At 43.7% G+C, this 144,179-nt stretch overlaps 3 protein-coding genes across 3 annotated transcripts; 2 read left to right on the forward strand and 1 right to left on the reverse strand.

Annotated features, from left to right (window-relative positions):
* The first annotated feature begins 776 nt into the window (after positions 1–776).
* On the forward strand, positions 777–32,526 carry FBXL3 (F-box and leucine rich repeat protein 3). The gene is made up of 5 exons (XM_077483094.1): positions 777–1,028; positions 22,347–22,713; positions 27,241–27,363; positions 29,423–29,594; positions 31,789–32,526. Exons 2-5 carry the CDS (start codon positions 22,348–22,350, stop codon positions 32,430–32,432), a joined length of 1,305 nt encoding a protein of 434 aa, XP_077339220.1. The 5' UTR covers positions 777–1,028; position 22,347; the 3' UTR covers positions 32,433–32,526.
* A 19,193-nt stretch (positions 32,527–51,719) lies between these two features.
* Positions 51,720–63,281, forward strand: LHFPL5 (LHFPL tetraspan subfamily member 5). The gene is made up of 4 exons (XM_077483095.1): positions 51,720–52,198; positions 55,712–56,156; positions 57,998–58,234; positions 63,159–63,281. The coding sequence occupies exons 2-4, from the start codon at positions 55,745–55,747 to the stop codon at positions 63,173–63,175; spliced, it is 666 nt and encodes a 221-aa protein (XP_077339221.1). The 5' UTR covers positions 51,720–52,198; positions 55,712–55,744; the 3' UTR covers positions 63,176–63,281.
* Positions 63,282–74,683: 11,402 nt separating this feature from the next.
* CLN5 (CLN5 lysosomal BMP synthase) lies at positions 74,684–94,715 on the reverse strand. The gene is made up of 4 exons (XM_077483096.1): positions 94,505–94,715; positions 89,304–89,478; positions 86,042–86,267; positions 74,684–81,265 (listed from the first exon to the last, which is right to left on the reverse strand). Exons 1-4 carry the CDS (start codon positions 94,588–94,590, stop codon positions 80,772–80,774), a joined length of 981 nt encoding a protein of 326 aa, XP_077339222.1. The 5' UTR covers positions 94,591–94,715; the 3' UTR covers positions 74,684–80,771.
* Between the last annotated feature and the right edge of the window lie 49,464 nt (positions 94,716–144,179).

Here is a 144,179-nt window from a genome sequence, read left to right on the forward strand (position 1 = left end):
TGTCGGGTATCAATTTAGTTGGTGTAAGATTATCCTTCACTATATAAAAAAAATAAAAAATAATGGGCTAACTTTACTGTTACACTTTTTTTAAATTAAAAAATAAGATATTTTTTCTCAAAAAAAAAGTGTGCTTGCAAGACCGCTGCTCAAATACGTTGTGACAGAAAGTATTGCAACGACCGCCATTTTATTCTCTAGGGTAGTGATGGTGAACCTTGGCACCCCAGATGTTTTAGAACTACATTTCCCATGATGCTCATGCACTCTGCTGTGTATTTGGGCATCATGGGAAATGTAGTTCCAAAACATCTGGGGTGCCAAGGTTCGCCATCACTGCTCTAGGGTATTAGAAAAAAAAATTATAATGTTTGGGGGGTTCTAATTAATTATCTAGCAAAAAAAAAAAAATGTTTTAAACAACAAATCTCAGAAAGAGGCTCGGTTTTTAAGTGGTTAAACAAGCGGTGCTTTAGCGCTATTGCTGTTCAACGTGAAAGTGGGGGGGGGTCTAAAAGTTTCATAAAAAAAAAAAAAATATATGAGTGTTGAGGGGAGGGTAGTTGGCAATCCCTGACACGCATTGCCTAATCTAGTATTTTATAGAAACAGCTCCTCCATCTGCCACTCTGAATGTGGTGATGGTGAAGTGATGCTCCCTTCCACACAGGTACACAACATTAATTCCACACACAGGTTGCAGCGAGGACTCCGGACACGCCCACTTCTCTGTGCGCGCTCCCGCCTAGGTGGCTGGCACGAGCGCCCGCCTCATCGTTTCCCACTCGCAGCCATCTCATGAGGGGAACGCGCACCAACACCGCCATCTTAACAGACGGGACAGCAACATCCATAATATTACGAGGCCGAGCGCCGCAGGAACTGGTTGTCTAATGAGTACCGGGGGAGGGCTGCGCTGTGACGGGGAGCTGAGCTACAACACTGCAGTCCCGGGCTAATGCGAGTAGGAGACGAAGACATTCAGCGACCACACTTGTGCGAACCACATCACCGGACCCGCCACCCAGGTACTGTATACACACTATACTGGGGCCGCCGTCACGTGATGCTGCTGGTGGGCCAGCGGCGGCTGTATAGGGCGCGGTCACGTGACGCCCCCTCTTGTGCTCTGTGTTTATGGAATGACAGGCGCGCGCCATGGGATGGACGGACATTCACGTCTGTCAGTATATAGTTCATCTCTCCCCCTGGTGCCTTCTTGTTGGTCTTCTGTAAAGGAAAATTATTAATATTATTATATATTTTTTTTTTTTCAAGGATTAGGTTAGATCAGTTTAATGACCACTTTAAGTAGTCAGCAGCTACATATACTGCAGCTGCTTAATAAATTAACACTTACCTGTCCTGGGAGCCCACGATGTTGACGCCGCAGCCGATCTTGATGCCAGGTGCAGCTGCCGCCATTCCTGGTAAGGGAACCCAGCTGTGAAGCCTTGCGGTTTAACAGCCGGTTCCCTACTGCACAAGCGCGCTGCACTTTCTGATTGGGCGGGGGGACTTCTGGGAGACCGAAGCCACATCTCCTGGAAGTTGGGAATGGTACATGTCACACAGGTACCTGTTCCCTCCACCTTGTAATGTGGCAGCAGAGGGGGGGGAGGAGACGGATAAGCGGAAGTTACACTTTTGCGTGGAACCCATCTTTAGCCATTTCCCTACCGCCCATTGTCATATGACGTCAGTAGGAATACTCTGTCCCTCCCAGCGGGCATCATGTGACATCCTTGGCTTCACTCGGAAGCTGATGCACATGCCTGGCGGACATCGTGGTCACCTGTGATTGTTGGTGACAGAACAGGAAAGTGGATCTGTGTGTGTAAACGCACAGATCCACATCCTTTCAGGGGAGAGGAGACCGATTGTGTGTTCCTAGTATATATGCACACTGATCAGTCTCCTTCCCTAGTCAGTCCCCTCCCCCCACAGTTAGAAACAATCCCTAGGTAACACGTTTAACCCCTTGATCGCCCCCTAGTGTTAACACCTTCCCTGCCAGTGACATTTATACAGTAATCAGAGCATATTTATAGCACTGATCGCTGTATAAGTGTCACTGGTCCCAAAATAGTGTCAAAAGTGTCCGATGTGTCCGCCGCAGTCACAGTAAAAATCGTAGAATGCCGCCATTACAATTAAAAAAAATAATAATAAAAATGCCATAAATCAATCCCCTATTTTGTAGGCACTATAAGTAGAAATAAGCATGACAGGTCCTCATTATCGGGAGATCTGCAGTCAAAAAGACCCCAGAACTCTCATCTGCCTTTTAAAAAAAAAAAAAAAAAAATTAATTTTGCCTTTAAAGTAGACCTTCACTTTTAATTTAATATTGATTATATTTAATAAGGGTGGATAAAAATCAATGATTGTTTTTTTTAAAAAATCTAAAATAATCAGATTTTTTTTTTTTTCAATGTTTTTGGAATAAACATCCATCTAAAGATAGTTTTCTAATTGAGATACATTAATAATTTAGTTTATTCAGCATGGAATGGAGCTTAGTTATGTAGCATGAGGCTGTATATTCTGCAATATTTACATTTTTTGTAAACTCATTCATTGAATCCAAGCTGTGATGCATTCACACAATGTCACGGTAAACTTGAGATAAAACAAAGTTCAGGAATATTCCTTTATCCCATTGTTTTCTTTTGGTAGTAATTGATCATCTCTGCGATTTTATTTTTTATTTTTTGCGCTATAAACAAAAAAATAGCGACAATTTTGAAAAAAGCAATATTTTTAACTTTTTGCTATAATAAATATCCCACAAAAATATATATAAAAATTTTTTTCCCCCAGTTTAGGCCAATATGTTTTCTTCTATGTATTGTTGGTAAAAAAAATCTCAATAGGCATATATTGATTGGTTTGAGCAAAAGTTATAGCGTCTACAAAATAGGGGATAGATTTATGTCATTTTTAGTATAATTTTATTTTTTTATTAGTAATTGCGTCAATCTGTGATTTTTTTTTTTCCTGTGACTATGCGGCGGACAGATCGGACACTTTTGACACTATTTTGGGACCATTGACATTTATAACAGCGAACAGTGATATAAAAATGCACTGATTACTGTGTAAATGTCACTGGCAGGGAAGGGGTTAAACACTAGAGGGCGATCAAGGGGTTATGTGTGTTCCCTCAGTGTGTTCTAACTGTAGGGGGGGGTGGGCTCACTAGAACATGGCAGAGATCACTGGGAGCAGTAGATCCCTGTCATGTTGCTAAACAGAACAGGAAAATGCCTTGTTTATTATGGGCATCTCCCCGTTCTGACTCTCTGGGCCACCGGCAGACATCAAGTCCACAGGCACGCTGCCGATAATGGAGTGACGTACGGGTATGTCCTTTTGCGCACCCGTGTCACTTTGCCAACGAATATTGGCATGAGCCGGTCAGCAAGTGGTTAAACTCCTTCTTTTTTTTTTTTTTTTTGTAATATGTCTTCAGTTAATTCCGGGGTTCTTGCCTAGACAAATGATGTCATACATCCCAGGAGTCTTCAAAAGGGGAGGAGAGGAGGAGGGGCTTTCTCAACTAAGAACACCCTCCTGCATGCATGAGCTAAGGGCATATGGATTTCAGGAAGTAAATACTACATGAATCCTTTGCCCTTACTCAAGATGGCCACAGCCAGAAATGCTAGGTGGTTGTTTGCTTTATTTTTTCGAGAAATAATTTAAGAAAAGAGACATGGATGGGGGAGTTTGCTTTGAATATTAACCACTTGCTTACAGGGCACTTAAACACCTTCCTGCCCAGACCAATTTTCAGCTTTCGGTGCTCTCACAATTTGAATGACAATTACTCAGTCATGCAACACTGTACCCAAATGAATTTTTTGTCCTTTTTTTCCCACAAGTAGAGCTTTCTTTTGGTGGTATTTGATCACCTCTGGGGTTTTTATTTTTTGCGCTATAAATGAAAAAAGACCGAAAATTTTGAAAAAAAACGCATATTTCTTTGTTTCTGTGACAGAATTATGCAAATTATTAATTTTTCTTCATAAATTTTGGTCACAATTTATACTGCTACATGTCTTTGGTAAAAATAACCCAAATTAGTGGATATTATTTGGTCTTTGTGAAAGTTAGAGAGTCTACAAGCTGTGGTGCGAATCGCACAAAATTGATCACATCTGATGTACTGGTGGCCTATCTCGCTTCTTGTGACCCGAACAAGCCAGGAAAGTACAAATACCCCCCAAATGACCCCTTTTTGGAAAGTAGACATTCCAAGGTATTTAGTAAGAGGTATAGTGAGCTTTTTGATGTTGTCATTTTTTTCCCACAATTCTTTGCAAAATTAAGATTTTTCATTTTTTTTTTTTTTTTTCTCCACAAAATTGTCATTGTAATAGGTTATTTCTCTCACGTGGCATGTGTATACCACAAATGACACCCCCCAAAAAATTCTGCTACTCCTCCTGAGTATTACAATACCACATGTGTGGGACTTTTTCACAGCCTGGCCACATAGAGAGGCCCAACATGCAGGTAGCGCCATCATGTGTTCTAGGAACATAAGTTACACATCTAACTTGTTGACTATTTATTACACTTTTGAAGCACCAGGACAATGACACGTGACACTGATGACAGATGGCACTGATACGTGGCAATGATGACAGGTGGCACTGATGACAGATGGCACTAATATGTGGCACTGATGACAGATGGCACTAATATGTGGCACTGATGACGCGTGGCACTTATACGTGGCACTGATGACACGTGGCACTAATACGTGGCACTGATGACACGTGGCACTGAAACGTGGCACCGATGACAGATGGCACTAATACGTGGCACTAATATGTGCCACCGATGACAGATGGCACTAATACATGGCACCAATGACGCGTGACACTGATGACAGATGGCACTGATAAGTGGCATTGATGACACGTGACACTGACAACAGATGGCACGTGACACTGACAGGTGGCACTGATGACAAATGGCACTGATACGTGGCACTGATGACAGATGGCACTATGTGGCACTGATGACACGTGGCACTGACGGCAGGTGGCACTGGGGGCAGGTGGCACTGGGGGCAGGTGGCACTGACGGCAGGTGGCACTGGGGTGGATGGCACTGGGGGCAGGTAGCACTGGGGTGGATGGCACTGGGGGCAGGTAGCACTGGGGTGGATGGCACTAGGGGCAGGTAGCACTGGGGTGGATGGCACTAGGGGCAGGTAGCACTGGGGTGGATGGCACTGGGGGCAGGTAGCACTGGGGTGGATGGCACTTTTTATTTCATTTTTTTAATTTTTTTTTTTTCCACAATCAGAACGGCTGCCGCTGCAGCCGTTCATCTCTCCCCTCTCGCACTGTCTGTGCGAGGAAGGAGAGCGGCGCTGCGAGATGATCTCATATGTTTACATATGAGATCATCTCCCATTGGACACGCCGATCACGCTGTAAACGGCCGCTGTGATTGGCCGTTTACAGCGATCTGTGTTTGCCTGTCCCCGGGGGACACGGCGAACACAGAACTTCCGCGATGCGCGCCCGAGGCGGCGCGCATTGCGGAAGTAAACATCAGGCCGTCCAGGGACGACCGCCCGGACGAACGCGCCTGCTCTACGGCCGTCATTCGGCTATAGGGTGGGCGCGAGGAGGTTAAAAATGAATTAAATCTTGTTTTTGGTTTTGTGGTGCCTCAGATCCAGTGAAAATCCGCTGGGGGGGAGAGATAATCTCAAGAGACGAAAGTGATGATAGACGTCACTCCAGTCCTCCAAGGGAATAGAGGTGAGTTGGGGCTATCTTGCCCTCACTCGGCTACCTGCCTAGCCACTGATTATATCGGGTTGATTGTGGGTTTACCAATGGCAGACGTTATCTGTATATAAAGATACCAGGTTTATGGTAGGCAGTTGCTGCCATAATCTCGGTATTTGAGGTCAAAGTAATGCGGTATGTCTACAGTTAGGCTGTTGGCAAGTGGTTACTATAACATTTGGTGTTTTGAAGGTGTTTTTTTTTTTTTTTTACCAGCATGTGTTGTGTTTACAGTTTGTGTTCTCTTTAATTTATTAACTTGTATTGTAATTATACTGTTTGCTCTCATGTAAGGCTCTGAGCAAACTATTGGTGCTATATAAATCCTGTATAATAATAATTATTAAAGTACGATTAAACTTTAAATCCCTGTGAGTCCCCTTTGTCAAACTCAATATTCCTAAATCTGAGGTATTAATAGTAATACTTTGCACACCTTTTTATTTTTGATGCAATTTTGTATTTTTATCTGCTGGATTGCTTCCAACCCCTTTAGTAACATGTGTTCTGTCAGATTAGCCGACCTGTCAAATCTTGTAACGGAATTGGAGTTTCGTCACGACCATCTTGGTACACTCGCACTTAACCGCAGTAAGCCTACAGTCTGAAGTCGCCAAGCAGACATCTTTTTACACCCATCAGAGTCTTGCATTTCACACTTATTTTTTACCAGTAAACCAAGCTTATATTGTGAAAGTAGAAGTCTGTGACACTGTTTTGATGTTGAATCTTAAAGCGGAGCTCCATCCTAAAGTGGAACTTCTGCTCATTGGAACCCCCCCCCCTCCGGTGCCACAATTGGCACCTTTCAGGGGGGAGGGGGGTGCAGATACCTGTATAGTACAGGTATTTGCACCCACTTCCAGCATAGATATCCGCAGAATCTGCGGGTATTTACGCCACTTCCTGCGGGTCCCCCGCTGTCTGCTGGAAAAACACACGGATCCCAGAGACAGCGGGGACCTTCCTTATTGCGTGACTCGCGCAGTAGGGAACCGAGAAGTGAAGCCGCAAGGCTTGACTTCCTGATTCCCATACCCAAGATGGCGGCGGCAGCACCCGAGAGCTGATCGAGAGATCGGCTTCGGGTGCCGACATTGCGGGCATGCTGGGCGGGTAAGTGTCCTTATTTTAAAAGTCAGCAGCTGCAGTATTTGTAGCTGCTGACTTTTAAAAACAAAAAACGGCGGAACCCCCGCTTTAAAAGCAGCGGTAAGGCTGTTGAGCTCACACGTTTGCTAATCTGACAGAACACTGCTGCTTTTAAAATTCAACATCAAAACGTGTCACGGAGTTCTAAATACTGTATTTCACAATATAAGCTCAGTTAACGGACGGGTCGCCTAATCTGACGGACCACCTGCTCTCCTCACCTTCTCCTTGCTGACCCAGAAATGACCTGTATACCATCACTTCCAGGTCCCCCTTTCAATTTCCCCAGCCAGAATGGTCTGAAAAGAATGAGATGCAGTGCAATCTGCATTGAATTAGATTCATTGAAGCACAGGGAGACATCCAGGGACATTTAGAGCCTGGATGTCTCATTAAAGACAACCTGTCACCAAAAAATCATCACATAGAGCAGCCTTTTCAAGCAGTGTGCCTTCTGGTGTCTTCAGGGGTGCCTTGGCAAAATTCCTAAAAATTGTATACAAGCCAGCTGGTGGATCAAGCCTGCCTTTTAGTTACATAAAGCCACAAGTTTTCATTGTGTACCATTACAACATTCTAGCTGCCAGGGTCCTAACAATCGATGATGTCATCGGTTGATGAGGAGGACATCGGGCACTTGCACAACATCCTTGTTTGTCCCTCTTCCCCTCTCCATCATCACTTGGGGGTCACATTAGCGAGGTAGAGAAACTGAGGGAGAAGAGAAACATTGGCATACTAATCAGTGGCAGTGTGCAAAGGTGTATTTGCTTTGGAAGAATAAATTGCCTCTAATGTTGGGTGTCCTATAGGGGTGCAACGGATCAAAAAACTCACTGATCGTATCGTTCCTATCGGACAATTTTGTGGATCAGCAAATAATAATTGAATTTGCAAAAACCTGTGAAAATTCCACCACCATATAGTCCCCACTGTAATATCTACAATCTCCCCACTCAATATACATCTCCCCCACTGTAATATCCATGTCATCTCCCCCAATGTAGTATTGGCAGGGTATGGCAGAGTATTGGCAGGGTATGGAGGGATGCCTGTGACTGCATTTGTCTCAGAGCAGCGCTGTGGGCACTACATATGCAGCCCACAGTGCTGCTGCTATCTGATTTCTCCCCTCCACTGTACAGAGAGGGGAGAGAGGAACCGGAGTCATCATGACGCCGGTTTGTTTACAAGTGATCGATCCGTCATTTGACGGAGTCATCACATTGTAAACGCCGACGGGTGCACCAAGATGGCCGGCGCTCCGGAACTAGGCCAAAGCCGTGGCCTTTCCTAAGAACGAGACTGTGGAGCGCTCCACAGATCGTGGGGTGCACTCCTAGTGTCCTACAGATGTAGATGTTGCTGCATTATGTTAAACTATTTGTTTAATTTTTCAATTTTAGAATGGGGTGCCTTGACTGAAAAAAAAGGTTGAGAAACACTGACACAGAGGACCGTTTGTCCCCTATGTGAGGAGGAAAAAAAGTTAACGTAGTTGTAAACAGCCAATGAAGGGACTAAACTTGGGTAATACAGAAAAATGAAACAAATCGCTCTACATAATTTGTACCCATTTATCTGCAGTATTTTCATCTCTACAGCCATTCAAATGGATGACTTTATAAGCTTTTCTGAAAGTAAAAAAAAAGGGGGAGGGAGGCTGACCTTACACTCTGCATAGCTTAGCGAGGAGAGCACTGAGAGCTGATTGGAGGGAAGGGACACGCCTCCCTCCCTCCCCACTTCACACAGGAATAGAGCTGAGGCTGTCAATTTGCTGGAGCTCCCTCCCCTGTCCCCCTTTTCTCTTGGTGTAAGTAAACTTTGTCAGGAGTAACTCATGCTGACAGCAGAGGAATGGGACAGCAGACAAATGACACTCAGCACCAGGTGACACTGGTGCAACAGTTTCAAACCACATTATAAGTTGCACCCTATTGTCCGCATTGGAAGCAGTTAAATCAATGTGACTGTTGGAGTTGCACTGATGTTGAAAGTAGTTCCTGCACTACTTTTTGCAAGTTCAAATGCAACTGGCATAGTCACCTGTGCATGAAGTCACACAGATGTCTTCAAAATGGCCCCTATAGTGTCGGTTCACACAGGAGCAACCCGACTTACAGCGCGACTATGCAAGGCGATCTGCACGTGACTTCAGCGGCGGCTTGCAAAATGACTTCTGTATAGAAGTCAATGCAAGTTGCCCTGAAGTTATCCCAAAGTAGTACAGGAATAGTTTTCTAAGTTGGAGCGGCTTGAGTTGCTCCTATTAGAAGGATTCCATAGTACAGAACGGAGTGCGAATTGTCAGGCGGCCAAGTCGCCCCTGTGTTAACTGGCATGAAGTAGCACTGAAATGCTACTTTGAAATTGTGCTAAATTTCAATGTCGTGATCTGAGGTTTACAACATCCCACCCGGCCTTATGTATAATGACGGCTGCAGCAAGGAGTAGTTATCCTGTCCAATCACAGCTGATCATATGGTAAGCAGGAAGTGCCATTTATCAGCTTTGCCCCATTCGTACTGACAAGGCGCAGGTAGAGGAGAGCCGATCAGCAACTCCCCTGACAGTGCAGACCCATCAGCGGTGCCCACCTGTACATGTGATGCCAATCAGTGCGGCATATTAGTGCCTCCTCATCAGTGCCCATCAGTGAAGGAGAAAACATACTTATTTGCAAAATGGTGCCTTCCTGGGAGCATCCCCTGAAGCAGAGAGGGGAATAGGATGGAATAAATTGTGCCAGCCTAGCTGGAGTTTAGTACCATCTATACAGCACTTTATAAGCATTCTCCAATATTAGAACATTCTTAGAGCTTTTAGAGAGAGCAATTAATTGTCGTGATCTGCCAGTCTCCCGAATCCAACTTTTTCCCTAAGTCTGTTTCCCATTGCAGGTGATGGGGGTCTATTTTTTCAAAAAAGCATACACTGGGGCACATCAGTTACTATAACAGAGGGGATTGTAGCATACATGCTCAGTGGCTTAACCACTTTAAGGCCTGATTCACACCTAATGCATTTTTAGTGCTTTTTGCATTTTGCAGACAGAAAATATTCCATAGGAAATCATGTTAAATGGACTGTAGTGCAAATCTGCAAAATGCAAAAAGTACTAAAAATGCATAGGTGTGAATAGGCCTTAGTATGTCCCCACGTAGATCGTATAAAGATTATACCAGCCTTTCTCAAATCCTTTTTACTACAGTGGAATCCTTGACATAATTTTCAGATCGTAGACAACCTGCAAAAAAAACAAAACAAAAAAAAACAGTTCATTGGGAATCGGTGTGAAAAGAATTTCCTTTTACATCGGGGGTTATTGGGAAGAATATCCATGTTACAGATAGCTGAAAAGATCATTGGTTTAATGCAGCAGAATCTGTCAGGTGATATTGCCCCCTAACTATACAGGCACCATCATATGGGAGGTCAGTCAGCCTGGCTCAGGCAACCTTTAGCAAACTCTGGAGGAACTATAAGCCGAGTATAAATGCATTGAAATTTGGCCAGTTCAGCAGGATCTGGTGGAATTTCAGTCCAGGTGTACCCTGTGTTCAAAAGAAGCCAGTCATTAGACCAGATTCTGGAGAACGGTCCTGCTGGAAAACCAGTATTCAATCTGCCAATGGCTACATTGCTGATCTGTGTGTTCTGACGGGGGGGGGGGGGGGGCGGCAAGTCCCTGCTGTCAGAATACAATAGTGGGGAGGGGAGATTCCTGTATCCACATCACTTGTGTGCATGTGGGAATCTATGAGTTAGGGCTGAGACTGGTTGGATTGTAAATTTTATAATGAGCTTTAGACTTTTTTTCATAAGGACCTTCTATCACAGTCTCAATGCATAATATTGAAGTCTAGTGCAGTCAGAAGCAAACTAATATGTTGGATTGTTCAACTTTCTCAAATGCTATACAAATGTGCAAACTTGATGGTAATGGTGACCTTTGTGGGAATTGAATTCAAAGCAGATTATTTTAGTATCTTCCCTACATTACGACCTGATATTTTAAAATACTGACTTGATCCCTTCAGCAGAAATATTTTAAATGTAGAGCTGCATATTGCTGAAACACCCATAAAGGTCTGTGACGACGGGCTTTTGTTCACTTCAGGTTTTATTTTCCTTACGTCTATGGCAGGGATATGCAATTAGCGGACCTCCCAGCTGTTGCAAAACTACAACTCCCATGAGGCATAGCAAGACTCTGACAGCCACAAGCATGACACCCAGAGGCAGAGGCATGATGGGAATTGTAGTTTTGCAACAGCTGGAGGTCCACTAATTGCATATCCCTGGTCTATGGGAATGAAGGACCCGCTTGAAGAAGATCAAATACAGGTTGAAAGGAGGTCAACTGCAGGTCTGATGTGCCCATCAATGAATTCTGAATAAGCTTCTCAATCTGATGCTGTCAACAAAATAACAGCTGAGCTAAAAAAAAAGATCACCCTCATTTGAATGCTGGCATTAAAACAAAAAGTCTAAAGGCAATTTCTGCTTGCTTACAGCCACAGTAATGTGGTGTTCCAGTCCCCAGTCCTTTCTCCCTTTCTGTCCTCCTTTGGGTGTCCATGTCTGTGTGGCATGATGTGGGCACTGCCTGTAGGTAGAGGCAACACTTCCAGTGTAAGGGTCCTCTCTCAACAGCTTCAGAGACATGAGGACTGCACAGGGTGGAGAGGAAACTTTTCCCCAAAAGGATAACAAGTGTGCAAAATGGCTGCTCCTCAAGACAGGAAGTCGTTTTTCAGAGCAAGGAAGTTTTAGAGATTAGATCTCATGTGTTGGCAGAAAGCACTGATGGGAAAGGGAAGTTGTACGCCATGCACAATTCAAATGTGATTTTAGACCAAAGTTTTAAGTGTAATTAAAGACAAAACTTGGGAGGGTGAAGGGATTAGAATCCCTGTCAGGTTTTTTTTTCTGTTTGTATCCCCATTAAGGAGGTTTGTCCTCTTTATTTGTTCTGTTTATCATTACCATTGAAAGTTAAAGTAAAAGAAAATCCCAAATGTTGGGTTTCCCCAGAAAAGTAATGGAGGCGAAATCTTCAAATGGGGACAATAGTTCTGGTGACCCAAGAATTCCCCTAATTTGCAGGTATTTTCTCTCGCTTCCTGTGTGGCTATGGGACAGGAAGTGAAGGGAAATCTCTGCAATGGGACACAGATGACGAAAACATTTTTGACAAGTTATAACCTTCCCTTACTCTATCCCAGTGATGGCTAACCTTGACACCCCAGATGTTTTGGAATTACATGTCCCATGTCATGCACTCTGCAGTGTAGTTGAGCATCATGGGAAATGTAGTTCCAAAACATCTGGGGTGCCAAGGTTCACTATCACTGCTCTATTCAAAATAAAAAGTTTTGTCTATAGGTCTACTTTAAGCACAATTGTTGCTAGTGATTTTGCCGTCGTGCTAAAACTGAAGAATTTCGGTTGCTGAGCATTAGTTTCTCTTGCTATATCATAGAGAATCAATATGCTTTTCTCAGTGACAAATCCCTGTAACAAAACAGGGTAATCACTGCGGAAAAACTCTCCTCCCTCTGTGTATTTGTTTACTAATTAAATACAGATACTCAATAAAGATGCCAAGATACTCATTACAGAGTCATGGGTGTGGACCAAGATAGGAAATAGCTTCCTTTCATAATTGTAAAATTGTTGGGCGCTGATATTTTCCTTTTGTGTCACATGCCGAATAAGTCTTGTAAAATGTTATGTATTTTCAGAAGAGCAGCTAAATGTAATTAAAATTAAAAAACGTTTTTCAGATTGAAAATTTTTGTCAGTATATTTTGTATTAGTTTTAACCTGAAGTAGAAGTAAATCCACGTTCTGTGACAATGTCTACTTTTTGGTAGGATTGTTCTTTAACTGCACGCCGACCAGCCGCCGCAGGTTAAACTGCAGCAACATGGCTCGGCTGCGCAAATCGCTGTCATGGTATGCCGGTTCCATAGACAGGCACTAGGGCCGTGCACGTGCCCCCTCCTGCTTGCCCACGAAACCGATGTGGGTGGCCGGCGTTTGCAATCGCGATTTGAGTGAAGAACAGACAGATCATCTGTTCATACAGAGTATAAACAGCGGTCTGTCATCTCTCCCCTGCACAGTCCCATCCCTCCTTCAGTTAGAACACACAATAGGACACACTTAACCCAGTGCTCGACAAAACCCGGTCGCCAGGTCGCATTGGCGACTAGAATCAGCGACCTTGCGCCTGGGGCAGCATAGCTGGGGGTATCCCGTCTCCGTGGACCCCCCCCCGCACGCGATCGCGTCGGGCCGCGCCGCAGGCGGCCGGTAATTGAGCCCCCGGCTTTGAGGCCTTCTGTGATCCTATGGTTCCTTCTGGAATCTGGCGCCCTCTTGTGGTGGCCGTTGGAATTACAACCAACAATGCTAATGGGCCAGTCTTTCTCCATCCCTTTACTTAGAACCCCTAAACAAAACAAAAAAAAAAATATATATATATTATATTATATTATATATATATATATATATATATATATATATATATTTTTTTTTTATTATTTATTCTAACACCCTAGAGAGTAAAATGGTGGTCGTTGCAATACTGTCTGTCACACCATATTTGCACAACGGACTTACAAGCGCACTTTTTTTGGGGAAAAATTTTTTATTTAATAAAAAAAGACAACAGTAAAGTTAGCCCAATTTTTTTTTTTTTATATTGTGAAAGATAATGTTACGCCGAGTAAATCGATACCCAACATGTCACGCTTCAAAATTGCGCCCGCTCATGGAATGGCGACAAACTTTTACCCTTTAAAATCTCCATAGGCGACGTTTAAAAAATTCTTCAGGTTGCACGTTTTGAGTTACAGAGGAGGTCTGGGGCTAGAATTATTGCTCTTACTCTACCGATCGCAGCGATACCTCACATGTGTGGTTTGAACACCGCTTTCATATATGCGTTCGCTTCTGCACGCAAGCTTGGCAAGACAGGGCGCATTTAAAACAATTTTTTTTTTCTTATTTTAACTTTTATTTTTATTTTTTTTCACTGTTCTTTAAAAAAAATAAAATAAAATGTGTGTCACTTTTATTCCTATTACAAGGAATGTAAAAATCCCTTGTAATAGAAAAAAGCATGACAGGTCCTCTTTTATATATGAGATCTGGGGTCAGAGAGACCTCACATCTCATATTTACACTAAAATGCAATTTAAAAATGTCCCTCTAAGAGCTATGGGCAATGACTTGGAGACAGGTGGGGGGCTGGGGGCTATCTTCCCCTCACTCGTCTCCATGTCAGGCCAGGGACAGGTCCAGATCGCCGTCACGGACCTGGCTCCTAACTTTTTTAGCTGGCTCCTAGATTCCAAGCAAATTTGTCAACCCCTGACTTAATCCATTCACTGCCTCCTAGTGGTTAACCCCTTCACTGCCTGTGACATTTTTACAGTAATCAATGCAATTTTATAGCACCGATCGCTGTAAAAATGACCAAAAATATGTCAAAATTGGCCGACGTGTCTACCATCATGTCGCAGTCCCAATAAAAATCGCCGCCATTACTAGTAAAATAATAATAATAAGAAAAGCCATAAAACTATCCTCTATTTTGTAGATGCTATAACTTTTGCGCAAGCCAATCAACATACTTATTTCAATTTTTAATTTATTTTTATTTTTTACCAAAAATATGTAGAATACATATCGGCCTAAACTGAGGAAAAACATTTTATTTTATTTTTTTATATAATTTTGGGGGATATTTAGTATAGAAAAAAATATTGCTTTTTTTGTAAACTGTCGCTCTTTTTTTTGTTTATAGCGCAAAAAATAAAAACTGCAGAGGTGATCAAATACCACCAAAAGAAAGCTCTATTTGTGGGTAAAAAAATTTTGTTCGGGAGCCACGTCGCACGACCGCGCAATTGTCAGTTAAAGCGACGCAGTGCTGAATCACAAAAAGTGCTCTGTTCTTTGGGCAGCCAAATGGTCCGGGGCTGAAGTGGTTAAAAGCCAATTTCTTTTTTTAGGGGTGCAGTCGGACTGTGTTCAGTCCCCCAATAGGGTCATTACTGCTTCCTAGGAACATGTGGCCTTACCCCTCAACCTATTCATAAGAAGTTGAGCTTGCCAAAGTTCCTTTATGAATTTTGAATATGGAAGAATTTGCTTGGCCAGTGACTGAGGTAGTTTGGATGAGATTCAAGAACTGTCCATTGGCTCCTGGATTGATATGTCTCTGTTCTACATTACTTGTCCCAATCCAGTTGATGTGTGGTCCAGTTCTTGTGTTTTTCGCATTATCACTTGAAATGGATCATGGCTTGTATATCACAAACGGTGCGTGTTTCTTCTTTCAGCAGAATGTTAAAAAAATAAATAATACATTAAAGTCTCCAGACCTGGTACATTTTCTGCCAATGAGCAACACAATTCTCAGAACCTTATTTTTGGATCTAGTAAACTTGGCACATTCTGTAAACTCTATTTTGTTATTTGTGGTGTTGACACGTTTTTAGTCTGAATTTTTTTTAGATTTTTTGTATTTGCAGAAAATGGTGTTTGCTAAGGAGAAAATATAATTTTTGTTCTGTGTTCTAAAGTCTGAACTACACAGATTTTCTTCTCTCACTAGCTTGAGATTAACACCTTTGCCTAAGGTTAGTTTCAAGCTCTGAAACAGCGACAAAGTGAAACGTGATCTATTAATCTACGTAGCAATAACATGACACCATAAACTACTTTGCTTGGATGATCTGTGCATGCAGAGCCTCAGTGCCCTCCTGCATTGTATTAGCTTCCTCCTCTACCCACAACCCCTGTGCAAATCTTCAGGTACAGACTTTGACATGTGTGGGTGTGCTTATAGCTATGCGACTAGCCATCGTGGGAACATATTTAGCAGGGCATTGGGCAGCACTTGGCTTTTGGATATATTTCCAGTAAAGGCATGGGGATACAAGCTTATGCTGTCAGCCACTACATATAGTTTTGCTTTGTCACAGGTTCACTTTAATGTTGTGCTAGTGAGTGATTCAAATCTTGTCTAGGGCTAATATCTTTAAAATATTTTTTTTTGCTTAAAGATTTTTATTAAAAATACACATCAGTGGTACATCCAGACTCATACTGAAACATAGGCTCAAAGGAATATAAGCACAAGCAGGTATCAATGTAGGCAGAAGAACTCGAGGACTAGCAGTACCCTATTATGCACTGATCACTGGTTCTACTGGTGACAGAATTCATCTGAGAAAATGGCGTTCATCAGGGGTGGAGTAAGTAGCGTAGAAGGGAGGATGGTGGTGGAGAAGATACCACTAAAGGAAAATGGGGACAGGATTGAAAAAGGCAGGGGGCTTGGTGTTCGTTGGGATATATTAGGAACAAGGAAATGGGGGAGCCATGAGGGGACTAAAAAACCATTGATCAGGGCATGCTCAGATAAGGTATCATTTAACCACTTCCGATTCCGGGCCAATTTTGGCACTTTGCTCCTAGGTGTAAAAATCATAATTATTTTGGTAGAAAATTACACAGAACCCCAAACATTTTATATATGATTTTTTAGCAGAGACCCTAGGGAATAAAATAGCGGCCATTGGAACTTTTTATGTTGTTGGCACATCAGTTATCAGCTTATGATTATTCAGGCCATTTCTGTTTCTCTTTCAGACAGTGGCTCGCCTGTAGTGCTGCATTGAAAGGAATGTTGATATTCGTTGCAAGATCTAGTGTATGGGCGAAGCATCATTTTACATGAGGGAATTTCCCAACTTGAGCTGCAACTATCATGTTTAATGCGTTGTTGGTCACAAGCACTACATACTTATCGGACAGCTGCCATTCTTCCATGACATGAGACAGTAGTTCTGCCAGATGACTCATAAATGCCTCTTGTTTGCAGCACATGCGACAAGATCTGCCAGTCCTTACTAACATAATGTGCTGTTACTGTAGCATAAGACTCCATCATGACTCAAGTCCATGAATCACTCATTATTGCAACCTGACTGGCTTGGCTCATTGACACAATTACCTAAACTTTGTAGTAGAGTGCAGGTATAGCGATTTCTGTAAAGTGACTGCGTGACGGGATATTATAACAGGGCCCATATGTCAGTGGCCACTGGGAAGAATAGTGTCAGTGCCACAGTGGTCACGTGTCAATGGTCACTAGGTGAAATGGTGCCCATGTGTCAGTGGTCACTGGTTAAAATGGTGCCCATGTGTCAGCGGTCACTCGGAGGAATGATGCCCAAGTGTCAGTGATCACTTGGTGGAATGGTGCAACTGCGTACGTGTCTGTGGTCACTGGGAGGAATGGTGCCTAATGCTTATGTGTCAGACTCAGTGGTTGGGTCACAGGCTGGATCTACTCTAGTTGTAAGAAAAGTGCAGTCGTGTTTTTTATTATATTTATTTATCTGCTTCCCTAGGTGGCTGGCGAGGATCATGGAAGGTGATTGGTGAGGTAGACAGGGGAGGAGTCAGAGTGACAGGGTGCAGAAGGTCGCTGGCGAGTGGCAAGCAAGGCAGACACGGGGAGACTGAGACAGAGCATGAAAGGTGGCTGATGAGGCACACATGGGAGGAGATTAACAGGGTGAGGAAGATGGCTGGCGAGTGGTGGCGAGGCAGACACGGGAGGAGAGATGGCATGCCAGGGTGAAGTTAGGAGAAGCAGGGTGCGCCGGGATGATGTCAGTCACGCAGTTGCGATTTATCTGTTCTCTTCATGGAGACAGAATCGCTCAAGGATGCATCGCGATGCATCGATGTGCCAATTATTTTCAACACCCCTAGTAAGTAGGCACTTTTTAATGCAAAGAATTTGGAGTAAAGAGGCACCACGCTCTAATTTTGCCTTTGATCCTTTGAACTTCCTCATGGGTACATGGGTACCCTGCTATACCCCATAATCTGCTCTGTTACTAGTATCTTAGAAAATTATGCAACTGTAAAAAATTATGTTAATTTTCTGGTTAGAACAAGGATATAGGAACGGGTCCCTTCCAGTCCTAAAGTGGGCAAAAGCCATTGTGTTATCACATTACAGTATTGCCCACCTTGACAGTACTGATGACAAGATTTGCAGCTCTGTGTTGAAATGAAAGTATAAATAGAGGCAAAACTTTTTTTCTTAGTTTTCTAGAGAGGTATTAGAACACCTGTTTTTATTGCTGTCTGTGCCTCCATTAAGGAGATTCGCCCTCTTTGTCCCGTTTACCATTATCACTAAAAGTGAAAGAAAATCCCAAATTTGGGGTTTTCCTCAGGAAAAATAATGGAGAGGTAATCATCCAATGGGGACACTAGTTCTGGTGACCTGGGGGTCCCCAAAGAATTCCCTTTAATTTGCATGGATTTCCTCTCACTTCTTGTTTGGCGATGGGACAAGAAGTGAAGGAAAATGGGACAAAGATGGCAAAAATAAACCTTACAGGGGTTATAACCCTGCCTTACTCTATCCAAAACAAAGTTTTACCTATAGTTCTACTTTAACCAGTTGCCGACCGCCGCACGCCGATGTACGTCGGTACAATGGCACGGGCAGGCATAAGGACATACATGTACGTCCCTTGCCTCCCGCGGGTCGGGGGCCCGATCGGGCCCCCGCCCGGTGCCTGCGGCGGTCGGTATTCGTACGGGAGCGATCCCGGACGAGGGGACGGCCATTCATTCATGGCCACCCCCTCGCGATCGCTCCCGACGAATAGAAATCCCCGGTGACATCACTTCCTCTCCTGTAATGTAAACACAGGAGAGGAAGTGATGTATTCTCTCCTCCGTGTCGGTATTTTTCGTTCCGACACGGAGGAGAGCGGATCAGTAAGTTGCACCAACACTCTACACACACAGTAGAACATGCCAGGCACACTCACACCCCCCCTTTACCCCCCGATCACCCCCCCAATTACCCCTGCCCCCCAGTCACAGTGACACCAATGTCATTTTTTTTTTTTTTTTTTTTTTTTTTGCATTGGTGTCATTTGTGACTGTAATAACTGTTAGGGCAGTTAGAGTTAGCCCCCTTTAGTTCTAATGTACCCCCCTAACCCCCCCAATAAAGGTTTAACCCCGTGATCACCCCCCGTCGCCAGTGTCACTAAGGCTGGGTTCACATTGCAGCGGTTTATGAGAACGAATGTGATTCGCACCGCACTGCAGTGCAAATCACATCCGATCTCTGTGCGATTCGAGTTCAGCCATTCGCCGCACCCGCCGCACCCGCCACACCCGCCGCACCCGCCGCAAATTCGCACGGGACCCTTTTTTTGGCCCGCAGCAGAATCGGATCGCATGGGTGTTCACACCATGCGATCCGAGTTTGCAGATCGCACTGCGATATGCGAACTGATCTGGGGGTGTCAGTAACATTTCACTGACACTCCCAGCAGTTCGCATAGGGCAGTGTGAACTGCCGCCGGGAGGCATGCGATGCGGGAACCCGCCGCGCATTCGTGGCGTTTCCGCATCGCTCCAGTGTGAACCCAGCCTAATAAGCGATCATTTTTCTGATCGCCGTATTAGTGTCACAGGTGACGCTAGTTAGGCAGGTAGGTATTTAGGTTCGCCGCAGCTTTTTATAGCGCCAGGGACCCCCATATACTACCGCATAAAGCCCCCTGATTGCCCCCTAGTTAACCCTTTCACCAGTGATCACCATATAACTGTTACAGGTGACGCTGGTTGGTTAGTTATTTTTTTATAGTTTCAGGGCACCCGCCATTTATTACCTAATAAAGGTTTAACCCCCTGATCACCCGGCGGGTGTCATTTGTGACTAATAACTGTTAGGGCAGTTAGGGTTAGCCCCCTTTAGTTCTAAGGTACCCCCCTAACCCCCCCAATAAAGGTTTAACCCCGTGATCACCCCCCGTCGCCAGTGTCACTAAGGCTGGGTTCACATTGCAGCGGTTTGAGAACGGATGTGATTCGCACCGCACTGCAGTGCAAATCACATCCGATCTCTGTGCGATTCGAGTTCAGCCATTCGCCGCACCCGCCACACCCGCCGCACCCGCCGCAAATTCGCACGGGACCCTTTTTTTGGCCCGCAGCAGAATCGGATCGCATGGGTGTTCACACCATGCGATCCGAGTTTGCAGATCGCACTGCGATATGCGAACTGATCTGGGGGTGTCTGTAACATTTCACTGACACTCCCAGCAGTTCGCATAGGGCAGTGTGAACTGCCGCCGGGAGGCATGCGATGCGGGAACCCGCCGCGCATTCGTGGCGTTCCCGCATCGCTCCAGTGTGAACCCAGCCTAATAAGCGATCGTTTTTCTGATCGCTGTATTAGTGTCACAGGTGACGCTAGTTAGGCAGGTAGGTATTTAGGTTCGCCGCAGCTTTTTATAGCGCCAGGGACCCCCATATACTACCGCATAAAGCCCCCTGATTGCCCCCTAGTTAACCCTTTCACCAGTGATCACCATATAACTGTTACAGGTGACGCTGATTGGTTAGTTATTTTTTTTATAGTTTCAGGGCACCCGCCATTTATTACCTAGTCTCACTAGTGTACCCCTAAATTTAGGGGTGTCTACTTTCCAAAATGGGGTCATTTGGGGGGGGTTTGTGCCATCTTGGCATTTTATGGCCTTCAAAACTGTAACGCCCTTAGAAAGCCTGAAGGCGGTGCTTGGTTTTCGGGGCCCCGTACGCGGCTAGGCTCCCAAAAAGTCCCACATATGTGGTATCCCCGTACTCAGGAGAAGCAGCAGAATTTATTTTGGGGTGTCATTTCACATATGCCCATGGCATGCGTGAGCAATATATCATTTAGTGACAACTTTGTGAAAAAAAAAAAAAAAAAAAAAAAGTTTGTAATTTTCCCGCAACTTGTGGCAAAATATAAAATATTCCATGGACTCAACATGCCTCTCAGCAAATAGCTTGGGGTGTCTACTTTCTAAAATGGGGTCATTTGTGGGGGTTTTGTGCCATCTTGGCATTTTATGGCCTTCAAAACTGTAATAGGTAGTGAGAAGTGAACTCAAAAATTTACGCCCTTAGAAAGCCTGAAGGCGGTGCTTGGTTTTCGGGGCCCCGTACGCGGCTAGGCTCCCAAAAAGTCCCACATATGTGGTATCCCCGTACTCAGGAGAAGCAGCAGAATTTATTTTGGGGTGTCATTTCACATATGCCCATGGCATGTGTGAGCAATATATCATTTAGTGACAACTTTGTGAAAAAAAAAAAAAAAAAAAAAAAGTTTGTAATTTTCCCGCAACTTGTGGCAAAATATAAAATATTCCATGAACTCAACATGCCTCTCAGCAAATAGCTTGGGGTGTCTACTTTCTAAAATGGGGTCATTTGTGGGGGTTTTGTGCCATCTTGGCATTTTATGGCCTTCAAAACTGTAATAGGTAGTGAGAAGTGAACTCAAAAATGTACGCCCTTAGAAAGCCTGAAGGCGGTGCTTGGTTTTCGGGGCCCCGTACGCGGCTAGGCTCCCAAAAAGTCCCACATATGTGGTATCCCCGTACTCAGGAGAAGCAGCAGAATTTATTTTGGGGTGTCATTTCACATACGCCCATAGCATGTGTGAGCAATATATCATTTAGTGACAACTTTGTGTAAAAAAAAAAAAAAAAATTTTTTTTTGTCATTATTCAATCGCTTGAGGCAAAAAAATAAAATATTCAATGGGCTCAACATGCCTCTTATCAATTTCCTTAGGGGGTCTACTTTCCAAAATGGGGTCATTTGGGGGGGTTTTGTACTGCCCTGCCATTTTAGCACCTCAAGAAATGAGATAGGCAGTCGTAAACTAAAAGCTGCGTAAATTCCAGAAAACGTACCTTAGTTTGTAGATGTGACAACTTTTGCGCAAACCAATAAATATACAATTATTGACTTTTTTTTTACCAAAGACATGTGGCTGAATACATTTTGGCCTAAATGTATGACTAAAATTGAGTTTATTGGATTTTTCTAATAACAAAAAGTAGAAAATATCATTTTTTTTCAAAATTTGCGGTCTTTTTACGTTTATATCGCAAAAAATAAAAATCGCAGAGGCAATCAAATACCATCAAAAGAAAGCTCTATTTGTGGGAAGAAAAGGACGCAAATTTTGTTTGGGTACAACATTGCATGACCGCGCAATTACCAGTTAAAGCAGCGCAGTGCCAAAGTGTAAAAAGACCTCTGGTCATTTACCAGCAAAATGGTCCGGTCTGAAAGTGGTTAACATTGGCCTGGTAGCTGAACCTTACTATAATCCCCAAGTTAACACCATGAAGAGCAATACCAACAAATGGCATAATACGTATTTTCTAACTCCATTTGTTTATTGATCATATTCCAATTTTTTTTCTTATGATTCTAGATGTCTGATGTGTATATTCTCTTTATATATAGGATGAAAAGAGGAAGAATGGCCAGTGATACCAGCATTGGTTTATCGGTAGGAGAACTGGGGGAATTGTCAAAGAGACCCAAAAGTTCAGGAGATAAAACAACAAAGATGTCGAAGTCACATGACTGGGCAAATCTACTCCCAGATATAATACTACAGATTTTTCAGTATTTGCCACTTTTGGACCGCGCACACGCTTCACAGGTGTGCAGGAACTGGAACCATGTTTTTCACATGCCTGACCTGTGGCGTTGTTTTGAATTTGAACTTAATCAGCCAGCTACTTCTTACCTAAAGGCAACACATCCTGATCTGATCAAACAGATCATAAAAAGACATTCAAATCACCTGCAGTATGTCAGCTTTAAGGTATGTTACTGAAACATTGTCATAAGAAATGAACTGCTGGAGTATGCTTTCCATTGTATGTATTTATTTAGAAACCAACAAAAGTGTTAAAATTTGGATGTGGGTAGGAGGGGGGCGCAGGGAAGAAAGGTCAAAGCAGAGGTAGGTGAGCACACGTGACAAGAGTAGAGCGCTGTGGTGTAAGTGGGAATTTATTGTGCACATTAAAGTGGGAGCATGAGTTGCTTTCACTCACGAAAAGCTGCCATCAATATGCATATGTGATAGTGGCTGCTCCATACTGCTACTTACTACACATGCACAGGGTTTGCTGACATATTGTGATGTCAGAAACGTGGTAGGGTCTGGCGCTTGTGCAATAATAGTGGTACAGGCCAAACGATACTGTGTGTGCAATGGATTTCACCACCATATTGATGTCGGACATTCGTGGGTGGTTGAAGCTCCCCCTCCACATGCCCATTGCACGTCTATGGGGATACACTGGTGAGCTCTGTAGAGAAATTCAGATATTGAGGGTTAAATTGCAGATGCACATGGGAAAGTCAGCCGGGAATATCAGCATTGTGTGCAACACACATCCACCTGTTATATTAACCCATTTTTGGAAAGTAGACACCCCAGGGTGATCTCATGCTTCATCTCCTTTTTTTTGGGGGGGGGGGGGAGATTAAGAAAAATGCTCGTATTGAGGGGAATAAAACCGAGCTCGCTAATGGTGCACTGGATACATAAGTAAACAGGTTATACACAGGGAGGTGAATAAGGCTCTAGAGTGGAATCCACATGTACACTCACATGAGATGTTGTACTCCTAGGTGGTCCACAAGTATTCCTTTTTATTACCAGGGCAGATGGATTCTGCAACCATAGCCAGCTCAGAGGTCAGGGCTGTAAACATTTGAGGATTACAGGGATTGGCACTTGCTCAGTTTGCGGATAGCCTGTGTGCAGTGTGTAAGGCTAAGGGGTTGTCTCTCGTACAGCAACTTTGGGAGGTGCAGATATACACTATATTACCAAAAGTATTGGGACGCCTGCCTTTACATGAACTTTAATGGCATCCCAGTCTAAATTCGTAGGGTCCAATATTGAGTTGGCTCATTCTTCTGCAGCTCTAACATCTTCAACTCTTCTGGGAAGGCTGTCCACAAGGTTTAGGAGTGTGTCTATGGTAATGTTTGACCATTCTTCTAGAAGTGCATTTGTGAGGTCAGGCACTGATGTTGGAGAGGAGGCCTGGTTCGCAGTCTCTGCTCCAAATCATCCCAAGCTGTTCTGTCGGGTTGATGACAGAACTTGACTGTGCGAGCCAGTCAAGTTCCTCCACCCCAAACACGCTCATCCATGTCTTTATGGACCTTGCTTTGTGCACTGGTCCAAATCAATTGGTGGAAGAATGATTATGATGTGGGATTGTTTTTCAGGGGTTGCTCTTTGCCCTTTAGTTCCAGCGAAGGGTAATCTTAAGATGTCAATAGACAATTTTATGCTCCTGACTTTGTGGAAACAGTTTGGGGATGGCCCCATCCTGTTCCAACATGACCAGCAAGGTCCATAAAAACATGGATGAGTGAGTTTGGGGTGGAGGAACTTGACTGGCCTGCACAGAGTCCTGACCAGTGTTAATTTTGGCAGCAAATTTTGATTTAGTCTTAGGACTAAAATGAAATTTTTAGTTTTATGCCAATTTTAGTCTTCTGCAAGTGTTTTAGTCATAGGGGGTTATTTAGGAAAGGCAAATCCACTTTGCACTACAAGTGCAAACTGCACTTGAAATTTGGAAGTGCAGTCCCTGTAAATCTGAGGGGTAGATTTGAAATGAGGGAAGCTCTGCTGATTTTATTAACCAGTCGTGTGCAAGCAAAAATGCTGTTTTTTATTTTCCTTTCATGTCCCCCTCGGATCTACAGCGACTGCACTTCCAAGTGCGCTTTAGGTGTAATTTCAAGTGGATTTGCCTTTCGTAAATAACACTGATAGTGACTAGTGACTAAAATGCCATTTTAGTTTTAGTCCCTTTTTAGTCGTATTTTAGTTGACTAAAACCTCCATTACATTTTAGTTGAATAAAATCATTTTAGTCAACTAAAATTGAATGTACACAGTCCCCCACCCTCTGCACAGTACACAGCCCTCCTACACTCCCAGGAGACCCCCAGTCTCCTGGGACAGCGCTGCGAGCATACTCTAAAGTTAAGAATAAGTCAGGCCAGTGCCAGCCCTTTCTAATACACTGCTCCTCCTGTGTCACTCTTATCATAAATCAAAGTCTCTAAATAACTCAGTACCGTATATACTCGAGTATAGGCCGACCCGAATATAAGCCGAGGCCCCCAATTTACCCCCAAAAAAACTGGCAAACTTATTGACTCGTGTATAAGCCGAGGGTGAGACATGCCTGTCCATCCCTGTGTGTGTGTCCGTCCATCCCTGTGTGTGTGTCCGTCCATCCCTGTGTGTCCGTCCATCCCTGTGTGTCCGTCCATCCCTGTGTGTCCGTCCATCCCTGTGTGTCCGTCCATCCATCCCTGTGTGTGTGTGTGTCCATCCATCCATCCATCCCTGTGTGTGTGTGTCTCCATCCATCCATCCATCCATCCCTGTGTGTGTGTGTCTCCATCCATCCATCCCTGTGTGTGTGTGTCTCCATCCATCCATCCATCCCTGTGTGTGTGTGTGTCTCCATCCATGTGTGTGTGTGTGTGTGTGTGTGTGTGTGTATCCATCCATCCCTGTGTGTGTGTGTGTCTCCATCCGTGTGTGTGTGTGTGTGTGTGTGTGTGTGTGTGTGTGTGTCCAGCCTACCTGTGTCCCGAGCCTCCGTCCCGTGCCTTGCCTCCTTGCCTCCGTCCCGTGCCTTGCCTCCGTCCCGTGCCGTGCCTTGCCTCCGTCCCGTGTCGTGCCTTGCCTTGCCTTGCCTCCGTCCCGTCCCGTGCCGTGCCGTGCCTTGCCTTGCCTCCGTCCCGTGCCCTCTTCGTCGGCGCCTCGGCGGCCATTGTAAAATTCAAAAGCCGCGCCTCCGCCTTCGCCTGTGATAGGCGGAACACTGAATTTCCCAGCAGCCTGTGTTCCGCCTATCACGGACATCGTATCATCCTCGTACGAGGATGATACGATGTCCGTGATAGGCGGAACACAGGCTGCTGGGAAATTCAGTGTTCCGCCTATCACAGGCGAAGGCGGAGCCGGAGGCGCGGCTTTTGAATTATAGAATGGCCGCTGTCTGTCTGCTCGACACGCTGATCGAGCGGGCAGACAGCGATGACTCGAGTATAAGCCGAGGGGGGCACTTTCAGCCTCAAAAAAGAGGCTGAAAATCTCGGCTTATACTCGAGTATATACGGTAAGTAGTTCCGTTCTTTCACTGACCCAGTCACATGACTGCTCTCCTCACGATTCATGGATGGTCATGTGACCGCTCTCCTCAAATCTAAAGCAACACTCGGAGGAGGAGAGCGGCCGACAAGAAAGGAGCCATTTCGGTATTTTAGAAGCTTCATTTAACTATGAGTGACACAGGAAGAGCGGTGTAGGAGGGGCTGGCAGTGATTTTTTTTAATTTTCTTTTCCTTTTTTTTTTTTTTTCCTAACGTTGGACTATGTTGGCAGTGCTGTCCCAGGACCAAGAGAGGTGGGGCAGATGGCCTGACACCACCCCAATGTGTGGCACCTGGGACGGATCGCTCACTCCCTGCCCCCCTGTTGGTAAAAACAAATATCGGCGTATAACATGCACGCAGTGTGTTATACGCCGATAAATACGGTAGTTCATGAGGGTAAACGGATTTGATATATTAATTTTTTTTTTTTTTTTTTTTTTTTTTTTCAGTGGACGAAAATGTGCTGTACTTTTAGTTTAGTTTTCATCACTGTAAAAATGAAATCTTTGACAAACTTTTTCGTTGGCGAAATTTAACACTGGTCCTGACCTCAACTTGATAGAGCACCTTTGGGATGATTTGGACCAGTGCACAGTGAGTGAGTTTGGGGTGGAGGAACTTGACTGGCTCGCACAGAGTCCTGACATCAGCCCGATAGAACGCCTTTGAGGATGATTTAGAGCAGGGACTGCGAGCCAGGCCTTCTCTCCAACATCAGTGCCTGATCTCACAAATGCGCTTCTGGAAGAATGGTCAAACATTCCCATAGACACTCCTAAACCTTGCGGAAAGCCTTCCCAGAAGAGTTGAAGCTGTTATAGCTGCAAAGGGTGGGGCAACTCAATATTGAACCCTACGGACTAAGACTGATGCCATCAAAATTTCATGTGCGTGTAAAGGCAGGTGTCCTAAATACTTTTGGTAATAGTGTTATTTGCTACTATATAGATCTTCATTCCAGAGTCGGTGAAAGATGAGGTAGGTCCTGTCCACTAGGGTTCTTTCTGTTTAGTGAGGACTACATAGTTGAAGGTAAATACAAAGGAAATTGAATAAGAAAATTGTATAATGTATGGGCAGTTAAATGCTCGAGTGGAGCTTTTTGGGAATTTCTATCACGCATTATACTTTGTCTGCATCACAGGTGGATAGCAGCAAGGAATCCGCAGAAGCTGCATGTGATATTCTTTCGCAACTGGTAAATTGCTCCCTAAAAACTCTTGGACTTATTTCAACTGCAAGACCAAGCTTTATGGATCTACCAAAGGTAAATACTGGTGTTTGTTTTGAAAACCGGTGATTTTCATTTTCTTCTGCTAAACCTTACTTGGGTGCAGTCATCACTTTTCTTTACAGGAAAAAAATCCTTAACGTAATATCTAAACCCAAGAACAAATGTTTAAAGTGGAGCTTTACCCATAAAAACCTAATTAAAAATAATGTGCTTTAGCAAGGAACATACTGTGTACATTCCACATTAATATCTATGCTACCAAAATAGTGTGTGCTGTAAATTGCCTTCAGCATTGCTTCTGTTTCTTCTTACTGGAGGCTGCTTTTTGCAGAAGCCCAAAGTCCCAGCTGTGAACCATATAGTGGAACTAAACCAATCAATTTACCAGTTTCAAAAAACAGTTTGATTTGATTGTGTCCTCAACCAAACTGTCAAACCATCAAATGGCTGATGTCATAACTGATCACATGTGCAGCACCATGGTAGTTGCAGATCAAGCAGAAGCAGCTTCCTTGGCTGTAAAGGATAGGTAGGAGGGTTTAATTCTGTTTTAAGGCTGTCAGCAGATTGGCTTTTACAAACTCAGCAGTGCCTAAAAAATGCCTAAAATTGGGAGCAACTGAGCATGTGCACAGCAGGGTGAGACAGTGAATTACTGGATTTTAAACAATATAGGCTTATTTTAAATGTTTTACATAACCATACCTGCAAAAAGGACAAGCCTGAAGTGAACTAGCAGGACTTTAATTTTCTTACTAAAGTTCCACTTTAACCACTTCAGCCCTGGAAGATTTTACCCCCTTCCTGACCAGAGCACTTTTTACAATTTGGCACTGCATTGCTTTAACTGACTAATGCAGGTCATCCAATGCTCTACCCAAACTAAATTTTGCGTTCTTTTTTTCCACAAATAGAGCTTTCTTTTTTGTGGTATTTGATTACCTCTACGTTTTTTATTTTTTGTGCTATAAACCAAAAAGAGCGAAAATTTTGGGGGAAAAATTATATATTTGTTTACTTTTTACTATAAAATATATCCCCCCAATTTAAAAAAACAAAAACAAATTTCTTCATCAGTGTAGGCCAATATGTATTCTACATATTTTTGGTAAAAAAAATTTGCAATAAGCGTATATTGATTGGTTTGCGCAAAAGTTAGTGTCTACAAACTATGGGAAAGATTTATTGCATTTTCAATATTTTTTTTTTTACTATTAATGGCTATGATCTGCGATGTTTAGCGGCATTGCCACAGACAGATCGGACACGTTTGACACATTTTTGGGACCATTGACAATTGTTCAATGATCAGTGCTATAAAAATGCACTGATTACTGTGTAAATGTCACTGGCAGGAAAGGGGTTAACACTAGGGGGTGATCAAGAGATTAAATGTGTGTTCTAACTGTATGGGGATAGGACTGAGTAAGAGAGGAGACATATCACTGTTCCTACTTACTAGGAACAAATGACATGTCTCCTCTCCTCTGACAGCTCAGGGATTTGTGTGTTTATACACACAAATCCCCACACTGGCACTCATGCATGCGATCGCTGCCGACCACACACAGCGGATCATACGTCTGATGGCCAAAAAGGGGAAGGACGTACCCATATGAGGGTTTCGCCCAGGGGAGCCATTCTGCTGGAGTATATGTGCTTGAGCTGGTCGGGAACCGGTTAATATATATTGCAGCTTACCAGTGCCTAGATGTGGTAGCTGCAATAGTTTTGTGTTTTTTTTTTTTTTTCTATTAACATTTTTAGCAAGTACAAAATTTTGTTTTTGGTTCTGCCAGAAAAGAAATGTCTCATCACTTCCTATGCTCTGAACTGTATGCAATATAGATGGAGAAGAGGATACGTTTTTAGTGAAATTGGAGACAATGCTGCTTCCTCCATAGCTATAGTGCTTTATTTTTCAGGATTACCAGATAAAAAGAAAAAAAAAAGAAATGAAGAGCAAAACTAATGCAGCCACCATTATATAAGGACTGATAAACTGCAATATCTTGTACCTGGTACTTGTATGGTTATAGGCATTGTCATTTTAAAGCAGTAACACACTCTTGTTTTTCTTTCTCCTGCATAGTCACACTTCATATCTGCACTTACTGTTGTGTTTGTTAATTCAAAATCCCTCTCCTCACTTAAAATTGATGACACTCCAGTTGACGATCCATCTCTGAAAGTGCTAGTGGCAAATAACAGCGACACATTGAAACTTCTGAAAATGAGCAGTTGCCCACATGTTTCTCCTGCAGGTACGTATGTGGACAATATGCTTGATTTAGTTTAAAGCTGATCTCCATGTTTCATTTCATTTAACTATAGTTTGTTTGGACTTCCCATATAGCACTGTAAGTAGTAGGAAGCTGATGCTACATACACCATGCCCAACAGGCACATCTGTTTGTGAAGGAAGTAGGTCATTTGGGCCAGCTTGGCCCATACAAACTCTTTAAAGGCACCGTAAACATGGAGGTATGCTTTAAAATGATTGAACGTGTTTGTAAACTTCAGAAAAAGGAGTTTTAGGAAATTACTTTTCCATGCAAGCTCTCTTTTTTTTTTTTTTTCATTTACCTGTCGATCTTGCTGGTAAGAGACTTTCTGTCCTAGGGTGAGTGCTGCTGTACATCAACAATTCCATACATTTGTACAGGGCTCCACATTTATTTTATTTTTTTATTAATAAATAAAAAATATATATATATTCATAAATTTTATGAATTTCAGAATTTTTAACAATCATTAATGTAATGAGTCTATAGCTTTATTTCAATAAATTTTAACGTAAAATAGTTGTGTAAGAAAAATACAGAAAAATATGAAAACTGAGGAACATCGATATCAACAGAGATAATCATTACTTCAGGCACGTTCCCTTGGTGGGAAATTATCATGTTGCATAGAATGCAGTCTTTCAACTTTTACAAAATACGGTAGTAACAAAACCCAAAGGACACCCACATAATTGTGGCAGTCGGTGAGCAAATGTGACATAAAAAGTGTAAAGGGGACAAATAAAATAAAAACAAATAAAATAAAAGGTGAAAGGGAAACAATACAAGGGTCTCATGAGAAGGGAGGCCAGGACTGAGTTGGGATGGGTGCAGTAGGCCAGACTGCTGGGTTCCATGGGATAGAATTATGCACTTATCCTACATGTATAAGTTGCGATAGGCTAGTTTGTCCTCTTGTAATGCGGTAAGCTTTTTGAAGAACATAGTTTGAGAGACCATATTCTGATATTTTTTCAATGGATGATGGGGACTTCCACACTTTAGTAATTGTCCTTTTTTTCTGCTGTAAAGGTAGGCATTACTAGCAGCAATCAGATGTCTTGAAAAGAAGAAATTCTAATAAATTCTTCTGGTGTCAACTACCCAATGCCTTATGTTATAACTAGGGTTGCACTGATACTAAGCATTTACAGGAGTACCGGTACTCGTGCCAATGCTCCGATACCTGAAACCGACACTTTCAGATTTGTTTTTTTTCAGCTGTCGTTGGGATTTCCCCACTGCAAGCTGAATTTTAAAATTAAATAAAAACGGCGGCAATTATCGGTTGTTAAAGAGCAGGGTCAAACGAAACGAAGTCCCAGCAATTGCAGCTGCCAAAATAAAAAGCTGGGCAATGTTTATCAACAACATTGCTCAGCCGCTGAAACAGAAAAATACAGAACCGAACAATGTGTTTCTTTTTATCTTTCTGTTTATCATGTAAAACGGGGATAAACTTTTGATCAGCAGATGAAGTCAGTTTAAAGCAACCTGTCAAGTTTTTTTAAATTTTTTTTTATATATATTAAATGTTCCTCTGTTTAACCCCTAGTTTAAGACAATTATCCTTAATTAACTCCTTATTCCCCTCCATTTAATTATTCATTTCCTGATTATTTTTTTCCCACTGCTATTTTATTAATAATTAAAACTTTTTTTTTTTTTGCTTTATTTGTTAATATTTTGACACCTTTAACATATATTTGCACGTTTTCACATTGAAAAAAAAAGCACAAAATAGGAAATAAAATGTAAAAATATTTTAATTAATTTGTAAATAACTTTTCAATGCTTTGTACCATTGCTGACAGCTGAAGTGTAAACAAAACAGTTGCAGTAGGTATCGGTAATTGGTATGAGCCAGTACTAAAAAAAAGTGTCGGTACTCATTGCAAGAATGGTATTGGTGCATCCCTAGTTATAACTGCTATATGCAGGTCCAAAATGTTGGTACTGCTGGGCACTCTGACCAGACATGTCAAAAGGTGCTCAGAGAGAGGTAGCCTCTAAAAAGTGTTGCAGTACAGAAGGGAATTGCCTTCTATATGAAAGAGGGGACCAAGTGCCATTTTTGTAGAATTTATGACCTTCTGCTATATTGTGTGTTTTTTTGTTTTTCCCCTATAATAATCTATGCAAATCAGCTAAAACGTTTTAAATATGATTACAGGAATCTTGTGCGTAGCTGACCAGTGTCATGGATTGCGAGAGTTGGCATTGAACTATTATTTGCTGAGTGACGAGCTCCTCCTGGCACTGTCTTCAGAAAAGCATGTTCGTCTGGAGCACTTGCGTATTGATGTTGTCAGTGAAAACCCAGGACAAACGCACTTTCACACCATTCAGAAAAGCAGCTGGGATGCTTTAATAAAGCACTCTCCAAAGGTGAACTTAGTCATGTACTTTTTCCTTTATGAAGAAGAGTTTGATCCTTTTTTCCGTTACGAAACACCAGTTACACATCTGTACTTTGGAAGATCGGTAAGCAAGGAAGTGCTTGGCCGTGTTGGCATGACATGTCCCAGATTAGTGGAGCTTGTTGTATGTGCCAATGGACTTCGTCCACTTGATGAAGAACTGATCCGCATTGCAGAGCGATGCAAGAGCCTGACGGCCATTGGACTTGGAGAATGTGAAGTTTCTTGCTCTGCTTTTGTAGAGTTTGTTAAGATGTGTGGTGGCCGTTTGTCTCAACTTTCCATCATGGAGGAAGTATTAATACCTGACCAGAAGTATAATCTGGAGCAAATTCATTGGGAAGTATCCAAGCATCTTGGCAGAGTCTGGTTTCCAGATATGATGCCTACTTGGTAGGATTTGAACACGCTTCGTTTCCAGTGGGTTTGTGGAAGAGCACCTTAAATCTTCAATATATTGCATGGCAAGCTAATAAACGCTTCTACCAGTTTCCCTTCTTCGTTTTTGCTTTATTTAAATTTAAGTGTGTAGGAATTAATGTATTCAGTTCACACTAATTAATTTGGTATATCTAGGGACCATCGCACAGCTTTTTTTTTTTTTTTTTCTTTTTTTTTTTTCTGTAGGTTGACTTAAAATATACTTGTGTGAAGGCTGGGCCAGAGACATGTACTTTGCTCAGAGTCATTTTCAATGATTTTGCTTTAAGTATTCAGCTTTGTACAAAACAAAGTGTTTTAAAAATGTATACACTTAATTTGTAGACATCTTTTCTGGATGTGTATTTTTCCAAAGGCAAAGGGCACCTTTTGTACTTACATGATGCATCTGTCATTTGTATGTACTTAATAAATAGGCCCTACTTTCTTGTCTCATAGTTCTCATTTTCATATTAATCCCTGGTGGAATGAAAATCTCTCTTATGTCTCAGAACATTGTGTACACGCTTTTCATTTCGCTTGCATAAGAAATTGTAGGTTTAAATGTGTAAGAACTTTAGAAAAGTTTAAGAATGCTCTGATGTATTGTAAGTATAAAAGTATATTTGTCTCTAAACCAGACATGTCATAAGTCTAACTGAATTTTACAGTATGTATGTATATATATATATATATATATATATATATATATATATATATATATATATATATATATATATATATATATATATATATATATTATCTATCTCTCATTGTCTTTCACTTCCTACTCTTTTTTCACATTGCTTTTACTTGATGCAATACAATACTTTTCCCACATTGGCATCTTTTGTCAATATATTTTAATTCAAATCCATGTTAACCACTTCATTACCAGGCACTTAAACACCTTCCTGCCCAGACCAATTTTGAGCAATTGCACAGTCATGCTACACTGTACCCAAATGAAATTTTTATAATTTTTTCCCCACAAATAGAGCTTTCTTTTTGGTGGTATTTGCTCACCTCTACGGTTTTTATTTTTTGCTAAGCAAATAAAAAAAAATAGGTCACCGATGAGGTGGCACCAGTTAAGTGGTACTGAGGTGGCATTGATGGGCACTGATATGTGGCACTAATGGGCGACATGGATGGGCACTGATAGGTGGCACAAATTGGCACTGATAACTGGCATGGATGGGCACTGATAGGCGGCATTGTATTATATTGTACTGATGGATGCCCATCAGTGGCAAACAATAATGCATGCCAATCAGTGATGCCCATTGTGGGCACTGATTGGCATCCATTGTGGGCACTGACTGGCATACCTGGTGGTCTAGGGTGGCATACCTGGTGCTGGGCATCCCCGGTGGTCTGGTGGTCCAGTGTGGGCATCCTGGGGGGGGGGAATCTGTGCTGATAATCGATCAGCACCCCCCCCCCCCCCACCATCAGAGGAGCAGCCGATCGGCTCTCCTCTACTTGCGTCTGACAGAAGCGAGTGAGAAAAAGCCAATCAACTGCTCTTCCTATTTACACTGTGATCAGCCGTGATTGGACACTGCTGATCACGTGGTAAAGAGTCTCCGTCTGAGATGCTTTACCAAGATCGTAGTTGCGGGGGGTCAGACTGACATCCCGCGATGTGCGACCCCGGGGGCGCGCAGCAGCTTAATATCCTGATCACGTCATATGACGTCCGGTCAGGATATTAAAACCACTTTGCCACCGTCATTTTGCTATATGACGGAAGGCAAGTGGTTAATGAATGTTGATTTTGCCAGCTCAAATTAGCAGTTACTGACTGACTGAAAGAATAATCTAAAGACCATAGACAGGGAAAGATTGGCAGATGGTACTTGTATGAAGGCACAATCTTGAGACAAACATTGTGAGCATGACTGTCTCAAAGGATGTGGTAAGTGGACTGCTTAAAGTGACACTTTAAAGGCTGCTGACACATATACAAGTTTCTGTTGAAGGGGTGTACCCCTGTCAAGACACACTAGGACAGCAGGGGGATATCGCTGTACTAACATTGGATAGTTAGTACAGCTGCTCCTCCTGAGCTGTCAGTTTTTTGTTTAACCCTGCAGGCTGTACTAGGCTTTACTGATGCTACCCTTGCTGTAGCAGTTCATTATGCCATTTGTCCAGAAAAACCTTGTAGTTTTCTTCACCCTCTGATACGAGACAGAGGTATGTTGGAATTTGTAGTTGCAACACAGCTGGAGTGCCAAGGTTGCCTAACCAAGTTCTAAGGAGTGTAAGAGGCTTTCTGTATTAGGCCCTGTACTGGCCCTGATGTCACCAAGGAGTCTGGCTGCTGCTGGTGAGTGGAATCGGTGAGATCCAGTGCTGCTCACAGGTAGAGAAAATGCAAGTTGTTCTTTGCTGTCACTCACAGGACTGCAGGCTGGAGACCCTGGTGGACCAGGAGGGGGAAAGAAACAGTGCAGCTTTAACGGAGTGTTAAAAAAAGGCATCATTGTTTAGGCTCATCTGCACATGGTCAGGGAGCAGTAAAAATAGGCGGTTGAACCACAATTTTACTTGCCACAATCTCTCCCTTGCCTAAAACAGCAGCTGGAGGGATTGTACACTTGCAGGGGGCTCATCATTTCTACCCCCTGCTGTGTTTGGAGGGCAACAAGTAGAATTATTTAAGTGAATGGCGTTGCATTGCAACCATGTTTGGGGAGAAGTTTTTGGGGTTAAAACAGGCAGTGAGGAGGCACACACATCGCCTCTCGGGGATCCACCTTGGATCATTTTCAGAGGGACTGCAGAGGCTGATACCAGTGAAAACAAGCCTTTATTGACATATAGGCGTTAACTGTAGGTCTGTTGTAGACAATACAAAATTCAGAGCCATGGCAACTGTAATATTTAGTTGCATCTGTTAAAAATGTTCCCTTGTCACAGTGATGCGATTTGTCAGAGTAGAGTTGACAGGTATTACCACTTGTGCATTTCAGAGTATGTTATTTGACAAGTATATGACATTTCAAAAGTGTCTGATAGTATGTGGATGAATTAGTCCACTATTTAAGACAGCTATCACTTAAAGGAAGTTTCCATAAATCAGTGTCCTATAAAGTTGTCATATTAACCCGTGATATTCCTTATCCAACTGGAAAAGAATGGAGGAAAAAAAATCAGATTACCGTATGATGATCAAACTTTGTATACCTCAATTATCACTAGGTTCAACCAGGGAGCTGTGAGATTTTTAGGATTTTTACAAAGTTCATTAAGAACCAATGGCACTTATGTACTGACAGTTGTACATATAATAAAACGATCATTTATTTCAGCTTGTTTAACCACTACTTCAATACCAGGTACTTACACCCCCTTCCTGCCCAGGCCAATTTTCATCTTTCAGCGCTGTCGCACTTTGAATGACAATTGCGCAATCATGCTACACTGTACCCAAACACATTTTTTTATCATTTTGTTCTCATAAATAGAGATTTCTTTTGGTGGTATTTGATCACTGCTGGAGTTTTTATTTTTTGCGCAACAAATAACAAAAGACAAACAATTTTGAAAAAAAAAGGTTTTCTCTGTTTCTGTAATAAAATTTTTGTAAATAAGTAAGTTTTCTCCTTCACTGACAGGCACTGATGAGGCTGCACTGATGGGCACTCATATCCGGCACTGATTGGGTACTGAATGGCAGCATTGGTATGCAGCACTGATGGACACTCATAGGTGGCACTCATATGTGACACTGGGCACAGAAAGGCTGCACTGATGGGTACTTATGGGTGGCATGGATGGGCACTGATGGGTGGCAAAGAGACAGTGATGGTCATCACTGATAAGGAAACCCCTGGCAGTCATTAGTACTGCTATTACTGACTGGCACCATTTGTGGGCACTGGCATATTTTGGGCACTATGTGGCATCCCTGGTGGCATAGCTGGTCATCCATCCCTGGTGGTCCAGTGTGGGCATCTGCCGGGGGGGGGGGCTGCACTAATAATCAGCGCAGATCCCCCAACGCCCCCCTCCCCGTTAGAGCCGCTGATCGACTCTCCTCTACTCGCGTTTGCCAGACGCAGGTGAGAAAAAGCCAATAAATGTCTTTTCCTGTTTACACTGTGATCAGCCATAATTGGACGTGGCTGATCACATGGTAAAGCGCCTCCGTCAGAGGCTTTTTACCAAGATCAGTGTATCTATGCGTCAGACTGACACGCCGCACCACTGATCACCACGATGCGCGTCCCCAAGGGCGCACGCCGGCTGTTATCCTGTAAGACATCATATGATGTCCAGTCAGGATAACTGAACCACCACCGGCCATCATTTTGCTATAGGCAGGGCAGGAAGGGGTTAAGCACTAAGCTGTGATCTGGACTATGTAATTCCCAACAAACACCACAGGGAGTAGTTCTTGAGTAAATACTTGGTAGGCATAAGGCCCCAATAACACCTGGGTGTTTCGGGATCATGACAGAATTTCTGCAAAATGCAGGCTCAGGTGCCATTATTTTCAATGGCACCTAAAACGCATTCCGGTTTTGTCATGAGATTCCGGCTCCTTTTTGGGTGACAAGCTTCAAACGATTTGCCGAACGATAAATCGAGTTTTAGGTACCATTGAAAATAATGGCACCTGAGCCTGCGTTTTGCAATTGTAGTGTATTTTGAGATCACAAACAGAATTGCAGTGATCCCAAAACTCCAAGGTGTAAATGGGGCCTATGAGCCTATTATTGTTTGTTTTGATGCAGTAAGACTCTTGCATTTTGCTGCATGAAATCAAATGTCAATTATAAATCCTATTCTTATGTGTCTCATTCACATCTATGTGCTGCAGTTTAGTGAATGACAAAGCAAAACCCTAATGGCCCATTTACTCCTACCTATGTGTGAAATCACACATGCTGCATACACACTCAAACATATAGTATTAACATGCTGCAGTGGTTTGATAGGATCCTGCGTAACGTCCCAGCGAGACACTTTGACCTGTAGAACTGGGAATGGCTTTGTCATAGGGAAAAGAGATATAACGCAAGGAAAGGGGGGGGGGGGGGGAGGTAAAGGACCAGTAAAGTGGGAAAATTACCCTGATCAGAAGTTTACATACCCCAGTTCTTAATACCGTGTATTGCCCCCTTTAATATCAATGACAGCTTGAAGTATTTTGTGGATGAGACTCTATCTTCTCAGATGGAAAGGCTGCCCATTCCTCTTGGAAAAAAGCCTCCAGTTCTTGTAAATTATTGGGTTGTCTTGCATGAACTGCACATTCTGAGATCTCCCCAGAGTGGATCAATGATATTGGGGTCAGGAGACTGAGATGGCCACTCCATAACCTTCACTTTATTCTGCTGTAGCCAATGACCGTTCGACTAGGCCCTGTGTTTCAAGTGTCTCCTTATTGTGTATCTTGAAACAGCCACACCACATGTTTTCAGAGAGTCCTGTATTTCACCTGAAGTTGTGCGAGTTTTTTTTTTCTTTGTATCCCAAACAATTTTCCTTGGCAGTTGTGGCTGAAATTGTATTTGGTCTACTTGACCATGGTTTAGTTTCAACAGAACCCTTCATTTTCCACTTCTTGATTAGAGTTTGAACGCTGCTGATTGGCATTCTCAATTCCTTGGATATCTTTTTATATCCCTTTCCCATTTTATACAGTTAACTACCTTTTTCCACAGATCCTTTGACAATTATTTTGCTTTCCCCGTGACTCAGAATCCAGAAATATCAGTGCAGCACTGGATGAAAAATTCAAGGGTCTGTCAGGAGTCTATAAACTCATTGAACACACACACGCACACACACACACACACTACAAGCAAACAGATCACAGGTGAGGATGGTTACCTGTTAATAGCCATTCAAACTTTTGATCAGGGTCATTTGGGTAGTTTCTGTTGCCATTATGATTTAAAAAGATTAAGCACAGTTAATTGATAAGAAATGGCCTCAGCCAAACCCTAACCATGAGTGAAAGAAAAGCTTTTGTGTTATTCATATTCTCTGAAAAATGGCCAAGAAATCATAAATTCTGCCAGGGTATGTAAACTTATGAGCACAACTGTATATACACACATTAACTTCTATTTGTATAGGCTTAGAGATTACGTGATCTATTATCCTTGGTACAGAACACACTTGCCCACCAAATAATGACAGTAGAGAAAATAAACTTGCATGTAAATTGCTTATGATAGTACCCACAATTGCAGTGTGTATATTAGTCAAACTACGTGTGTAAGTCAGTTTATAGTTATTCTAAGCACTGTGGTTTAGAATACTTTTTTTTTCTATAGTGCCTTATGAGCGTGATACCCTTCTCTGACATCTTAAATACCTGTATCTGTGTACATGATACATTTCTATAAGATGCTTTAAGTATATATTGCTTTCTTTTGGGTCTTTGTTTCTTACTGTGCATGTAATTACACATTTTATGTTCACTTTTATTATATTTACCGCTAGAACACCCACAACATCTTCACACCAGTATGAGCATGGCTTTATGTTTTTTTTATTTTATTTTTTTTTTTACAATATTTTGCTCTGTGGGTTTGTAAAGATTTGAGGTAAATCTAGTGGCATAGTTGATCGTTTAAGGTAGTATTAAACCTGTTTTTAGCATTCTAAACTTAACATGTTAAAGTGGTTCTAAAGGCTGAAGTTTTTTTTACCTTTTATACATTCTATGCATTCAAGTAAAAAAACCTGTGTGCAGCAGTCCCTCCCAGCCCCCCTAATACTTACCTGAGCTTCCTCTTGATTCAGTGATGTGCACAAGAACATTGTCTCTTGGAACTCTCCCTTCTCATTGGCTTAGACAGCACTGGGAGAAAATGCCAATCACAGCCAGACAGCCAATGAGGAGAGAGGTGGTGGGGCTGAGCCGCGGCTCCGTGTCTAAACAGACACACAGAGCTGCGGCTCTGGAATGCACCTGCTTGGGTGCCCCATTGCAAGCTGCTTGTTCTGGAGGAACTCTACAGGAGGGAGGGACCAAAGAAAAGGGTCAGGGCTGCTCTGTACAAAACTACTGCATAGAGCAGGTAAGTAAGTTTTTTTTTTTTTTTTTTTTTTTTTTTTAATATCACTTTTAAAACAGAGTTCCGCCTGGTGAAAAAAAAAAAACGCAAATACAGCAGCTGCTGACTTTTAATATAAGGACACTTACCTGCCCAGGGAGCCCATGATGTCCTTACCTGAAGCCAACTTGTCCCTTGGCTCCGGGTGCAGGCGCCAACATCCTTACTAAGGGAAACAGGAAGTGAAGCCTTGCAGCTTCACAGTTTGTCTGTTTCCTACTGCGGCGGACTTCCCAAACGGAGTGATCCCTGGATGAGCTAATTTGATCTCTATAATTTGAGATCCACCCTACCTGGTAAGCGGCACTGTTTATTACATTATCCAAACAGAAGTACCAAGCCTTATCTGAGTGTTCAACATCACGGTTTATTCATTGAAGCACGTGTGGACTTTAACCACTTGCCCAATCCTGGCCGTCATATGACATCCTTGACTTTGTGCTGGTATATCTGAATGATGTCTGCAGCTATAGGCATCATTCAGATATTGGCTTTTTCAGCCATGGATTCCCTACACCATAAGAATGATCATAGAGGGTTGATCATTCTTATGGGCTGCAAGAGGGGACGTACCCCGCAACCCTCCTGTGCTTCTACCGGCTCACTGCTGGCATCGGTGAGTTGGAGAACGGATCCGCTGGCCCCGAATGTTTACCATAGAGATTTCCAGCAGACCAGATGGTCGCCGGAGTCTCTATGATGGATCTACGATGGGTTTCTACGATCGTTCGAAGGCCGTTCGCGATGTTATGATGGCACGCCCGGCCTCTGCATTCAAACAAATGGCGCTGCCTCAGATAGGAAGCTGAGACCCTTTTTTTTTTTTCTTTTTTCTTTTAGCTGTCCTAGCCTAGAGGTGAGATGTGGGGTCTTATTGATCCCATATCTCACTGTCAAGCGGACCGATCATGCCATATTCCTATTACAAGGGATGTTTACATTCCTTGTAATAGGAATAAAAGTCATCAAAAAGAGAATTGTTTTTTTAATGTGCCCCTGTGTTGTCGTGCTTGCACGCAGAAGTGGACGCATACCTAAGTCCCGCCAACATATGAAAACGCTGTTTGAACCACACATGTGAGGTGTCGCCGCGAACGTTAGAGCGAGAGAAACAATTCTAGCCCTATACTTCCTCTATAGCTCTAAACATGTAACCAGTAAAACATTTTAAAAGGTCGCCTATGGGGATTTTTAAGTACCGAAGTTTGGCACCATTCCACAAGTGTATGCAATTTTGAAGCGTGCCATGTTGGGTATCTATTTACTCTGTGTAACTTCATCTTTCACATTATGCAAAAATTGGGCTAACTTTACTGTAAAGTTACACACTTGTATTGTAATGTCAATCAGATAAAGATCTCCATGCTTGTGCAAACCTTGCTTTATTCATGTCAATTTGCTCTATTCTCTACAGGTAGTAGTGTGTGCTTTATGCTGGCAAATAACTGGGATGAAAAGGTGATTACATGAAAAGTCCAGTGCACTAAGCCTAATAAACATACTCTGTGGATGGACAATTACAAATATAACACTGGTTATTACTTTTGTCATTTGCAGACAACCGCCTAAACCTAAAGTGGTTGTAAAGGCAGAAGGGTTTTTATCTTCATGCATTCTATGCATTAAGATTAAAAAAAAAGCCTTCTGTGTGCAGCAGCACCCACTGTCCAGTTATGTCCATGAGTGCCTCAGCCATCCAAGATTCTCCCTCCTGATTGGCTGAGACACAGCAATGCCTTTGCCTGCCGCTGCTGTCAATTGAAGTAAACTAGCCAATCAGGAGAGTGTCAGAAACCATGGATCAGACTGAGACAGAAGTACAATTAAATCTCACTTGTTTAATAATAACAATCAAAAGGTAAACAGTCAAAAACATAGCCAACGTTCAGGGCCGGTTCACACAGCGGGCGATGCGAGGCGACACGACTCGCCTCGCCTCGCTCCCGCAAGTCGCCCCCGTTCTGTACAATGGAACCGTTCTGAGAGGAGCGACTCGAGTCGCTCCGACTCAGAAAAAAGGTTCCTGTACTACTTTTGGGCGACCTCGGGGCGACTTGCATTGACTTCTATACAGAAGTCATCTGCAAGTCGCCTCTGAGGTCGCCGCAGGTCGCGGCGAGGCAAGTCGGAGACGCCTCGCCTGCTGTGTGAACCGGCCCTCAGGAACTGGAACGGATCGTCAGACAAGCCAAAATATCAGGGAGCCAGAGATAAGCATAGTAGAACAGCAAGCAGGATCTGGTGCTAGAAGGAATGTCAGCCAAGCAAGTCTTTAACAGGAACACAGGAGAGCGTCTCTAGAGATGTGGCGAAGGCAGAGATCATCTAGGCTGGATGGCTTAAGTAGGCAGGACTGACGGGCAGGATATCATCAACAGGTGAGTCACTGTGGAGAGATAGATAGGAGCTGGCAATTAGCCGATGGTTGAGCCCAGCCTGACAGGGAGAAAGTGAGTGGGGCCAAGGCGAAGCTCTGTGTCTGAATGGACAAAGGGAGCTGTGAATCGGCTCAGGTGGCCCCATAGCAAGCTGCTTGCTGTGGGGGCGTTGAACAGAAGGGGAGAGACCAGGATCACAGAAGAGGGACCTGAGAAGAGGAGGCTCTGGGCTGCTCCGTGCAAAGCCACTACAACAGAGCAGGTAAATATAACATGTTTGTTACTTTTATAGGAAAAAAATTAGAACTTTTACTTTAACCCCTATCACCAAAAATCATAGCAGCAGGCAACTTTTTTTTTTTTTTCTATTTTACATACAATTACGGTATTTCCACTTCCTGGTTGCATGAGACACTGGTTATGTAACCTTGACTTCACAGATGCATTCTTGGAAGTTCCTGTCACATGTTCCAGGAGGCCGACCCAGATTTACAGGAAGTAAAGGGAGATGGATTCCTCTACCCTAGTGAAAATAGCCACCATGAGAAGAATGGGGAGGTAAAGAAAAAAGGTATTCAAAAATATAAAGCCTACAATTATCTATAAGTATCTATCTGTAAATTGCCATTACTAAACATTTCTAAAGATGTCTTTGTTAATCTTATGAGGGTAAAGTTCCTCTTTAGTATACTACCACTGCAAATCAATGCAAGGCTTAAGGCACAACTCTGGACAAAACAAGAATTGAAGCTCCCTTATTTCTCTTACCACTAAAATAGAAATTGGCTATGGCCATCTTTTTTTTTTTTGTTTGTTTATAAACTCAATTTATTCTGTATGTTAACCTCCTCCCACCCGCCCTATAGCCGAATGACGGCCTTAGAGCGGGCGGGTTCCTTCGCCTGGCCGTCCCTGGACGGCCTGGTGTTTACTTCCGCAATGTGCGCCGCCGGGGGCGCGCATCGCGGAAGTATTGTATTCGTCGTGTCTCCCGGAGACAGGCAAATACAGATCGCCGTGAAGCTTTGATTGGCCGTTCACAGCGCGATCGCAGCTGCCAATGGGAGATGATTTCATATGTAAACATATGAGATCATCTCCCATTGCAGTGTCTCTCCCTCCTCACACAGAGACAGCATGTGAGGAGGGAGAGCGATCTGTGTGTCAGCCCCAGTGCCAGTGTCAGCCCCAGTTCCAGTGCCATCTGTCAGCCCAGTGCCATCTGCCAGTAGTGCCAGTGCCACCTGTCAGTGCCTGCCGTCAGCCCCAGTGCCACCTGCCAGCGCCACCTGCCAGCCCCAGTGCTGCCCGTCAGCCCCAGTGCTGCCCGTCAGCCCCAGTGCCGTCCGCCCCAGTGCCACCTGCCAGCACCAGTGCCACCTGCCAGCGCCAGTGCCACCTGCCAGCGCCAGTGCCACCTGCCACCACCAGTGCCGCCAGTGCCACTTGCTAGTGCCACCTGCCAGTGCCATCCGTCAGCCCCAGTGCCACCTGCCAGCCCCAGTGCCATCCGTCAGACCCAGTGCCTGTGCCACCTGCCAGTGCCATTTGCCAGAGCAATTAGCCAGAGCAAATAGCCAGCACCATCTGCCAGTGCCAGCCCCAGCCCCATCTGCCAGCCCCATCTGCCTCCAGTACCATCTGTCAGTGCCACGTGTCGTCAGTGCCACGTGGGGTCACTTTGTGGGCATTTCCATTGTCCTGGTGCTCCAGGGCCTTCAAAACTGTAATAGGCGGTTGAGAAATAAGATGTGTAATTTATGCTCCTAGAACGCCTGATGGTGCTATTTCAATATTGGGCCTCTGTATGTGGTTAGGCTGTGTAAAAGTCTCACACATTTGGTATCATTATACTCAGGAGGAGTAGTAGAACGTATTTTGGGGTGTCATTTTTGCTATGTACATGCTATGTGTTGGAAATATCTTATAAATGGACAACTTTGCGTAAAAAAAATGCGTTTTCATTTTTTTTCCACATTTTCCCAAAACTTCTGGAAAAAAAATGAACCATTCAAACGACTCATTATGCCTCATAGATTATACGTTGGGGTGTTAGCTTTCCAAAATGGGGTCACTTTGTGGGCATTTCCATTGTTCTAGTGCTCCAGGGCCTTCAAAAATGTAATAGGTGGTTGAGAAATGAAATGTGTAATATATGCTCCTAGAACGCCTGATGGTGCTATTTCAATATTGGGCCTCTGTATGTGGCCAGGCTGTGTAAAAGTCTCACACATTTGGTATCGTAATACTCAGGAGTAGCAGAACGTATTTTGGGGTGTCATTTCTGGTATACACGTGCCATGTGAGAGAAATAACCTATTACATTGAAAATTTTGTGAGAAAAAAAAAAAATCTTTATTTTGCAAAGAATTGTGGGAAAAAGATGACAACATCAAAAACCTCACCATGCATCTTAGTAAATACCTTGGAATGTCTACTTTCAAAAAAGGGGTCATTTGGGGGGTATTTGTACTTTCCTGACTTGTTCGGGTCGCAAGAAATGAGATAGGCCACCAGTACATCAGGTGTGATCAATTTTGTGCGATTCGCACCACAGCTTGTAGACTCTCTAACTTTCACAAAGACCAAATAATATCCACAAATTTGGGTTATTTTTACCAAAGATATGTAGCAGTATAAATTGTGGCCAAAATTTATGAAAAAAAAATTAAAATTTTCGAAATTTTATCACAGAAACAAAGAAATATGCGTTTTTTTTCAAAATTTTCGGTCTTTTTTCATTTATAGCGCAAAAAATAAAAACCCCAGAGGTGATCAAATACCACCAAAAGAAAGCTCTATTTGTGGGAAAAAAAGGACACAAAATTCATTTGGGTACAGTGTTGCATGACTGAGTAATTGTCATTCAAAGTGTGAGAGCACCAAAAGCTGAAAATTGGTCTGGGCAGGAAGGGTGTTTAAGTGCCCAGTAAGCAAGTGGCTAAGCAATGCAAATGGTTATCTGTTAGCTCCATTAAATACCATAGTTATAAAATCAGATCCTAGCCATGGGGGATTTTGTGAGGGTTGAAGCCTCAAAGGGTCCTGAAAGTTTATAGAATGGATAGTGCATTGTAGATGGCAGATGGAGGATTGTTAACCTACCAGAAAAATATGTTGGTTACCTGTCTTTTGCACATAGTGGAGGAGATTTGCTAAAACTGGAAAATGCAAAATCTGCTGCAGCTCCGCATAGAAACCCATCAGCTTCCAGGTTTTATTGCCAAAGCTTAATTGAACAAGCTAAAGTTAGAGTTCAGCTGCACCAGATTTGGACTCTCCAGTTTTCGTAAATCAATCAATCAAAATATAGCAGCTTAAAAATGTTTTTAGTTAATTGACACCAGTGTGTCTTAAGCGGGCCATACATGGTCGAATTTTGAACAAATTTTCTTTTCAATATCAGCAAGTTTTTTGTGATCCGATGTTGCCACCATTGATTTTCGAAAATCGGCTGACCAAGCCTTCAATTTCACCTCATGTTGCTATAGAAAATAATTTTCGTGGCTGGGAATCTTCTTTTCTCTCCCTAAATTTTCTTTTCTTGCACATGAACATTTTTTTTTTCTGATTACATTTCTCGCATTAGATTAGAAAATCATTTGTTTTTCAAAAAATTTCCAACATGTCCGATTCCTCAAATTTGATTGCTGCGCGAAAATCTGCTGTTGCGGCAGCCCACTAATGGTGCGAAATTCATACAAAAATACTTAGAGACGATTTTCGAAAGTAAATTCTTTCTAAATTCAAACCGTGTATGGCCGGCATTAATCTATCCATCGGCAATGTATAACATACTAAAATTTGAAATCATTGGTTCCTGTTGAAAACTTTAGTTCTGAGGATTATCTCGGCTAGTATCTAACTGGTTGCTATGGGCCAATGCAAGCTTTTTTTTCATTTACCAGTATTAAAAAGGGAGAAGATGGTAGCCTAATGTAGGGTAACAGACTGTCTCCCTCATACAAGCAAAATTCCCTCTATAAACTGCTCATGCTTAGAAATGGGCATTTGTTTAATCAGAGACTATTGTTTTGTATTTAAACCCTCTAACACTTTCCATCTAATTATAGTACATTTACCACTGTTGTAAAGTATAAATGCTTTGCTTCATGTGTTTTTTGCTTTTTTTGACACGTATTTTTATGAATAGAAAATGCGCAGTCAATTATGGAGATGCTACATTTCTAAAAGATGTAATGCATTTTCTGTATTCCTCTTTTACCTGGGCATTTAAAGCAATAAATTATGTGTCCCTACTGAGCTGTGTAATTAGATCTTTTGTGCTAGATTATGTTTGTCAATAATAATTAGCAATATTGTTTGCTTTAATTTGTACAAATGTGATGCACTAAAATAGTTTCTAAAAAGTTAATTTGAGCCTGTCTCTTGTGTCTGTCTTTTTATGCATTGGCTGTGGCCTCACATCACTTAATATCTAGAGCAAAAAGATTGCAATTTTAAAGTGTATCCTCACAGGGTGACACAGTGGATACACAAATAATAACAACGTCCTAATATTGTTTGGAAGAAAATTGGACTTTAGCGGCACATGCATAGAATTAGTAAAAATTAATTGAAGTTTTTAATTGAATAGAGTTAAAATCATGGTTTACAAACGCGTATTATAAAAGAAAACATTATGTTCTATGACCCACAGGACTCGAATAACACCTCCAAATTATAGATATATAAATGCAAATTGGTGCAATATTAAAAGTAACCAGTAGCAGCATCCAATGGAGATAAAGTGCGTGGAGTAATTGAGTCAGAATGAGAGGTCACACAGAGAATTTGCTCTATATGTTACACGCATAGATGTGCTTCTTTAGGAGCTTGCAGATCTAATGTAGAAAAACATCAAATAGGTATATCACAGTACCCAAGAAATAAAACAGATATAGACAATGAAATTGTCATTTTGATCAAATCCAGCGGAATAAAAGCCCAAATCCAGTGACCACTAGGGGGCAGAAAGCAAAACCCTCCCGTGGGAACACATCCATATATGTAGTAAAACCTAGTATATCCATAAAATAAACAAAAAAAAATGGCCATTCGGATATTACATACTGTGCTACAAAAAAATAAATTGATACTTACATAGTAAGAAAGGTTTCTAAATAGAACAGCATAGATGCAGGTCAATCAAGTTGTCCCAGGTATTCAAATAATGAGGTCTATAAACAATAAAGAAAAACGTAATAGCAACATATGTATTGAAATGTATATATGCAAACATATCAATATGCATAGATAGAACACGGTCAGGCATAGCGTGCAGCTGGTTGCGCACTATAAACGCACATTCAAAAGCTGGGTATATGAAAGATATTACAACAAGGGCTCACCAAATGGCTAATGCAGGCATATATCCAACACCATATAAAGCTGGTAAGCGAAGTATCCAGGAAACGTAATATGGGGCACACACTTCGATAGAAGTTAGTCTATCGCAGCAATATAAGCCAGCAGATGTCACTGTTTATAAAACTAGTAAACAACACTGTCCAATATCAAAGAGGGAAATCTATAGCTCAAATGGCCAATACCCGATAATGAAAGAAAAGAGAGGGAAGAGAAGCAGGAAGGCAATGTGATATTGCTAAAAATATAAGCAAGGCTAAATAGATGCAAAGTAAGCGGCCATAGATAACATGCTAGTCTTACATCTATGGACAGAGCAAATAGAGAGTAATGGGGAAGTGGAGCCGTGTGTGCTCTCCTGGATAGAGAGTGTAGCCTGACTAATCAGTCAGAGGGCAGCCCCATATAAATGCGTCCTGACCGGAAATGTGTCACCTCAACCGGAAGTGGCAACTGGTCTGACCACAGGCTGATGCGCATGTGTCGGGAGACGCTGCTGACTCATCGGAAAGCAGCCAGTGAGACAGCAATAGAGGTGGAGCAGGAGGAGGGTGAAGGACCATCCCAAGACTCCTGACTGGAAGTACGTCACTCCAGCCGGAAGTGATGACGACCGGTCTAAACACAAGCCACCGTGCATGTGCAGAGAGATGCCGCTGACGCAAGCGGCCAATGAAACGGCAGCAAGGGCGGACCAGGAGAAGGACAGCAAGCCATAGATGATGATAATGATTTGATTCCCCCATCCACAAATTTGAGGTGGATGGGAGAATTCTCACCGCTGTGTCCTTGTATTCTGACGGCGGGGAGACTTCCTTGCCCTCAGAATACACTGATTGAGCGGGGAAAATATGACAGGGGGGTTGTGCAGATGTTGAACGGTAGATCAACTTCTGTACAATCTCCCTGCTCCTATCTGGATCAAAATTTGTCTGGTCCCTTCTGAACTGGCCAAATTTCAATCAATGTATGGCTGGCTTTAATGCTTCTTCTATACAAGTTTGGAGTCAAACCACTGTCTTATAGCAGGTGGGGAATTCAGAGGGCTGGCTGGATAAAAGATTGTTAAAGACAAGTTCAGCTTTTGGAAAAATAAAATAAATGCACATAATTTTGCAGGTAAATAAATGTGCATTTATAATTTTTTTACACTGCAGCTTGCAAAGCATTTCCCCCATGTTCAGTGGATCATGAGTGCAATGTCATGCTTCTGCAGTACAGCTGTCTACCCATACCTCCCAGCTGCTGCGCAGTAACATGTTACATGTTGCACCCTAAATACAGGTATAACATGTTACAAAAGGTGAACTTATCCTTTAGGTCCAGAAGTAATTTAGTTTTGGAGCTAGTATAATCTGTTAAACCATGGTGACTTATGTCTGCTGTGGCTTTGTGACAGGAGACAAGGCAATTATGAATCTTTAGACATGCTTCAAATTGGTACTCTTACCTCTGTGCCAGAGAGCAAGCTGCTAATTACATGAGTACAGTGTTAAAAAAAAAAACACAACACTTTACCGAAAGGGTAACTCAACATTCGTGGGAAAATAAAATGGACAAATAAAGAAAAAAGAATATAGCGAATACAATTGTGACACAAGTTCTATTGTAATTGAATGTTATTAAAAATGACTTTCCTTTTCAATCTGCAACAATTGTATTTATGAAAATGCAATTCAATATGGCTACCTGGAGCTGTTCTGTACACAGAATGTGTACAAAATGCCCCCCAGAAACATAACTTCCTGCTTGTGTGATTGGCTCACCAATTTTCCCAGAAGTCTACACTAAAATGCAAGTCATATTTCAGGCATCCTCTCCAACAAAAATGTAATTTTTGGTGCAATACTCCCAATAGGGACACATCTAAAGGGATGCAGGCCCAGCAGCTTTCTTCATTAGTGCCCTGCACATGACTGATAATTATGAACCCACTCCCATTAGACTCACTTTCCCACATGGGCACAGAGAAACACAAAGGGATTTCTTCAAAATAACAAAAGGTAGGAATATGCAACAAAGTTTGTTAAAATCCTTGCAATGTACATATATCACCAAGGGGGAATGTTTTTTTCTCAACAAAAGTTGGGTTACGCTTTAAGGAAAACCATTGTGTGCATGTTATCTTGTTTTACAAGGTGTATCTAAACCCAAGAACATAAATGTAATATTTTGCAGCTTACCAGACCTTAGATGCGGTGGCTGCATTTGTTTTCTATTTTAGGCTTTTCTTCTCACCTGGTGTTCAAGCCAATAAAACACTTTCTGTCTTAGGGCGGCTACACTTGCCTCTCCACTGTATCAATGGAGGAACAGCATAGCAACCTTTTTACAGCAGCATTGTCAACCTGCAAAGAAGGGTAGTGTTAGATGGACTATTAGATTTATATGACCTGTACATAAGTACTAATCAATTAAAGTATAACTACAGCTAACACTTGTTGGGTAGAAATAGTAAATGTTTTTTTTTAACTTCTGGGATAAAGGTTTTAACTACATAAATAAAAGCTGACCATTATAGGCACCCTTGTCACCCTTGCAAATTGAGGAATATTAATCAGTTGCTAATGTCAGGCTATCGCCCTCAAAGGGATCGGTTGGCAGAAAAGATAAATTTAAAGGGGTTGTAAAGGTAAATGTTTTTTCACCTTAATGCATTCTATGCATTAAGGTGAAAAAACATCTGACAGTGCCTGCGCCCCCAGTCCCCCCGTTTTACTTACCTCACCCCTCGAAAGGCCCGCGCTCGTCCTAGACTTCCTTTTCACCACTCAGTCTGGCCACTCATTGGCTGGAGTGGATGGATGGAAAGCAGCGCAACTATTGGCTTGCGCTGCTGTCAATCACATCCACTGACACGGAGCACCAGGGGGTGGGGCCGTGTGATACAGCGAGCGGCTATAGCCGCCGGCTGTATCACGGGATCGCGCCCACAGATGCTTCTCACCATGCGAGGGAGCTCGCATGAATGTGAGAAACAACTGCGGGAGGAAGACGAGACAGCCGCAGAGGGACCCCAGAAGAGCAGGTTCGGGGGCCACTCTGTGCAAAACGAGCTGCACAGTGGAGGCAAGTATAACATGTTTGTTATTTAAAACATTTTTTTTTTTAACTTTACAATCCCTTTAAACTTTCAAATGTGCTAAGTAAAGGAAGTGGTGGATAAATATAAGAGAGACTAGGATTGTATTTTGCCTAATCCAGGGGTCTCCAAACTTTCTAAACAAAGGGCCAGTTTACTGTCCTGCGGACTTCAAGGGGGCGGACTGTGACCAGTGGGAGTAGAAAATGGCCATAATTGGTATTATTTGGGGGAGGGGGGGAGTATTGCTCCATTGTTGGTATCATGTGAAGCAATAGTGCCCCATTATTGGTATTAGTGGGAGGAAGAGCGCCCCATCATTGGTGTCATTGAAAGGAATAGTGCCCCATCATTGGTTTCAGTGTATGGAAGAGTGTCCTATTGTTGGTGTCAGTGACAGGAATTATGAACAATCATTGGTGTCAGTTGCAGGAATAGTAATGTACCTTGTATCAGTGAAAGGAACAGTGACCAAAGGGCCACATCCACCCCTGGGGCCACAGTTTGTTGCCCACTGGGCTTGTCTGTCATTTGGAGAAATCTCATTCTTCCATGTTTTTTTTTGTTTGTTTTTTTTACTTTTTTAAGGGTGGGGGACCCCTGGGAGTTGCTAGATATTTCAAAAGAAACCTGGGGGAGGTTTATTCCATACAAGAGTGTGGTACAGCATATCTTAGCCATGCAAGACAGAACTGTTTTGGTAATACCCCTGGTCAGGGAACAGCTTCAGCAGGCTCTGGCAGCTTAGAATCGAGTAAGAGGTCTTAAAAAAAAATAAAAACTTTCCACCTGAGGGATGGCACACTGGCTCTAGTTCCCTGGGTGGAAAATAGGTTCCTGTCAGGGACTCTGTGAGGAACTTGGACAGGCTGGGGCTGGTAAACTACAAGGTGTAGCAGCCAGACAGACAGAAGGAAGAAAGAGTAGATCTATTACATAAACTTGGTAAAGTCTGTAAAGATAGAGAAGACCTTTTAGCCATGGGAGATAGACCCCAAAGAATTAGGAAGGCTTAGCCCAGGTGAGAGAGTTTCTGCAGCAGAATAAGGATCTCAGGTTGCAGGAGGCTCTGAGGAAGAGGAATTTCTCGAAACGTGTTACCCAGTCTACGCCTCCATGGAGGTAGTCCAATGTCATGTGGACAGTTTTTATGGACCTATGTGAAGGAATTTTTTGATATGCTTTTACCAAGTCAATGTTTGTGAGTATGATACTTAGCTTCGTATCAAATAAATAACTGTTTATTGAGGACAATGTGCTAGGTCCACGTGCCTTCTATTTCTTTTGTGCAATATCCAACAATTAGCATCAAAGCAGAGCGTGCATGGTCATGTAGAGGTACATTACACAGAGCAGGATATTGATTGGTGTTGATTTTGGATAGTGAATACAGGGTCCTGGGTTTAGTAACTCTTTAAGAGTTTTTTCAAAGAAAACAAAAATAAAGAATATAATACAATTATCTGTTTCTGTAAACATGGCATTAAATCTCTAGTAATCCTGTAGCCAGGAGCAAACTTAAATACAGAGAAATCATTTGTAAGGAGATTACCTGTATTCCCATAATGCACTGGTGTAGTGGGGGATGCATGTAAAGTCTGATCTGATGCTAAAGGAAGGAACACACAGATGACACAGTACACTGGCTCATCATGAATAATGGAGAGGGCATACCATTACACCAGTATCGTCTTATTAGGTTTCATTGTTGCCAGAGTCACATTTTAAACTCTGTTCCCAAGTGCAGTTGGAATTTTGGATCATCGGTTTATTTTACTATGAAACGTCAACTCTGCAAAAGCATTTGATTTGATCAGCATTACAATTTAAGGTCAGTTTGATTGTACTACTTTTTATATTTAAAGCAGTAAATGAGTTATTAAACCAATAAGTATGGTAATAAAGTTTGCTGAATACTGAAACATTTTCTTGATAAAATGTTGACCCTATATATTTTTTGATACATGCATAAAGGTTATTTGTTGTCTACCTGTCTACATTTTGGTTACTCAATGAAATAATAAACTGCAACAAACAATACAGTTGAAGTTTGTGCATAAATGTTATTGTACCTATTTATTTGGAGATATGGCCAACAGCAATAGATGTCACCAAAGTTGCAAAGTGTGGAAAAATGCGATTGGGATTAAGTAATTAATTTAAATAAATGGGGTAAAAATTGTAAATTACATTTATTTTATATATTTACTTCCCTGATTTGCCCTGTGTATAAAGCCACACGTATGAAACAGTACAGTTGAGGTAATTGTACATTGCAATTGCGATTTGTATGTAACCTGTGGTACAAGACAGAGATGATTTAAAGGTTTATATTTCTCTATCGAGTTATCTACATATCTATATCTATAGATATAGATATGTATATATACAGGTGCATCTCATAAAATGTGAATATCATCAAAAAGTTGATTTATTCAGTAATTCAATTCAAAAAGTGAAACTTCCATATTTTATATAGACACGTTACACACAGAGTAATATATTTCAAGCATTTCTTTCTTTTAATTTTGATGATTGTCTTACAGCTAGTGAAAACCCAAAATTCTGTATCTCAGAAAATTAGAATATTACATAAGACCAATAAAAAAAGGATTTTTAATACAACAATGTTGGCTTACTGAAAACCGTATAGTATCCACTCAATACTTGGTCTCCATTGGGGCTCCATTTGCATGAATTATGGCATCAATGCGATTTGGCATGGAAGCAATCAGCTTGTGGCACCGCTGAGGTGTTTTGGAAGCCCAGGTTGCTTTGATAGTGGCCTTCAGCTCGTCTGCATTGCTGGGCCTGGTGTCTCTCATCTTTCTCTTGACAATACCCCACTGATTCTCTATTGAGTTTAGGTCAGGCGAGTTTGCTGGCCAATCAAGCACAGTGATACCATGATCATTAAACCAGGTATTGGTACTTTTGGCAGTGTGGGCAGGTGCCAAGTCCTGCTGGAAAATGAAATCAGCATCTCCATAAAGCTGGTCAGCAGAGGGAAGTATGAAGTGCTCCAGAATTTCCTGGTAGAGGGCTGAGCTGACTTTGGACTTGATAACACAGCGGACCAACCCCAGCAGCCCAGGGTCTGGAGGAAGAGCGAAGAGACACCGAATCCAAGTTGCATGAGGTCCAGTGTGAAGTTTCCACAGTCACTGATGATTTGAGGAGTCATGTCATCTGCTGGTGTTGGTCCACTGTGTTTTATCAAGTCCAAAGTCAGCGCAGCCCTCTACCGGGAAATTCTAGAGCATTTCATGCTTCATTCTGCTGACCAGCTTTATGGAGATGCTGATGCAACTATACAAAAACATTCATATCTAAACATCAGCTTTATAGTTAACCTGTGAGGATAGAAATAAGGCAGCTGCAATGACAAACTTGTTTTTAAGCGGCGCAGGCCCCAGGGCAATCATCCATTTCTTTGGCTTTACTACAAAATAAAACCTGGTAAACACTATTGAGTATTTTTCCATCCACAGTTAGTATAGCGATTACCCCCTTCGAAGTTGTTCTCACAGGGGGGTGCCCCCCCAGAACACTCTGGTCAGTGCTCTCAGCCATTTTGTGAGAGAGCTGTTTCCCAGCATGCTTGTCCGACAGGAGCTGGCCAAACGCCACCTTCTGTCAGGCCAGCTTCCATACACATGGGCTGAATGTTGCCCAGCATTCGGCCCATGTGTACAGGGCTTTAGTTGCCAATTAGATTGCGAATGTAACCAGTAATTAGGGTGGTATTGTGTTTACTTTAATTGACCAATCATGAGCCAGCTAATGTACTTTAAAAAAAATATCTGTTGCAAATAATTGGGTATTTAAAGTAAACATGTCTTCACTTCATTTACAAATATTCAAATTAAAAAGTGACACTTTTCAAAATGAATATTCACTCTTCTTTATAGTACATCAACTCCTATGATTCAACAGAGCAGTGACTGTTATTAGATGTCTGAACATAAGTTTTCTTTCAAACCTGCTTAGCTGTGCTGGCTCATAAAAAATCCCATAGTGTTTGAGAATCCCTTGTCAAATATTAAATGTTTATATTTATAATGTGCACATAAAAAAAATGGAAAAAAAATGGAAAAAAAATAAACTTGACCCCAAACCATTACATTTTCTATTCACTGAGGCCTGATGCACACTGGGTGGTGGTGGAAAGTCCGGCAACAAATGATCGATGGAGCGTACACACGGTAGGACTTTCAGCCAACAAGCTCACATCCAACATTATGCACACTGGGTGGTGTGTAGGAGCGGGTGGATGGTGCAGGCACATTATCCAGCCCCATGCTGACAACCTGTAATGCCCCGTACACATGATCAGGTTTTCCGCCAACAAATGTTGGATGTGAGCTTGTTGGCTGAAAGTCATACCGTGTGTACGCTCCATCGACCATTTGTTGGCGGAAAATCTGATCATGTGTACGGGGCATTACAGGTTGTCAGCACGGGGCTGGATAATGTGCCTGCACCATCCACCCGCTCCTACACACCACCCAGTGTGCATAATGTTGGATGTGAGCTTGTTGGCTGAAAGTCCTACCGTGTTTACGCTCCATCGAACATCTGTTGCCAGACTTTCCACCAACAAATGTTGGCTAGCAGGTTCTCGAATTTTCCACCCAAAAAATTTTGTTGTCGGAATTTCCAATCGGGTGTACACAAGTCCGACGCACAAAAGTTCATGCATACTCGGAATCAAGCAGAAGGACCCACACTGGCTATTGAACTTCCTTCTTCTCGGCTCGTCATAAGTCTTGTACGTCACCACATTCCGACGTTCGGAATTGTTGGCCAATTTGTATGACCGTGTGTATGCAAGACAAGTTGGAGCCAACAACCTTCAAACAAAAATACACAGTTTTGTTGTCAGAAAGTCCGATCGTGTGTACAGGGCATAAAAGTCTATGAGTAGCTGATAACTTCTGGGGCTAGATAGTGCACCAAATGGTACTTATGTTTAGGGCAGTATGCATTTAGGGACAAATGCCTAAAACGCAAGAAGCATTTTTCCCTGGGTGCACACTGCCCTAAATGTTAGTAATGCTAGGTGCACCATGCAGCCCTGTCCAGCCACATCAGCTGTTAACCTTCTCATAGAGTTTGACAGGCTGCCGGTAATGGGGCTGGAGGGTACACCTGTGCTCTGTGCCCGCCCGCACATAAGTGTTGAAGCCTCATGCACCTGGGCTAAACTCCCAATGTGAATGAGGCTTAAGACAGCAGTCGTACATGTTAAACAGAAAAGTATTTGTAGCAGAGATCTTCACAATTCATTGCTGATACCATCACAACCTGACATTGCTTTAACATTGTCTCTATAATGTTTTAGATTTGTGAAGAATAACACTGAGCTGCATTCACCATGCCTCCGTTGCTGCCTGCACAAGAAGCAGCTAAAATATACCACACCAACTACGTTCGCAACGCTCGTGCCATTGGTGTCTTGTGGGCAGTGTTCACTATATGCTTCTCCGTTATTATGGTGGAAGTGTTCATCCAGCCATATTGGATTGGAGACAGCTTAAATACACCTCAAGCTGGTTACTTTGGACTGTTTAGCTACTGTATAGGCAATGCATTGACCTCAGAGCTCATCTGCAAAGGAGGCGCCTTGGACTTTGAATCTGTACCTTCAGGAGCCTTCAAAACAGCCATGTTTTTTGTAGGAGTGTCAATGTTTTTGGTGGTGGGCTCCATGCTGGCATTTGGCCTTTTCTTTTTCTGCAATTCAGCAACAGTGTACAAGATCTGTGCATGGATGCAACTGGCTTCAGGTAAATGCTAACACAATTTAAATTAAACATGGTATACACATTGACATATTGTTCAACCTGTGTGCTAAACGAAAAGAATCAAACACATCTTCCCATCCACATTATACATTGCAGATGGAAGAATCTCCCACTGCAGCTATTGTATTCTGAGAGTCACAGTTGGCAACTGTCAGAATATCGAAGCAGCGACTGCACCTGACTGGATAATGCTGCTGTTCAGCTGACAATTTTCTGACGGACTCCGTTTTTTATTCAAAGGATGTCAGGTGAAAGGCAGCCAACAGGGCCACCCAAGTTTAGGAACCGGACCAAATTCATATAGTGTGTACGCAGCCTTAAGCTGACCATAGATGGATCGAATCTTGGGTCAGCAGAGACCCGCTGAGATTCAATCCATCTATGGGCAGGCTAATTGTACTGAAGCCAACAGTGATCATTGTGTTCTACTGGCAGGGAAGGCTCTCCATTGGCAGAAAACAATAATGCTGCGTGAGGGATACCCCCATTAACACTGACTGTGTTGATGGAGGAATCAAACAATTTTCTTTTACCTCCACCCATGGAGGAAAGAAAATCACATACTCTGTGGGCTGCTTTATCATAATTAAAAGGTCAATATTATTTTTATTAGTCATATCAATGTTTTGCTGCAATTTTGTGCTGTCGCCCTGTCTTGTAATTCTACACTTAAGCCCTGTACACAGGATTGGACTTTCTGACTGGAAATGTTCGATCACAGGCTGTTGTCTGTAAATCCCGTAGTTTTTAAGATCAAAGATACAACTATGTTGGTGTCCCTTGTTAATTTTACATTTTGTATTTTTTCAAATGTAACTGCCTACTCCCAAACTGTCATTTGAAGTAAAACACATAGATCAGTATTATTCTACACAATTTTATTGTGAATTAAAAAAAGAAAACAAATAAAATTAGACATGCTATCTGCCAATAGAACTTAACCAAAAGGTGCATTCTATGCATCCAAAAATATAGAAAATATAACAAATGAAATCATTATTCAACCAAAAAAATAATGTCAAAGCAATAACTCCAAGGCCAATAATAATACGTTATCGCTTCTGATTCCGATTGTCTGATGGACGAATGGCCGTTCAGAAACAAGCTGAAAAGCACAAAATGAAAAGCACGAACTGAAAAGCGCTAAATGAAAAACACGAAAAGAAAAGCATGAATCAACACTCACCGAATTTCTACTAACACTAAATTAGCAAAAGGAGCCCAAAGGGCGGCACTAAAGAGCTGAAAAACCACGTAGTATGCCACTACATTCATAATTGTTGGCCAACATTTCTTTGACTGTGTGTATGCAAGACAAGCTTGAGTCAACACCCTTCAGACAAAATTCCCCGGTTTTGTTGGCCAACAATCTGATCGTGTGTACGAGGCATAAGGGTTCATTGACATTGGCACCTAAAACACTCCACTTAAATTCATTCAGCGTAATTTTGTACACATCTAAATGCAGCACTATAGTTATCATTGAAGCTGTACACAAAGGTGCATCTATAAGCAAAAACGGGTGCTGTGTTTAGCTGTGTACAAAAGAGTATGACACAGCTGTGTTCAGGGCAGCGCAGATCTATCGTTTTTTGTGGGCATAAGCCATTAGAAGAATTGTACATGTCTCAACATTGTATGCATCCAAACATGCCTCAACGAGTACTTTAGATGCATATTTTATCCAGGATCTTATGATGGCTCTGCCAGCAAGAACCTGTGTTCCATGCAGAAAATATGCCCATGAAGACTGAAGCCTCAAACTTTTTAGTTCTGCCATTATGATTGTGCACTGAAGATGTTTTTTTTTGTTGTCCTTGCAGCTGGTGGCTTGATGATTGGCTGCCTTATTTACCCTGATGGGTGGGACTCTACAGAAGTCAAACGCATGTGTGGGGACAAGACTGATAAATACACACTAGGAGCATGCACAATACGCTGGGCATATATCCTAGCTATTATTGCCATTCTGGATGCCCTCATTCTCTCTTTTCTGGCCTTTGTGCTTGGGAACAGACAGGATAGTTTGCTGCCAGAGGATTTCAAGATCCAGAGCAAAGGTTAGAATTCTGTCTTTATTGCCAATTTCTGTAACGTTATAGTATTACTAAAATAACCCTAATATAATTTGAATGAGAAAGTAACGCAACAAAAAGCATACGTACAAAATAAATAATATAGCTGCATAAATTTACAACTCAAGAAAAACCTTAGGGCTGGGTTCACACTGTATGCGGAGTGGCTCACAGCAGAGGGTCTGGTGGGTGAATGAATACAGATCACAGGAGTTCAGAATCAACTGTACTCCTGTGACCCACAGGAGAAATAGGGCCAAAAGAGCTTTGGCCCTACTTCTCCTTTAAATCATGAATTTACCATTGAATATTTTTGTAGCTGATAATCTCTTACCATATTTTCTAAAAACTGGATATACAACCTGTAGTTTGCAGAGACTGAACCAAAACACTGGCAGCAAAACCACAATTGCTTCCAGGCAACAAGCACTTCCAAATACAATGTAAAATCCAAAACCTCAAAGCGGAGTTCCATCCATTTAAAAGTCAGCAGCTACAAAAAGTGTAGCCTGCTGACTTTTAATAAATAGACACTCACCTCACCCGGCTGTGACAGCTTGTAGCTTCACAGCCAGGCTCACACTGCGCATGTGTGAGTCGCACTGCACTGTCTTGAATGGCCGGGCAATCTTCTGGGACCTGTGAAAAGTCCCAGAATATTGCAGGGAGGGAGGAGAACTTGCGCTTAGTGCCGCGGCGCCAGGAGAGGAAATGGGCCCTGTCAAAACCAGATACCCACTCACCCCCCCCCCCCCAAAAAAATAACATGCCAACATGTGGCATGTTAGGGGGGTCACGAGTACTTAAAGTGGAATTTCCATTTTTGGGTGGAACTCCGCTTTAAGACTGATTTACTAAAGGATTTGAATCAATAGTGTGAATATTCACTTAAATTATCCAATCCTATGAAAATAAAACTTTTGTTTACATATTTTATCTGCACATGATTGAATAATTAAAGTGAATATGCACACATTTCATTTATCTTCATTCATGTTCCAAACACATCTGATAAACAAGCCACCATACTGAAATATCTTGTAAAAAGAGACATGGCATTCAGAATAGGAGTGATTTACAACATCTCTAACATCTCCTACTAATGTGAGGAAGGAATCATGGGAGTTGTCATGCCTTACCTTCGAGGTGCTACAAGGCTGTCATTGTACTCCTGCTCATTACCTGGAGTCATTAAATTAAATGGCATGTACCCAATGAAATCTGAATTCCTATTCTGCAGTCTTGTTCCAGGTCCATGACTCGCCAGCTATTGAAGTCAAGATCAGAGCAACAACTCTGGAGCCAAATACTTTCCGAAGCACCTTAGCAAAGAAAATTTGCTCCCAAGTTCTCTAGTAGAACCTAGGTTCCCAGAAACCTATATACTGTTGCACTAAACATGACAAGAAAAATAGGGGAGGGGGTGTGTGTTTAATAAAGTGATGAAAGCCTTAGGGGGGGGGACATTTAAGAGCAGTGGTATGGCCGTATAAAAAGTAAAAGCTGAGCACTGTGCTTTACAAATGAGCATTGTGAGGGTGAAAAAAAATAGGCGGGAGGAGAGCCTGGTCATGTGACCCGTCAATCACATAACCGGATCTCCTCTAATCGCCAAATAATTCTCTTTGCTGCACTAAGCAGAGAACACTCCATGGGGAATCAAAGGCTCCATGCCACGGCCTGAATATTATGAATGGGTCACATTCAGGGCTGTTGTTAGAAATCACGAGGCCCCATAAGCCTACCTGATAGGCCTCCTCGGCCAGAAATGACTAAGGACATACAGTAGATCTATCAGTCCCTTTCTTTGCAGCCTCAGTTGCAAAGATGAATGAATTGCAAGCGCTCTGAAGCTTCTCGCTCATTCACAAACTGAATCATAGTAAACACAGTTTACTATGCTTTAGCGAGGACTAGACACGGGAGTGATTGGTACCGATCACTCACTGTGTTCATTCAGGAAAGGAAGGAGCTAATAAATTATATATTTACCAGTCTGTTCCCCCACTCTTCATCCTGAAACATCCCCCTGTGTGCCTGCAGCAGCTAGAACCAATCCTCTGCAGTGCAGCCAGAGGGAGAAGCTGGCAGCGTTGCAGGGAGGGGCAGAAGAGGATTGGTGACTGCAATAAGACAGTACAGCTGGACCTCCTGCTTAGCAGGTGACTGGGCCCCTCGTTTGAACTGATGGGGCCCAGGGACAGTACAGGAGGGCTGGCTGTACTGCCTTATGGTCACATTATAGACTGATCACATTATAGACTCACACTCTGCTCTCTGTTATAAATTGGTCCCTTAGCCTTATTTTGAAAGTCTGTTTAAGGCATGTTCTGGTACTGAACATCCTTCCTGTTTGTCTGTTACCATAAGAACAGAAGCAGGTTAGAGGCTCAAATGTTATTAAGAATTTCAGAACACCACTGAAACACCAACCTCTCCTGCTGCCTAAGGTTCTTACAAAGGACGAAACGTAATAATAAAGAACTTGTCTGAAAATTATGTTTTTAAAATACCAAAAAAAAAAAAAAACTGCTTATTTTCTCTATCTTTAACCTGTACACCACTGTTTTATCAGGGAATACAAGCAATATCAAAGCTGGTACACAATGTAATTCAGAGGACTAGACAGAGTACCTGCAAAAATTCTGAACCTCATGGGTATTTGTATATGAATCTGCTTTAAAGTGGATGTAAACCCGAATTTTTTTTTTTTTTTTTTTGTCTGGCACTATAGAGTATGGGATTTCAGATCAGCTGTGCCCAGTCTTGCCACAACGAGTTAATCCAGCTCTAAGCAATCCTCATATCTTTTTTCAGTGAAATAAAATGGACAAACTGTGAAATCTTTGTCCTTTCTTCCTCCTTGCTGTGATTGACAGGTGATTTACATATCTCGTGCACTAGCCTAAGACACGCATTATTTTTTAATTTGCACCCCCACTCCTTTCTTCAGCAGCTCTGCAAGGATTGGCTGTTCCACACCTCAGCATGATTTGGCATGCTGAAGTCATGTGGGGACTTTTCTGGGTTTTGACTGGATGTTAGTGAGCATAGTAGAAGTTCAGTGTAAGAAATACACAGGAGAAAATGCATGTTGATGACAGGAGTGTAGAGGTGGGCGGGGAGCCTACTGATCACGACTCCACCCACTGAGCCCTGGAAAACAGACCCACCCACAAAATGTGCAGTTTTTCAGGTCTCATAGCAGACAAAGGGGAGACATTTGACAGATAAGTATACATGCAGGAGGCATGCATATCCTTCTAGATAACCAATTTTGCAGTAGTTTAGAAAGGATGAGAGTGGGTTTACATCCACTTTAACCACTTTCAGACCGGAACAATTTGCTGGCCAAAGAGCAGACCACTTTTTGCGATTTGGCACTGCGTCGCTTTAACTGACAATTGCGCGGTCGTGCGAGGTGGCTCCCAAACAAAACTGACGTCCTTTTTTTCCCCACAAATAGAGCTTTCTTTTGGTGGTATTTGATCACCCCTGCGGTTTTTATTTTTTGCGCTATAAACAAAAATAAAGCGACAATTTTGAAAAAAACGCATTATTTTTTACTTTTTGTTATAATAAATATCCCCCCAAAAATATATAAAAAAACATTTTTTTCCCTCAGTTTAGGCCGATACGTATTCTTCTACATATTTTTGGTAAAAAAAATTGCAATAAGCGATTATTGATTGGTTTGCGCAAAAGTTATAGCGTTTACAAAATAGGGATAGTTTTATAGCATTTTTATTAATCATTTTTTATTTTTTACTAGTAATGGCGGCGATCAGCGATTTTTATTGTGACTGCGACATTGTGGGGGACCCATCGGACATTTTTGACACATTTTTGGGACCATTGTCATTTATACAGTAATCACTGCTATATAAATGCAGTGATTCCTGTGTAAATGACACTGGCAGTGAAGGGGTTAACCAGTGGGTGGCAGTGTAGGGGTTAAGTGTTCCTAGGGGTGTGTTACTAACTGTGGGGGGGTTGGGCTTTCATTTAGTGAACACTGATCTCTGCTCCAATCACATGGAGCAGAGATCAGCCTCACTAGTTGCTAGGCAGAATGAAGAAATGCTGTTTACAACGGCATTTCTTCATTTGGCCGCTCCGTGAGACGATCGCGGGGATGCCCGCGGCGATCGAGTCCGCGGCTCCCACGACCGGACTCACGGGGGTCCCGACCAGCGCGGGAGCGCGCTGCCGGCGGCGCGCTCCCAATGGCAGGGCGGCAAATTTAAAGGGACGTACATGTACGCCCATTTGCCTGCCCGTGCCATTCTGTCGACCGTACATCGTCGTGCGCTGGTCGGCAAGTGGTTAAAGTGGTTGTAAACCTCAGACATTAAATATAAACAAACCATACCCTTCTATAGTGTGTACTTATCTCAATAAAGAGCCTTAAGTGTAATTTCTTTCTGCTGTTTTGTTCCTCTGCTATCGGTATGAATCAGTTCTGACAAGTTTTTCTGACACCATGAGAGAAAAGGTGACAAGGGAGGCCACAGTCTGTGATTGACAGCCTCAGCTCTGTTCCTGTGTGCTGTATGAAGAGGGGGATCCCTTCCCTTCAATGAGCTCTCTTCACTAATGTAATGTCAACTCCCTGCCCCCTTCTTTTCAGAGCTGAGAGATCCTGTGTAAATTCTGCATTTTGAATGGATGTAGAGGTAAAAGGGCTGTATATAGACGGATACCACCTATGTAAGAGGATTTGTGTCACCTCTGTGTATCACCTGAGGCCGGTCACTTCACCGGATATATGCAAGGGTTTACATCCACTTTAAGCGCAGATAGCCAGTAGGGTTTGGGTTGTGATTCTTAATAGGGGTACATTTCTGTGTGTTTGGATTGGGCTTAGCTGTGTAATAAGGCACTAACTTTTTCTTTTTGTGTTTTACAGAAGATGAGAGTGGCTGACAAGAAATGCAACATGTCAAGCTTTGTGTTATATAAATGTAGTGGACATAACCTTGGAGTTAACATAATTCACTGAGTGAGAAGAAAATACAAAAACTGAAATGTGTGTGTTGTCTCACCTGTTCATTCTCTTTAAGGATACAGTGAGCAGTTACACCTCGAAAACGATTTATTTTCATAAAACACAGTTTTTATACTTGAGTATCATATCTTTGTTAGAAACTGAAAGAAAATATTAACCACTTGCTGACCGCCCTATAGATATACTGCTACAGAGCGGCCGCACTGCAGAGAATCACGTAAATATACATGATTCTTCTGGGTTTTGGACACGAGTGCGCACCATCGGCGGCGCGCTCCCGCTCTGATTTAACACTGCGGGAGCTAATCAGCGGGTACCATGGACCCGATATCTGCGGGCATCCGCTGATCATTGATTACACTGACATAACGCCAGCCTGCCTATGTAAAAAAGGCAGACGTTCATTCATTCATTCCAGAAGACATGGATCCTGTGTTTTTGTAAAGCAGAAACACAGATCCATGGCTTCCAGTAGTAAAAAGCACCTCCCCCACTACAATGAAACATTAGCTAGGCACACTGTTAACCCTTTGCCCCTGGTGTTAACCCCTTCCCTGCCAGTGTTATTAGTACAATGGTAGTGCATATATTTAGCACTGATCACTGTAATAATGTTACTGGTCCCCAAAAAAGTATCAAAAGTCTCAGTTAGGTGTTGATTTGTCCGCCATAATATCACAGTCCCGCTATAAGTCGCTAATCTATGCCATTACTAGTAAAAAAAAAAAAAAAAATATATATATATATATATATATATATATATATATATCCCATAGTTTTTAGATGCAATCATTTTTGCACAAAACAATCAATATACACTTATTGGGATTTTTTTGTTACTAAAAATATGTAGCAGAATACATATTGGCCTAAATTGATGAAGACATTTGATTTTTTTTTTTTTACATTGTTTTTGTTGGATGAGTTTTAGAGCAGAAAGTAAACAATATTGTTCTTTTTTTTTCAAAATTGTCAGACATTCTTTGTTTATAGTGCAAAATAAAAAAAACCCAGGGGTGATCAAATACCACCAAAAGAAAGCTCTATTTGTGGGAAAAAAGGACATACATTTTATTTGGGTACAGAGTTGCATGACTGCGCAATTGTCAGTTAAAGTAATGGAGTGCCGTATTGAAAATGGTCTAGTCATGAAGGGGGTAAACTTTCCGGAGGTGAAGTGGTGGTTTCCATATTATTGACTTTGCCAATTCCCAAACACGCTGAAGAGTCTGTTCATACTAGGGGCCCTTTCTTGCAGTTTGCAGTATTTTCCAGCACAGGCAGAATGTTCGTGCTGGTTACCGATACTTACTTTTATTTAGTACCTTGCAACTGTTAATGACATAATAAATGTGGTTAGTTGCCATGAACGGTACTTCCACTGGCATTGTGCAAAAACTAGTGTATAAAAACATATTGGGTGAAGATCTAAGATTCTCAAGCTGCATAAACTGCAGTGGGGAAAACAATTATTTGATCCCCTGAGCATCATAGGTGTATTTTAAATGATAGAGACAGAATATCAGCAAAAAATCCAGACAGCAAATGTTATAAATTAAGTTTCAGTTCAATGAATAAAATAAGTATTTGATAACTATGTAAAGCATGACTTAGTACTTGGTTGAGAAGCCCTTGTTGACAAGCACAGAGGTGAGACATTTCTTATAGAGGTTTGCACACATCTCAGGCGGGATTTTGGTCCATTCTTCTTTACAGATCTTCTCTAAATCCTTAAGGTTTCTTGGCTGTTGCTTGGCAACTTGAAGTTTCAGCTCTCTCCCTACATTTTCTATAGGATTAAGGTCTGGAGACAGGCCACACCATGACCTTAAGGTGCTTCTTCTTGAGTCACTTCTTTGTTGCCTTGGCAGTAGATTTGGGTCATTGTCATGCTGGAAGACTCATCCACGACCCATCTTCAGTGTTCTCGCTGAGAGAAGAATACAACAAAATGGCCCGGTCCATTGACCCCTCAATGTGGCAAAGTCGACCTGTACCTCTAGCAGAGAAACGGCCCCAAAGCATAATGTTTCCATCTCCGTGCTTGACTATAGGGATGGTGTTCTTAGGGTCAAAGTCAGCATTTCTCATCTGACCAAAGCACTTTCTCCCAATTCTTCTCTGAATCATTTAGATGTTCATTGGCAAACTTCTGTAAATGTGATATTTTGTGCCGTGTTTGGAGGAAGAAAAATGCTGACTATGACTCTAAAGCTATACACTTTTCGTTATATTGTTTCCTTTAGATTTACCAAAACCATATAACATGAGGTCAAACCTAAATACTTTCCAGTTGTATTCAATCAGGAAGCGCCCTTGCACTACATAGTTGAAGGTAAATCTAAAGGAAATCGAACAAAAGTTGTATAGTGTGTATCCAGCTTTAGAACCCCATCCCTACAGTCAAGCACGTAGGTGGAAACATTATGCTTTGGAGCTGTTTCTCTGCTAAAGGTACAAGCCGGCTTTGCCACATTAAGGGGCCAAATGACAGGGCCATATATTGTAAAATCTTGGATAAGAATCTTCTTCCCTCAGCCAAAACACTGAAGATGGGTCTTCTAGCATAACAATGACCCAAAACAAACCGCCAAGGCAACAAAAGAGTGGCTCAAGAAGAACCACATTAAGGTCATGGATAAATATAACGGATAAACAAACTTTATCGAGCCCTATGGCTTTTGCCAGATAGGTAGTGGAACTGGCACTGATAGACCTCTGGAGACAGCGTAATCTAACAGGCAATTTTCATGCTTCTCTACTAGTTATAAAACTCTTTCTAGAATAGATCTAGCGCTAGGAACATATTCTTTGCTTCATATCTTCGTTATATTAAATAATAAGCTAGGGGTATCTCAGATCACTCACCCCTACTAATACATTTTTCCTTCAAGATTATGGCTTATACTACTCCAGAGATACTAAGAAAAAAAAAAAAAGGTCACAGAGTGGCCTAGCCAGTCTCCAGACCCAAATCCTATAGAAAATATATGGAGGGAGCTGAAACTTCGAGTTGCCAAATGACAGCCAAGAAACCTTAAAGGATTTAGATAAGATCTGTAAAGAAGAGTGGACCAAAATCCCTCCTGAGATGTGTGCAAACCTGGTAACTAACTATAAGAAATGTCTCGCCTCTGTGCTTGCCAACATGGGTTTCTCCACCAAGTACTAAGTCATGTTTTGCTTGGGGTTCAAATACTTATTTTACTCACTGAACTGCAACTCAAATTTATAACATTTGTATCATGTGTGTTTTCTGGATTTTTGGTTGATATTCTGTCTCTATTATTTAAAATACACCTGTGATAAAAATTATAGAACCTTAATTTCTTTGTAAGTGGGCAAACTTACAAAATCTGCAGGGGATCAAATAATTATTTTCCCCACTATACACTGACAAACATTAACACTTTCAACTGTACCTCAATTCATCTCTGTGATGAATGGAGGTTAATTCCGTCACAATTTGCATGTCAATGCTGGCTCATGCACACATCAGCAGACCAAAAATGCATAGAACTGTGATTTTGGCTCAATGACGTGTGCAAATGTAACGACATGCAATGTGTTCTATAACCTCTGTTAATCAGAGAGATGAATTTGGGTACTCTGACAGCTGCTGATTGCCATCAAAGTCAGTGAAGCTCAGCAGCATGGAAGATCTAAGATTTTCATACCCATGCAAGGGCATGTTTAATCCAACAGTGGATCAATATAGCCACACATATGGTGGTTGTCTGCATGTGTATCTGCATAAACATCATTGATATAGAACAGGGGTGTCCAAACTTTTTTCAAAGTGGGCCGGATTTGATGAAGTGAACATGCCTGAGGGCCGACCATTTTGCCTGACATTCTTTGAACCATTGAAAATTCGGTCTAAGTGTGTCCATCCGAGCACTAATACACTGCCCAACAAGAATTCTCTTGCCTTTGTCGCACTCGTTCCCAACACAGACGAATGCTCTGCACTTTAGGGGGCACCGTTAATTCTTAATGGTACCCCACACACATACAGACATATGCACACACATACAGACATACATACAGACACATGTGCACACACACATACAGAAATACATACAGACACATGTGCACACACACGTACATACAGACATATATACAGACACACACATACAGACACACATACATACACACACATGTGCACACACACATACAGACACATGTGCACACACACATACATACAGACACATGTGCACACACACATACAGACACATGTGCACACACACATACATACAGACACATGTGCACACACACATACATACAGACACATGTGCACACACACATACACAGACACATACATACACACACACATGAATAAAGGCCTTTTTAACACTAATCTAACTTGTAGTACAGTACCTTTGCTTCCTCATTCAGCCGGGTACTGCACTGTAGGGGGAAGCAGAGAGCACAGCACAATCCTCTGCACTTTACTTTCACTTTTGAATCTCACGGAGCTTCTCACAGTGCCAGGGATCGGCTGATCTGACAGCCCTGATCCCGCAGCACAATAAATTGAGAAAGACCAGGCGGGCCGTTCAAAACCGGACCGCGGGCCGGACTTTGGACATGCCTGATATAGAATAAGCTCACTGACATATCTCCATTGCACACTGGACCAGAAATAGACCTTGTATGCTGAGTGATGAAGCCAGCAATGGACAAAACTATGGTCAACAAGCAAAACATATTTTGCCACTGCATTATTTATTTTTTAATGAATAGTCCTTTAATGTGCATTGTATATGTCACAGATCAGTACAATGTTTTTTGATCCACGATGACTTCCTTCATCAAGGCATTTTTAATATAAACATGTGTAAACTCACCATATTTAAACAGCAATGAAAACCCATCACCCACGATACAATGCAATTTACTGCCTGAGAAAAAAGTAAATAAAAATGAATAAACATATTAGACAGTGTTCAACACACTGGTTCTGTGATTATGTGAAATGTTGTACTGATCTGTAACTTATGCAGTGCTGATGTCATTAAAGGTGCCTTGCTGCCCCTCTGCATTGTTTCTATGTGGCTAGGACCTCATGAGCCACATAAGTTGGCAGTTGGACAGCCCTGTTCTATTACATGTGATCACATGCACTGACTGCACACCAACATGTCCAGACCAAATGCTATACCAGAAGAGACTTAAAGGATAAGTCCACCCTAACACTAAAATATCTACATCTACTGACATCCACGATCTAACACTAGCTTATCTAGCCCTGTAAAGAAGAAATCAGTACACCATAGTTGCCAACATTGTCAAAAAATTGATAGGGACACTTTTTTATTTACTTATTATAATTAGTAGGGACATTTATTTCTAGGTGGCCCTTAGTGGGTGGAAGAAAAATGATGTGAGAAAAATTGGCATGGTTTAAACTAAATATTGGGGGTGGCTTAAAAGGGGCTTGGCTCAATGAGGTGGGGTTTGAGTCTGAGATGAACGACGAATGGAGGGAGGAGGTAAGGAGAGAGAAGGAAGAAAAGAAAAAAAGAAAAAAAGATGGAGGGACAGCAGGCCCAGATCCTACACCACAATAGAAATTTGTGTATTCCATAAAGTTTAACAATCAGCAGATAAAGATACTCCAAATACCTGGTGTTAGCGCTTCAATCATCCCAGCACCATGGTTGTTATGGTGAAAGTATGATTGAAGTGCATTATTTCTATTATTACATTGTAATATAAAATGAAATAGTTCAACTCAACATAATGCAGAATCAGTGGGAGCACTGAGCATGTTACTTGTCATGTCATTTGCCACCAGATGCCATCAGGTGTCCCTCCTTACATCAGGTTCCCCCAATAGAGTCCCTCCTTACATCATGTGTTTCCAGCATAGTCCCTCCTTACATCAGGTGTCCTCTGCGGAGTCCCTCCTTACTACAGGTGTTCTCAGCAGAGTCCCTCCTTACATCAGGTGTCCTCAGCGGAGTCCCTCCTTACATCAGGTGTCCCCTGCAGAGTCCCTCCTTACATCAGGTGTCCCCAGCGGAGTCCCTCCTTACATCACAGGTGTCCCCAGTGGAGTCCCTCCAGGTGTCTCCAGTGGAGGTGTCCCACATGAGGTGTCCCCAGTGGAGTCCCTTCTTACATCAGGTGTCCCCAGTGGAGTCTCTCCTTACTTCAGGTGTCCTCAGTGGAGTCTCTCCTTACATCAGGTGTCCCCAGTGGAGTCTCTCCTTACATCACAGGTGTCCCCAGCGGGGTCCCTCCTTACATCAGGTGTCCCCAGTGGAGTCCCTCCTTAAATTAGGTGTCCCCAGCGTTGTCCCTCCTTACATCAGTATCTCAGCCTCAGCAGAGTCTCTCCTTACATCAGGTGTCCCCTGCAGAGTCCCTCCTTACATCAGGTGTCCTCAGCGGAGTCCCTCCTTTCATCAGGTATCCTCAGCAGAGTCCCTCCTTACATCATGTGTCCCCTGCAGAGTCCCTCCTTACATCAGGTGTCCCCTGCAGAGTCCCTCCTTACATCAGGTGTCCCCTGCAGAGTCCCTCCTTACATCAGTTGTCTCCAGTGGAGTCCCTCCTTACATCAAAGGTGTCCCCACCGGTGTCCCTTCTTACATCAGATGTCCCCATCAGAGTCCCTCCTTACATCAGGTGTCCCCAGCGGAGTCCCTCCTTACGTCAGTGTCCCCAGTAGAGTTCCCACTTACATCAGGTGTTCCCAGCGGTGTGCCAGCTTACATCAGTGTCTCAGCGGAGTCCCTCTTTACATCAGGCATCCCCAGAAGAGTCCCTTCTTACATCAGGCGTCCCCAGCAGAGTCCCTCCTTACATCGGGTGTCCACAGCAGAATTCCTCCTTACATCAGTGTCCCCAGAGGAGTTCCTCCTTACATCAGGTGTCCCCAGCGGAGACCCTCTTTACATCAGGTGTCCCCAAAAGAGTCCCTCCTTACATTCAGTCTCCCCAGCAGAGTCCCTCCTTACATTAGGTGTCCCCAGCGGAGTCACTCCTTACATCAGTCCCTCTTTGCATCAGGCGTCCCCAGTGGAGTCCCTCTTTGCATCAGGCTTCCCCAGCGGAGTCCCTCTTTGCATCAGGCGTCCCCAGTGGAGTCCCTCTTTGCATCAGGCGTCCCCAGTGGAATCCCTCTTTGCATCAGGCGTCCCCAGTGGAATCCCTCCTTACTTCAGTTTCTCAGCGGAGTCCCTCTTTACATGTCCTTACAGCCTTACATCTCCTTATGGTCCCCACTCCTTTTACAGAAGACCAGCTCATGAAGACGGAAGGGAAGAACCAAGAGGTGGAGCCTGGGTTCTGCCTCTTGTTAGCTGGTCTTTTGTAAAATGGTGGCTGGCGGAGACAATTCACAATGCCGGCCAAAAAAAGGGAAAAAGCTAATTTCCCAGGACATTTCCTGAAACCAGTAAGAATGGGACAAAATGTCTAAATACCAGGAATGTCCCCGGAAATTCGGGACAGTTGGCAACTATGGTATACCGAACATACCTTTTTTTTAAGCCGATGCGATTCAATCTCCAGTGGCGGAAGCTCTGCAAAGGACACGGCCGACAATGAATGGGGAGTGATATCACCCATAGACTTACTATGGGGCTTCCGTTGTCGGATGTGTCCTCTGCAGCCACCTCCTTAGGGAAGCTGCAGATGACAGCTCAGTTTGGGAACGGGTCGGCTTCAGAAAAGGCATGCATACTGGATTATTCTTTACAGGGCTAGATAATGTTATATTATGGACGGCTGTAGATGTAGAAAATGTTAGCGTTAAGGTGGACTTATCCTTTAAAATAAATAGGTTTTTTTTTTACTGCTCAGTATGCAACGTCTTCATCTTTTAATCCTTGCATATATTCCAGTTTAAATTGGTGCCATGACTATTGCCCCACGTTTCCTGTTTAAGAGTTGCTCCTTCCTCTTGAAGCATCCTATGGAGTTACCCTTGCATGCTGGGACTGGAGTTGTGTCTCCCTACACTGTGTGCATCAAAAGAAATACACAACCCCATAGCCTAGGATGACCTCCCTTCTCCAAGTTAACAGCCTGACAGTAGACTGTACTGTCCACTATAAACTCTTTGCTGTGAAGACCGATAGTTTAGGAAAGCAGCACAGAGGGCAGGCGCTGGCAGCATTGAAATTTGTAAACTGCAAATACTTAGGGTAAGAATTTTAAAACACACATTTTAATGACAAATGTTTATTTCATTGTGCTCAATGTATTGAGCTAAAATATGTTGAGGATTTAATACTACTTTAACATGTCCATTGGTCAAACTGACTAAAAAGGTGTGCATCCTGAGCTCCGTAATCCATGACAACGTATAACATGTACAACATGAGTTAAAACAAGTGGTCACAGTTCTCTAAAACCAGGGAGGGTCAAATGTGTAAACATGGTACATGCTGTACGAAGCTCGATCCCACCTACCAAACGAAAAAAACTATTTCTAAAAAATAAAAAAAATATATGGTTGCAGAAAAGGAGATATTTTTAAGAAATCTGCTTGGTAAAGAAGAGCAACACTATCACTTTTGTTACCCATTTCCTTTTCTTAAAGAAATAAAAAGAAGTGTACTTGTTTGAGGTAAGCAACAGCTTAAAGTTCATTCCAAGATATTACTGAAGTCAAAATGTTGCAATGGGTCTCCTTTAATTTGTTTAAAACGGTATTAAACTCAAAACCAAAAAAATTTAAATATATCGCAGCTTACCAATCATTAGATGTGGTGGCTGCATTCATTTTCTTTTCCTAGGCTTCCCCCCCGTATTTTCACCTGATCTGGCCAGTAACACATTTCCTGTATTAAAGTGGTTGTAAACTACAGGTAAACCCTAGATTAAGGCTTACCTGTAGTTGCTGCAAATACCTCCTAAACCTACATGGTTTAGGAGATATTTACAATTCCCCGTATGAGGATTCCTTCGATGCATGCACACTTTAGAAGGGTCACGTCATTAAACTACATGCCGTGACTGGCGGCTCCCGCGGGAGTGACGTCACGCGACTACGGCCAGTCACAGAGCCGGAGTCTGTGACCCCGGAAAGGAAGATGGACGCTTCCAGCCGATGAGGAAAATCCGGGACATCGCTGGCTCCTGTGTCGGGTAAGTGACACATAATGGGCTACTATGCATAGTAGTCCATTATGCTTTGCCTTTGCAGGGAAACAAAGAGGAAGTAAACCCATCAGGGTTTACTTCCCTCTTTAAGGCTGATCATTGTAACGGATACATTTATAGGACAACTTGTTCTTTTGAAAAACAACAGAGCGAAAAAAAAGAAAGAAAGAAAAGGAATATAGCCTTTACATCTAAGAATTAGTAAGCTGCAATGTAATAAAGGTTTGATTTTGGGTTTAATACCTCTTTAAATCAAGTATTGTTTTGTTTCCTACATTTATGGGCTAGAGTTCTAGATATGGAAACAAAATAAAACATACATGAATATATTTGTGAAGGCATACTTTTATACCATGGTTACATGGAACCATTAGGTATTGAATTTCATTTAGAAGCGACTGAATTGATCATTTGTTTGGGCAACAATAATCTTCATATTTAACAAGAGTATATGTAAAGCTCTGCGTAAATTGTCAGCGCTATATAAGTAAATGAAATAAACAAACGAGATTTCCCATATTGCACTGTCCCTATATTAAATAACCCTCCGAGGGTGATAAGTATAATGCCTAGTTATATATTTTTATATTACATTATTGATTTATGTATCTATAAATGTCTACTGAATAGTATCAAAAAGTGCAAAGTGCTACATTAAATAAAATAAACACACCAGAAAGGTGATAGAATCCAAATAAATGAAAATCAAGTGAACAAAGGTAAGTAACTAAAAACAGTCTCTTAAAAAATTACTATTTTGATAAAGTGCAGAAAAAATGCAACAAAAAAAAAGTAAAACGCACTACAGAGTCAATTGAAAACCTCCACGGAAACACAACTGCTTCAATTAAGTGCAAAGCTAAAAAACAGTGAATTGATCATGAAGTGCCAAGTGCGTCTTATAAATGTGCAAATAAGTAAACACTCTCCAGAGGTGATATAAGTGAAACACCCTAATAATAAACAAATGATATACAAGAAAATAAGAAAGAGTATACCTAGACCAAAAAGAGGGTACCCTCTCCTGATCACATGGGAATAAACTTTAGAATAAACAAAAAATATATATAGTAGTAAACGCACTACAGAGCCGGCTGTAACATACGTTATATCAGAATGAATCCAGCCTCTATAGATTAAATATACATATTGAAATCCATCAAAAATAAAAAGATATAAATATTCAAGTCCATAAATAAACAACAGTCTCCTTTAAGTGCAAGTGCTTTGTGCAAACTTGTGCAAATTCAACTGAGGTGTGGATCTCCCAGTGCTTAATCCCGCTGTGATCACACTTTAGTGGGCAGTGGCCCCTTACCTATAGCAAGGAGGGATTCGCATAGAGGTATATAGATTTCTTTATATGTCTTCTCTCCTGGTAAATTCGGTCACCTTCTCCTTTGAATTTTATTCTTATTGCTCCATAGGACCCAATAGATTAATAGAGAGGGAATACCATAGTGTAGTATTTCACAAATAGCATTTATTAAAAAAAATTCTAACACAGGCTACTCACACATTAATAGATAGAAAAAAAGCCTTTTTCTAGTAATAAGCAGCAAGTGCATCCACAGTCAGCTTCCTTCCCGTCCCAAAAGACGCACTTGGCACTTTATGATCAATTCACTGTTTTTTGGCTTTGCACTCAATTGAAGCAGTTGTGTTTCCGTGGAGGTTTTCAATTGACTCTGTAGTGCGTTTACTTTTTTTTTTTTTTTTTTTTGCATTTTTTCTGCACTTTATCAAAATAGTAATTTTTTAAGAGACTGTTTTTAGTTACTTACCTTTGTTCACTTGATTTTCATTTATTTGGATTCTATCACCTTTGTGGTGTGTTTATTTTATTTAATGTAGCACTTTTTGATACTATTCAGTAGACATTTATAGATATATATTTTTATATTACACTATTGATTTATGTAACTAGGCATTATACTTATCACCCTCGGAGGGTTATTTAATATAGGGACAGCGCAATACCAACATATCTTTAGTTTCATATTAAGTGGATACGGCGTGATCCATTCCGGTAGTAGCAGCAGCCCCTGACATTTGATAGATCACCAGTGGTAGCGCAGGAATAAAACACTATCATTTAGATTTCCCGTATTCTCTTCCTCCTCAAGTATCCAGTATAAACAAAGTGCAGAATGTGTAAAGAAAGCAAATCATAAGAACAAAAACAACAGCACCATCTAGTGGAATATTGAGTTCTAAACCCTGAAATGCACATGTTTATTTTACAAAGACAAGCTATATTATTTATATACATATAAAATGTAAAAGGAAACAAAAATATGCCAAAGTGGTTCTAAAAATTAAAATTATTTTTATTGAAGAATTCAATAACAAAAAATAAAAAAAATGTCCAGTGGTGTTTCTTACCCCAGATGCAATGCCACAATGTTAGTATAGTGTGAAGACACCTCCAAGTGTCACTCATTCAATCTCTACTTATCTCTCACTAAGCATAGATGATTCCAGGGGTGCAGCGCAGGCCATACAAATATTTGTAGACATTTTCAGGCTGCTGCAATAAGGCAAAGATTAAATTATAAAGTGCAATAACAGAATTCATTTTTCAGGCATCTGATTCAGGACTAGATCGCACCTCATGCATTCATTCCAGTGTTTTTTCTGCATCCAAAACGCAAAGAAAGTGGGTTACATGGTTTTCAGCGGCATAAGTTCTTACCAACGCTTGCAAGTCCAGTGCGCAGTAAAACGCATGAACAATGCACTGGAACACACCTACATGCTTCAGAAACCGGACCCTAGTACAGTGGGGAAAAAAAACAAGTAAAAAGATCTGGAACGTGGAAACGCATCAAAAATGTGCATGTGCAGAAATGCATCCGGAATGAAACTGGAGGACGTTTTTGAGGTGGCTGGTTTCTATAGATTGCAGCACTTTGCATTCCACCTTTTTTTTGCGCACTGCCTTACTAAAAAATGTTTGTTACGTTTACACGAGCAATAAAAAGAAAAGTATGTTAAAAAAGACATGTGGGTCACATACAGCTTTGGCACTTTTGGCAAGTTTTTGATGTGTTTATGAGTAGTTTATAAAGTGCTGTCTATAGTGAAGGTTCTCATTTATTCAGGTCATGGCTAATAGTAGTAAGCCCTTGTACACACGGTCGGACATTTCAACAACCAAAAAAAAAAAGATTTTGTCTGACTGATTGTGTCCAAAACTGTTGCATACACACGGTCGGACAAAGTTGTCGGAAAATCCGATCTTTCAGAACGTGATGACGTAATTTCGTTACGATGGGACTACGTTCAGGCTAGTAGCCAATAGCTTTGATGTAGGAATTTGATCTGAGCATGCGTGGCACTTTGTCCGATTGGAATTCTCTACACATGATTGGAGTATGTCCGATCGGACCAGTTTGTCGGAAAATATTTCCAGCAAGTTGGAAAATTTGGTCCGACGGAAACAGTCCGATGCATACCACACACAGTTGGATTATCCGACAAAACGGTCCGATAGGACACATTCCGACGGATTCTCCGACCGTGTGTACAAGGGCTTAGTCACACTCAAGTGGTCTTATTATGCAAGGCTGAAAACATTTTGCAGTTAATCCAAGCCATTTCTATCTCTCCTTTTCTATCTCTCTAATGCCGCGTACACACGGGCGGACTGTATGGCGTACTTAGTCCGTCGAAACACATTTCAGCGGACAGTCCGCTCGTGTGTGGGCTTCAGCGGACTTTTTCAGCGTGCAGTCTGGCGTACTAAGTATTTCGGATTTTTCGAAATTCTGTCCGTCGTACTTTGGTTTCAGCGGACAATCCGCTCGTCAGTAGGCTAGTTCGACGGACTAAGAATGGTGCATGCTCAGAAAGGATTTACACGGCGGAAAGGTGCTTTGGTGTGTATTGGACTTCCCATTTCTAGTCCCGTCGTACGTGCTGTACACGTCATCGCGCAAGCTTTCGACGGACTGTTTGTGCATCCGTGTGTGGTCAAGTCCGTTCAGTCGAAAGTATGACGGACTGTCCGTCGGATTGTATGACGGACTAAGTACGCCATACAGTCCGCCCGTGTGTACGCGGCTTTAGGAGCCTTTCCTCCAGCCAGTGGTGTTTTGGCTGAAAACAAAAAAAACGTTTAACACATTTAGGCTCATTTAGGAGCATCAAGCACTTGGGTGTTGATTCATTTCATTGGCCAGAATAATAAATTCATTTCAATGGCCAGAATAAATTAATGCTTAACTGCTAAACATGCCTAGCGAGTTTAGATGCCACTGCTCCTGGACACGCTGGCAGTGGTTATTTTCCTGCCATATGTGGATGGACAGGTAGGCTAAACACAGGGCTCGACAAACCCCAGGCGCCAGGTCGCCAACCAGTGCCACCGCCAATCAGTGCCACCTGCCACCGCCAATCAGTGCCACCTGCCACCGCCAATCAGTGCCAGTGCCAACCAGTGGCACCTGCCAGTGCCACCAATCAGTGCCACCTGCCAGCGGCAACCAGTGCCACCTGCCACCACAAATCAGTGCCACCTGCTAGTGCCAACCAGTGCCACCGCCAATCAATACTACCTGCAACCACCACCCTGTGCCACCTGCCACCACCCAGTGCCAATCAGTGCCACCTACCAGTGCCACCTGCCACCGCCAATCAGTGCCACCGCCAACCAGTGCCAGCTGCCAATGCCAATCAGTGCCACTGCCAATCAGTGCCAGCTGCCAATGCCAATCAGTGCCACCGCCAATCAGTGCCACCTGCCAACACCAACCAGTGCCACCGCCAATCAGTGCCATCCGCCAGTGACAACTAGTGCCATCGCCAACCAGGGCCACCTGCCATCACCAACCAGGGCCACCTGCCATCACCAACCAGGGCCACCTGCCAGTTTCAAACCAGTGTCACCTGCCAGTTTCAAACCAGTGTCACCTGCCAGTTCCAAACCAGTCTCACCTGCCAATGCCAACTAGTGTCACCTGTCGGTGCCATCTGAATGAATGAATGAATGAAATACTTATATAGCGCACAATGCGAACTGAATCGCCTCTAGGCGCTGTGGCGAGCTTTGATCATCTGCTAAAAGAGGAAGGTCTTGAGTTTTTTCCTAAAAGCCAGGTGATTTTCTTCCAGGCGGATGTTGATTGGTAGAGCATTCCATAGCCGAGGCCCTTGGACAGCGAATCTCCGATCACCCTTGGATTTATACCGGGCTTTGGGCACGAGGAGGAGGTTTTTGTTGGCTGATCGAAGACTGCGGTTTGGTGTGTAATGATTTATTTTCTCCATTACGTATTGCGGAGCTTCTCTATGCACGCATTTGTGGGTGAAGCAAAGGGTCTTGAACGTGATCCGATTTTTTACGGTTAGCCAATGTAAGCTCCTCAGTGAAGGAGAAATGGATTCCCAGGGTTTTTTTCCTGTTATCAGCCTTGCCGCCGTGTTTTGGATCAGTTGTAATCGTGCAAGTTGATATTGTGGTAATCCTATGTAAAGCGAGTTTGCGTAGTCCAGTCGTGAATTAATGATTGTTCCAACTACCACTGCTTTGTCATTCTTTGGGATAAAAGGGATGAGTCTGCGAAGCATGCGCAGCAGATGGTGAGATCGACTGACTACAGATCCTATTTGCGCATCCATTGACATTTGTGCGTCTAAAATAACCCCGAGACTCTTCGCTTTGGTCTTTGGGGAGATAGTCTGCCCAAAGACGGTTGGTGGAGACCAGGAGGTTTTGGTTGCGGGCTTATGATTTGGGTGTAAGATAAGAAGCTCTGTCTTTGATTGGTTCAGCTGGAGGGAGTTGGTGGTCATCCAGTCCTCTATTGATTTGAGGCAGTTTTCAAGTTGTTGTTGGTGATCTTTTTTTCCATTGATCCGGAAATAAAGTTGCGTGTCGTCAGCGTAAGAGTGGAAGCAGAGATCTGAGCATCTGATGATTTGAAGGAGTGGGCGAATGTAAATGTTGAAGAGAACGGGTGACAACGGAGAGCCTTGAGGGACTCCGCAGGTGACTGCCCGAGTTTCGGAGAGGAATTTTCCTAGTTTCATTGTCTGTGACTGATTTCCTAGGAAGGACGCGAACCAATGGAGATCTATGTCTTGGACTCCGGCTACTTCTGTGAGGCGGACGAGTAGAGTATTGTGATCTACTGTATCAAACGCTGCACTTAGGTCTAGCAGTACGAGGAGACACGCCTTCCAGTGGCAACCAGTGCCACCTGCCAGTGCCAGCCAGTTCCATTTGTTGCCAGCCTTACTCTTTCTGGTCAGCCCATACCCCTGATGTAACAGCGTTTCAATGGAGTTATTGACTGGGTGCTCCATTGTGAGTTAGGGATAGGGGGTGAAAATGAGTGGCCTTACCCCGGGAGCTGAAAAAAAAACTGGCTCCTAACTTTTTTAACTGGCTCCTAAATTCAAAGCAAATTCGTCAACCCCTGGGCTAACATGCAGGGTCATTTATAGGCAGAAAAAAAAGAAGAGCGCCAGATGCCCTTAAGAGCAGGATCAACAACATCCAGTGTGTACAAGACCTAAATCTCTAACGAGTGTCAGGAGCATGTTCCAGCATTTCTAACCCTGTTGATTACACATTCCATGGTGAATGGATTAAGTTAAGGCAGATGTTGCTTGTCAAGAAACAGCTGTCCAATGCTGTTTTCACACTGAGGTGCTATAGCGCTAAAACTAGCGACTGTAAAGCGCCTCTCCTCTCACTCCAGTGGGAAAGCCCAAGTGCTTTCACCTTGGAGCGGTGCGCTGGTAGGATGCCAAAAAAGTCCTGCAAGCCACATCTTTGAGGTGCTGTAGGAGTGGTGTATACACCACTCCTACAGCGCCTCTGCCCAACAAAATCAATGGGCAGTGCCGATGCAGCGGTGCTTTTAACCCTTTTTCGGCCGTTAGCAGGGGTTAAAAGAGCCCTGCTAGAGGCCGAAAAGGTCTGCAAAAGCGAAGGTAAATCGCCGCTAAAAACAGCGGCGTTTTACCGCCAACGCCCCAGTGTGAAAGTAGCCTAAAGCTTTTTGAAAACCTTGTGAAATAGTTTTTATTTTTGGAAGGAAATACATTAAAAGCAATAGCTTCCTGAACCACTTCTGAGATCCTGAGGGCTTGTCTACACCTGCAGCAACTCTTGCTGCCCATTCAAGTGATCTGTGGTGGATCGCTTTTCAGAGGGAAGTTGACAGGTGTGGGGTGTCACCTCTGCACCATCGGTTACCCTAAAAAGGTGTACAACACCTTGTTGCACACCATTACGGCAAGCCCGCTCTCATTCGAATGGGACAAGAGTCACAGCTGGTATCATTTTTGCTATGCCATGTGTACAACCCCCTCCAGCTGCTGTGTAAGGTTGGGGGGGGAGGGGGGGGACCAGGACTCAACCACCTATTTTTAACACCCCTCCCCCCTCAACTGCAAGTGTAAATAAGGCCTAAGGGCTTGTTTGCAGCACTATCCTTGCGTTTACTGTGCAGTTCCGCATGCTCATTTGTATGCCATTGCTGTGGATTTTTTTTGTATTTTTTCTACTAAGTTGCATTTACATGTGTTCACATGCATGTACAATTACATACATAATGATGCATACTGTTTTTATATATATATATAATGTAAAAAAGCACTGCAAGGTATAAACCAGGTACATTTACATTTTTTTATTCTTGTATATGCATTGATAAAAAATGCATTGGGGCGTAAAAGAGCCCTAAGGCACATTCAATTGGGGGTGGGGGGGGGGTGGGGGGGAGGGGATGCACTGATCTAAAGAAATCGATTTGCAGTAGAATTTTTTTTTTTGCACCTAGGCAGTTGCCATTATAACGGCTTAAAAAAAAAAAATCTTCTTAAAAGTGAGCAGTATGGGATGCCCTAGTAATCAGTTTTATCTTCATATTTGCCACATTTTTCTATTGTGGCTAGATAAGTGTTTTGACCATATCCAACGGTTTTATTGGTTGGTAAATTAAAGTGTGATTTATTTGTATGGTCGGCACAATGGGGGTTATTAACTAAAACTGGAGAGTGCAAAATCTGGTGCCCTGCATAGAAACCAATCAGTTTTCCCATTTTATTGTCAAAGTTTAACTGAACAAGCTGAATTTAGACACTTATTGGCTACCATGTTTAGTAAATCAACCCCATTATTTGAAGTAGAGAATGGTTACTGAGCATTCTAATAAATATGAAAGGAATATGACTATTATTGTATCTACTCATAATGGATCAAGCATTCTTGGATAAAATGCAATACAGTAGCTGTGTCATATTTAATTTGTACACCATTTTAATTACCAAATGGAACTTTGATTATGCCTTTTAGTCTTTCTGCCACCATAACTGGCATGCAATATTGCCAGTCACGGGTAAAGACACATGGAATGTTTTATATGGCAGACCAGTCAGAGCCTATCTGGACGGCAGAGGAATTTCTTCATATGTAATTGTAATGTAAGGAGGTTTCATAGGTAAATACCAATATTCAAAATTATAAAACAAATAAAAAGTCTTCTGTAACACCGATTTCCCATAAATGTCAAGGAGGCTTAAAAGAAGTTCTTTAAATGATTGATGAGGTCTATAAGGGAAATAAAACTTGCGAATTTCAGTTGCTAATGACTTGTTCCCATGTGGGCCGAAAATGGAGCTTCCATTCCCCAGGTACACGGGCTCTCCACTATACAAAAACAAGCGAGTATAGTTTGTCTGAACGCTCTTCTTGAAGGTGGCGCCAAGCTCTGATAACTTCTGGTAGGTCCGCAGCACAAATTTGCTGCAGTCATAGGAGTCAAACCACAGAGTTGAGTTAGGTGCCACTGATTCCTTCACAGTCCACGTCTCATAGTAAATGCCAGTGTTGTTATCTTCTTTTATCCATTTTGCTAACTGATTAAACATGGAACCTGTTATATCAAAGAGAAGTAAACCAAGTTACAAGCCATAAAAAGTATGATAAATCAGATTTTCATCTGCTAAACGTTAGATATGTAATGGTTAAATTAGGCTTGGGACGGGACCAGCGTCTGCATGTAACTTTTGGCTGGCCTGCTGGTTTCTAATGCTACATATACAACAAACAAAAGGGTATATTTGACAACCTCAGCACCACATCCCTGGGTTAAAGATTATCAAAAAACATCATCCCCCACATGGAGGTGGAAACATTATGCTTTGGGGGTGCAAGGGGCTCGACACGTAGTCCCCCTGGGTCAACCCCCACTACCTCTGTGAGATCTGAATTTGGTGCTATCGGCATCTATTGATGCATAAGTTGGCCGCAGGTTTTGATGATTAAGTTTAAGATGGCAACTCCTCTGTTGAGGTGTTCCTTTTGTTGTGGGTGAAGTTATGTTTTGCGATATTTGTTATGTTTCCACCCCTTTTTTTGATACTGCTTGGGGACTTCCCTAAGGTCAAGAATTAAAGGAGCTGTGTCCGTCATGAACGAAAGAGAAAATGGCACAGCTATTGCTGTTTTTTAGGGCTGTGGAAATTAAAGATTAATTCCTCGATTAATCGATTAATTTTTTTTGCTCTATCAAAATTATTTTGATCGATCAAAAAAGAGTTCTGTCAGAGATCCAGTGACATCACGGACATCAACGTCATTGGACTACTCCCCCCTTCCCCAAGTGCCTCCATCTGCTAAAGAAGGGAAGGGGGGGAGGAGTCTGGTGACGTTGATGTTCTGATTAAACGCAACGTGTACGGGGGAGGTGCTACACATGACATCAGCCGCTGCTGCCCTATGGAACTAACATCATTGTTGGCTTTACATGCTGTGTTTTTATTATATTTATATGAGTAAAGTCCTTGCTGAGAAGTTTATGGTCAATGTTAACTCTTTTGATACCCGCTTGCATGACCACCTGTTTGCACAGGGGTCCATGCCATAAGGTGAGAGTGATTAGTTAGACCGGAGGTGGAGGGATTGTCACGCTACTGTGGAAAAAAAAATTACTTACGTCAGTGCTACAGTTTTAATTTAAAACATATTTGTGTGAACTGTGGAGTTAAGTCATGGATTGTGGAAACTAACTAGTGTCGGGTGATTGTATATAGTGTATACCACATTTACCACTGACTAATGCAGAGTTGCAATGCAAGGAGATCAGCTAAAAAGTAGTTGGATCTGTATATGCATTATAATTAATTGAAATGAGTCGACTAAAACAAAAAAGCACAAATTAATCGAACACAAAAATTATGTTCTGCCTAGTCCTCTCCTGAAGGTGGCTTGATAACCCTAAGGTCAAGAATTAAAGGAGCTGTGTCCGTTAATGAACTCCAGAGAAAGGGATTTTACGGCGAGTACAAAAATCTCAGTTTTACCTATAATAATGATAATAATAATAACCTATAACTCCGTTTTTTTTTTTTTACATTTTGCTTATTAATAATAAAGATATATGTTTTCGGTCATCGGTACATTTTGTGTTTTTTTTCTGATGGGTAAACCTCCTTAAAAGTCTGATTTATTTAGGTTTTTTGATAATCTAATGCTACAGTGTGGGAAAAAAATGTATTTGATCCCTTGCTGATTTTGTATATTTGCCTATCTGACATTTGCCAACTGACATAGAAAAGTCTATAATTTTAATGGTAGGTTTATTTTCCCAGTGAGAGACAGAAGAACAAACAAAAATATCAAGAAAAACGCATTTCATTTTAATGAGTGAAATAAGTATTTCATCCTCTATCAATCAGCAAGATTTCTTGCTCCCAGATGTCATCTATGCAGGTAACAAGCTGAGATTAGGAGCACTCTCTTAGGCCCCTTTCACACTGGGGCGGTTTTCAGGCGTTACAGCGCTAAAAAGAGCGCCTGTGTAGCGCCTGAAAAAAACGGCCCCTTTCACTCCAGTGTGAAAGCCGGAGGGCTTTCACACTGGAGCGGTGCGCTGGCAGGACGGTGAAAAAAGTCCTGCTAGCCGCATCTTTGGAGCGGTGAAGGAGCGGTGTATTCACCGCTCCTACCCATTGAAATGAATGGGACAGCACGGTTAAAACCACCCCGCTAGCGCACGCAGACCGCCGCTAAAAATAGCGGCGCTTTACCCCCGATGGCCGCACCGTCCCAGTGTGAAAGGGGCCTTAGAGGAGATAGAAGCAATCTATCAGATTCCAATCTCTCCACCATGGCCAAGAACAAAGAGCTGTCCAAGGATGTCAGGGACAAAATTGTAGACCTACACAAGGCTGCAATGGGCTACAAGACCATCGCCACGTAGCCTGGTGAGAGAGTGTCAACGGTGCGATTATTCGCAAATGGAAGAAACAAAATAATGGTCAATCTGCCTCGGTCTGAGGCTCCATGTAAGATCTCACCTCGTAGAGTTTCAATGATCATGAGAACAGCGAGGAATTGGCCCAAAACTACACGGGAGAATCTTGTCAATGATCTCAAGGCAGCTGGGACCATAGTCACCAAGAAAACAATTGGTAACACACTACACAGTCAAAGACTGAAATTCTGCAGTGCCCGCAAGGGCCCCCTGCTCAAGAAAGCACATGTACAGGCCCGCCTGAGGTTTGCTAATGAACATCTGAATGATTCAGAGAAGCACTGGGTGAAAGTGCTGTGGTCAGAGGAGACTAAAATCGAGCACTTTGGCATCAACTCAATGCACCGTGTTTGGAGGAGGAGGAAGAGGAATGCTGCCTATGACCCCCAAGAACATCATCCCCCACATGGAGGTGGAAACATTATGCTTTGGGGGTGTTTTTCTGCTAAGGGGACAGGACAACTTCACCACATCAAAAGGGACAATGAACGGGGCCATGTACCATCAAATCTTGGGCGAGGACCTCCTTCCCTCAGCCAGGGCATTGAAAATGGGTCATGTATGGGTATTCCAGCATGACAATGACCCAAAACACATGGCCAAGGGAACAAAGGAGTGGCTCAAGAAGACGCACATTAAGGCCCTGGAATGGCCTAGCCAGTCTCCACACCTTAATCCCATAGAAAATATGTGTAGGGAGCTGAAGGTTTCAGTTGCCAAACGTAAGCCTTGAAACCTTAATGACTTGGAGAGGATCTGCAAAGAGGAGTGGGACAAAATCCCTCCTGAGAGGTGTGCAAACCTGGTGGTCAACTACAAGAAACGTCTGACCTCCGATTGCCAACAAGGGCCTTTGTTACCAAGTACTAAGTCATGTTTTGTGATGGGGTCAAATAATTTCACTCTTTAAATGCAAATCAATTCATAGTTTTTTTTAAATGCGTTTTCTGTCTCTCACTGTTAAAATAAACCTACCATTAAAATTATAGACTGATTTCTTTATCAGTGGACAAACATACAAAATCAGCAGGGGCTCAAATACTTTTTTCCTCTCACTGTACATATAGGAGCTGATTGCTACAATTACTAGGTTTTATAGTTACATAGTTAGTAAGGTTGAATAAAGACACCAGTCCATCCAGTTCAACCTGAGTGAGTGTCTACAATTGTCCCTATCCCTGTACATTGCACACTCACATCAGTCCCTACCCTCAAGGAGCCCACAATCCAAGGTCCCCATTCATATACTATGGCCAATTTGGGACGGAAGCCAATTAACCTACCTGCATGTCTTTGGAATGTGGGAGGAAACCGAAGTACCCGGGGGAAACCTACGCAGGCACAGGGAGAACATGCAAACTCCAGGCAGGTAGTGTCATGGTTGGGATTCAAACCAGTGACCCTTTTTACTGCTAGGTGAGAGTGCTAACCACTACACCACTGTGCCGCCCTAAATAGGGCGGCACAGTGGTCCCATACAAATAGTCGCGTTACGGTAACATGTTTTGACACACATTACCCAAATGCATTCCTTGTAGTGTGGTGCGTTGTAGTGCTTTTGATTATGAATGGCCTGATAGTGGGTGAGTGGCACTAGAATGCAGGGCGGTTCAGTGCCTTGAAACAGGTGGAGCGATAACCTTCCCGATGGTTTTTGTATAGCTCTGGCCCTGATCTTCCCATTACCACAGACACCTCAGTAACATTTCTCCTACTGCTCCATGGGCATTGTTACTTCCACTCGTTCAGGGGCACTTAGTACTCCCACTGACACCAAGACATTTTGTGCTCCCACTAACCATTGACTGTCCTGAGTGGGTGCAGTTCCCAAGGTATGTACAGTTATCATTGTTTAACAAAAACAGTGATTTGCACTAGAAACCCAGGAGATTCTCCAAGTGCCTACAAGTCACGCGTCACTAGGAAATCAAAATAATATACATAAGCTAGACAAATGTGATCTAAAAACTGCAAACTTCCACAAGGTGGAACACTACAGACTGGGTTTGGGTAACCCTGCAATGTGGTATATAATCACTTGGGTGCCTTGTCATGGCCTCTGCAGCTTACGCATGTATTTGCAAATGTGTGCAAGCTGAACCCCTGTTTTTAATGTGAACTGTTAGACAGGAAAATTTGGTTTGTTGCAGGCTGGTTGGCAAGTTGATCAGGGAATTTTTCTTTGTTGTTATAAGAGAGGTGTAAAATAACTGCAGGAAATGGGAGCTGCACAAAGCAAACAATCAGTATTTAGCAATCATTTTTCTTGCCTTAGCTAGAACATGAAGGAGACGTCTGAATGACTGCTGTATGTAAACACATCCTCATTCCTGTCCCTGTAGTTTTTACATAAGAAGCTATCAAAAAACTTTCATTTCACATTTGAATCTTTACCTGAGATTGTTGCTACTGGAACTAAAGTTCCATAGGTCCGCCAGTGTTCATCATCTATCCCTTCAAAGAAACAGGCTGCTCCTTGGTTACACCAGAATGGTTCCTCTATGTCAGACCGTAGGTGGGGGAACGTACAGTTACCAAGTTGGAAGAGCTCATACCATTCTGCAGTGTAATTTTTCCCAGTCAATGAGCTTTTGAATCCAATGGCATCATGCATAATTTTCTACAAAAAAAAAAAAAATACTTCAAATTCTGATAAAATAACACATTTATAAACTTGTACTGTCTGCAAAAGCAAGTCTGCCATAGCTTCGTGTTGTGATAAACAGCCCATTAAGGTCCAGGGAAGAATAATTGTGGATGGAGTTTACCTGCTGCCTAGACTTTGACATATTATAAAATAAGCTGTTGGTAATGGTAGGTCTGTCTATAAGTATGCTAGGGACTATTCTATGTTTTGAAGTTGGCCCTACAGTGTATAAATAGTCCATATTTAATATTCACAGCAAATAATTTCCACGCTAAAAACATATTCCCGCGTGTCAACTGCTACAATCAAAACAAAAGACTCTCGGTAGTACCATAGTGCGTGGAATCACAGGACCATTTATTAGAACACAGCATGCAGTACAGAGGGATTAAACAGTCATCCCAGCCACAGCTAGCCTACAAAGACATCTCTAGTCTAGGCTGTAGAGTAAATAGGTATGATCGCTCAATACTATACGCTGCCCTGAGCAGATAGTGGTCACTGCTGAAGGCTCTGCCCCTCCATAGCTCACTGGAGCACTGGGCAGTGGAGGGGGTGGGAAGGGCTTGCTCAGGCTCTCAGCGAGAGGCTGAGCCAGATGTCAATCCAAGTTCCTGGGTGGATCCCAACCATAGGGTCACAAAGTTTACCCAGCCTGGACCAGCTCTGTGACGGCAGCCGACAGCAGGCTTTAGCCCAATGTTGGCTGAAAACAGGTCACAGGAGCGCAGAACGAACTGCACTCCTGTGATCCAGAGGAGAAGTATAGCCAAACGTGTTTTGGCTGTACTTTTTCCATTAAACCATCATGCCATGTTTACCTATAATTAATTGTGCAGTATTACATCACTGTGCACATATTATCTCAGATAAGCATGACAACACTTAGTAGTGATGACTACGGTAAGCCATCACTACAGTAAGCCCTCTAAATGCTTTTCTCTCGGCAGAAGAAAAGCAGCTCCTAAGCCGCGTTTGTTCAAGTGCATTTAGACACATCAAGTGCTTGGGTATTTATTGATTTCACTGCCCAAAATATTAATTTATACTGGCCATTGAAATTAAAAAACTATCAAGCGCCAAAAGCGCCTAACACGCGTTTAGATGCAGCAAGCATTTTTTCTGCTGAAAAGCTCTTCTTTTGAACGCACAAGTGATGGGTTTATTCTTTTCTTGTTTCAATTTTTTATTGAAGGAAAGAACAATAAATTTCAATAGGATGCATCAGAGAGAAGTCTTCCACCAGGATAGGGGGAGGCAATAGTAGTATAGTGACTCAATGCAGAGGTAGGGACACAGCCCTTTGTAACAAAATATAAAAAACATCAAAGCATAAAAATATATCATAAGGATACTTGGTATGGGTTAGAAGAGTATTGATAACGGGAATCCAGGAACCAATGTGATTCCTAAAAACAAAGGCTAGTTACCAAGGGCTTCAGTCAGTTACCTCGAGGTTAACAAAACAGGTGTACAAGAGTCCTTGAAAAGGATAAAGGTTAAAATGTAGGATAAACATTGTAGGCCTGAACTTAGGAGGATTACAGTTGGAGGGGAATGTCCAGCCTCAGCATGATGGGCAGACAGATTGCTTGAAGCTGTTGAGAGGTTCACATCCAGAAGAGAAGAGCTGAAAGGTGAAGGAAAAAGAGAGGAAGAGGGGAAAGGTAGCTCAGAAGGAAGGAGGTGAAGGGCAAGGAGGGAGGTCACCGGAGAGGGAGGTAATGGCCAACCTAGGGTTTCCAAAGGTGGTCACATTTTTTGACCCTGTCTAGGAGAACTGTTCTATATTTTAGCATGAATCATGGCTCTGGTAACTCTATTCTTTGTTTCCAAGACAGTGAGGTGAGTGGTTTTCCAGGCCTTTGCAATGGTTTGCTTCGCAGAAGTCGTAACCTGCAGTATTAGCTTGAATTGAAGGTTACATCAGGAGGTTTCTTATTGAGTAGAGCCATGGCTGGGTCGAGTGCTAAGTTGCTACCAATAAGGGTGAAAAGGATATGAAAAAGGTCAGCCCAAAATGATTGGGCTAATGGGCAGCTCCACCAGATATGGAGGTGCGTGCCGGGAAACAAGCAGGAGAGTAGGACGGAAGGTATTTGGCAATCCGGGAAAGGACCAGGTATCAGCAAACCAATACTTTGTAATTAATTTCAGAGGCTACTACATTTTGGGTTTTTTTCTGCCACTAAACTCCTGTAAATGCCTGTGCATGGGACATCATGCACACTTGAGCTCAAAAATGCCTGTTTTACAGATGCTTTTTTTTTCTGCCTATAAATGCACACATAGGCGTTTACAGGAATTCAGAGGCGGAAAAAACCCCATTACTTGCACGTTCAAGAGAGGAGCGTTTTGGCTGAGAAAAACGCCAAAGCGTGCCCAAGGCCCCATTCAAACTTGTGCAAACTGTCATTCAATTTTTGGACACATTTGCAATGCCATTACTTCTAATGGCACCCCAATTGTGCCACGATTTTTCCGGGAGATAAATTGTGTTGCAATCGTGACAAATCACAATGCGACACTTGTCCCTTAAAAATAAACATGAACTTCTTTTGGGTGACAACATTGCACATTGCGATTTGCTGCGCTTGCAGCGCGATTTACCGTACGACAATCGCTGCAAAATCAGGGTGCGGTTGGGGTGCCATTAGAAGTGACAGCATCGCAAATGCACCCTGCATTTTGCAGCCATTTGAAATTGTGGCGATTCCGCCTGTGATCATGTTTGAATGCAGCCTGAGTCATTGCGTCCAGATTAGTAGAAAGCTGCGATCATCTGCAGGTGATTTTTAGTACAGTGACCACCTCACTGAAAATTGACACTATATCTAAAGCCTAAAGATGTTTGCCTCCACAGTCAGCAGATGCAAAGCAGAATTTTTAATATATTATAGAATTCTTAATATATTTCTAGCAATGAAAATGTAATTAACTGAATTTTGTTCATAAACACAAGTGTCTATTTTTGTGATCTCTAATCGTTAAAAAAATAAATAAACCTACAAAATGACCGAGAAGGTCTCCATACTTGAATTCCCAAACTGGTGCTTGTAGTCGAAAAATCTCAATGGTGTCGTCATCTTTCATCAAGGGAATCGAGCCATCTGCATATCCGGTAGGGCAAAACGTATACTGGGCTTGACAGTAGGGATCTGTCTTAGGACGATAGTCAAATCGTCTACATATAAAAAAGAAAATGAAAAGATTACAAAAATAACTTTAGAATTTGCTGTATGCATTTACTACAGTCATCTATATATTAAAGCCCAACTACAAGCCGGCCATAGACAGTTAAGCCTTGTACACACGATCGGATTGTTGGCCAACAAAACCATGGACTTTTGTCCAAAGGGCGTTGGCCCAAACTTGTCTTGCATACACACGGTCACACAATTGTTGGCCAACAATTACAAACGTAGTGACGTACTATGTTGTTTTTCAGCTCTTTAGCGCCACCCTTTAGGCTCCTTCTGCTAATTTCGTGTTAGTAGAAGTTTGGCGAGTGTTAATTTGCGCTTTTCATTTTGCACTTTTCAGTTCATTTCTGAACGCCCATTCGTCAACCAGACATGTTGCGGAATCGGAGGAGATAACATGTTATTTATTATTGGCCTTGGAGTTATTGCTTCAACGTTATTTTTTTGGTTGATTGGTTTGATTTGGTAAATTTTCTATATTTTTGGATGCATAGAATGCACTTTTTGGTTAAGTTCTATTGGCAGATAGCATGTCTAATTTTATTTGTTTTCTTTTTTTAATGCACAAAAAAAAAATTGTGGCGAATAATACTTGGCTATGCGTTTTACTTCAAATAACAGTTTGGGAGCAGGCAGTTACATTTAAAAAAAAAAAAATACAATGTAAAATTGACAAGGGACACCAACATAGTTGTATCTTTGATCCTAAAAACTACGGGATAATGATGTTGTGGTAACTTGCCCAAAGAAAAAAAAAAAAAAGGAAAGAATAAATAATATTAGTCTTGATATCACTAGAAAAAAAAAAAGCCTTTGAAAATGTGTTTGCAATAACTTCACGAGTATCACCAGCAAAGCAGCTTCATTATTATCCCATTAAAGAGACTATGTGCTGCATTTCAAGATTTCTTGATTTGCCACGTCACGAATGTTAATTCTCCATTATGAACGCTAGTTTATAAGACTGACCGCTTCTGGCTCGTCCTTCGGACTTTTGTCCAACGGACTTGTGTACACACGCAATTGGAAAATCCAACAGCCATTTGTCCGTGGAAAATGTATAAACCTTCCACCCAACATTTGTCCATGGAAAGTTGGCCAACAATTGTCTGATGGAGCATACACATGGTTGGATTTTTCGCCAACAGCATGCCATCACACATTTCCCCTCGGAAAATCCGACTGTGTGTATGAGGCTTTAGAATCTGGGCTGGCTCAGCGGGACCGGACCAAGATTCGAACCATGTATTTACCAAGTTGATCGATCAACTTGGGCACAACCCGCCTGTCGGATTTAACATGTGATTATTGCCAACAGCTGTTATAGTACGAGGAGTCTTCACAAAGTTTCCGCACATTTATATTTTTGTTGGAAACGGTGAGGGCTGAAGGGAGTAGAAATTGGTTGTGTCTGCCATGTGACATATGTCTGGCAAGCCTGCTGACCTTGCAGTTTAGTATGAACTCACCACCCCCACCATAAAACATGGTCATGGCAGTAGAGCTGCACGATTAATCGTTTAAAAAAAAAAAAAAAAAAAAGCGATCTTGATTACCTACCCCCCCCCCCCCCTGCTAAGAGTAGGTGATACTTTCATATAAACAAGTAGAGAGATTATCTGCTCACTCAGCTGTCAAAAGTTTTAATGTGAAAGATGATGTTGTGCTGCAAAAATCGTAAGAGTATCGTGATCTATCGTCTAAGCAAAAAAAATTGTGATTCTCATTTTAGCCAGAATCGTTCAGTTCTAGGTGGCAGCATCATGTTGAGGGGATATTTTTCTTCGGCAGGGACAGGGAAGCTGGTCAGAGTTGGTTGGAAGATAGATGGAGCCAAATACAGTGCAATCTTAGAAAAAAAACTGATAGAGTCCGCAAACGACTTGAGAATGGGGTGGAGGTTCACCTTCCAGCAGGGCAACGGCCCTAAAAGCAGAGCTACAATGGAATGGTTTAGATCCAAGGAAACTCATGTGTTAGAATGGCCCAGTCAAAGCCCTTGTACACACGGTCGGAGAATCCGTCGGAATGCGTCTTATCGGACCGTGACGTCAGATAATCCGACTGTGTGTGGTATGCATCGGACTGATTCCGTCCGAATCTCAGTCCGACCCAATTTTCCAACATGTTGGAAACATTTCCCGACCAACTGGGCCGGACGGACCTAATCCGATCATGTGTAGAGCATTTTCATCGGACCAAGTGCCACGCATGCTCAGATCAAATTCCTACATCAAAAGCTATTGGCTACTAGCCTGAATGTAGTCCCATTGTAACGAAATTACGTCATCACGTTCTGAAAGATCGGATTTTTCGCCAACTTGGCCCGACCGTGTGTATGCAAAAGTTTCGGACACAATCCGTCGGACTAAATCCGACGGGCAAAATCCGACGGATTTGGTTGGCAAAATCTCCGACCGTGTGTACGTGGGCAAAGTCCAGACCTAAATTGAGAATCTGTGGCAAGACTTGAAAACTTTTGTTTACAGACCCTCTTCATCCAATCTGACAGAGCTTGAGCTATTTTGCAAAGAATGGGCAAAAATGTCACTCTCGCGACCCACGGCTGGGCATATAAAGGGAACGTACAGGTACGTGATTGTGCCCAGCCGTGTCATTCTGCCGACGTACATCTGCATGAGGTGGTCCTTAAGCGGTTAAGAAAAAAAAAAAAAAAAAAAACATGAGGGTTTACAACCCCTTTAAGAGATTGGCTATTAGGAAACAAGTGCTAGAAATGAAATGCGGGTGATCATAAAATCGATTTCTTGGAGATCGTTAAGGGATACAGGGATCAATTTTTCAAAGACAATTTGCTGCCTACAGTATCCAAATCCTGCTGTAGGCAGCAATATAACCAAATGATGTCTGCATAATTGATCCCTGTGTCCCTTAGGCCCCACTCACACTTTTGCCATGCTAAAACGTCCCTTTCAAGTGCACAAAAAGCACATGAGAAATTGTCCCCTTGAAGTCCCTTGTAACTGGTCACACATTGGTGAGCTGCATTTTAAAAAGTTCTACATGCTGCATAGTTTGTGCCCCGTTTAAAAAACGCAGCTTTGTGATGCATTTCGGTGCGTTTTTTGAGTCACATAAATGTATTCACATTTTTTTTTCTTAGGTGACCAGGGCTGAAACCGCATCTAAAACGCATATGCGTTGCGCTAAATTTTAATGCAATGCATTAAAAGAGTGCTAAGCATTTTTGAAAAGGAACTAGGACCTCCGTCCCCCACCAACCCTTCTTCAAAATCCTTGGCCACTGCGCCATCTCAGGGACAGCTGCAGCAGTGGGGAAAGATTGCATATCCGCTGCACGTGGTATTTGCGTCTGTATTCATGTATGTTCCAACAGGTACATGAATCTGTTCCCACACCATCATTTGCCATGTGAAAGGACAATGGAGTTCTGAAAAGGGTGGCAGGCGCTGTATGAATTCCCCTGGAGGTGGCCTAATCACACAGTACAGAAGGGCTTCTCTGCATGATATAGATTGTCTGCAGTCATAATGAGAACAATCCGCATCTTGTCTATATGGGCCTATTGATTACAGACTGGGATTAATTTACTAAAACTGGAGCGTGCAAAGTCTGCATACAAACTACCGGTAATCAGTTTCCAGGTTTAGAACGTATAGTGCAGGCGGCTCTCCTGTGCAAAACCCTGCACTTTTGGGGTGCGCACACTCGCCAGCGGCAACCCGCTCCTGCTGCGATTGGACACAGCGGGAGTCAATCAGTGCATGCACTAGGACCACCGATAGTTTGTCAGACCGCAGTTCTGCCTGTGTCTATGTAAACAAGGCAGATCGCCATTCTGCGAGAAGGGAAGGTTGTGATCTTGTGTTCCTGCCAAGCAGGAACACAGATCTCTGCCTTCCCACAGTTAGTAATCACTCCCAGGGAACACATTTAACCCTTTGATCGCCAGCCTCATTAATACAGTGACAGTGCAGATTTCTTTTTTTTTTTTTTTAGCACTGATCACTATACTAGTGTCACTGGTCCCCAAAAAAGTGTCAGTGTCCGATTTGTCTGCCGCAATCCTGCTATAAGCTGCTGATCGCCGCCATTACTAGTAAAAAAATAAAATAAAAAGTCCATAAATCTATCTTATTATTATTTAGGATTTATATAGCGCCAACAGTTTGCGCAGCGATTTACAACACGAGGGCAAACGGTATAGTTACAATACAATCAGAGGAGTCTGCTCAGTAGAGCTTACAATCTAGAAACCCTATAGTTTGTAGACGTGATCATTTTTTGTGGAACCCAAATCAATATTACGTTTACTGGGTTTTTTTTTTTACCAAAAATAAGTAGCAAATTACATTTTGCCCTAAATGAATGAAAAAAAAAATAATTTTTTTTTTATTGGGTATTTAAAGCAGGAAGTAAGCAATATATAGATTATTTTTCAAAATGGTCTTTGTTTATAGCGAAAAAAATAAAAACCGCAGAGGCGATCAAATACCACCAAAAGAAAGCTCTATGGGGGGGGCATCAATTTCATTTGGGTACAGCTTTGCACGACTGGGCAGTTTTTAGTTAAAAAAATGCAGTGCCATATCGCAAAAAAATTCCTTTTCAGGTAGGAAGATAAATCTTCTGGGGGCTGAAGGGGTTTAAACAAGCTGAGGTTAGAAGCTGATTGGCTACCATTGCACAGCTGCACCAGATTTTGCACTCTCCAGTTTTAGTAAATCAACCTCACTGGCCATACACCCATAGATTATCTGCAGATTTTCTATGGCTAGATGGAAAAAGTGCAACAGATTTCTCCATGTTCGCTAAACTGTGTGGATGGATTAATCTCCCACTTTTTCCATCTAACCATAGAAAATCTGCAGATAATCTATAGGTGTATGGCCAGCTTAATTAATAGGCAGAAAGCAACTATTGCTTGTTTATAGTGTGCTATGTCCACCTAAACAAAGTACAGAGTTGTGACTTTCTATGATGTGACAGTGATCAGATAAGAGAAGTCCAGTGTGGTAAGCTTACCTGTATGGTACTGGCCACAGCCCAGACACACAGCACACTGACACCCCAATCAGGACCAAAGATAGCGCCATCCCCGGACCAGCCATCACTTCCCTGCCTCCCACAAGTCTCAGGGCACTTCTGCCTTCACATCAACAGGAAGTCAAATGACCAATCAGGCTGACAAGCACTTCCTATTTCAAGTCCCTTTTTGAGCATTTGTTTTCATTTATTTATTCATATGTGGATCACGTGTTAGTTTTATTTTTACATGATCTCTATACAGTAATCTTCACGAGTTCCCCCGTTGCCAGGAATCAAGATGGACGCCCGGGGGAATTAAGGAAGTGATGTCTGCAACAATGGGCAAGGAAGTAGGACAAGGGAGGGGAGAGTCTGGGGGAGGGGCCAGGGACGGACGTCAGCAATACACTGTGACACTGTAATAGAGAGGTGTAGTGTGCTGTGATGACTACCTTGCTTAGTTAGTGGGTGCTGCATCATATGAAGGGTTTAGTGACAGTGTGTTGTGATGATGGATACACTGTGTCAATGAGTTGCTGCATCATATGAAGGGTTTAGTGACAGTGTGTTGTGATGATGGATACACTGTGTCAATGAGTTGCTGCATCATATGAAGGGTTTAGTGACAGTGTGTTGTGATGATGGATACACTGTGTCAATGAGTTGCTGCATCATATGAAGGGTTTAGTGACAGTGTGTTGTGATGATGGATACACTGTGTCAATGAGTTGCTGCATCATATGAAGGGTTTAGTGACAGTGTGTTGTGATGATGGATACACTGTGTCAATGAGGTGCTGCATCATATGAAGGGTTTAGTGACAGTGTGTTGTGATGATGGATACAATGAGTCAATGAGGTGCTGCATCATATGAAGGGTTTAGTGACAGTGTGTTGTGATGATGGATACACTGTGTCAATGAGTTGCTGCATCATATGAAGGGTTTAGTGACAGTGTGTTGTGATGATGGATACACTGAGTCAATGAGGTGCTGCATCATATGAAGGGTTTAGTGACAGTGTGTTGTGATGATGGATACACTGAGTCAATGAGGTGCTGCATTGTATGGAAGGCTTAGTGGCATTTCAAGGGACTGTCCCTGATTTGAAGCAATGTCCCTCTTTCCTCCTCATTTGTCCCTCATTTTGGTCTGATCTATATAGCTGTATAAAAAATGCACTTTTTATCTATCAAAAAAGTGTTTTCCAGCGCTGAACCTTTCATCTGATTTCTAAATTGCTGCATTTGTAAATTCCAAAAGCCAATATAAAGGAATGGTAGTGGTTAAAAAAAAGCACTTGTGGGTTTAAGCAATCTTGTTTTTTTGCACAATTCTCCTTTAAGGCAGCGTGGAAAGGGGTGTGTCCTATGTCTGCAGACTTTTGCTGATAGGTGTCCCTCATTCCCATCTCAAAAAGTTGGGAGGTATGCTTAGGGTTTCATTCTTTTGATGTTGGATCAAGCGTATTGTTCCTCATATGCACCATAAAATGCACATTATGGGCTAATGTTACTAATAGGAATTCTAGACAAGCTATAGAAGACTCCACAATAAATTGAGATTAATTCCACCAAAGGAGCTTGCATGAAGCATTTGGGTCAGGTGACACATGTAACCCAAATATTGCATGCAATATGTAAAATGTCAATTCACTACAGGCTTCTGCGGCATTTACAGCAAAATTAAGAAACGCTTGGTAAATACCACATGAACCTGTCGAAAAAGTCATATCACAAAAAAAAAAAGTAAAAACATTTGTTAACTTTTACCTATAGGTAAGCCTATAATAAGGCTTTCCTATAGCCATAGCTCCCAACTGTCCCTGATTTAGAGGGACTGTCCCTGATTTGAAGCAATGTCCCGCTGTCCCACTTTCTTCCTCATTTGTCCCTCATTTTGGTCTGATCTATATAGTTGTATATAAAATGCACTTTTTATCTTTCAAAAAGTATTTCCCAGTGCTAAACCTTTCATCCAAATTATAAATTGCTGCATTTGTATTTTTTAAAAGCCAATATAAAGGAATAGTAGTGGTAAAAAAAAGTCCCTTGTGGATTTAATTAACCTTTTTTTTTGGGTTAATTCTCCTTTAAGAGGATGTGGCAGGGGGCGTGTCCTATGTCTACATACATTTACTAGTAGGTGTCCCTCGTTCCCATCTCAAAATGTTGAGCGGTATGCTATAGGTATTGAAAATATATATTTCCAGTGCATGCAGCCAGTAACATCACTGGCACAGGCACTCTGAAAGAACGGGCCATGGGTGCCGTCCTTTCCAAGCCCATGCTGTGAACGGCAGCTCCTGTGGGAGTGACGTCATCGCGTCTTTGGCCAATTACAGCGCCAGAGCCCGCAAACCCAGAAGAAGCTCCAGGAAAGATGTCGGTCGTGACAGCGGTGTGTGCGGGGGCCGCTGGAACAGCTTAGTTTTGAGGTAAGAATTTCATAATGAGCTAGTATGCGATGCATACTAGCTCATTATGTGCTTGGCTTGCAGTTTGTTTTTTTGGAGGGGGGGGGAATTTTTCAGTCAGAGGTTTACAACTGCTTTAACCACTTGCCGCCTGCCCTATAACAAATAGACGGTGGCAAAGTGGTTGCATAATCCTGACCGGACGTCATATGACGTGATCAGGATTATGAGCCGCTGCGCGCCCCCGGGGGCGCACATCGCAGCGATCGTTGTTGCGGGGTGTCAGTCTGACACCCGGCAACCACGATCTCGGTAAAGAGTCTCCGACGGAGACTCTTTACCACGTGATCAGCCGTGTCCAATCACGGCTGATCACAGTGTAAATAGGAAAAGCCGGTCATCGGCTTTTCCTCACTCGCGTCTGTCAGACCTGAGTAGAGGAGAGCCGATCGGCTGCTCCTTTGACAGGGGGGGTCTGTGCTGATCGATTATCAGCACAGCCCCCCCGAGGATGCCCACACTGGACCACCAGGGACGCCACCAGACCACCAGGGATGCCCAGGACAAGGTATGCCACCCTAGACCACCAGGGATTCCAGTCAGTGCCACAATGGATGTCAGTGCCCATAATGGATGCCAATCAGTGCCCACAATGGGCATCACTGATTGGCATGCATTATTGATTGGCACTGATTGGCATCCATTAGTACAATATATTATAATACAATGCCGCCTATCAGTTCCCATCTGTGCCGCCTATCAGTGCCCATCCATGCCACCTATCAGTGTCCATCCATGCCCACCTGTGCCGCCTACCCATGCCCACCTGTGCCGCCTACCCATGCCCACCTGTGCCGACTAACCCATGCCCACCTGTGCCACCTATCCGTGCCCATCCATGCCAATCCGTGCCAGCTATCAGTGCCAATTTGTGCCACCTATCAGTGCCCATCCGTGTCGCCCATCAGTGCCACCCATCAGTGCCACCTATCAGTGCCACATATCGGTGTCTATCAATGCCACCTCATCAGTGTCACTTCATTGGTGCCACCTCATCGGTACCCATCAGTGCCGCCTTATCATTGCCCATCAGTGTAACCCCATCAGTGCCCACCAGTGAAGGAGAAAACTTACTTATTTGCAAAGTTTTGAAACTGAAACAAAAAAAACATTTTTTTTTTCAAAATGTTCGGTATTTTTTTATTTGTTTAGCAAAAAATAAAAACCGCAGAGGTGATCAAATACCACCAAAAGAAAGCTCTATTTGTGGGAAAAAAATGATAAAAATTTCATTTGGGTACAGTGTAGCATGACCGCACAATTGTCATTCAAAGTGCGACAGCGCTGAAAGCTCAAAATTGGTCTGGGCAGGAAGGTGTTTAAGTGCCCGGTATTGAAGTGGTTAAGGACCAAGCCTTTTTCTGATACTTAAATACTTAAATCAGTATTTTTTTTGCTAGAAAATGACCTAAAACCCTCAAACATTTTACAAGGCCTAGCAGCCAACAAGGTGCTTATCTCAGGAACAAGTCTCTGCCACAGACGTTGTTGTAGAACATACAGGAATAAGTCTCTGCCACAGACGTTGTTGTAGAACATGCAGGAAACTAGAACTTGTTGAACACTCGTGTATTACCTGGATCTTTCAGCCAGTTTGGCGATACCCACGAGACTGGATTCACGTAGGAACTTCAGCCCCACCAGGCTCTTGCTAAGAAGCCAACCCGTACGTGGCCTTCTTCTGAAGAGTCCTCCCCTGGATAGCTACGAATTTACTAATCCTCTCCAACTACTGGAGACGGCACCAGACCACCTCAGAATCCTTCTTTAGTTTCCTTGCTTCGGGCGAGCCAGCCAAGGACAATAAGTCGGGTGGATCCTCACCCCAGGCCATAGCCTTCCTGGAGGCTGGTCAGGAGGACCAGGACCATGGCGTCAGAACATACTTCTGGACCGGACCCCGAACCACATAACATCCACATCTTAAGTCCCTCTCCCAGAAAGCACAGCAAAGAGGGCTAGTGCTATTGCTCTCACTCTAACGATCGTGGCGATACCTCACCTGTGGTTTGAACACTGTGTACATATGTGGATGCGACTTACATTTGCGCTCACTTCTGTGCACCAGCTCTGAAGGGCAGGCAGCTTTGTCCTTAAATCAGAGTACCACACAAAAGTGGAACTTCCGTTTTAAGGTATTCTGACTCCCTGACATGTCACATTTGGCATGTTATTTTTTTTTGGGGGTGAGAGTGGGTACCCAGTTCCCACTTCCACCCGAGCCGCCTAGGTGACTTCTCCTCCCTCCCTCCCTTCAAACTTCTGGGACACGCCACAGGCCTCACAAGATTGCCCGGCCATTCAGGGCGCGCAGAGCAACTTGTGTATGCGCAGTGTGCACCCGGCTGTGAAGCCACAAGCTGTCACAGCCGGGTGCCCACACTTGCAATGACGGCGCCACGGACAGGCGTGGGGGGAGAGAGAGAACGGAGGCTTCCACATTGCTGGACTGTGGGACAGGTGAGTGTGTGTTTATTAAAAGTCAGCAGCTACACATTTTGTAGCTGCTGACTTTTAATAAACATGGGTCCAGCTGGAACTCTGCTTAACAACCAGTGACTCTCCTGCTGTCAGCAGGGATTTCCTGCTGACAGAAGAATGTACACAAAAGAGCCAAGAAATGTAAAAACAAACCGTGTGCAGTTCCCCCCCAATCCATAGCAGGATTTTTTTTTGGGGGGGGGGGGACTCGCACCAAAAAATATGTCAAGTGATCCCACAAAGTCCATACCAGACTCTTATTCAAACATGAAGGGCCACGAAAAGGTCGGGTGGGGGATACTGAGCATGGAGCCCCACCCCCAATCCATACCAGGCCACATGCCAACTCATACGGGGGGGGGTCTTTTCCTCTTTTCCTCACCACCCTGCTGTGGGGAAATGGAAATGGGGGGGGGGGGGTGACTTATCAGAATCCATACTCGTTCACCCAAAAAAATTGAGAAACATAAATGAAAAGAGCACACCATTTTTGACAAGTCCTTTTATTCATTTTTTTTTTACACTGATGTAAATCCACTGTCAATCACAATGATGTCGCCCACATAAAAACAAAAACAAAGCAAGGTCTATAAAGATATGGATGAGCGAGTTTGGGGTGGTGAAACTTGATTGGCCTGAACACCTTCACCCAAGTCCTGACAACCCGATAGAACACTTTTGGGATGAACTAAAGTGGAGACTGCGAACCAGGCCTTCTCGTCCAAATCAGTGCCTGACCTCACAAATGTGCTTCTGGAAGAATGGTCAGACATTCCCATAGACGCACTCCTAAACCTTGTGGATGGCCTTTCCAGAAGAGTTGAAGCTGTTATAGCCGCTAAGGGTGGGCTAACTGAATGTTGAACCGTACGGACTAAGACTGGGATGTCATGAAAGTTCATGTGCGTGTAAAGGCAGGTGTCACAATACTTTTGGCAATATAGTGTATATACTGTGCATTCTTGATACACATAATACAATATGAATAGTGGTGGAAACCTCCAATCTATTCCAAAATGTGTTGTGCTAATATCCAACTTATAATGTCCTTTTGAGGCCGGGTTCACACTAGATTCAGCCGCGGGCAGGGATGGACTGGGACAAAAATTTGGCCCTGGACTTCATCCAGACCGGCCCACTTTCATTTTGCAAACACACACAAAACAGTATATAAACTATACGCAGTGGTGCAAAAAAAATAAAATAAAATAAGTAAAATCATTTCACTGTAAGTATAAACAGCTTTTTTTGTATTATTTAGAGAAAAATATGCTTTCCAACATAACAGACGCCTTTAGCATTTAATGTGTAAGTTACACTCCGTTCAATGGCAGGTGTCATAAATAAGGAAAACGGTTATACCAGTGGTTAGTCATTAATGCATCAGTGACCAGTGGCAATACATTCATTCATCATCAGTGATCATGACCAACAGAGAGAGTACATTAACTCATCAGTGACCATGACTACCAGTGGCCATAAATTCATTCATCAGTGACCATGAACAGCAGTGGCACTAGCAAATTCATTTATTAGTAACTGTGACCAGTGACATTCAATTATTCATCAGTTACCGTGGCCAGTGGCATTAAATTATTAATCAGTTACCGTGGCCAGTTGCATTCAATTATTCATCTGTTACCATGGCCAGTGCCATTAAATTATTCATCAGTTATCGTGGCCAGTGGCATTCAATTCTTCATCAGTTACCGTGGCCAGTGGCATTCAATTATTCACCAGTTACCATGGCCAGTGGCATTCAATCATTCATCAGTTACCATGGCCAGTGGCATTCAATTATTCATCAGTTACCGTGGCCAGTGGCATTCAATTATTCATCAGTTACCGTAGCCAGTGGCATTAAATTATTAATCAGTTACCGTGGCCAGTGGCATTCAATTATTCATCAGTTACCGTGAGCAGTGGCATTCAATTATTCACCAGTTACCGTAGCCAGTGGCATTAAATTATTAATCAGTTACCGTGGCCAGTTACATTCAATTATTCATCAGTTACCGTGGCCAGTGGCATTAAATTATTTATCAGTTACCATGACCAGTGGCATTAAATTAATATTAATGCCACTGGTCACGCTAACTGATTAATAATTTAATGCCGCTGGTCAATTATTAATTTAATGCCACTGGTCATAGTAACTGATGACTAATTTAATGCCACTGGTCACAGTAACTGCTTAATAATCAGTTACTGTGACCAGTGGCATTAAATTATTTATCAGTTACCATGACCAGTGGCAGTACATTTACCCCTACCCCCCCCCCCCCCCCATGCTGCATATTACAGAAATCAGACACTGACAGTAAAAGACTCAGCTTGTTATTAATCATGCAGCCTGCATCCCATATAGCAACTGATTAGCTTATTTAGTGTTTTTACTTGTTACTTGAATCACACTGTCGACTTTGTCCCTGTCTGTTTTGCTGTCTGGACTTGCTGCAAGGAATTTTCAGGTTCCTCCTCCTCCTCCTCAGTGGCGCTGGCTCCTCTTGGTTGCAGTCTTGCAGGCAGCTGAGTTTGAGCAGCCGCTCGCTACGCTCCTCCTATATCCCCGGGCCGCTTCCCCCTCCCCGGCCGTGAGTGACGTCACGGCGCCGGAACAAGGAGGTCGTAATGTTAGGGGGAGTTACAAATGAGTTCCAGCATCACGATGATGGTGCTTGTGTGCCGCCGCCGCCGGGTGCAGGAGCGGAGCCAGCCAGCGTTACACTGACAACCGGCCCACTGAGCCAATCGGCCCACCGGGAAACTCCCGGTAGTTCCGATGTCCCCGTTCTTTGTTTCAGGTGTGAATCAGGTCTGAATTTTTGCTTGAATTCGGACCTGAAATGAAATTTGGACCAAAGACGCACAGGACCCTTTTCAAGTGCACTCCGCTGCTGCCCCAGAGATGTGTGAACCGACCCCATTGAGAGCCGATCACAGTCTCCTGTCATGCAAATTGGATGTGGGGAAAACAGCATCCAATTCGCATCAGTGTGAACACAGCTTCAGCTGGATAAGTTGAATATTAGCATGAACACATTGTTCTGCTAATATCCAACTTATAAAGTATTTTTGAGCAGTTTGATGAATCGCTCACCACACTGCCCCCAAGCACAGCTGGCAATGCAGAACAGCTGGAGAGGTGAATCGCTCCTGCCGCTCTGCGTCACAGTGTGAATGGGCCCTTAGGCTGAATCCACACTGACTTGCACTAAAATGTAGAGAAAAGGAATTTCTATCCAACTTATGGACATTTTAACACGCATTGCCTGTGTGGGTTTCGTCTGTGTACTCCGGTTTCCTCCCACATTCCAAAGACATGCTGGTGGCTCCTGTCTAAATTAGCATTCACAAATATCTATGAATGTGAGTTAAGCCCAGTAAACATGTGCCAAATGTCCGGAGACATGGGCCAGTTCAAGAAAATTGACATTCGGCACTAGTGATGGCCGAACGGTTCGCCCGGCGGTCGTTTCGCGGCGAATTTCCGACATTCGCGGTCCGCACGTTCGAACGCCTTTTTCCGTCGTTCGCCGCGGCGGACTTACGTGTTTAATGTATACAAGAACTTTAACCTTTGGTGACACGTTTATCATGTGATACAGGACAGCCAATTGAGACATGACAGCACATGGACACTTGTACATTCCCCCTAACCTATAAATACACCCGATCCGGTGGCCATTTTACATTCTTTCTTCTGTTACGATAGGGACAGGTTCCTGTGTGGAGTAGGGAGAGATAAACCACTAGCTATTTGGTACACAAAAGTTCTTTTCAGGACTGGTATAGGTGTTAGGTGTTGATAGGTTTGCTGTGCTGCTGATTCTTGCAGCAGCCTGAGTGTCTTTTGTTAGTTTAGAGAAAGGGAAAGGACGGTGTATGCTACAGGGACAGCCAGATTAGTCTTTCATCATCATCATCATCATCATCATCATTAGCTGTTACTATCAAGGTCCACAAAAGAGCTGTTCCAGTAACCACTAATCGTTCTCTTTTTTTGCCAATTTGTATAGGGACAGGAAGGAAGCAGTGTTGTCAGGCAGTGAGGGTAATTTTAAAGACTTGCTGTTATTATTAGTTCCACAAAGGTTCTTTTCAGGACTGGTATCAGTGGTACAGTAATAGGCTTGTACATGTATAATATTCTTTCTTCCAAATATAGAAAGGATATTATACTTGACTGCTGCCCTTCTGCTGCAGTCTGCTAAACATTCACAACTCACTTGTTCCACAAAAGTTCTTATAAGGACTGGTAACTTGGTATAGGGTGCTACGGTACATAGGCTTGAGTGCGGTACAGTCTGCTGTTCTGTAAGGACCGCTATCGGTCCACAATAGATAGGGTTGACGTGCACCACTGCTGACCGCTGCCCTATACTGCAGCAGTCCTTCAGCGGTATAGGGACTGACGTACAGTCTGCTAATCACTAACACACAACCTGCTTGTTCCACAAAAGTTCTTATAAGGACTGGTAACTTGGTATAGGGTGCTACGGTACATAGGCTTGAGTGCGGTACAGTCTGCTGTTCTGTAAGGACCGCTATCGGTCCACAATAGATAGGGTTGACGTGCACCACTGCTGACCGCTGCCCTATACTGCAGCAGTCCTTCAGCGGTATAGGGACTGACGTACAGTCTGCTAAACACTAATACACAACCTGCTTGGTCCACAAAAGTTCTTATAAGGACTGGTAACTTGGTATAGGGTGCTACGGTACATAGGCTTGAGTGCGGTACAGTCTGCTGTTCTGTAAGGACCGCTATCGGTCCACAATAGATAGGGTTGACGTGCACCACTGCTGACCGCTGCCCTATACTGCAGCAGTCCTTCAGCGGTATAGGGACTGACGTACAGTCTGCTAAACACTAATACACAACCTGCTTGGTCCACAAAAGTTCTTATAAGGACTGGTAACTTGGTATAGGGTGCTACGGTACATAGGCTTGAGTGCGGTACAGTCTGCTGTTCTGTAAGGACCGCTATCGGTCCACAATAGATAGGGTTGACGTGCACCACTGCTGACCGCTCACCTATACTGCAGCAGTCCTTCAGCGGTATAGGGACTGACGTACAGTCTGCTAATCACTAACACACAACCTGCTTGTTCCACAAAAGTTCTTATAAGGACTGGTAACTTGGTATAGGGTGCTACGGTACATAGGCTTGAGTGCGGTACAGTCTGCTGTTCTGTAAGGACCGCTATCGGTCCACAATAGATAGGGTTGACGTGCACCACTGCTGACCGCTGCCCTATACTGCAGCAGTCCTTCAGCGGTATAGGGACTGACGTACAGTCTGCTAATCACTAACACACAACCTGCTTGTTCCACAAAAGTTCTTATAAGGACTGGTAACTTGGTATAGGGTGCTACGGTACATAGGCTTGAGTGCGGTACAGTCTGCTGTTCTGTAAGGACCGCTATCGGTCCACAATAGATAGGGTTGACGTGCACCACTGCTGACCGCTGCCCTATACTGCAGCAGTCCTTCAGCGGTATAGGGACTGACGTACAGTCTGCTAAACACTAATACACAACCTGCTTGGTCCACAAAAGTTCTTATAAGGACTGGTAACTTGGTATAGGGTGCTACGGTACATAGGCTTGAGTGCGGTACAGTCTGCTGTTCTGTAAGGACCGCTATCGGTCCACAATAGATAGGGTTGACGTGCACCACTGCTGACCGCTGCCCTATACTGCAGCAGTCCTTCAGCGGTATAGGGACTGACGTACAGTCTGCTAAACACTAATACACAACCTGCTTGGTCCACAAAAGTTCTTATAAGGACTGGTAACTTGGTATAGGGTGCTACGGTACATAGGCTTGAGTGCGGTACAGTCTGCTGTTCTGTAAGGACCGCTATCGGTCCACAATAGATAGGGTTGACGTGCACCACTGCTGACCGCTCACCTATACTGCAGCAGTCCTTCAGCGGTATAGGGACTGACGTACAGTCTGCTAAACACTAACACACAACCTGCTTGTTCCACAAAAGTTCTTATAAGGACTGGTAACTTGGTATAGGGTGCTACGGTACATAGGCTTGAGTGCGGTACAGTCTGCTGTTCTGTAAGGACCGCTATCGGTCCACAATAGATAGGGTTGACGTGCACCACTGCTGACCGCTCACCTATACTGCAGCAGTCCTTCAGCGGTATAGGGACTGACGTACAGTCTGCTAAACACTAACACACAACCTGCTTGTTCCACAAAAGTTCTTATAAGGACTGGTAACTTGGTATAGGGTGCTACGGTACATAGGCTTGAGTGCGGTACAGTCTGCTGTTCTGTAAGGACCGCTATCGGTCCACAATAGATAGGGTTGACGTGCACCACTGCTGACCGCTGCCCTATACTGCAGCAGTCCTTCAGCGGTATAGGGACTGACGTACAGTCTGCTAATCACTAACACACAACCTGCTTGTTCCACAAAAGTTCTTATAAGGACTGGTAACTTGGTATAGGGTGCTACGGTACATAGGCTTGAGTGCGGTACAGTCTGCTGTTCTGTAAGGACCGCTATCGGTCCACAATAGATAGGGTTGACGTGCACCACTGCTGACCGCTGCCCTATACTGCAGCAGTCCTTCAGCGGTATAGGGACTGACGTACAGTCTGCTAATCACTAACACACAACCTGCTTGTTCCACAAAAGTTCTTATAAGGACTGGTAACTTGGTATAGGGTGCTACGGTACATAGGCTTGAGTGCGGTACAGTCTGCTGTTCTGTAAGGACCGCTATCGGTCCACAATAGATAGGGTTGACGTGCACCACTGCTGACCGCTCACCTATACTGCAGCAGTCCTTCAGCGGTATAGGGACTGACGTACAGTCTGCTAAACACTAACACACAACCTGCTTGTTCCACAAAAGTTCTTATAAGGACTGGTAACTTGGTATAGGGTGCTACGGTACATAGGCTTGAGTGCGGTACAGTCTGCTGTTCTGTAAGGACCGCTATCGGTCCACAATAGATAGGGTTGACGTGCACCACTGCTGACCGCTGCCCTATACTGCAGCAGTCCTTCAGCGGTATAGGGACTGACGTACAGTCTGCTAATCACTAACACACAACCTGCTTGTTCCACAAAAGTTCTTATAAGGACTGGTAACTTGGTATAGGGTGCTACGGTACATAGGCTTGAGTGCGGTACAGTCTGCTGTTCTGTAAGGACCGCTATCGGTCCACAATAGATAGGGTTGACGTGCACCACTGCTGACCGCTGCCCTATACTGCAGCAGTCCTTCAGCGGTATAGGGACTGACGTACAGTCTGCTAAACACTAATACACAACCTGCTTGGTCCACAAAAGTTCTTATAAGGACTGGTAACTTGGTATAGGGTGCTACGGTACATAGGCTTGAGTGCGGTACAGTCTGCTGTTCTGTAAGGACCGCTATCGGTCCACAATAGATAGGGTTGACGTGCACCACTGCTGACCGCTGCCCTATACTGCAGCAGTCCTTCAGCGGTATAGGGACTGACGTACAGTCTGCTAATCACTAACACACAACCTGCTTGTTCCACAAAAGTTCTTATAAGGACTGGTAACTTGGTATAGGGTGCTACGGTACATAGGCTTGAGTGCGGTACAGTCTGCTGTTCTGTAAGGACCGCTATCGGTCCACAATAGATAGGGTTGACGTGCACCACTGCTGACCGCTGCCCTATACTGCAGCAGTCCTTCAGCGGTATAGGGACTGACGTACAGTCTGCTAAACACTAATACACAACCTGCTTGGTCCACAAAAGTTCTTATAAGGACTGGTAACTTGGTATAGGGTGCTACGGTACATAGGCTTGAGTGCGGTACAGTCTGCTGTTCTGTAAGGACCGCTATCGGTCCACAATAGATAGGGTTGACGTGCACCACTGCTGACCGCTGCCCTATACTGCAGCAGTCCTTCAGCGGTATAGGGACTGACGTACAGTCTGCTAAACACTAATACACAACCTGCTTGGTCCACAAAAGTTCTTATAAGGACTGGTAACTTGGTATAGGGTGCTACGGTACATAGGCTTGAGTGCGGTACAGTCTGCTGTTCTGTAAGGACCGCTATCGGTCCACAATAGATAGGGTTGACGTGCACCACTGCTGACCGCTGCCCTATACTGCAGCAGTCCTTCAGCGGTATAGGGACTGACGTACAGTCTGCTAAACACTAATACACAACCTGCTTGGTCCACAAAAGTTCTTATAAGGACTGGTAACTTGGTATAGGGTGCTACGGTACATAGGCTTGAGTGCGGTACAGTCTGCTGTTCTGTAAGGACCGCTATCGGTCCACAATAGATAGGGTTGACGTGCACCACTGCTGACCGCTCACCTATACTGCAGCAGTCCTTCAGCGGTATAGGGACTGACGTACAGTCTGCTAATCACTAACACACAACCTGCTTGTTCCACAAAAGTTCTTATAAGGACTGGTAACTTGGTATAGGGTGCTACGGTACATAGGCTTGAGTGCGGTACAGTCTGCTGTTCTGTAAGGACCGCTATAGGTCCACAATAGATAGGGTTGACGTGCACCACTGCTGACCGCTCACCTATACTGCAGCAGTCCTTCAGCGGTATAGGGACTAAGAGTTTTGTCACAGGGTCATTTAAAAAATGACATGCAGAGGAAGAGGCAGGCCCTTCCGCAGGGGTGGTAGGGGTAGGGCAGGAGCAACAGGCTTGAGCCAAAGTGGGAAGTTGCAGAAGGTGCGTTCAATTACTTTAAAGGATGCACCAGACTTGGTTGAGTGGCTCGCTCAGCCTTACTCTTCTGCACCCTCCTCATCCTCTCGATCTGCACCCTCTTCTTCACTCTCTGCTATGTGCACCCCCAAAGACACTACCACCAACAACACGACCACCACCACCACCACCACATACCTTCCGCTTGAGTCACTGGAATTATTTTCCGATCCATATCAAGAGGACATTTCTGATGCGCAGCCACTCTTGGTATTGGATCAGGAAGAGGAGGTAGCAACAAGCGCTACTCAGCAGTCTGACGCCAGTACCCAGATCAGCCCAAGGAGGAGGTTGGTCCCCGGTGTTGCTGCCTACTCTACTTATAGCGGTGGGGAAGGTGACGTTGATGATGACGTGTCTAGTGATGTCACGTGGGTGCCCACAAGAGAGGAAGAGGAGGGGAGTTCAGAGGGAGATATGGACCAGCAGATAGGGAGGAGAAGCAGCAATGACTTACATTGCACAGCAGGGACAAAGCAGACTGCAAATGTATCAGGAGCGAGTCATCGACCATGTACGGTCACATCTGGCGCTCCCAGGACACCGGCACATGGCTCCGCAGTGTGGGCTTTTTTTAACGTGTCCGCTGCTGACAATAGCGTTGCCATCTGCAATCTTTGCAGTCAACGCGTTAGTCGCGGTAAGCCCAATACTCACCTAGGGACGACCGCCTTAAGAAGGCACATGAGCAGCCATCACCGAGCCCAGTGGGAGCAACGGAACACACAAAGCCACACTGCAGGCTCTCACCGTCCAGCCTCGTCTTCTACTTCTCCTTCTCCTCTCTCCTCACAATTGTCCTCCACTCCACCTTCCATCACGCCAAGCTCACATTTTTCTGCAAAAAGGCAGGCTTCCGTGGGCCTAATGTTTGAGCGTAAAAAAATGATGACGCCGGATAACCCTCTTGCCCAACGGTTGGCGGCTGGCTTGTCAGAACTCATAGCCCGCCAACTACTGCCATATAAACTGGTGGACTCGGAGGCCTTTCGCAAATTTGTGGCCATTGGAACACCACAATGGAAGGTCCCAGGAAGGAAGTATTTCTCAGAGAAGGGCATCCCAGAGCTATATGGCCATGTTCAGCGGCAAGTGAATGTATCTCTGGCACACAGTGTCGGTGCCAAGATACATCTGACCACAGACACGTGGTCTAGCAAACACGGGCAGGGAAGGTATATCAGTTTTACTGCCCACTGGGTGAACCTTCTGACGGCCGTCAAGCATGTAACCCGTGGCACCCGTGTAGATTTGGTTTTACCGCCACGGATTGCATGCAGGCCTGACTCTTCTTCTCCTCCTCCTACTCCATCCTCCTCCCTCTCCTCCTCAGCTGCCTCCTCCTTTTCCGCTGCTAGCGTCTCTTCCACTGCACCGCCCAAGCTCCCCAGAACCTATTCCACATGCCAGGTGAGACGTTGCCATGCCGTGCTGCGTCTGTTGTGCCTGGAAGCAAAGAGCCACACTGGCCCGGCACTCCTTTCAGCTTTGCGTTCACAGGCAGATGAGTGGCTAACACCGCTCAATTTGACAGTTGGTAAAGTGGTGTGTGACAACGGTGCCAATCTGCTTAGCGCATTGAAACAGGGCAAAATCACGCACGTGCCGTGCATGGCACACGTCTTAAACTTGGTCGTGCAGCGATTCCTTGTCAAATACCCTGGGGTCCAGGACATCTTGCGGCAGGCAAGGAAAATCTCGGCCCATTTCAGAAGATCTTACACGGCCATGGCTCGCCTTGCTGACATTCAGCGGCGACACCATCTGCCGGTCAGACGTCTTATTTGCGATTGCCCGACGCGATGGAACTCAACCTTCTATATGCTTGATAGGCTGCTCCAGCAGAAACGTGCAGTTAACGTCTACCTGTATGAACTCTGCGAAAGAAACGGTTCTGGGGAGCTGGGTTTTTTTTCACCGCGCCAGTGGCTGCTCATGCGCGACACATGCAGACTTCTGCGGCCATTTGAGGAGATCACCAAACTGGTCAGTCGCAGCCATGGCGCCATCAGTGACATGGTACCTTATGCCTTCTTTCTGGAGCGTGCATTGCGTCGTGTCATTGATCAGGCTGTGGAGGAGCAGGAGCGGGAAGATGAGGAAGTCGCAATGCTGGATGAATTCCCAGGGGGGGCTACTCTATCTGAGACAAGTCAACAACAGGAGTCTGATGAGGAGTCAGAGGAGGATGGTGCCGGGGCGGATGAGCAGGAGCAAGAAGAGCATGCTTTAAACCTTTCTGGGATCCCTGTTGTGCGAGGATGGGGAGAGGAGAATGAAGAGGACGACATTATCCTGGATGATGAGCAGGAGCCAGGCCACCACACCGCTTCCACTTTAGTGCAAATGGGGGCCTTCATGCTCCAGTGTTTTAATAGGGACCCCCGTATAAAAAGCATGAGGGTCAAGGACCAGTACTGGGTGGCAACGTACTTAGACCCCCGGTACAAACACAAAATGGCGGAAATGTTACCGCCGTCGCAGAGGGCTGTCAGAATGCAGCACTTCCAGGCCTTGCTTCGAGAAATGCTGCATTCTGCTTTTGCGTGCGCTGGCAGAGGAGCAATTCCCACTCCCAGAGAAGGATTTGCGGGTACCAATCCAACAGCGCCTGCAAGAAGAGGCCGGTTTGAAGATGTGTTGGTGACTTCGGATATGAGGTCATTCTTTCAGCCGACCCATCGACAGGTGTCATCCGGATCCAGCATCAGGGAACGCCTAGACCGTCAGGTGTCCGACTACATTGGGTTAACGGCCGATGTGGACGCTCTGAGGAGTGATGAACCCCTAGACTACTGGGTGGGCAGGCTTGACCTCTGGCCAGAGCTTGCCCAATTTGCAATCGAACTGTTGGCTTGCCCCTCATCCAGTGTCCTGTCCGAAAGGACGTTCAGCGCAGCAGGGGGGATTGTGACCGATAAGCGTACTCGCCTAGCTCACCACAGTGTTAACTACCTCACATTTCTAAAAATGAATGAGGCATGGATCTCGGAGGAATTCAACACATGTGATCAGTAGACCATGTATATGTCTATAAACAATTTTTGGAATCAAGCACACAGACCTTCTTAATTCATTTGGCTCACTTCCCTGACCCAAAAAAGCACACCGTACTATATGCCCCTACCCTCCTCTTTGAAGAGGTTGAGCGGTGTCATATTTCTACTGGGGCTGCTTATTATGAGGGGTTCCCACCATCCCTGTGCTGTGCTGACTTCCTCCTGGGTGTTCTTATTATGAGGGGCTCCCACCATCCCTGTGCTGTGCTGACTTCCTCCTGGGGGTTCTTATTATGAGGGGATCACACCATCCCTGTGCTGTGCTGACTTCCTCCTGGGGCTGCTTACGGTGCTGCTGTCAGCGCTGTATGTCACGGAGCTGCTGTCAGCGCTGTATGTCACGGAGCTGCTGTCAGCGCTGTATGTCACGGAGCTGCTGTCAGCGCTGTATGTCACGGAGCTGCTGTCAGCGCTGTATGTCACGGAGCTGCTGTCAGCGCTGTATGTCACGGAGCTGCTGTCAGCGCTGTATGTCACGGAGCTGCTGTCAGCGCTGTATGTCACGGAGCTGCTGTCAGCGCTGTATGTCACGGTGCTGCTGTCAGCGCTGTATGTCACGGAGCTGCTGTCAGCGCTGTATGTCACGGAGCTGCTGTCAGTGCTGTATGTCACGGAGCTGCTGTCAGCGCTGTATGTCACGGAGCTGCTGTCAGCGCTGTATGTCACGGAGCTGCTGTCAGCGCTGTATGTCACGGTGCTGCTGTCAGCGCTGTATGTCACGGAGCTGCTGTCAGCGCTGTATGTCACGGAGCTGCTGTCAGCGCTGTATGTCACGGAGCTGCTGTCAGCGCTGTATGTCACGGAGCTGCTGTCAGCGCTGTATGTCACGGAGCTGCTGTCAGCGCTGTATGTCACGGTGCTGATGTCAGTGCTCTGTATTACGGTGCTGCTGTCAGTGCTCTGTATCTCCTGCACCCTCTTGTTTGCCTACCCTGGTCCCTGACCTTCCCTCTCCTCCATTGCCTTCATTAGCTCCATAGTCCTGAATTGTCAGAACAATTTCCCAAATAAAAAAAAAATGCTTGTAGTTATCGATCCCAAATTCACCTCATACATGTATTATGCTATTGTCCAGGTGGTGGGACTACGTGCTACCCCCTAATAATTACCCCGTGGCCGCAAATTCGACCTAAAGGTTTGCGAAATTCGCCTCCCATTGAAGTCAATGGAGCCCGCGGCGAACGGTCGTTTTCGCGAACGTTTGTGTCCGTTCGCGTTTCGCGTTCGCGAAACGTCCCGTCGGAAGTTCGTCCATCACTATTCGGCACGTGTCTATGTTGTCCGCCAGCTTCTGTCGGACATGCATGCTGGAAAACCAGTGGTGGGTACCAGGGAGGGCAAAACACAGACAGATTAAACTTAGCTTTAAGCATAGAGAACTTTGTAACATACCACATGCTCCACTCCACGGCCTGTATTTTATCAATAGACTATAAAATGCAGGCAAGAGAGTGGTATCCTATTGTGTTGTCTAAAGCGATATTTGCTGTCCTCAGTATATACCTCTCTTAGTGTGTTTCAGGCAGCATATGTTTTGAGTGATTATTGCAGTGATTTTTTTATCGTAAAACTGTCACCCTGTTAAAAAAATAGCTTCACTTAAAAGCTCTCTCCCTACCTACATGTGTTCACCTTTGTCATTTTCCCTTGCCAGTCCTTTAGTCTGTCAGTGACCTTGGAAGTACCCATGGGCGTCTGCAAGGGGGGCAAGTGTCCCCCCTGGAATTGTCAAAGTGTTGCAGCAGGGTCTGGTGCGCCCACGCTGCAGACTTTTTTTTGAGTCCGCTGACTGCTGCGCTGGGCTAGCTGCTCTCTTTCTCTGACATCTGCTAGCAGGTGTCTGGGCTGATCCCGCTAATTTTTGGGAACACTAAACTACTGGGGATGCTAATATAGTTCTGATCAGATCAAAGATATTGATCTGTTCAAACACTATACTAGTAAGGGGAGGTGTATGGTGTGTGCGTGGGTGCTAGCCCTCTGATGTCACCCACCGGGCAATCAGAGGGTTAAACCTTTATTAGGTAATATTCGTCGGGTACCCTGACGCTATTAAAAAACTTTCTAGAGTCACCGTGACACTAATACAGTGATCACTGGTGACGGGGTGAAAGGGTTAACTGGGGTACGCTCAAAGGGGTTAAACCTTTATTAGGGGGTTATTGGGGGGTACTCTAGACCTACCTGGGCCTACTACTAACTGCCCTAATGCTGTTTAGTAGTTAGTGTCACAAGTGACAGCAGTACAGTGATCAGTGAAAAATCAGAAAACTGCAATTCTTGACACAGTGACAGGGAGTAAAGGGGATAACTGGGGGGCAATCAGGGGGTGATCGGGGGGTAAAATGTGTGACTTTGTGTACTGTCAGTGTAGTGTTGGTGCAACTCACTTTTAGATGTCCTCTCTCTGCGCTCTGGGACCAAAAAGGGTTCCACGAGGGGAGGTGACATTACTTCCTCTGCCTGTATTTACATATCACAGGCAGAGGTAGCAATTAATTAGTCAGAACCGATCAGCAGGTCCAGGAAATAAACCATTGGCCTGGACCTGAAGACTGATCGGTTCTGTAACGAATACCAGCGCAAGAGGCACGGCGGGGCGGGCGCCAGCAACGTACGGGCACGTCGTTTCGCGCAGGGCTGCCAAGCTCCTGCAGTATATCTACGTAAACCAGACGGGAAGTGGTTAAACAATTCATAATCCAAGCTATAGGATCATCTTCCAATCGAAAAACCCTCACTCTTTTTGAACATTTCTGTGAACATGATCCTACTAGTAAAGGTCTTTTCTCAATGATATTTTCATTTATACGTGAAAAAAAGACACCTCTATCTCATTCATACATGTCTAAATGGGTAGATGGTCTTGGTGAAACTATAACAGAAAAATGTTGGAAATAAATTTGGTACACTACATTCCACTGTTCTATTAATACAGCAGTAGAATCCAATTATAAATTACTCGTGAGATGGTATTTAGTTCCCCAAAGCTTAGCCAAATTTAACACAACACTTTCTGTTAAAGGGATTGTAAAGATAATTATTATTATTATTATTTTTTTTAAAACAACAAACATGTTATACTTACCTCCACTGTGCAGCTCGTTTTGCACAGAGTAGCCCCGAACCTGCTCTTCTGGAGTCCGTCTGTGGCTGTCTCGGCTTCCCCCCGCAAGTACTTCTCACGTTCATGCAAGCTCCCTTGCATGGTGAGAAATGCTTGCGGGCGCGCTCCCATGATACAGTCGGCGGCTATAGCCGCTTTCTGTATCACTCTGCCCTGCCCCGGCGCGCCGCATCATTGAATTTGCTTGACAGCGGCGCGAGCCAATGGCTGCGCTGCTTTCAATCCATCCACTCTAGCTGATCAACGGCCAGGCTGAGCGGTAAAGAGGATGTCAGAGGTGAGCGCGGGACTTTCGAGGGGTCAGGTAAGTAAAACGGGGGGCTGGCGGGGCCGGCACTGTTTTTTCACCTTAATTGTAAAAATAACTGGAACCTTCTTGCATATATGGTGGGACTGTCCTAGAATAGAGCAATTTTGGGCTGACATATACCAAATGATTTTTACCATATTTGGAAAACAGCTTTCCAAGAACCCACCAAAAGCCTTATTAAATCTCAAACCAAAACATTTCACAAATGTTTATTTCTGCCTCTTAACCTTCTTATTTACTGCTGCCAAACAAACTTTAGCTAAAACATGGTGGTCTTCTACTCAGGATTCCACTTTGAATAAAAATAAAATGAAACGATATATGTCTAATGAAGATAACCTTGTCCCGGCCCTGGTGGCAGATATAGCAGTAATCAACACTTTTCCATTCATGATTATCTATGGACAGGGCTGGACTGGGACAGAAATGTGGCCCTGGAATTCCTCCAGACCAGCCCACTTACATTTTGAGTGTCCCATCAGCACTCCCTTACATCAGAGTGTCCCATTACCAGCCCCCTTATATCAGAGTGCCCCATCAGCAGCCCCCTTACATCAGAGTGGCCCACTGAGCCATCGGCCCACTGGGAAACTCCCGGTAGTCCCGATGGCCAGTAAATGCCTGTCTATGGAGTATGTATGAATATGGGTTTGCCAAACACTGGAGTATAAAAATGAAAAACAGAAGTCGACTGATGTTTCTGCAGGCATAGAAGTCAGTTGCCATCTGTGAGACCAAATTACAGCAAATTTATGAAAATCATGGACGAACATCAAAAGTTAGAAGATCTATTTTTGTTTTTTTTCTAGAAATGTAGATACTTGCTTATTTCTAAAAACATTTGAGAACCATTTGGGTGTAACATTACTTTCCCCTAATGAAGGTAGTGAAACATGCACATAAGCTTTTTATGCAAGGGTGTAAATACAATGCTCAGAAAAAGGGAACTGTTTTCTTAATGTAATTCCATGTTTCTAAGAAACATATCTATGGCTTCTCTGAATTAAAAAGTTGAAGTATAGTTTTCAGTTCTGCAATCCGAAAAATAATGCTTTGTAATATTTCATGCAATGGTCAGTCAAGGATAAAGAAATAAAATGTGTGTACAGTGCCTTGAAAAAAGTATTCATATCCCTTGACATTTTCCACATTTTGTCATGTTACCACCAAAAATGTAAATGTATTTTATTGGGATTTTATGTGATAGACGAACACAAAATGCCACATAGTTGTGAAGTGTAAGGAAAATTATAAATGGTTTTCAATTTTTTTTACAAATAAATATTTGAAAAGTGTGGAGTGCATTTGTATTTAGCCCCCTTTACTCTGATACCCCTAGCTGAAATAGAATGGAACCAATTGGCTTTAGAAGTCACCTTATTAGTAAATAAAGTCCACCTGTGTGTAATTTAATCTCAGTATAAATACAGCTGTTCTGTGAAGCCCTGTTAGAGAACCTTAGTGAACAAACCGCATCATGAAGGCCAAGGAACACCCCAGACAGGTCAAGGATAACGTTGTGGAAACATTTAAAGCAGGGTTAGGGTATAAAAAATATTCTAAGCTTTGAACATTTCCATCATCTGAAAATGGAAAGAGTATGGCACAACTGCAAACCTATCAAGATACGGCCGTCCACCTAAACTGACAGGCCGGGCAAGGAGAGCATTAATCAGAGAAGCAGCCAAAGGCCCATGGTACTTTAACTTGGGAGGAGCAGCAGAGATCCACAGCTCTGTTTGGAGAATCTGTCCACAGGACAACTATTAGTCCTGCACTCCACAAATCTGGCCTTTATGGAAGAGTGGCAAGAAGAAAGACATTGTTGAAAGAAACCCATAAGAAGTTCTGTTTGCAGTTTGTAAAAAGCCATGTGGGGGACACAGCAGATGGGTGGAAGAAGGTGCTCTGGTCAGATGAGACCAAGTTGAACTTTTTGGCTTAAAAGCAAAACTATGTATAGCGGAAAACAAACACTGCACGTCACCCTGAACACACGACCCCCCCACCGTTAACACATGGTAGTGGAAGCATCATGTTGTGGGGATCCTTTTCTTCAGCAGGGACAGGGGAGCTGGTCAGAGTTGATGGGAAGATGGATGGAGCCAAATACAGGGAAATCTTAGAAGAAAACCTGTCAGAGTCTGCAAAAGACTTGAGTCTGGGGTGGAGGTTCACCTTGAAGCAGGACAACGACCCTAAACATACAGCCAGAGCTACAATGTAATGATTTAGATTAAAGCATATTGATGTTTTAAAATGACCCAGTTAAAGTCCAAAATCTAATGCCGCGTAGACACGACCGGTTTTCCCGTCGGAATAAACTCCGTAGGTTTTTCTGATGGAGTTCTGACTAAACTATTGTGTGTACATACAATCACACCAAAGTCTGATCGTTAAGAACGCAGTGACGTACAGCATGTGCGACGGGACTAGAAAAAAGGAAGTTCAATAGCCAGTAGCTTCCGTCTCGTACTTGCTTCAGAGCATGCGTAATTTTTTGTCTGTCGGAACAGCATACAGATGAGCGGTTTTCCTGAAAGGAATTGGTTCCATCTGTAATATTTAAAACATGTTCTATTTCTAGGTCCGTCAGAATTTTCGTTAAAAAAAAGTTTGAAGAGGCATACACACGATCAGAATATACGATGAAAAGCTTTTTCTGTCGGACATTCCGCTCGTGTGTACGCACCATTAATCCTAAAAAAAAGCTAAATCCAATTCAGAATTTGGGGCGAGACTTGGAAATTGCTGTTCACAGACACTCTACATCCAATCTGACAGAGTTTGAGCTATAGTTCAAAGAAAAATGGGCAAAAATGTCCCTCTCTAGATATGCAAAGCTGGTAGAGACATCCCCAAAAAGACTTGCAGCTGTAATTGCAGTGAAAGATGGTTCTACAAAGTATTGACTCAGGAGGGCTGAATACAAATGCACACCACACTTTTCAGATATTTATTTGTAAAAAATGTTGAAAACCATTTATCATTTTCCTTCCATTTCACAATTATGTGGCACTTTGTGTTGGTCTATCACATAAAATCCCAATAAAATACATTTACGTTTTTGGTTGTAACATGACAAAATGTGGAAAATTTCCAGGGGTATGAATACCTTTTCAATGCATTGTATATACTTTGTGTGTATGTGCGTCTTAGCACGTGTGTGTGTATGTGTGTGTGGGCACGTGTGTGTGTGTCTGTGTGTGTGTGTGTGTGTGTTGTGTATATATATATATATATATATATATATATATATATATATATATACACACACATACATACATATATATATATATATATATATATATATATATATATATATATATATATATATATATATATATATATATAATGTATGTATTTGTATCTATCTGTAAAACCTTTTGGATTGAGAGTAACTTGGTCTGTGAGTGTTTTACAAGATGAGCAATTTTTTTTTATACATTTTAACTTGATAAACGAGCGATGTCTTGCAATATGAGTACGATTTCAAGTAGTGTAATTTTAAAGCCTGACTTCAACCACTACTTCAGCACTACTTCTATGAGATTTGTAATGATTTGATATGACTTCAGTGCTACTTCAGTGAGTAGAGAGGGAGGAACATTAACAAGGGTTAATATTTAACTTCTTTCAGGCTCAAGTAGTGCTGATATAGACACAGGTATGATTTGCAGCATGATTTACATTATAGCCTATGGCAGTGAAATCATGCTGAAGTCCTGAAAAAGTACATACGTGAACTACTTCTCAAATTGCACTACTTGAAATCGTACCAATTAAGACACTGCCTAATGCCGCGTACATATGACCGGACTTTCCAGCAGACTAGGTCTGACGGAATCAGTCCGTTGGACAATCTGATCATGTGTGGGCTAATCCGATTGTTTTTGGTTTAAAAAAATCAGACGGACCTAGAAATACAACACGTTTCAAATCTGTCCAACAGACTCAATTCCTATCGGGAAAACTGTTCATCTGTATGCTAGTCCGATGGACCAAATACGACGCAAGATAAGCTATTGGCTGACTTAGTCTGTTCGTGTGTGGCCAAGTCCGTTTGTTCGGAAAGTCCGTCGGGAACTTTGCCAAAAGTCAGTCGGGAAGACCGTCTGATCTGATCTGTTGGAAAGCCTGGTCATGTGTACGCGGCATTGGAAACAAATTAGATGCTAATTCAGGTACAATTTGTAAATTGCATGTCACACCTGAAGTTGTACTAGGTTGACCGGGGGCTAAAAGAGAAGAGAGGCGCCTCTAAGTGTAGCTATATGATTACATTTCATGAAGGTACAACCTTTAACAACGCACATGGTTGATGATTAAAACAGGCACATTTAAATATGCAGGTAGCCGGGGTAAAGCTATTCTCTGCACCGCCGGCTGTCACCGCTGTCAGTCTGCAATCGTGCCTGGGAAGACTACCCTGCAGTAGAGCGATTTGAAAGTGAGGCTTGAAGTGCTCGTAGAGCGCAGCATGGAAGGCATGACGTTGATGGCGGTGCAGAGGATAGTCTATGTGGACAGCCTTACCCCGGATGCCTGTATACTTAGATGTGCCTGATTTAAACATCAACTATGTGAGTTGCACCTTCAATAAATGTAACCATATTGCTACACTTAGAGGCACCTCTCTTCTCTTTTATACTCTGTAGCCCCTGTTGGATTCTGCTTTATGCATTCCCTATTGACACTTTTTTTTTTTCTGTTATTGTTGTGGAACGAATCATCTGAGTTTCCATTATTTCTTATGGCTTTGATATATGAGTGCTTTGGATTACAAGCACATTTTCAGGAACGAATTATGCTCGCAATCCAAGGTTTTACTGTATAATTTTTTTTATCCTTGATTGACTTGACTTAATCTAAATCTTAAACATGAACTATATTATCAGAAGAATTGGGACTCCTGCCTTTACATGCATATGAACTTAAGTGGCATCCATTCTTTGTCTGTAGGGTTCAATATTGAGTTGGCCCACCCTTTTCAGCTATAACAGCTTCAACTGTTCTGGGAAGGCTGTCCACAAGGTGTACGAGTGCCTATGGGAATTTTTGACCATTCTTCCAAAAGCACATTTTTAGGGTCAGGGACTGATGTTGGACGAGATGGCTTGGCTTGCAGTCTTCACTTTAATTCATCCCAAAGGTATTCTATCGGGTTGAGGTCAGGACTCTGTGCAGGTCAGTCAAGTTCCTCCACCCCAAACTCGCTCATCCATGTCTTTTATGGACCTTGCTTTGTGCACTGGTGCTTAGTAATGTTAGAACAGGAAGGGGCCATCCCCAAACTGTTCCCACAAAGTTAGGAGCATGAAATTGTCCATAATGTCTTGGTATGCTGATGCCTTAAGAGTTTCCTGGAACTAGGGGGCCAAGCTCAACCCCTGAAAAATAACCTCATATCATAATCCCCCCTCCACCAAATGATTTGGACCAGTGCACACAGCAAGGTTTATAAAGACATGGATGAGCAGATTTGGGGTGGATGAACTTGAAGAGTCCTGACCTCAACCCGATAAAAAACCTTTGGGATAAATTAGAGTGCAGACTGTGAGTCAGTCCTCGCCCAATATCAGTGCCTGACCTAACAAATGCGCTTCTGAAAAAATGGTCAAACATTCCCATAGACACACTCCTAAACCTTGTGAATAGCCTTCCCAGAAGAGTTGAAGCTGGTAAAGCTGCAAAGGGTGGACCAGTCAATAATGAACCCTACAGACTAAGACTGGGATGCCATTAAAGTTCATGTGCGTGTAAAGGCAGGTGTCCCAATACTTTTGACAATACAGTGTATTTTAGAACAAAGCAATATATTCTTTACACATACCCCATAATTGGTTCTATAAATACCCACTATGGGTGGCCCCGTAGACTTCAGGCTAAACTAAGAAAATCTACTTGTGTATGACCATTTTACTTAAACTCAATGTTTTATTGGTAAAGTACAAATATGATAGAAAATCACAAACTCACCATTGCGTTACAACTGTATAAACCCCCTTCAAACAGAAGCAACAGTGCTACTACCCATACAATATACCAATGAAAATAGCTCTTGGGTGTCTGATCCACAGCTGTTTCACTGAGTGCATATATAGAAAGATGATCGGCACACCAATAGTTGCTCTTAAAACAAATCTTCATCTTTATTCAGAAACCACAGTCCATAACCACAGATGAAATCAGTTGAAGCGTTTCAGCCTATGAGGCCTTAGTCATAACTGTTTTGACTAAGGCCTCATAGGCTGAAACGCATCAACTGATTTTATCTGTGGTTGTGTACTGTGGTTTCTGAATATAGATAAAGATTTTTTTTAAGAGCAACTATTGGTATGCAGCTCATCTTTTTATATAAACACCCTTCACATTTAAAACTTATACATATAACACATAAAGCTGTTAAATACAAACAATGGTGCTAACATTGATGCCCTTAAAGAGGAAGTAAACCCTGATGAGTTTACTTCCTCTTTCATTCCCTGCAAAGGCAAATCATAATGGACTACTATGCATTGCATAGTAGCCCACTATGTGTCACTTACATGACACAGGAGCCAGCGAAGTCGCCGCTGTCCCCTGTAGTCCGCCGCATCCATCTTGTTGGTGGGGTCTCGCAGCTCCGCCGCTGTCATTCGGCGAAGCCGCGATGACGTCACTCCCGCGCATGCACATGGGAGCCGACACGCGCGGCAGCTCCGTCGCTGAGAATGCCGCGCTCAGTGCGTAGACCTCTCCCTCAACAGTAGATCCCTACAAGCACTATAAGACCCCCCCACCAACAACAGATCCCCACAAGCAATAATAGACCCTCACACAACAACAGATCCCCACCAGTGACCATAAATCCCCCCAGCAGACAGCATTAATAGACTCTCCAGCACATCCCTTGCTATTAAATACATTTAGTGTTGGAGGTGTCGGAACTGCATTCCCCCACATTCCTGCTGAAAAAAAGCCCTGGTAATAACAAAACATTGCTACAAACTAGTGCAGTGATGGTGAACCTTGGCACCCCAGATATTTTGGGATGACATTTCCCATGATGCTAAACTACACTAAAGAGTGCATGAGCATCATGGGGAATGTAGTTCCAAAACATCTGGGGTGCCAAGGTTCACCATCACTGAACTAGTGCATGGGCTGCTGCTGGAAAAAAAAGCATGTGGTCCCTTTAAATTATATATATATATATATATATATATATGTATGTATATGTAGATCCCCAGGGCTGTCCCCTGAATCAGTGGTTCTCAACCCTGTCTTCAAGTACCCCCAACAGTCCATGTTTGCAGGTTTTCCTTTATCTTGCACACGTGCTTTAAACCAAAGTCAATGGCTTGGTATTTTGGACAGCTATTTTATCTAATGCCGCGTACACATGATCAAACAATCCAGCGGAAAAGTCCGGCGTACTCGAGTAAACAGCCAATCAGTGACTCTTTACCGCGTGATCAGCTGTGTCCAATCACAGCTGATCACGACATAGACACACTTGCCGGTTATTGGTACACTGTCACATCGTGAGGCGAGGAGAGCCGGTAATCGGTAAGGGTGAAAGGGGACATCTGCACTGATAATCAGGGCACTAATCATCAGTGTTCAGTTTATAAGGACAGCCCCAATAGTGCCCATATGTGCATATCAGTGCCTCTTTATCAGTGTCCATCAGCGCAGCCCATTAGTGCTCTTCACTGATGTGCGCCTCATCAGCGCACATAGGTGAAGGAGAAAAATGACCTTTATAACAGAATCTAAAACTTCTTTTTTTTAATTTGTGGTCTTTTTTTGTTTGCTTAGCAAAAAAATTAAAACCTAGTGGTGATTAAATACCACCAAAAGAAAGCTTTATTTGTCTGAAAAAAAATGATAAAAATGTTATATGGGTACAGTGTTGAATGACCGCAGAATTGGAACTTAACACAGTATTATTAATGAGAATCTAGGTACCGTATATACTCGAGTATAGGTCGACTCGAATATAAGCCGAGGCCCCTAATTTACCCCAAAAAAACTGGGAAAACTTATTGACTCGTGTATAAGCCGAAGATGAGACATGCAGCAGCTACTGTACTGTTACAGCTTAAAAGAGTGGAAAAGAGGGTCAACAATGCCCATCTGCAGCTGCATACCTCCCTGTGTACCTCCCTGTGTCCATTGCAGCCTACCTGTGTCCTGTGCATGCCTCCGTGTGCCAATCTGCAGCCTCTGTGTCCTTCTGCAGCTCTGTGCCCATCTGCAGCTCCGTGTGCCATTTTGCACCGATCAGCATGTCATAAAAACATACGGCGGCCATTCCAGGATTCAAAAGCCGCACCTCTCCTCCTCGTCTGTGACAGACAGCGGCCATTCCACTGTTCAAAAGCCGCGCCTCCCTGTCTGTGATAGGCGGAACACTCAATTTCCCAGCAGTCAGTGTTCTGCCTATCACGGACATCCGCTCATCCTCATACTACGGACGAGGATGAGAGGATGTCCGTGATAGGCGGAACACTGACTGCTGGGAAATTGAGTGTTTCGCCTATCACAGACAGGGAGGCGCGGCTTTTGAACAGTGGAAGGGCCGCCGTCTGTCTGCACGACACGCTGATCAGGTAGGCAGACGGCGGTGACTCGAGTATAAGCCGAGGGGGGCACTTTCAGCCTAAAAAAAGGGGCTGAAAATCTCGGCTTATACTCGAGTATATACGGTATGTTTCCCTTTTAAATAAACAAATAAACTTTTTTTGGTTGCATTTTGCATTTGGTTGCTGGACTGAGGAATGAATAACACAACTGTGGCTTTGAGTTCCCATTGGGGTTTTTTCCTCAGAGCTTCTTCTTTTGGCTTTATTCAGTCCCGCTTATGGTCCATATACTGTATATTATTTCATGTAGATTAATCTTCAAGCCATTTCTTCCTCATCCTAGTGTAAATTTGATAAAATCCACATTCTCATGAGCAATCTTGGGATTTTATTTTGCATTATTTGGTTCTATTTTATTTTTTATTTTAGTGTAGATTTTATTAAAAAGAAGCCAAATCATTATTTTAGGGGCTTTTTTGAAGAGGTTAAGTTGGATAGAAGAGGGCGTGAGTTACGCATTAATTTACATTTAGGAGATGTAATGTATTGCATTTGTTTATACAGTATGTAGTGTATTTGTTGGGTTTCATTGTTTGGTATTAAAGTGGATGTAAACCCTTATGCCGTGTACACACGATCAGAACTATCCGACGGACTTAGTCCCGCGGACAACCTGCCGGACTTTGCAGCGAAGGTCCGCCAGACTTTCCGAACCAGCAGACCTGCCCACACACGCCCACACACGAACGGACAATCCGCCGGACTTTTGAAATGAATGGACTTGCCCACACACGGGGTAAAGTCCGTTCATTTTGAATGTGGCTCCAGGTAGACGTAACTAGCGAAGGAATTCAATGTCGCCGCCTCCATCAGCGAGATTGACACCTCGCTAACCCGGTCACCTAGTATGGATTTAAAGGGGAACCCTTACGCCGAAAAAACAGCGTGGGGGTCCCCCCAAAGTCCATGGCAGACCCTTATCCGAGCAGCCTGGCCGGTCAGGAAAGGGGATGGGGATGAGCGAGCGCCCCCCCCTCCTGAGCCGTACCAGGCCGCGTGCGCCCTCAACATGGGGGGGTGCTTTGGGGAAGGGGGCCCTGCAGCCCCCCCACCCCAAAGCACCTTGTCCCCATGTTGATGAGGACAAGGCCTCTTCCCGACAACCCTGGCTGTTGATTGTCGGGGTCTGCGGGCACAGGGCTTATCAGAATCTGGGAGCCCCCTTTAATAAGCCTCTTCGGTTCTTCTTGCCAGGCCTCTGCTTTCTTCTTCCAGCTCTTTTACAAGCATTGGCCCGATCTTCTGTCGCTGTCGCCGCCACTGCCTTCTGCTTCTTCTGCTTCTTCTTCTCTTCTTCTCTTCTTCTTCTTCCTTCTTTCGATGTTGACACAACACTCTCTCTGGCCGTAATGGCAGGGACGCATTGTGCGGCGACTTATATAGGGACAATCGGCGGGGTCACCAGGTGATGTCACATGGTGACCCCCGTCCCTTATGATGTCACAGTCCCAGCATCCTCTGGGACTGTTGCGGAAGGAGGAAAGACAAGTCCATATTTTTTCTCGGAGTTTGGAGAAAAAGTTTTTGAGGATGTACTGTGCTCCGGGTGTGCAACCCGTGTTGGGACCCAGGATGCCTCTTGGAAGGGGTCCCGCAGGAATACAGCTGCCTGGTACCGTGCTCACAGACATGGCCATTTGCTTGCTGCCACAGGGGTGGTTCATACTCTACACTACTGGAGACATCGAAGGACTGGGTATGCTCTGTGGGAAATGCGACGGCCTGGTCGCTAACCCTCGGCCTTTCTCGAGATGCAAGAAGTGTGGAGAGTACACTTTCAAAGTGGAGCAGTTAGTCACATTACCAAAGGCCTATTACGTGGACTGGATCACGGGCGTGACAACCGAGGAGTCGGACATCTTCGCCCCTTCGATAAAGCCTTCCACCGCGGTGACACCTGTTGTTGCTGACATCCCCGAGGGAGATGCTGCTACGTCTGTTACTGAGACTGCTGAGGAAACCACTCTGGAGCAGATGGACACTGCTTCTACCACTGCTACGGAAATTACTATGCCTCCTTTGGAGAAAGTGAGGCACACAAAGTCTTCCGAGTCAACGGAAAGCTCCGTCACCGAGTCCGACTGGATCCAATTGGTGGAAGAAGGTTGCTTCAGAAAGAGTCTGACCGTGAGTACACTTTTAGTTAACTACTTACCGGTAGAGGAATACATAGATTCGGAGTTAGAGTCTTTGTCAGATGTTGAAGATGATGACATTTTGAGGCCATTGTCGGAGGAGTTGTTGTGGGCTGGAGGGGATGATGTAGCCATCACTTGTACAGATGTTTTGGACTGGCTATCTCTAACCTCAGGGGATGGAACGCTGAATGCAGAAAACCCCATCACGGTAAATGTGACTCTCCCTAAATCCGTGAATTTGCCCACACTTAAAAGGGACTCTGCCACGTTGGTGCAACGGTCCCCAAGCATCTGCATACCACCCGGGGAAGAAAGTGCCCATGCATTACCGAGACTTGCAAGGTCACAGAAACTTCTTCATAAGAGAGTGGCTAATGAGTACGGGTTGGAATTCCCCTATGTTCCAAGGGACATCATGACTGTTGTTGAAAAGAACCGTGAGGCCTGGTACAAGGACGATGTTTGGAGCTATTTAAAAGTACCAAAGCCGATCTGGAAAAAGGCCTTTTCACCGGAGCTTTATGAACGGTTTGTCAGATGCTTACGGCATTGGAGTTACGGTCGGCTATGGTCTGGTTAGGCGCTTGAATTATTCCCTCATGGAGTCAGGTCAGTGGGACTGGCCCTCCTGCTGTGCCCTGTGGGATAGGGTATTTAAGACACGGACGTCACGTGGTTCTGGGTTCCGTTCCAGTATGCTGTGCTGAGTATATGGTCCTGGTCTTCCTAACCGGCCCCGGGAGGGCTGCAGCCTGGGGTGCGGTTCCACCCAACTTTGATGCCTCGGGGCTGGCTAGCTCAAGGCAAGGGAACTAAGGAAGGATTCCGAGGTGGATGGGTGCCGTCTCCGGTCCGGGAGAGACCCAGTGTACTTTGAGCATTCCAGGGGAGGACTCTTTAGAAGAATACCACGTGTGAGGTTGGTTTTCTTAACAAGAGCCTGGAAGGGCTGAAGTAACTGAGAGAATCTGGTCTTGGGGATATTGCCAAGTGGGCTGAAAGATCCAGGTATCCTACAAGTGTTCTACCACTTACTGTAGTTTTCCCTACGTGTTCTGCAACAATGTCGGTGATAAAGACTTTGATCCTGAGTAAGCACCTTGTTGGCTGCTAGGCCTTGTGAGAGAGGGACTGTCCAACCTGAATGCTCATCCAGCTGTGAATGGCTATTCTCTGCAGCCGACTGCAGGGTGTACCAAGATGGGCGTCGCGGTATTCTCACGGAACGTCACTTCATTCCGTTACTGAATCTGACGGGTCACTGATTCTGACGGAACTATTTGTCTTGGAAAAACAACATAAAAAATGTAACATTTAGTTGCAGTGAGGCAAATCTGTGCCCATCAGTTATGCCAATCAGAGCTGCCTTTTAGTGCCTGCCCATCAGTGCCACCTATCATTGCCCTTAAATGCCGCCTATCGGTGTACATCAGTCAGTGCTGCATATCAGTGCCACCTAAAGTATCAGTGCCCATCAGTGCTGTATATTAGTGTCTCCTCATCAGTGCCACCCCATCAGTGCCACCTATCAGTGCCCATCAGCGCTGCGTAAGAAGATATCATTAGTCTGTATTGTGCTTTGAAAACTGTCACATGACATTAAACAAAAAATTATCGGTAATCAGTATCGGCGAGTACTTGAAAAAAAGTATCAGTACTTGTACTTGGTCTTAAAAAAGTGGTATTTGTACAACCCTACAAATAGCGAACCCCATTGAAGTCCTATGGCTTGCTGAGGAGGAGAGAGAGCTGGTGGGGGACCCAAGAAAATGGGGTAAGGTGGTATTGCACAGAGCAGGTAAGTATAACTGCTTTTCCACAAATGTCATTGCAATCATTTTAATGCTTCATTCATTTTGTGTTTCAATATGGAAAACATGACCTTATAAACTTATTTCCTGTTTTGAGATAACTTCTTGGTTTACTTCCTTTGATTTTGTGTTCGAGTGTGGAATGCATAGGACTTTTCTGTTCTGAGCTAATTTTCTGTTCTTAAAGAGGAGCTCCAGGTTCTGTCAGAAAAAATTAAAAGTTAGCAGTTACAAATACTGTAGCTGCTGACATTTAATATTAGGATACTTACCTGTCCATGAATCCAGCGATGTCTTCACCCGAGCCGATTTTTCAGTCAGCTCTCGGGTGCTGCCACCGACATTTCGGGTGAGGGAAACCAGCGAAGCCTTGCGGCTTCACAGTCGGTTCTCTACTGTGCAGGTGTGAAGCGCGCTGTGCTTTGTGATTGGTCAGGCCAACAGGGGAAGGAAGAAGGGGGCGAAGTTTTGGATGACTTTGCCACGGCGAAGTCACCCAGAAGTGGGAGCGGGTACCTGTCAAAAGCAGGTACCCACTCCCCCCTCCTGCCCAAAAGGTGCCAAATGTGTCAGCTGAGGGGGGGGAGGAGGCAAATAAGCAGAGCTTCCCCTTTTAGTTGGAGCTCCGCTTTAAGCTCCTCTTCTGTTTTGAGCTCATTTCTTGTTTTGAGCTTACTTCCAGGGCACCATTTTGTTGCCTTTTGACATGTGCATAATTGCACACTACTTTTTTTAAAGCATTATATACTGTTAGAAAAATTGCTTCTGACAAATTGGTCACATACCATGATGTGCGGGAATCCTATTCACTGTTAATTGACTACAATATGCACAAAATTCTCCAGCCAGATATCTAACTAGGTCTGGTACAAGTGACCATATCAACCCTATCTTGGTGTCTTTGTCCAGGCTACCCATCAGGTTTTGCATAGAATTTAAGATCCTCTTGCCCACCTATAAAGTTCTTCATGGCTTGGCACCCCATTATCTGTCTGAATTTTTATCAAATTACACCCCCTCATAACCTCTGCTCCTCAAATTCTGGTCTTCTATGTGTCCTCCCCTACCCACCTACACTTGATGGGAAACAGAGGCTTCTCCTGCTATGCCCCAAAACTCTGAAATTCACTTCCACAATCAATCAGAGTCATCGTCTCTAAACGAGAGAAGCTTTCACATAATCCCTCACCCCTTTTTTTCCCCTCCTGATTTACCCTGTGTATTTCTTGTTGTTGTTTCTATTGGCTTTGGAAAGCTCTTTGAGAAGCTTCCTTTTAAAGGTGCTATGTCAAATAAAGTTTATTATTATTGTTGTGTCAATGACCTCAATACCTAATTTCAGCATTTTATGGTTAAAGACTTCTTGGGATCTCAATATTTTTTTTTTCACCATTTTTGTGATGCAAGCACATATTGTGTGTGTTAGTATTTTAGGTTTGCAGCGTAGAACTCTCCTGAATAGGTGCTAGGATCCAGTGGAGCTGCTTTTTTGTTGTTATGTAAATTTAGTTGTTCTCAATGTTATCAGTGCAGCTGCATGCCATTTAAAAAAATAAATAATTCACTTAATTTATTAAACATTTTTTTCACTTATTTACAATTCACATTTACGTGGCATATTCGCATAAAAAAAAAAAAGAAAAGTATCAGTATCTCACTTTATAAGTATTTTTCAACCACAGAGATTGGCGCCCACACCCCCCCCTCCCATTCCCCTTCTCCTTCCCCCTTAAAATATGGTAAAAAAAAACAGCTGCATGCCATTAGTTAGGTCTGTTCAGTGTTTCAGCTGCTGGGGATTTAATTGCTTCACCTGCTTTCTGGAGAACTGTGGATCTCTCTAGAACATAGATAAACGAGCAGCACAAATATTTATGCAGCCCTGGGCAATCCCAGGGAGGCTGGCCCTGAGAGCTGCTGGGAGTCTGTATAAATATCTAGGACACAGCGCAGTCTTGTCTTATCCTGGAGCTAAGAAGTCCAGCTTGGAGGGTTTGCTGCCCTCTGGGCAGCCCTGCCATGTGCTTGCTGTTCGTGAGGCCTCAGCTGGGCTAACTGAATGCTGAAGTTAGAGAGCTGACTGAGGGGCTGTCATCTGAAGATCTAACCTGGTATCACAGGAAATAGTTGTTGCATGGATGTTTGAAGGAGGCAATCAACTTTCCAAGGACATGTGTGAGTACAGACAGTGAGAGAGATCTTAGAGACTTTTGAGCTGCTGCCACCTCCCTGTTGCTGGAGAGTCAGCTGTGAGTTTTCATAAAGGGGACATCAGCTGGTGTCCTGAAGAGCTCACTCTTTTTAGTTCTTTATGAAGAGACTCTGCTCTGGTTGCTCAAGAAAGAAGCTTTTGTGTTTTTAACTGCCTTTACTACAAAGCCAAGTCAGCAATTTGCTTTTGCAAGGGATTTTGCTTCTGTTCTACAGCAGGAAGTTTACTGTACCCATCTTGTAGCTACAGTAGTTCTTTTTCGAGTATCACACTCAAATTCCCCCAGTCCTATCCATTTTTTCTCCCGTGCCTCAAAAAAAAAAAAAAAAAACATCCCTGGAGTGTATTGAGCCAAAGAGTAACTGTGACTGCCTGCCTGACTCTGGAAAAATTACTGGGAAAAAGAACCTGGGCAATTTCCAACAGCTCCTTCGGGGAGTAGTGCTACATTTGAGGGCTCATCCGGGATTTTCCCTAAAGAATTTACAACAGTTGCTAGTAGTAATGGTTGGAAGAAAAATGGAGGAGACTGCCAATGTTGTTCAGAGCTGTGTAGATTGTGAAGAGGCAATGAGCGCTTTGGAGGATTGCTGTGTCACAGTGGAGAATGCCTGCTTTACAATAAAGAGCACTGCCAGGGCAGAAGCATTTTCTGGTGGTGGCAGCAAAGGAGTTAACCTGTGGTGCGAGAGCCTGACAGGTAGAGTTGGTGCCAAATTGTCAGCCTAATATAGAGAGTAAGTGGGGTTTCCATCTGGGTTTGGCCAATCCCAAAGGGTGGGAGGAGCTGACAACCCACTTCCTGGTGTAGAAGAGGAGAAGCCACGTGGAAGACATTCCAACAGACCACACTTAAGGAGGAGTGAAACAAGCATGATTACTGGAGCCACCGGTAATAGCGCAAAGTATGTAGACAGGCTAGTGGAGTTGCAGGGCAGAACGCTGACCGACACCGGAATACAGTCGTGCCCAAGGGATTCCTGGAGCTATGCAGCAGGGATGATAAAGTACATTACACTGATATGTGGCAGATGCCAGCACCACACAGTCCTGTTATGAACCTGGGGAAATGCTACTGAAACTTCTGGAGAGCAATTGGCAACCCTGCAGTCAGCATGTGGACTATGAGATGGGCTACAGTTCAGAAATGCCAAGTTCTAATCTTAAAGTTCTATGGAATGGCAGGGGTGCAGTGAAGTTACAACTGGGGCCAGGACCAGTGGTGGTCATGCAGTCCACAATCTTCCAAAGGAATGAGACCCTCGTATTCACCACAAGGGGGACATGCCAAGCTGAAGTAAGGTTCAGGTGAGTCATTGCTGTTGGCACAGGCAATGGCTTGCCATAAGAAGGAGCTTATCCAAGGTAGGAGACCCTTGTCAAGTTCTTTGTTTCAAGTTCTTACGTGAAGGAACTGAACTGTTGACCAAGATAAGGGGCGACCCTTACTAATTCACAGGAGAAATCATTCTCAGCTGTTTCCTTGTTGGCAGGTGAGGACTCATTGAAGGAGACTTTTGCAAGAATTTACTTTCTACCCAGCAAGGGAATCGTCCCTTGCCAAGTTTCAATACTGCTCTGCATTTGAGAAAGTTGGTGCTCCTGATGCTGTGGAGGTGGCAGCACTGCAGGTGTCAGTTGAGCTGAACTCTGTATCTTTTACTTGGGTTTATGTACTTTAGTTAGCAGAGCCAGAACCCAAACATTGTAAAGGACTTTTCTACTGTTGCTATGTATTGCTAGGTATAGCTGGTTAGGGATCTCTATTGCATAGCAGGTCATGTTCATGTACAGATGTCTAGATAGCTTGGATGTTTGTTTGTGCTTTGTTTTCCTGGGCTTTGGAGAACTCTACGTGGCAAAATCCAGTCTAACTGTATATGCTACATATTTTTTTTTTTTATTCTGTTTAAGACAATACAGTACATGCATACAGTCAAACAGTACAATATGAACTATACATACAAACATAGCCCCTTGTCGGCAACCTTCCACTTGACCAGTGGACCAAAAGAACTAACATAGTTCAACTTAACCCTCCCCCTTTTCCCTCCCCTTCCTCCCCCAACCCCACACTGTCCCTTGCCTTGTGTTTAACCCTGTTTAAAGGAGTGTACCTTGTGGTAATATATATACTCTGCTTGTACCTTCTGTGTCAACCTGTTCTCCCGTGAGTTGAATGCCCGCTGAAGAATGGTCATGTGCAAGAACCCATACAAGTTATGAAGTCATGGAATATACACGGAAAATGATCATACACCTCTGTGTCTCATGCTTGTTTTAACCTACTGTGTCAGAGGAGTCCAGCCAGGCCTACCAAACTTTGGGGAATTTCTTCTTGCAGCCTCTGGACCTATACGTTGCTTTATACAAAGGAAGGACCTTATTAATTAAACCTTTCCAGAAAGACAAAGTAGGTGCCTCTGCCTTCTTCCATTTTCATAATATAGCCTTCCTGCCATAGAAAAAGCCAATGTTCAGAAATGTGCGATGTGCCCGGGAAGGAACTATTTCCTCCACTAGGCCAATCAGACAAACTCTGGGTGTTTTGGGTATCGGGATACTAAGTACCTCGGCCAGACAGTCAGTAATACCAGACCAGAAGGTTTGTATCAGTGAGCAGCTCCAGAAGATATGTTCTGCATCAGCAGGGGTGTGATCGCATTTCCAACAGTGACTGTTGGCGGAAGGGTATATACGTGCCAACCTAGCAGGGGTGAAATACACACGGTGCAAAAATTTTAAATGTATCAGGTGATCCCTTGCCCAAACCAGGTGTTTGAATGGATGGTCCCACATATCATCCTAATCTTCTCCTTGTATGTCTGTGATCTCACCTTCCCATCTTTCTCTACACTTGAATATAAAAAAAAGAGATTTATAGACGGATGAAAGAGGTTTAGCCAGGTCCTCCGAAGTCAGAAGAGACTCCAAAGCAGATGGCAAAAACTCTATTCGTAGGCCAGTGAACTGCGTTTGAAAAGCATGGCGCACCTGCAAATAGCGAAAAAAATAGGCGTTAGGTAGGTCGTGTCTGGCTTTCAACTGATCAAAGGTACAGAGTTCCTCCTCTCTAGTAATGTTGTTTAGGACCTTAATACCCCTACACGCATATCTCATGGGATCAGAAAATGTGAAAAAATGTGGGAGCTTCGGGTTCATCCATTTTGGGGCTGAGGGTGTGACCCCCACATAACTAGGCGACATCAGAGTGGTGGTAGTTTCCCAGGCCTTAATTGTAGCTTTCATGGAATTTGTCAAGGGTAGGCAGGATTTGGGACCTCTGTACAGAGCCAATCTCAAGCTTTCATACGAACCCAATATAGCCGCTTCAACAACTGTAGCGGAGTCACCATCCTCCGCCGTCAACCATTTCCTGGCAAACACCATCTGACATGCCAGATAATATTTCTGCCAGTCGGGCAACGCTAGTCCCCGTTGTCCCCAGGATTCTTGTAGTGTTTTTATGCTTATGCATGGCGACTGCGGTGACCATATAAATTACCCTATGATGCTATCCAGGGATTTAAAAAATGACTTTGGGACCCATAACGGGAAGTGGCGCAGGAAATATAGGATTACCGAAAGAAATTTCATTTTTATAAGGCTGACACGTCCCATTAAAGAGAGGGGAGGTTCTTCCAGGTCATTGTCATTTGCTTAAGTCTAGTTATTAATGGGAGAAGATTAAGCGACATATAGTCCTGGATATTTGCAGTTACTTTGACCTCAAGATATGTAATTGAGGAAACCCATTGGAGTGGCAGGGTGTTGTCTTTCTGGCTACCTGCCCTCAACCCCAGCGGCAGAATTGATGACTTGCTCCAGCTTGCCTAAAACCCAGAAAACATGGCAAATTTGTCTAGAACTGTTAATGTTGCTCTAAGCAATGGCCCTGGGTCTTTCAGGAACAGGAGCAAGTCGTCAGCATATAGAGCTATACATTCAGCCACACTCCCCACCTGGATTGCGCCCACTTCTGGAGACTGCCTGAGGGCTCTAGCAATAGGCTCCATCATTAACGAAAAGAGAAAGGGGGAGAGAGGACACCCTTGTCTAGTTCCCCTCCCTATTTCAAAGTATTCCGAGAACATGTTACCCAACCTGATCGCCATCCTTGGGGCACTGTATAGCAGCACAATCCACTGGCGGAAACCAGGGCCAAATCCCATGGCCTCCAACACCTTATGCATGTATTGCCAATCGACAGAGTCGAAGGCTTTCTCTATGTCAATAGAGACAATGATTTTGTCCGTAAATTCTGCGTCCCCCAACTGTATATGTGTGAATAGCCTTCTAAGATTTTTATCGGTTGACATACCCGGCATAAAGCCCGTTTGGTCAATGTCAACCAGAGTCGAAATGACCCTGGCCAACCTTGATGCCAACATTTTAGCAAGTATCTTCAGGTCTGTATTAAGCAGTTCTATAGGGCGATGTGAATAACACTCCATGGGGTCCTTGCCTGGCTTCAGGAGAAGCACCATATATGCTTCCATCATTGAGGCCAGCAAGGCTCCCTGTTCTCGACAATGCAAATACAGAGTGTTCAGTACTGGCTACCTGTGACATATGCATTTTGTAAAAATATGCAGGAAAACCATCCGGGCCCGGGGCCTTATGGGGTGGAAATGCATTTATGGCCACCTCGATCTCCAACACCGAGATAGCATCATCCAGTGCAGCCCCGTCTGTGTCAGACAGTTGAGGAAAGGAAAGGCTTTGGAGCAACCCTCCAATTCCGATTGATCATATGGAGCAATCGGTGAATACAGTGATTTGTAAAAATGTGTAAATTCCTCCAGAATACCCTCCGGCTCTGTGACAACCGTGCCATTCCTACTGTTGATTGCTGGTGTACTGACAGGGACCCTGTACTACGCTGCCAGATTAGCTAGTAATTTGCCATTTTTGTCCCCCTCTGCAAAGATAGTCTCGACCCTCTGTCTTACCTCAGTGTGCGCTAGGTTGGTGAAATGCAGAGCCACCAGCCTCCTACTTTCAAGTAGAGCCACATAGCTAACCTCCGAAGGGAAGTCTGCATGTTAATGCATGCACTCCCTCTCCTTGGCTAGGAGGAGTTCACCCTCCTCATCACGTTCCTTCCTAGCAGCCTTGATAGCAGACATGCATTCGCCCCTGGAGACAGCTTTGAATGCATCCCAAACAATGCGTGGATCTGCCAAATGTACATTTGTTGCACAGAAAGTGTCCATTCCAATTTATGCCTGGGTTATTACCTGATCCTCCGGTAACCAGCTGGAGGCTAATCTCCAACCCCCTCCTCCCCCCCCCCAAGGGAAGGCTAGGGTGACCTGGAGTGGACTGTGATCCGAGGTACCTCCTGCCAAGTATTCGGCCGCATGTATGTTCTTAAGAATGAGGGAATTCCCAGATGCCAGGTCTATTCTGGCTGAGGATTTGTGTGTAGAAGAGAGGTGCGAGTACGACACCTCCTCCGGGTGTTTCCACCTCCAGATTTCAGTCAAATTTACCATAGATACCCAGGAACACAGATCCGCCGAGGCCGGCCTAGCCGCATTAGATGAGTCCAATGCCGAGTTCAAGATGGCAGTATAATCCCCCAAAAACAACATTGGCAGATGCAAGTGAGGTGCCCGGAGTACCCATAGGTCATACAGCATCTGTATCTTAAAAGGAAGAGGCACATATATGTTTACCAATAGCATTTTTGTATACCCTACCTCCAATACTAGAGCCACATACTGCCCTCCCGGGTCAGTGACCACCTGATGTATTGTACAAGCAATGGCTTTACTGATCAAAATGGAGGTCCCCCTGGCATATGAGGAGTAAGTAGAGTGAAATGACTTCTGTATCCAGGGCTTGCGGAGGGAAAGAATTTTGCACCCCTCCAGGTGAGTCTCCTGGAGGAGGACGATATGGGGCTTCACCTGCTTAAGGTATTGGAAAATAGCAGCCCTTTTAACCACCCCAATACAGTGCACTTACACCCCCTTCCTGACCAGACCAATTTTCAGCTTTCAGCGCATTTTTTTTTCCACACAAATAGAGCTTTCTTTTAGTGGTATTTAATCACTAGTGTGTTTTTTTTTTTTGTGCTATAAATAAAAAAATACGTACATTGTTTGAAAAAAATGCCCTTTTCTTTGTTTGTCATAAAATTTTGCTAATTAGTAATTTTTCTTCATAAATTTTGGCCCAAATTTATACTGCTACATATCTTTGATAAAAATAACCCAAATTAGTGTATATTATTATTTGGTCTTTGTGAAAGTTATAGAGTCTACAAACTATGGTGCCAATCACTGAAAATTGATCACATCTGATCAGGCCTTCAGTACATCAGGTGTATCTCATTTCTTGAGACACTAACAAGTCAGCAAAATACAAATACCCCCCAAATGATCCCCTTTTAGAAAGTATACATTCCAAGGTATTAAGTAAGTAGCATGGTGAATTTTTTTAAGTTGTATTTTTTTCCCACAATTCTTTGCAAAATTAAGATTTTTTTTTTTTACAAAATTGTGATATTATAAGGTTATTTCTCACACACAGCATATGCATACAACAAATTACACCCCAAAATACATTCTACTACTCTTCCCAGGTATGGCAATACCACACGTGTGAGACTTTTATACAGCATGGCCACATACAGAGCACCAATATTGAAGTGGCACCTTCAGGCTGTCAGAAAACATGAATCAGGCTGAGACAGAAGTACAATTAAATCACACTTGTTTATTAATAAAAAGGTAAATAGAAAAAGCATAGTCAAGCATAGCCAGAGACCAGTAACCAGATCGGGTAGTCAGCCAGGCCAGAAGTCAGGGATCCAAGTAGAGCACATCAAGCAGGACAAGGAGCCAGAAGGGATGTCAGCAAGCCAGTCTTTAAACAAACCGCAGGAGATGGTTTCAGTGATGTGACCAAGGCAAAGGCAGAGGTGAAGTGAGCTGGAAGGCTTTAAGAAGGCAGGTCAGACGAGCATCATCAGGAACAGCTGGTAACTGTGGAGAGAGAAGAGAGCTGGCAATTAGCTGACAGCTGAGCGGCCAGCCCAGAGAAGGAAGGGCTAAGCCAGCCCTGACACAGGCGTTCTGCGAGCAAAAATGACACATCTCATTTCACAACCACCTATGACATTTTTGAAGGCCCTGGAGCACCAGGACAATGGAATTGCCCACAAAATGACCCCATTTTGGAAAGCAAACACCCCAATGTATATTCTATGAGGCATGGGCTGCAAATAGGTACTTGGGTACTGTGATGGGCTGCAGATAGGTACTCGGATACTCTGATGGCCTGGTGACAGGTACTCGGGTACTCTGATGGCCTGGTGACAGGTACTCGGGTACTCTGATGGCCTGGTGACAGGTACTCGGGTACTCTGATGGCCTGGTGACAGGTACTCGGGTACTCTCATGGGCTGTGACAAGTACTCTGATGGGCTGTGACAGGCATTTGGGTACTCTGATGGGCTGTGACAGGTTCTCGGGTACTCTGATGGGCTGTGACAGGTTCTCGGGTACTCAGGTGGACTGTGACAGGTTCTCGGGTACTCTGATGGGCTGTGACAGGTACTTGGGTACTCTGATGGGCTTTGACAGGTACTCAGGTACTCTGATGGACTGTGACAGGTACTCGGATGGGCTGTGACAAGTATTCTGATGGACTGTGAGTGACAGGTACTATGATGGGTGGTGACAGGTCCTCTTTATTGGGGGGGGGCAATCAGTGTGATTTGTGTGTACACTGTAAGCGTTAAGGAGATTTTATCGTGGGTGAGGAGGAGAACCCGGTAACATCTCGTTACCGCGGTTTGTTTACATTTAATGATCGGCTGTGAAACAATCATGCCGATCACGTAGGTAAACAGCCGGCCAATGGCTGTTTACCAGCGACGGTGACGAGCAGTGTTCCCGGGAACACGCCGCCAATGACGTGCACGTGCAGCGCGCTCGCGACTTCATCACGGCCGATCACGTGGTAAACAGCCATACCCAATGGCTGTTCACCCCCCTTGGTGGTGAGCGGTGTCTCGGTGACACGCCGCCACCGAAGGAACTGGGATGCGCGCATTACCTGTTTAAATGGGAGGAATCTTTAAATGGGAGGATGTCATATGACAGAGCCGCGCCGCCTGCCCGTCATTTGACAGCCGGTGGTCGGCAAGCAGTTAAACTTGCTGTTAAGCCCTCGCACATTCCAAAAGTAATTTTCACCTACTATCCATCCTCTCTATGTATACAATTTGACCTTTGGATTACTCGTATGGGGCATTCGCAAGATTTCTAGGCAAATTAACTGTAAGGCCGCGTACACACGGGCGGACTGTTCGCCCAACTTTGTCCGCTGAACAGTGTTTGGGCGGACAGTCCGCTCGTGTGTGGGCTTTCAGCGGACAGTTTCAGCGGACAGTTTGACGAACAAGGTTTTTCGGAAATTCCGTAAAACTGTCCGCTGAAACCTTGTTTCAGCGAACAGTCCGCTCGTGTGTAGGCTTGTTCGTCAAACAAAGTTACGCGCATGCTCAGAAAGGATTTTCACGCCGAAAGTTATAATGCAGTGTATAGGACGTCGTATTTTTCGTCCCGTCGTACGTGCCGTTCACGTCATCGCGCACGGTTTCAGCAAACTGTTCGTTCGTCGTGTGTGGCCATGTCCGTCCATGCTAATTTTGAGCGGACTGTTTGCCGAAACTGTTTGACGGACAAAGTTGGGCGAACAGTCCGCCCGTGTGTACGCGGCCTAAAGGGTTGCACATGGTAGGCACACTCAACAAAAATTCGATAGACATAATACGGCATTAAATAACCCCTCCCCCCTGCTGTTATACTGGAAACTGAGAGAATAAAAAACAGGCCCAAACCAAAAAATGTCCAGTATGCAGCCTGTGCTCTGCAACAAAACTTCCAAAAAGAGTTCGACCAGTTGCGTCGAAAGTTTGGCATAGTAAGATGGAAAAATTGTCCAAGCCATCTACGTGAGCCTCCATGCTTGAACCAAAAGTGTAAAGGAACGGCCGATTAGACCTCAACCATGAATTAGTGGCCAATAGCACCAGTTATATATAAGGCCGCTGAAGGCAAATACAGTGCCTTGCGAAAGTATTCGGCCCCCTTGAACTTTTCAACCTTTTGCCACATTTCAGGCTTCAAACATAAAGATATAAAATTTTTATTTTTTGTGAAGAATCACCAACAAGTGGGACACAATTGTGAAGTGGAACGAAATCTATTGGATTTTTTAAACTTTTTTAACTAATAAAAAAATGAAAAGTGGGGCGTGCAAAATTATTCGGCTCCTTTACTTTCAGTGCAGCAAACTCACTCCAGAAGTTCAGCGAGGATCTCTGAATGATCCAATCTTGTCCTAAATGACTGATGGTGATAAATAGAATCCACCTGTGTATAATCAAGTCTCTGTATAAATGCACCTGCTCTGTGATAGTCTCAGGGTTCTGTTGAAAGCGCAGAGAGCATCATGAAGACCAAGGAACATACCAGGCAGGTCCGTAATACTGTTGTGGAGAAGTTTAAAGCCAGATTTGGATACAAAAAGATTTCCCAAGCTTAAAACATCCCAAGGAGCACTGTGCAAGCGATCATTTTGAAATGGAAGGAGTATCAGACCGTAGGTAAGTCGGAAGAAGACCCCCGGAGCTGTGCAATAAACTATTTTAACCCTTGTGTGTTGTGTTTTTTTTTTTTTTTTTTCACAGGTGAATGGGTAGGGGTACATTGTACCCCATACGCATTCACATAGGGTGGGGGGGATCCGGGGGCCCCCTTATTAAAGGGGGCTCCCGGATTCTGATAAGCCCCCCGTCCGCAGACCCCGACAACCCACAGACAGGGTTGTCGGGAAGAGGCCCTTGTCCTCATCAACATGGGAACAAGGTGCTTTGGGGTGGGGGGGCCATGTGGCCCCCTTCCCCAAGGCACCCCCCATGTTGAGGGCACGTGGCCTGGTACGGCTCAGGAGGGGGGCGCTCGCTCGTCCCCACCCCCTTTCCTGGCCGGCCGGGTAGTGTGCTCGGATAAGGGTCTGGTATGGATCTGGGGGGGACCCCCCCACGCCATTTTTTTGGCGTAGGGGGTTTCCCTTAAACTCCATACCAGACCTAAGGGCCTGGTATGCTCTCGGAGGGGGAACCCACGCCGTTTTTTTTTCCAAAGAAATTTGGCGTGGAGTTCCCCCTTGAGAGCTCATTCTCTGATTGGCCAGGGCAAACGTCGCCTGGGGCGATTTAAAATCGTGTTGTAAGTGTCCCCAAGTCGTGTTCAAGTCGTGTCCAAGATGCCTACAAAAGTCGTGTTGAAAGTCGTGTTGCCCCTGTGTGAACCGACCCTTAAAGTAAAATTATTACAAGTGATCTTTATGTACAGTAGGGGCCTGGTATTGTCTTTAGGCCAGTGGATGGCATGGTTTTGCTAAAAGTAGGATATGGTAGTATTTGTCTGATATGGTGATTTGATGTGCTTTAGTCCTTGTACACACGGTCGGACATTCTGACAACCAAATCCGTAGGATTTTGTCTGACGGATTTTGTCCGAAACTGTTGCATACACGCGGTCGGAAAATCCGATTGTACATAACATGATGACGTTATTTCGTTATGACGGGACTACGTTCAGGCTAGTAGCCAATAGCTTTGGTCTAGGAATTTGATCTGAGCATGCGTGGCACTTTGTCTGTCGGAGTAGGCTACACAAGATCGGAGTATGTCCAATTGGAGCATTTTGTCGGAAAATTTTACGGGCAAGTTGGAAAACTTGGTCCGTCGGATACTCTGACGGAAACAGTCCGATGGAGACCACACACAGTCGGATTATCCGACAAAACGGTCCGATAGGACACATTCCGTAGGAATCTCCGACCGTGTGTACAAGGGCTTAGAGTAGAATGTGCATACCTACATTTATGTTTGGAGGATTATCTCTTTGGGGATAGTGCTTCAGTCCTTATTCTATTAAGTAGGTTGTACATATTAGTTTGGTAGGTTGTACTAACACTCTTCTTATTTTAGGTGAAGACTGTTGAACTTTGCCTGTAGTACTAACCTATAAATGATGTAAATACTTGTGTGCTTAGACAGTAATAGGGAAGTAGTTAGCATAAGCTGTAAATATTAGATAAAATAAGATTTTTGAATGGAAATATACAGTATGTATTTGATATGTCACTCCACCACTCTTTTTTTTGGCACTGGGTGCATTTTTGCTAGTACTTTATATATTGGTAGGGCTCTATCAGATAGGCTGTGTGTGGGTGCATGTATGTATGTATGTATGTATGTATATATATATATATATATATATATTAGTACTAAGTGAATTTCTCTACTGCTAATTTATATTGTAAATACTCTTTATTGCCAATATGTGAAATGCCACATGGCATTTGTTAATTGTTGGTCACATATCTGATATCAATTATCTTAATTTTACTACTGATTTATGCATTTACATTCTAAAGTGTCCTTGTACAATTACCTAAGTGGTCAAGATGATAGGTCCATTCAAAAAACAGTTTAGAAAACACTGAACTGACATCAGGACCGCTCTGGCAAAAATGGAGAAGGGTGGACAGATAATTTTTTAAGCAAGTTTGTAGCAGTACATTTTGTTACATCAGGACAGTAAGTCCATGCTTTTTGTAGGATGGTGTCCTGATGTGCCCGTGCCCGCTGCCCATCTTGATGTGCCCGCTGCTTGGCTTGATGTGCCCGCTGCTCTGCTTGATGTGCCCGTGCCTGCTGCCCAGCTTGATTTGCCTGCTGCTCCGCATGATGTGCCGGCTGCCCGCTTGATGTGCCCATGTTGGCTGCCCAGCTTAATGTGCCTGTTGCCCAGCTCAATGTGCCTGCTACTCAGCTTGAGGTTCCTGTGTGGCTATCCAGCTTGTCGTACTTATTGCCCAACCTGATATGACTTTGTTTTTAATAAACTATTGGTTTTGGTGCGCACTGTCTTTGTCTCTTTCCTTCCTTATTCTTTTAATCTTTCTTCCCTCATCTCGCCTCCTTTTTCATTCCTTTTCCTCTTCTCTTCCCTTTTCCCCCCCTCCCCCCCACATGTTTGCTTTCCCTTATATTTTGTTTTTCCTTTCTTTTCTATCATCTTTTTCCTTCTATTTTTTCAGTTGCTAGATCTTTTTTTATTTTTTTTATTATTTTTATTTTTATTTTGAAGTTTTCATATTTTTCGTTACTTGTTTTCCCTGTTTCTGTTAGCTCCTGTTAATTTGCATGCATTTTTTTCTGTTTAATTATTTTTGGCGCATTGTCAGCCACATGGTATGATTTGATTGGCCTTTTTCTTAGTTGCCTAGCAACATTGACGCTGGATCTCGCTTACTGCAGTTCTCCATCGGCCGCATCTGACTGATGTGCCTGATTGGTATAGGCTTTTAATGCACCAGTTGTTTACCTGGGCTCCCCCCATTTATTTATTAATATGGCAGGCAAATCTCTTTTAAATGATTGCATGTACTAATATGTAAGACATTTTGGCGCAAGTGTGACATCATATGATGTCAGAGGGTAGTAATGTCACAATTTTCTCTGTTTGGTGGTTCATTTATTTATATTCTGTTATGCCACTGTATGCACTTTTATCACATAACTGACGAAGGGGTCTTGCACAGCTCCAAAACTTTGATCTTCCAGAAATAAAAGCTTTGGACAACATTTGAAGATCCATGGTGTGTTGGCAAATATGTCCATTGATTTTGTTAATTGTTAACCTCCCTTTACTTAGTTGGATACACTGCTTTTTTTTTGCTAGAAGCGCAAAGCGCTAAAAATAGTGCCTGCAAAGCGCCCTGAAAGAGCCCCTCTTATGTTTCCAATGTGAAATCCCAAGGGCTTTCACACTGGAGCAATGCTGGCAGGACACTAAAAAAAAGTCCTGCTAGCAGCATCTTTGGATCGGTGAAGGAGCAGTGTGTATACTGCTCCTCCACCGCTCCTGCCCATTCAAATCAATGGGCAGCACCGGCAAAGCGCTCCTGCAGCAGCGCTTTGCGAGTGGTTTTAACCCTTCCTTGGCCACTAGAGGGGGGAAAAGTGCCCTGCTAGCAGCCGAATAGAGACACAAAATTGACGGTAAAGCACCACTAAAAATAGCGGCACTTTACCGCCGACGCACCCATCGCCCCAGTGTGAAAGGGGTCTAAAGCTCAGGCCAATAAGGACATGTGTAAATAACAGAGTTGTGCTAATAATAGTAATTAAAGTGGTTGTAAACCCTTACAAACCACTTTGACCTACAGGTAAGCCTAGATTAAGGCTTACCTGTAGGTCCAAGCAATATCTCTTAAACCTATATGGTTTAGGAGATATTTGCCCGAAAATGGGCACCGCTGTCTACGTCGCATGCGCCGTAGACAGCGGCGCGCAGGCGCACTAAACGCGGCAAGTCCAAGAATGGAGCTGCCTAATTTGTCGACTCCCGTGCGCATGCGCGGGAGTGACGTCATCGCGGCTTCGCCGAATGACAGCGGCGGAGCTGCGAGACGCGACTCCCGTGCGCATGCGCGGGAGTGACGTCATCGCGGCTTCGCCGCTGTCATTCGGCGGAGCTGCGAGACGCCACCAGCAAGATGGATGCGGCGGACTACAGGGGACAGCGGCGACTTCGCTGGCTCCTGTGTCAGGTAAGTGACACATAATGAGCTACTATGCGATGCATAGTAGTCCATTATACTTTACCTTTGCAGGGAAAAAAAGAGGAAGTAAACCCATCAGGGTTTACTTCCTCTTTAAACATACTGTATAATTTAAATGAAAACATAAAAAATAAAAATACACATAAAGTCCAAAGAACTATCAAATAAATGAAAGTGGACACGAGGACATGGCCTATTTTTGGCGGGGGGGGGGGGGGGGGGGAGTAGGATCCTCTGTAGATAGGTGCTAAAATTAGGTACATTTAATTCTGGCATATTGTATTCAGTGGCACTGCTGTTTTATTGTCACATAAATTTAGCTGCATGTGATTAGTTGGGTCTGTTCAGTGTTTCAGCTGATGTGGGTTTGATTGCTTTCTCTGTTTTCTGGAGAACTATGGAGCAAGGCGAATGAACAGCATGAATATTTATGCAGCCCTGGGCAATCCCAGGGAGGATGGCCCTGAAGGCCGCTGGGAGTCTGTATAAATACTCTGAGACAAAGAGCAGAGAGGATGAGTCCACCCTGAAGGGCTTGCTGCTCTCTGGGCAGCCCTGCCATGTGCTTGCTGTTCTTGAGCTCTCAGCTGGGCTAGCTGAGGGGCCGGAATGCTGAAGTTACCGAAAGCTGATTGAGAGGCTGTCATCTGAAGATTTAGTATGGTATCACAGAAAAAAGGTGTTGCATGAATGTTGGAAGAAGGCAACCAACTTTCCAAGGTCATTTGTGAGTACAAAAAGTGAGAGTGAGACTTTTGGCTGCTGCCACCCCTCTGGTGCTAGAGAGTCAGCTGTGTTAAGTTGTAAAGGGGACATTGGCTGGTGTCCTGAAGAGCTCAGTCTTTCTAGTTCTTTGTGAAGGGACTCTGCTCTGATTGCTCAAAGAAATAAGCTTTTGTGCTTTTAACTGCCTCTACTACAAAGCCAAGTCCACAGTTTGCTTTTGCTAGGTCATTTGCTTCTGTTCTACAGAAGGAAGTTGAATGTCCTCTTGTATATTGGGATTTTTGGAGTATTATA

Source organism: Lithobates pipiens, unplaced genomic scaffold, assembly GCF_037356315.1.
Source record: "Lithobates pipiens isolate NorthernLeopardFrog02 unplaced genomic scaffold, aLitPip1_a1.2 Scaffold_16, whole genome shotgun sequence".
Classification (NCBI taxonomy): domain Eukaryota; kingdom Metazoa; phylum Chordata; class Amphibia; order Anura; family Ranidae; genus Lithobates; species Lithobates pipiens.

What these genes read in the sequence shown, in the direction of transcription:
- FBXL3 (XM_077483094.1), top strand. Translation starts at nt 22,348, where the DNA reads ATGAAAAGAGGAAGAATGGCCAGTGATACCAGCATTGGTTTATCGGTA. An exon ending in TGCAGTATGTCAGCTTTAAG is followed by an intron (nt 22,714 to 27,240) that starts GTATGTTACTGA and finishes TCTGCATCACAG; the next exon opens with GTGGATAGCAGCAAGGAATC. An exon ending in CCCACATGTTTCTCCTGCAG is followed by an intron (nt 29,595 to 31,788) that starts GTACGTATGTGG and finishes ATATGATTACAG; the next exon opens with GAATCTTGTGCGTAGCTGAC.
- LHFPL5 (XM_077483095.1), top strand. Translation starts at nt 55,745, where the DNA reads ATGCCTCCGTTGCTGCCTGCACAAGAAGCAGCTAAAATATACCACACC. An exon ending in ATGGATGCAACTGGCTTCAG is followed by an intron (nt 56,157 to 57,997) that starts GTAAATGCTAAC and finishes TTGTCCTTGCAG; the next exon opens with CTGGTGGCTTGATGATTGGC.
- CLN5 (XM_077483096.1), bottom strand. Translation starts at nt 94,590, where the DNA reads ATGGCTGGTCCGGGGATGGCGCTATCTTTGGTCCTGATTGGGGTGTCA. An exon ending in GAGACCTTCTCGGTCATTTT is followed by an intron (nt 86,268 to 89,303) that starts GTAGGTTTATTT and finishes TTTTTTTTGTAG; the next exon opens with AAAATTATGCATGATGCCAT. An exon ending in TCCAGTAGCAACAATCTCAG is followed by an intron (nt 81,266 to 86,041) that starts GTAAAGATTCAA and finishes TTGATATAACAG; the next exon opens with GTTCCATGTTTAATCAGTTA.